Genomic DNA, 144,179 nt, shown 5'->3' on the forward strand with positions numbered 1-144,179 from the left:
CTTTCTCCAATTACTATCCAGTGTAGAGAATCCGGGACGTCGTCATGAAGCAACATCCACATATTTTATGCAGCAATAGAGATCCATAAAAAAACAAAAGACCTGACAATACAAAAATAGTATTTGGAACAGAGAACAACTTCTGTATGGGTAAAAAAATTCTAAATATATCGTCACTGCCCCGATACAATTGTACATGGTGGCAATTTGACAGAAGAGGACAACTCAAAAGGCATCCCTGTATTGCTTAATTTCTACTAGCGAGATCACATTCCGAAAACCTTTTTAACTATAACCCTTTTAAAACTTTTTTTTTTTTTTACCCCTTTTTGAAAATGAATACGGCACAGCCATTAGCTCCGGCCGGCCATTCATTACCCCTGCGGTGGGCACTGCAGGGAAAATATAGTGCTGCCTACTGGCCAATTAAAACGGGACAGGGATGTAATTAATTCGAAAAATTGCTAGATGTAAATACAGCTTTAGGACTAAAATCATAGTTTGAACCATTAACTACAAAAACAAGGAAAAGGTTATAAAAACAAAAAGTTACTCATAAGGCCCTTAAAAACCGTAAATAATATTTACACAAATGAGTTATAGAAAGCAATTAAAATAGTATAGAAATAAGCCACCATATAGGGAAAACAAAAAGAAGAACAGGCTTGTTATCTAGTTCGAAATCAGGCTAAGACTCTGTTCACATCTGCATCAGATTCCTTTGTTTCTGCCGGACAAAATAGCATGCTGCGCTATTTTGTCCAGCAAAAAGACGGACACCCTGATGGAGCCCAATAAAGTTAATGGGTTCTGTCAGGCTCCATTGGTTTCCATCATACGACGGATCCAGTGGCTCATTTTTATTTTTTTGTCGTTTTGCTCCTATGACGGACCAGAAAACCAGGGAGCGCTGACGCAGATATAAACAGAGCCTAAGGCATCGTGGCTTTTGTTTATAAAAGAAGCCCCAACGCTCTGCCAGATCTGTCGTACAACGGATTTCAACATCGTTCATTGGACTCCGCACTGACTTACATAGGTCGCTTTTCAATCCATCAAATCTGATGGAATTTTGTTGGCTAAACCATAATATTCCCTCAGTCTTTCCCTGATTATTGGTCACGTACTTGTGTCCTGCAGACAGACTGCAATATCCATCTTTAAATAAAAAAATTAAAAAGCCTGATCCTGGATTTCTCAGTCAGTAGTCGGTAATTTTAGATTTGTTCTTTTAATGATAAAAAGTTATAAATCAGCACCCACAGTGATGTTTCATTATTACATCTGATGATACTTGTATGTGCATGTTTGTCTGAAGGTGACAATTTTATATGTTTGGGGGCCTCCCGACCCAGCGGCAGATGTTGCTGGACATGATCTGGTATTTTGGATTTCAACTTGCCCCATCCTTTGTTTTTGTGGGAAATAAGACACTGCCAGAGGGGTGGGTATGGTAGCAGGACTTCTCCCCTTCTCCCCACTAAAAGTGTGTATGTTTATGGTGGAGTTGGGAGAGAAAGAAAAAAAATTCAGGCTCTACACACATTGCATTAAAGGACAGATGAACGCCAAGGCTGTTGTAAAATCCAATCTAAAAATCCCTTGGGTTCTACTACAGAGAGACATTCTATCAAAAGGAGAGAAGTAATGCCCTCATCGCCCATAGGGAATCAAAAATACCCTAATGGACTTAGCATTTCTAATGTTTAAAAATAATAAAAATAAAATAAAAAAAAAGCAGTTACTTTAAGAAACACTCAGCAGTATATACAGGACAGAAATGCGTCAGTAACAGGAAAGTGCATTATATGCTAAGAATATCTATAGGTTTCTCTGGCGGCCTTGAATCCTGTACAGCTCATGCAAGAACATCTTCTATTCTCTACAACTTCGTTATAGCATCCGATAGGTTTCATAGCGCAATGTATAAATGAATAGAATTACCACTTAACCATGAACGGTGTTTAATGCAATACCACTGGACGAGAATGTAATGCTCAGGAATCATTGTTAGCAAAAGCAGAACATTTCACCAAATATTTTTCTCGAGAATGAACCGTGTAGTAGGTGAATTGTACTAAAAATATTCAGTTCTTGCAGCAAAGTTCCGTTTGTACATAACAAATCTGCGCCATATGAGCACATGGGTATATATTCTTCGACCACAGATTATGCTTGACGATCGAGATGATAAAAGCGAAGCTAATGGATGTCGAGAATTGACTGTTCGCTCCGCCCTAAAAAGGGTGCGTGAAATATGTGGTTAAAGCAAGAATAACAGGTCGTTAAAAAGCCAGTAGCGGATCATAGAAGAGGATGTTAATGTTTCGGGTGATGCTCAAAACTAGAGATCTGCTTGTTGTATGCGTTTATGAGGGTAGACACTTCTAGATTACCCGCTGGTCATTCCCACAGGACACTAGTCAGCCTAACCAAAACATGAGAAGGCTGGGAACTTGTGGATAGGTCATAAATGCCTATGCTAGGAACACCTTTTATCTGTTTTACACCATAGGTGGAGCACAGTTTTGCCAATTGAGGTTTAGGAAAAGGGAAAGAAAACACAAGAAGGTAATTGCTACAATGTAGAAACCATACTGCAACAGTAAGGCTGTGTTCACACTGAATTTTTTGCAGGCAGAAAATTCTGCCTCAAAATTCCAGCTGTAATTTTGAGGCAGATTTTCATCTGCCTGCACGGCCGCGTTTTTCCCCATGGTCATTGAGCGCCGCGGGCAAAAAAACGCAGCGAAATACGCTTTCTCTGCCTCCCATTGATTCAATGGGAGGTCATAGATGTAAACGCCCAAAGATAGGGCACGTCGCTTCTATTTCCTGCAAGACAGTTTTTCCACTTGCGGGGAAAAATTAAAAAAAATCGCCTCCGCCTCCCAATGAAATCAATGGGAGGCATTTTCAGCGTCAAAAAATGCGTTAAAAAAACTGTGTGAACTGGCTCTAAGTACATAACTCCTCTCAAAACCATGTGAAAAGTTGGCTGACAGGCGATATCCATCATGGTCAAGTTCATAGGGTAATTGTCATATTGACCCTTTCCACCTTTATGTGGTACTTTAGGGAATTTCAATATTCAGTATAGGGCTGGCATTTGTCATTCAGCTCTAGGAAAAACATGCCAGTGATTGCACCCACTAAATCGCACCCTACCTGCCTCGACATTTTGTTCAGGGCTCCACAAGAAAGCATGGACCAGGCTGAATTCAGACGATTCTGGTATACGTCCGTGTAACGGATGTTAAAACAACGGCCGTCACACGGAAACATGTATTCCAATTGGCCCGTCTACACGGCCGTTGTTTCAATGGACAGTGTGAAGGGTGCATTGAAAAATAGAACATGTCCTATTTTGTTCAGTTTTCACGGATCCCTCAACATACTCAAGTCTACAGGGATCCGTGGAAACGGGTCCCGCAATGGGGGCAACTCAAACGTGAAAAACGTCCGTTTTTCATGTCCACGTTCGTCTAGCATCACCACTGATCATATTTTTCCTGTATGTAGAATTGAAATGAAAAACTAACCAAGCACAAACTTAGAAGTTGACAAAGTTTTTGCAACCTATCCAAAGTCTGAGTAACTCAATGTTTTAGATTTGAGTAATACAATGGCAGAAAATAAAATAATCGTAAAGAGGTAAAACATCCTAATAGAATAAAAAATGTAAAGATACTTCTAAAACGTGTTTTTTGGCTCCCAGAACCGACTCATTAATCCTTGAGCACCTTATTATGAAGATGGACCATTTCCTGAAAAAGCAGTGGAGACTAAACTACGAGGCCATCACTTAAGAAGGCAAATATTATGACGGTATAATATAGACATTCAACTGTACTAAGCACCACCATAATCCAGAGCCTGCTTCCCCGCAGCTGACATTTCATATCATCTGCCAACCTGGTCTGTAACAGTGTAACGGAGGAGAAAACCACGTGGTAATAAAGCGAGATTTCATGCCTGAAAGCTTCTGCCAAGAACAAAATTCCTCACATTGTCAAGCGTATGAAAGAATAACAGCAGCCAGAAAACACTATTTAAAGATTGGAAGGGATATATTTAAAAGCGTGGGTGCACAGACAACATTGGGATCTTCTTAAAAAACGTTTTTAACTTGGCTCTTAAGGTAATAAACGAAAGGCGATCGCCGAAACACGTTGATCGGCGCTCGATTCATCCATTTAAACAGAAGAGTGATCAGAATGTGGACAAACGATCGTTCGTCACCATACATTGGCATCTCATTGGCAGCACAACCTGTTTACGCGGGAAGATAGGCTGTTGCCAAATGACGACTTTTCGGGCCACAATCAGCCGACAAACGAGCATTTGCTTGTTTCCCAGCTGATTGCTGCCCTGTTTACACTGGGCAATGATCGTGAAAAAGCGTTCGTACGAACAGTGTTTCACCTTATCTTTGGCCCATGTACAAGGGCCATGAAACACGGATGTAGAGAAGATGTAAAATTCTGTAACGTTCATCAGTTTAAGAGGGTATTCCAGTTTCAGCAAATAAAGGTTATTCTTTGTATAATGAAAAGGTTTTGTTCACACTAGCATCATAGCTTTGTAAATAACAGAAGGCATAATGCAGTGATGGATCCGCTGCCCGACAGATCCAAAACAGCCACCAATAGATCCCACTGATTTTAAATGGCTGTAACCAAAGCATAATTTACGGGGTATGTCCAAAACAGCCAGTCATTCGGACAACTTCTTAGGGCAGCGAAGCAGTAAGCCCGGGAATACCTTTTAAATGTCAGTATGTGGTTAAGAGAACGGCCGATCACAGGTTGAAAACACAGTTCAAGCTAATCGCAACGGAAAGGTAGCGAATAGCCAACGTCTGGAAAACGTTGTCAAGTCGAATCAACGGCCCCCAATTATCAGCAATACCAACATAAACTTACCATGGCATCTTACCCGATTATTAAAGTTAGAGCTGCTCTATTCCCGTTAGACACAAGGTGATCTAGAAACGTTGGGACCAAGGATTTAGTAAAGGTAATATGAAGAAGACGACCGCTCCATATTAGGACCATTTACATTTTTATTATTGTCAAATGCATTTACCGATGTTTAGTGGGTCCAGCAGAGAAACTATGCCTCTTCTACCACCTTTACCAATTACCCAACACTCTAGCAATGGCCATTATTAAAGGACCAGAAGCACTGGTGAAGAGTCAGCAAAACACACCAGCAGAACTTCTTTCGTATGCAAGGTGGCCATGCTGGACTGGCAACCCAGATTGATGACCTCTCGAGGCCGAATCTGTAGTTCAACAGTCTCCTAAACTGATTTAAGCGCTGTCTAGCAAACTCGGGTCTTGTATGTACGTGTACCTCATTAATTTGCTAGGTGTTTGTATAACATTAGAGGATTAGTTTAGATTATTAGCAAACAGTAATGGTATACTTGGCAAGGTTTTTAAAGGCAAAAGGCTTTTCCTATTGTTGAAGTTCTGGCATACAAATGGACTTTTAGGCATCACAAAGAAATCCAGCCATGTTGTGGCTCTGTAATACTAGTTAACATTTTAGCGCGGCATTAATATAACAAATGATTTGTATGTACAGACTTGAGACATTCAGAACGCTACCACTGCCAAACAGAAGTTTATGGATCCATACGAGACGGATGTTCTCGGCAAACAAAGGACAAGCAAACGTATCCTTTAAGAACACGGGCAGACTGACCGCAAAGCTGCTGAACATGACTGCTAGCCAAGAAAGTGCTTGGTCGTCACGACAGTTGTTTATTGAGGGGCTCTTAGATGTTCTGAGGTGACACGCAAACAAGGAAGACCCTGGGGTATTCTGGAAAAACAAATTGTTCTGGCCAAGTCAGACATTACTAGGGCAGCGGGACAAGGTATGCGTTCCTATGTACTCAGCACAGCCCCCAGTGCCGGGCAGCAGGAGCCAAAGAATTCAACCACACCAGTATCACTGATAAAACATTTTCATGCTGAACAGAGATCAAAGACACATTTTCAAAATAGGTCATGTAATGAGAATTTACAATACTGGCTTATTGAAGGGGAAAACTGAGACTACCAGGGACCGTAAGAGAATCAAACAAGTTTTTGGATTCTCGACCAATCCAAGCCTGCTTATTTGACACCCCAGAGACTACACAAACTATCTTGTTCTGGACATAAAAGAGGAAGATCAGAAACCTGGTGGACTGATATAACCACAGGAACCATGAACACACCATTGAGGATGCTGAAGATTAAATAGGACAGGACATTTTAGGGAAAAGTTATTCATGTTGTCTTCAGAAGTCAGAATTTCAGGGGTTGTCCAGTATCCGCAAATGTGATTTTATTTCTATAAATAAAAGTTAGACAATTTTCTAATATACTTTCGGCATCCTCACGGTTTTCAGAATCTGTTTGTTGTTCTTCAGTAGGAACATTCATTGTTTACTTCCAGTAGATAAAATTCTGTCCATGATCATGTGATGGACACACAGGTGCTGGGATCATTAGAAGACACAGCTCTGATACACATACAGTAACGAGCCGTGCACCTGTGTGTACATCACATGACCCTGGACATCTTATCCACTGGAAGTAAACTATGAATGTTCCTACTGAATAATAACGAGCCGAGATCTTAAAAACCGTGAGAAATTAATACAGAATGTAAATTAGAAAATTGTATAACTTTTAATAATACAAAAAAATAACATTAATTTTCCTGAAACCGGACAAGCCTTTTAATTTAAGGGTAACTTTGCAGAGTTATCTAGTTTGGACAATCACAGTTTTTGCTGCTGGAAATGCCACTGATTGAAAGGGATATCGCAATGTAGATACTAGTCTATATGCAGCTAATTTTCCATGCCCACTGAAGTCAACATGTATCTATGCTTTTTAATGCCACCAGTGCAGTGAGTTTCTCAGGAAAGGACTCTCTTCTTAGACCTTATTCACACGATAGGGTTTCCCTGCCCGTGTGACGGCCGTTCATAAAACCCTGTGGACGGTGTTTCCACTTCAGAAGTCCCTGACTTCACGGTGTCCATATATGGACACCGTGACGTCAGGCACTTCTGAAGCGGAATCCCTGACCCTGTGGCCGGCGTTTCCGCTCCAGGTGAAGTCCCTGACTTCACTGTGTCCATATATGGACACAGTAACGTCAAGCACTTCTGAAGCGGAATCCCCAATCCCCGGCTACAGCGTTGCCGAAGCTGTGGCCGGGGATTCCGCTCCTACAGGGAGCAAACAAATGCCCTCCTCCTCACATGAATTTCGCACTGTGAGAAGGAGAAAGAGCGAGCAACGGAAGACACGGCCGTCACTCCAGAGACATTCCAGTGAATTACCTGGCCCTATAGACCTCAATGGGAGTCGGGCGGCCGGGAGAACGGCCGAAAATAGGGCATGTCCCATTTTTTGACGGCCGGATTTACCGGGCCGTCAAAAAATCTGTCGTGTGAATAGCCCCATTAGGGGTCTATTGTTCCTACTGCGGCTGTGTGACGGCCGTTTTATGAACGGCCGTCACACGGTCGGGAAACCCTGTCGTGTGAATAAGGTCTTAAGCTCAATATGGGCAATAGGCCATAAAGCATTGAGTTATTTAAGGCTCTGTTCACACTGCCTCTTTGCAAGATTGGAACACGGCCTATACGGTTTTAATAAAAAGAACCTAATGTATTCTTGGTGCAAATAAGAGATCATTAGAAAGCAGCAGAAATAAGCCGATGATTGTGAAGGGAATGGATTATTTAATATTCCACACAACTGTACTGCCACAACTGGTTAAATAATCACCTCCTAACAAGCCTGTTGCTTGGCATATGTTAAGCTGGTATCCGTCAATATGTCGCCACGGTGACTGCCTTTGTACTTTAATACTCGCAATTCCTATGTCGGTCCTTGCCTCCATCTGTTCTTTTCCACTGCGTTACTTAAAAAGTCATATAAAAAGCACTGCCAGACAAAAAAACGTGCTATCACAACACGTGGCGTTTTATTCGAGCAAGAGGGAAAAATAAATAAAAAACATCTGTCCAGTTTACTACGATGTGTTCGAAGCAGGAACACCATCCCAGAAGGGACAAGAGATGATTTACAGAATCAGAGAATACAGGCCAAAACTTGAGAAAGACAAAAACATTTTGGTAATACAATGGAAGAGATCAAAATAAATGCAAGGGAAAGGCCTCTGAGAAATAGATTGAATTTGATTGGCCGCTGTGGGAAACGGCTTCACTTTTTCCTTGCACTAGAATAGATGAACCTCCATCATTGTTTTTGAAAGTAACGTTCTGTTCACATATACTTTGGATCCAATACTTTTGACAGAAAGAATAACGCCACATTCAGCACTATCATAATGATGGTATCCCTGACGTACCCCATCAATGGAACCCGCTAGTGACCATTTCGATCCATTGTACGACGGATCTGTCACAGCGTTGCGGCTTCTGTTATACTGTAAAGAGAGCCTAAGTTGGCCAAAAGCCAAAAATAGTTGCAAGTTATTAAGTGTGTATGAGGTGGGGGACAGGGGGGCGGTATGTTTCCTATGCTAATGTTTCCTTGTGTTAGTCTGTGTGTGAGACAGAGGCTGTGAGAGGGGAGAGGGAGCAGCAGTCGGAAGGCAGGAGACTGGTCAGAGTACACAGCTCAGCGATTATATGAAAGGAAGAGCCTACCCATTCAGTACAGCTATAGAGAAGTGCAATGCAATGCAATAATAGGGGACATTTGGAGGGGAGTAAATACTTTTTTTTTCTTTTTTTCCACAACAATAAATGTTTTTTTTAAAGGGAGACTGTATTTTCCTTTCTATTTAAGGCTATGTTCACACAGAGTTTTTTGCACGAGGAAAATTCCTCCGCCTCAAGATGGGTCATGACGCTTCTTTTTACCGCGACGTGTTTTTTTTACTTGCGGTAAAAAAAACTCGTCCAACTCCCATTGAAATCAATGGGAGGCATTTTCAGGCGTTTGACGAGTTTTTCGGAGCGGTTTCCGCGCCAAAAAACTCGTCAAAAAACTCTGTGTGAACAGGGCCTAACACCTCCACCTTATGGTGTGAGAGAATATAAGAAGCCACCTTTAAAATGCCACGAATGGATAATGTATTGAATTAGGGCTGGGCAATTATGACCTAAATCAAAATCACTGTTAATTAAACATGTAACCACGATTAGGATTATTGAACGATTATTTAGACCACACCCCCTTTTTGCATGTTACGCCACTGAAATAATATTTATCCAGAGCCTGCTGTATGCTACTGTATATAATATACCCCCTGACACTGCCCCCACACATAATGCCCCTATAACTGCCCCCATATATGCACCCCACACAGTAACAGCTAATCCAGTTCCAATGACGAGTGGAGGAGATCCCTCTGCTCTTCTGGTCTGTGCGGCATGGCGCAGACAGTGCAATGACGTCACTGCCTCGCGTCCAGCGATACATAGTGAATGGTAGTGTAAGGATCTTACAGTTCCCTGCTCTACTGTTGGTTTCAACTGTATCTGTGTCCTGCAGATGCAGATAGGGTTTAAACCAGGAAAAAATAATTAATAAAACCGAAATTCGCAAGATGAATTTCGATTTTGATTAATTGCCCAGCCCTATGTTGCATACAAAAAAAAACAACTTTTCTGACTTCGGATGTAAGTTGGTACAAGACCAGGAAACAAGAATTCCAGTGTTATAAAACCAAAATTAAAGTAAGAAGCAAACCAGGTGTTGACTATATAATCCAGTATACCCAGAGGATAAAGATTCCTGGAGGATGGAAAATTACCTTTGTAATCACTGGTGCTCATTCAAAGACTACGGTAAATGCTTGTTAACAGCGGAATAATTAGGTCACAGTTTATTAGGAACGGTTCATGTAATTCACACAGACTGCTGTTAAAATCCATTCAGTTTACCAAAAAAAATAAAAAAAATAATTATATATATATATATCTCTGTGCATGTTTTATGTTTACGTCTTCAAATTCTGCTGCAATTTTCTTTACTGCCGTTTATATGTAAGGATGGAAAGTACGGTAGACCACTCGAAAAGTCGATTTGAGCGCACGAAAAAAAACAAAAAAACGACAACTTATAGACAACCCAAAAATGTTGATGCCAGCAGCAAATTTCTAGGCACATTGGCTACGGAGATTTGGGCTATATGGACCCATAAATGTCTGCATTCCCAGCTTAGAGTTTGAACTAGTATTCTCCAGGATGTCCACATACAGTTATCATGTGAAGGTGAGAATACGCCATTTCTTTTTGCCAAATATCAACAAAACTTGTGTGGACAAATCATTTTACTGATGGCCTGTTGCTGCCAAGCAGGATTTCCTGTAAACTCGCCCACTTGGGGTAACACAAATCAATATTGTTCCACGCCCCTACCCCCACAAAAGGACTCCTGGATCCAACTAGCAACTATGTAAATGATTTACAAGGGCCACTGAAGCAACGTTCTAGGGGAGAACGCACCTGTAATACGATGTCCAATGATCCATGTGTCTCTGTATGAAATCGGAGGCCTACAAAGAAACCGAAAGGCCCCATAGACTGTTACGGGTGGCATTTTATGGCTGTGTTCAATTCAAAGGTTGTACAGAGCCATAATATACAGTGTTCATGAGGCTTTAGGCCTCGTGCACACTTCCTTGACCGTTTTAGCGGCCGTTTTTGACGTATCCGTGTGCCCGATCGTGTGCACTCCGTGTTTCCGTGCGCCGAGCATGGTACTGTCCAGGGTGCTGAAAGAGCAGGGTTATTCAGCGCTAGTCACTGTACAGGGTGCTGAAAGAGTTAATGGACTGCACTGATCGGCGGTAACTCTTTCAGCACCCTGGCAGTGACTAGTCCTGAAGAATGACCATGCTCGGCGCTCGCAAAATACAATTTTAATTAAATAAAAAAATCAGTTCATACTTACCCAGAACACCCTGCATTTTCCTCCTGTCCGGCCTCCTGGGATGACGTTTCATCCCATGTCACCGCTGCAGCCAATCACAGGCTGTAGTGGCGGTCACGCCGGACTGGATGACGTCAGAAGGCTGGCCTCCAGGGATGGCGCTTTATCCCACGTGACCGCCTCTGCAGCCAATCACATTCTGCAGCGGCCACATGGACTGCCGCGTTATAAGGTCGGACTGGAGGAAGAAGAGGGACTCGACCGGGGTATGTATGAACTGCTTTTTATTTTATTTTTATCAGCACCCTCTTCTTTCCATCAGTGCTGGATAGAGACAAGTGGCTGCCGATTAGTGTAATATCTCTAATGTAGTTCTGCCCGCCCTTCCGTTGCTAGGCAACGGCTCCGTCACACACAGACGGCACACAGATGCCTTCCGTGTGCCTTCAGTTTTTTTGACGGCCCCATTGACTTGCATGGGCCTCACGGTCACGGAATCTCAGACCAAAGTAGGACATGCTCTACTTTTGTCGGAACGGAGCAACGGGACCGTAAAAAAAACTGAAGTGTGCATGGCCCCATTGAAATGAATGGGTCAGGGTGCTAGCCGTCAGAAAAACGGCTAGCACCCTGAAGAAAAAGACTGAAGTGGGCATGAAGCCTTAGTTCCAGCATTACAAAGTCTTAGCCCAACAGACATAGAATGAAATTTTACAGAATTGTGAGCCAGTTTTTTGGGGAAGGCCTTTTCCAGTTTTAGTGTCACAATAACCTTGTGCAAAAAGCAAATTAATTTCAGTCCAGTTATGGTCTACCGGCAAACTAACATTGGGCGTGCAGAGACGCTCCTGGACCCAGGGCCACCACACGCCGCGGCAACAGCCTGACATCCGGAGAGTCATGCACGGATCCAATTCTAATTACCTATTTTATGCAGATCATTCATTAAATACTATTTCAAACATAAAAAACTATAGTGAAAAAGTCTACATAGCTAGGTGCACATTTATCAATGTATTTGCACCTTTTTTTTGGGCACATTTTACTCCAACATAGTGTCTAATCCGCTGTGACATTTACTAACCTTTTGTGCAGAAAAAAAGTGGGTGTGGCTCACTGCTTGGCCTGGATTCAGACACATGTATAAAATTAGACTTTAAAAAAAAAAAAAAAGTTGCAAGTGAGTGATGCATGTTGTCACATCAAAAAGGGCAAATGTAGTCATAAATTTGTCTCAATATATTTCTATAAAAAAGTCGAGGTTTAATTCTGAAATTGGGTAAACTAAAAGCACTTTTGATAAATGTGAGCCATTGTGTGAGATTGAACAAAACTGGTGCAAATGAAAGGTGGAGATGCTAATGGCAACCAATCAGGATGCGGCTTTAATTTTTCAAAGGGCCTTTGATAAATAAATGGTAAAATCTGATTGGTTGCTAAGGGAACAGCTCCACTTTTCCTTTGCACCTATTTTTATAAATTACCACCCTAGTGCTTTAATTTATGGTGTTTTTTTTCCCGGTACACTTAGGGAGTGGATTATCTGGTGGGTGTGACTAATGGGGCGTGGCTTTCACAGTCTCAGTCCTGTAGACTATGAGGCGCAGACACAGGATCCATGCGCAGAGATCCTGTCCCAGCGATTTATAGGCTGCAGGCCCAAAGTGGCCTGTAGCCTAGTGAATGGCAGAGCAAGACGCAGATACAATTGAATACAGCAGTCGCCAGTTCAAGTTGCCAGGACACGAGACTGTTGGCAACTATGGTTATGGCGCTTTTTATTTGTTTTGGCGTTTTCTCTGTAGGCTCCTTAAAAGAGCTTCAAAATTGCCTAGAAAATTTGCCCCTACAAATTATACAAAATAAATAAAACCCTACCAAAAATGCATGTAAAAAAAAATATGAAAAAAAAATATCAAAGTTTGGGTCGCAAGTCGGCCACATTCACTTTAATTATGATGCACGCAGGGGCACACGGCGATCTTGGACCGTGCGCCTAAAACCGGTGCCTGTAGCAACCAATTACAGCTTTGATTTTTTTCAGAAAAGTTTACAAAATAAAAAAGCTGAGCTCCGATTAGTTGCTATCGGCAACGAGGGCAGGTTTCCTTTAGAGAAAATTGATAAATGAGGCCCAGGCCCATAGCAGGTGTAGATTATTTTCTCACTGATATTACTGTGCAAAAAACTCTACCGCTAATCGGCAAATTGTGGTAAAACACAAACGTTTTTGCAGTGCATTATTTGGCACGTGGCAAAACCGCACCATGTAAATACACCCTTAAGACTAGTGGAAAAAAACGCCACGCTTCGTAAACGTGGACCTATGAGCGGCTAACTAAGGTTCATGCCTGAATGCAAATCAATGCAGCCATGTTCCAAAATATATGTTCATATTTATGCCCATGGGTTTGGAATGGGATGTTAAACAAGCCCATATGGAGGTTATGTTGCGGTGTCCGCAGTTGATGGTTGGACGTACAGATAGTTATGAACAACTGCAAAGCATTTCCACAGATAAAGATTCTGCCGATACAGAAATGAATCAGTCTATGTCGTCAGCCATAATTTCTTGCCAGAACAACTAGCTGCATTTTTAGTTTTCATGAGCACATCACATTTTTAAACTGTATAGGATTAAGAAGTTAAGTCTATGGATGTCTACAGTGTAAACAAGAGTTTTTGCGGATGCAGCTTTTTAACAAATACACTCAATTTCCATTTTGAGCCCGATTTCGCATGCAGGAAGCATCAGATATTTCTGACATCGCAGACAGAATTATAGGCCATCAAGGAAAATCTAGATGATCGACAAGAAGTAACGCACTTCGCAAAAAAAGATTCTCTGCTGATGAAAAACTTTTGCCTCAAATACATTTGACGATAAACATCACATCGATATATAGTCAATACATTTCTGCTAATGCTGTACAATGGTAGAAAATAACCGTATACATCTATACTCCCACATTGAGGTGTGTGTATATATATATATATATATATATATATATATATATATACATACATATATACATACACACACATATACATACACACATACACACACACACACATATATATACACACACACACACACACACACACGTCCTTCTCAACTAATTAGTTCTCTTCTGAAAACCGGACTTTTGACGACTGAGCAACAGAGCAGTCCTTGTAAAGGCTTAGGAAACATTTGCAGGTGTTTTGTTGATTAGCGTATTAGAGTGTCACACCATGAGTCTACAATCTTCAACTTTTACCCAATATGCTAATTTTCTGAGACACAAAATTTTGGGTATTCAATATAATTTAAATGGAAAAAAAATGCGGGAAATAGATCACGCGGTGTGTAATGAATCTATATAATATAGGAGTTTCACTTTTTGAATTGAATTACTGAAATAAATTAACTTTTTCATGATATTCTAATTCATTGAGAAGGACTAATATATATATATATATATATATATATATATATATATATATATATATATATATATATATATATACACACACACACACATACATACACACACACACACACACTTAAAATCACTAAAACCTTGTACTGTTTCAAAAGCTTCTCACTATATCCGTCTTCCCATTGATAACGGTTTATATAACCTAACTTCGTGACTCCAGATGGAAGTCAGCAGGACTTGACAGTGACGTTCACAGTGGGAAGAATGTGTATAATTTATCCCACTGATTTTAAAACCAATAAGGCTCTCAAGCTGCCCGTACACGATATAGTAATCAAGTTATAGGCGAACCAAAAAAAGTGTCTTCTCCCACTGGGGCTTTTTTTTTTTGTAGTGAGCGATCAATCACTATTCATAGGAATGCATTAGGCTAAGGCTATTACTACCTAAAAATCGCTGTCCTATCGCTATGATAAATCGCTGTCCAGTCATGCCTTGAGTAGCTTGAAAATCTCTCATCAAGCGACTTGCTAACAATTTGGATTTCATCGCTAGATGCTGGGATTTCAGAGCTACACACTTGTCTGGAGAGACTTTGAAGAGATTTTCAAGCTACTCAATGCATTCCTATTGATTTATCACAGCAATTTTTTCACAGCGAGATAAATACTCTGTGTAGAGCTGTAGCCTAATGCATTCCTATGGACAGTTATTTATTTCAGACTAAAAAAAAAGTTCAGGTCTAGCGCCAAGCTTTAGGCTAGGGCTACACGTAGACTTTGGCTGAGACACAGGTCGTATGACTAAAGATTTCATTGCCTGTGATGCAGGCCGGGGGCGACACAGCGATCGATCGATTGATTGCTATGGTGCGAAAAGATGTGTTATAACACCATGTCCATTATGAACCAAACTATACCTTTTACCGTATCTCAACCACTTCAATTTTACTCAGTGGGATGCGGTTCACGGGTGCAGTCACACGTGGTTTATTTGCTTCGTATTTCCGCATTGTAGAAATACACTGCGGAAAACATTACAAGGAGATCAAATGGGAAAAATACTCAGCAACTCTAGACCTATTTCTCAATATCCTGCGTTGCTAAATATTTTTCCAATAGGATCACATTGTAAAGTTTTCCGCATCAAATTTTTACTATTGTGGAAACAAAAAGCCAAAAACGCCACGTGTGACTGCATTGTTTGGGTGTTTTAACACGTGTCATTTTGATGCAATTTTTGCACACAGCTTTTTTTAAGCCAATGCAAAGAGTGGATCATAAATGGAGAAGCAGTTGTTGTTGTTTTTTTTAATCAACCCCTAGTTGTGGCTTCCAAAACTGCACCCAAAACAGAACAATTGAAGGCACGCTCAGAACACATACAGAAGCCACAAATTGGATGCCACAAACAGGATTGGATTCAGTCTGTATATTCCCTGCTTCATTCTGACAGAATTCTATGCCGTTTTTGTCACTAAATATATGTGCCTTTCATACAGAGCCGTATTCCATACGTATGATCACAGAAATGGATTCTAGAGGATAAGACAAAAAAAAAAAAAAGTCTGCTTTTATTTCCAGAAACAGAGCCCCTCCTGTGTCTGGTTTTGCAAGTCGAAGACGTTCTCTAAAAGATGCAAAACACAGTTCATTGCAGGAAATCTACAACTCCACAACAATTGAATCAACGATACATCCATCTTATCCATAACATGGTCATTGGGACAGCACTTCATGGTTCTTGGTCATCATTTCTACCTGCTCACCAAAGCAGCAATAAAGTGGCCGCATGTAGCCATAAAGCAAGTCCAAACGGGCCTCCTCTTTTTACTCTTTCAGAAGGACCTTGTGGAGGACAGTAAATGCATTTTTAGGGTATGTTCACACGGCCTATTTTCGGGTCGTAAACGGAAGAAAAATCTGAAGAACGCCTCCAAACATCTGCCCATTGATTTCAATGGGAAAAATGGAGTTCTGTTCCGATGGACCGGTTTTTTACGTGGCCGTTTTTAAAAACGGCCGCGTAAAAAACGGCCGTGAAAAAGTGCAGGTCACTTCTTGAGCCATTTTTGGAGCAGTTATTCATAGAATCTATAGAAAACAGCTCCAAAAACAGCTGCCAAAAACGCAGCGAAAATTGCGAGTGGCTTAAAGAGGCTCTGTCACCACATTATAAGGGGTTGAAACGTTGCAGCTTTTTATGCTTGGTGAATAAATCTGCTTTTTTGGACATCTGAGTGCTGCAGTTTTTCTTTCTACTGCTGTGTACAAGTTGTCCCGCTGGACCTGGGACATTTATACTGCTTGCACCGTCCCTGACTGGGATATCTACCTTGTTCCCCTCTGGAGGAATTCTGTTAGTCGTGCTGCTGATTTCCTTCACACATTATAAGTGGACTATATTGTACATGATGTGATTGGCGCTGTAATGTAGATTACAGCAGTTTTTTTTGTATAGAAACGATCATTTTTGACGGAGTTATGACCTATATTAGCTTTATGCTAATGCGTTTCTTAATGGACAACTGGGCGTGTTTTACTTTTTGACCAAGTGGGCGTTGTGGAGAGAAGTGTATGACGCTGACCAATCAGCGTCATGCACTTCTCCCCCATTCATTTACACTACAGATAGCAATATAGCTATATCACTATGTGCAGGCTCATACACACACACTAACATTACTGCAGTGTCCGGACAATGAATATACGTTACCTCCAGCCAGGACGTGATGTGTATTCAGAATCTTGACCACTCCTCTGCACATCTCTGTGAGACTACAGCATAGCACAGCGGGATCTCGCTGTGAATGACAGTTTACAGCGTAATCTCGCGAGACTACGCCTGCTGTGCTGTAAATCACAAAGTGGTCAGGATTCTGAATACAAATGAACCCTGGCTGGAGGTAATGTATATTCATTATCAGGACACTGCAGTAATATAGTGTGTTTATGTGGCTGCATATAGCGATATAGCTATATCGCTATCTGTAGTGTAACTGAATGGAGAGAAGTGTATGACGCGGATTGGTCAGCGTCATACACTTCTCTCCACAACGCCCACTTGGTGATATAGTAAAACACGCCAAGTTGTTCATTAAGAAACTCATTAGCATAAAGCTAATATAGGTCATAACTCCGTCAAAAATGATCGTTTTTCTAAATAAAAAACACTGCTGTAATCTACATTACAGCGCCGATCACATCATGTACAATATAGGCCACTTATAATGTGGGGACAGAGTCTCTTTAAAAAAACGTCTGAAAATCAGGAGCCGTTTTCCCTTGAATTTTGAGACGTTTTCGAGTTTGTGTGTGAACATACCCTTATTGCGAGGCTTGTAAGCCTGTGTTTTATATAATTTTTTTTTTTCTCTTTGCAGCAACACAGAAAAATATGTATTTTTTTTTTTTGGTGGCGTTTTTTTTTATTTAGTATCATTTTGTACATGCATTTTTTTCCAAGAATTTTAAAGTCCTATAAAGAAGCCTATGCAAAAAAAATTCCAGAAAAACACCATACTGCATTTAAAAAAAAAAAAATCCCACTGACCCAAAAATCATCAAACACCAAAATGCAGGCTTTCTTGTATTTTACTATAGACTTAAAGGGGTTTTCCAGTCCCTATCCTCAGAATAGGCCATCGATAGCTGATCACTTGGGGTCCGACTCCCGGAACCCCCACCGATCAGCTGTTTTGAAGCGGGTGCAGCGCTGCTTCCCCTTCATTTCTACTTGCTCACTGGGAATCGTTGACTCAGATATAGTGGCGATTCACAGTATTGCAGCCTTCTCCCACTTACTTCAATGGGAGAAGACGACTAATACTTTGAACAACCACTACATCTGTGCCGACTATTCACCGCGAGCAAGTAGAAATGAAGGGGAAGCAGCGCTGCACCCCCTTTATTGATGGCCTATCCTGAGGATAATGCATTTTTTGTAATTTTTGATGGAGAAATCGGACTGTTTTATGCCGCGGATTTGGATGCATTTCTTTATAAACTTGTCAGATACAATTTGCAAGCAGAAACACAACATAAACGGATATGCTGCAGATTTTAGAAAATGCACTGCAGGTCAATTTACATGCGGAAAACTTCTGCAACGTGTAGATGAAATTACTTGAAATTTCATTTCGTTTGCTGGTACTGAATTCCGCTGCGGATTTGCCGCAGTAAAATACGCTCTGCAAATCTGCACGCAACGTGTGCATTTGGCCTTAAAGTACCAACTGGCCACTGCGTTTTTGCCCACAAAAATAAATAAAAATTTGCACAAAAGGCCAAAACGTGATTAAACGCATAAATTGGCACTAGAAATTGGCCGCTTGAAGAACTTTCCTTTTTATTATCTGCAGCTTTAGAAACAATGACATGGGTGATGACGCTCTATTATTTGCAATTTTAGAAAAAGATAACGTGTTAAATATTCACTTAATCCTCAATCTTAAAATCCACCTAAAGCAAACACTTTCCTCCCAGAGCCTTGTTTAAATACAACTGATTGATGAGCTTACAAAAGGTGTATTTTTCCTCACTTAGCATGCAAGGTTCTCCGACCTGGCCTGTCCTCTGTCTTCTGCACGCAAATGCTTTATAACAGCGATTTATGAAGGGATACAAAGCGTCCACAAAACACAAAACAAAAAAGAAAACAAATAGAAAAGTAACATAACCATCATAATAACAAATGCAATCGGAGTACAATTCTAGACAAAAACATCGACAACAATATTTGCACGATCTCCAAAAGATATGGTAAAAACGTACCTAGAGGCCTCCTCTTGAGCCTGTTCATGTTTTGCCTGTGAAAATGAACCTCATGGTCCTCGTCAATGGTTTGTCCTAGAGAAAGCAGGCTCACCCTTCTCATCCTCAGAAGCCTAGGAGCACTTTCACGCATGGTACCCCCAACATCCAAGACCACCTCACCGGAGATGGATGAGGGCACTACCCTTTTTAAAAAATCCATGTTCCATCACATCACTGACAGCTAATGTACAAGTGTGACTCCGGCAGCCAAGTCATGTTTAGGTGTATGCACAGCTTCCTTGAAATAACATTAAGGTGGACTAACCGGGCTTGCTTTGCATAGTGATGTCACGCTAAACCTGGGTGGTGCCAGACGTGAACAGGTCAACAGCCAGCTGTTCTGAAGTAGATCCACAACAGTATTTACTGTACAAATGGATAAAAGTACGAGATAACAGCCTCATAAAATAACTGCAATGTGCTTCATAAAACACATTGACTTCACAACTGCCTGTACAGTTCCTATAGGGTAAAGCGTTACGTGAACTCCTAGATAACCCATGAACACAGCGAGCAGGGAGGAGTAAGTCTGCAGCAGAAGATAAGTCTTATCACCGACACACTGCTACATAGGACAGAGAACACTCAGAAGGAATGGGAAAACAGCTCCCCCTAAGGAACCATAAATAATGGCAACTAAGAATTTGCTCCATAAAACCACTCAAATCACTTCTGGACCGAAGAACATTCATTGGCAGCAAAGAATGAGGTAACTCACTACTATCAGATCAATGTATAGGTATGTAATATTGATCGCTCATTAAAAAAAAAAATCAATACAATAATAGTATCTCCGTAGAGAAAAAGAAATTCTCAGTTGCTGAGATGGACTATAATGTTGACGTATAAGGGCAATGTTAATTTGGGTGGAAAAGGTAGATTATAGTTCTCTGGGGGTAATAAGAGCATAACAATGGCTAAAACAGAGATAGACACACTGTAGGAGCCAGTTTTACTTTTTAATAGCCAATAAAAACTAAAAAGGATTCTGTAGAGGTAAAAGTTAGTGAAACCTAATGCCAATTTACTATATATGATGGGCCATAAACATTCCATTATCAGTACGTGCCACAAAAATTGGCCCAAAAGTCAAAGTCACCTTTTATGTATATGTAAGGCCTTATTCACACAAAATGTATTTCTTGTCCGCATGCTGTTTGTTTAAATAACTGTGACAGCGCACTGACCAATGGAATTTAATAGGGCTATTCACACATCCGTGTTTTTCATATAGCGCGAGTCCGTTGAGAGAAACTCGCTACATGTTCTGGTCCGTTTTATCAGACTCATCCATTGAAGTCTATGGGTGTTTGAAAACAAATGAACAGCACATAGACGACATTCGCGTGCTATGCGTTTTCACGCATCAGTTGCTAAAGAAATGCAGAGGGAGAAAAAGAAAAACGTAAAACCAGGAAGTGCTTGCAGAGCAGAAATACGGATGAGAAAAACGGATGACGTAACACTGGCAGTCATATGCATGAAAAACAATTTGAAAAACACGCGTGTGAATAAGGCCTAACTTTTTGATACAGAAGCAATAAATTCTTTATTTTAAATATCCAAACTGATCTTAATGGATATTAATAAATAAATAAAAGCAGGAACCAAGCTACTTGTTAAATATATACGAAGAATATAAAATCTAAAATAAATTCAGAAAGCCTGAAAAAAAAAATAAAAAAAAATAGTGTATTGTCCCGCCGTCATCCTCCTCTCCGTTAATGTAAATTCTTTAAAACAAAATTCTTGTATCAACGAAAACATGTTTATTTTGTAAAACACACTTGCCCTGTGAGGAGTGGCTCAAGAACAATGGCTTGGAACAAGAAAGTGAAAGTTAGTGTGGTAAACAGCAAAGGGGGACCGAAAAAACACAACCACGGGTGAAGGTCTGGCCTTAAAAATGACATGCAAAATTGTTATCTATAGGAGTTTACATGTCATCCTTCAGCTACGATCCGTCACTGCGGGTTTGCTACATCCATTACAGGTCTCTCTTTTTTTTTTTACACTTCCAATTGGGATATGGTCGGAGATGAATAATTCTAACACCACTGTATGTTCTATGAATAATTTCTTTGCATATTGAATCTTACCAGAAATACAATACAATACAATTGTAACAAAACTCATCACATGTTACAATTTAACCATATTACAAAAACAAGATTTTCATATATGAATGATCAACTCCTCCAAACAATCCATTTTTTATTATTGTGAATGATTATTTTGTGTATTGTGCCAGGGGAAGCTGCTGACACCTCCACATTTACCCTGCAGCAGTGTAATATTACACAACACCCACTGAAATGAGCATATGAAAATAAAGGACAACCCGTTTAATAAATATTGCTGGGTATACGCCTTGAAGGAAAGAGAGATCCATTTCCTGTTTCATCAGCTGCTCTGTCCTTCTCCCATACTTTACACTGCAGCTCAGCTTATTTAAATTAGTTTCTGAGTAGAAGCACAAGCTCACCAGGAAGTCAGTGAATGGAGAGCTGATCACAAATTCTAAGAAACGAAATCACTAGGTTAAATGGGGGGGGGGGGGGGGGAGAGAATCTTGCAGATCTGGCTTCAGACAAACATAAAAGACAAGTAAAGCTTACATCTAAACAAAGAAGTGTAAAAGGGAAATACTTGGAATGTGACTCTTCTGGACCTAAAGTATCTCCTGTATCAATTTGGAATGGAATTGGAGAAATATCACAGTTTTCATTTGGTTCCCAGGAAATTGCGCAATTCATTTATGGAGCACCGTTAACTGCTACATTTTTATGCCATTTTATGAAAGAAGAATTTCCTCTATGATACCCAGTGCTGATTTAGTAAGGGATTTTATAAAACTACTTCTAAAAACACATTGAGTTTTCCTCACCAACAAAAAAATTAAGGAAAAAAAAAAAAATGAATATTTGCATGTGCGGAACTTTATATTCACCCTATTCTTCTAAGAAAGCCAACATACAAAAAATAAGAGACAAATGCCATAAATGTCTTCGCAACCGGGCGAAACGTCAGTGCACAGCAGAAAAGATTTTTCAGAAATATCAAAGCTCGCTGAGCTACGCAGTTTCCTTAACTCCCATAAAAGTGAATGGCAGTTTCGGAAACAATATAGCAGAGCGAGCTATGCGGTTTATGAAAAACCCATCCTGATGTGCACAGACGTTTCGCCTGGATGTGAAGACCAGCAACCGCCTAACTGTGTGGAGCTGGGACGGTGGATCCACCTTTGGCAAATAGGTGTGGGTTCCGGTATCTATTAGACATTTCTGGCATAACCTGTGTGTCATGACACAACCCTTTAAAGGCTTCATTCACATCTGCGTCGGGGCTCTGTTCATGGGTTCCGTCAGGGCTTTCCGTCGGGGGAACCCATAAACGAAACCCTGAATGAGACAAAACGGAAGCCATAGGTTTCCGTTTGCATCACCATTGATTTCAATGGTGACGGATCTGGTGCAAATGGTTTCCGTTTGTCACCGTTGTGCTAGGGTTCCGTTGTTTTGACAGAATCAATACCGTAGTCAACTGCGCGATTCATTCCATCAAAACGACGAAACCCTTGCACAACGGTGACAAACAAAAACCATTTGCACCAGATCCGTCACCATTGAAATCAATGGTGATGCAAACCTATGGTTTCCGTTTGTTTCAGTCAGGGTTTTGTTTATGGGTTCCCCTGACGGAAAGCTCAGACGGAACCCCTGAACGGAGCCCCGACGCAGATGTGAACAAAGCCTTAAGCTGGCCATAAATTAGAAAGGTTTTCTGAATGATTTGTCTTTTATGGTTGATCTGTGAGGGTTGTCATTTTGGAGAACAGTTCCACGAGTTAAACCAACAAATCCCAATCGCAAGTGACAAAACACATCCATCATGAAATATTCAGCAGGCTGGGAAGCCATTGACTAGTCAGACAATAGACCTGCTAATTATTAGGGTTCTGCAAAAACATAACATTTGGAGGGACCAGACTATATTGCAATTTTTCATTTACATCCTGGCTATTTTGGTAGGCAACTAATGAAACATACATGAGGCCCGGTGTCATTAAAAACGTCCACTTATCCCGTCAAGCCATTAACTGTATTCTTATTGATGAACGGCCGTATCTAAATCCTCACAAAAGAGGACGCCGCAGAACAATCAAAGCAAATTCTTCCCCTTTGTCCGTTCGTAATTAGCGCAGAATTAGAACGCAATTCCGGGCACATCTGAATTTACATTTTTAAAGCCAAACAGAAGATTGCGTGAACAATGGATAAATTGACATGAATAATTGCACTATCACGGACTGACCCCCACAGGGACGTGGAGATCTGGGAGACGATAATTCCGACATAATAGTACGGCGAGATCCGCTGGATTGGTTGTGTTCTAACATCATTCTGTTCATCTGTAACTTTGCTGCACGCTTGGAAGGAGGAGTGGAGTCATTAATGTGCGGAGAACAATAATCGCCTAGGTTATTAACCAGCTGACCATACAGTTAGACTCTTCCCCATAAAATCAGAAAGTCAGTCACCTATAGAAGTCTTCAAGTTACCCCCTAGGGCAAAATATTGTTTTACATAAATAAAGCTTAAAGGGATATTCTAGGACCTAAACTACTGATTTCCTCGACAGAAAGGGATATTGTATTGCTTGGATGAGCAAGAATTTTCTGATCAGTGGGGGTCCAACTATCAGGACCAACACGATCCCGAAATTGAAGTGGCCGTATCGCTGTCTCCCTTTCAATGTTTTTTCCTGCACAGCAGCGCTCCCGGCCACCCTACTGTACGTGCAGGGAACTGCAGCACAGCTCCATTCAAGGGGACAGATCCCTGCACAGCCAAAACTTTGAAGGGGATGCAGTGCTTTAAACCCTTAAATGTCATTATGAGCGAGGGTCCCGCAGTCTAACCCATCGATCAGAAAGTGATGGCCTGTACTAGTGATACGCCATCACTTTCTGTGATTAACCCTTTAATGTTTGATTCGTGGAGGTACAATCTCCAATAAAAATCAGAACAGAACGGAGAACTGCAGCCTCTTCAATGTGTATCCAGGCACGGCAGCTCGTCCAGAATTGCTCATATATCTATTACATAAGCGTAGCCATTTAAAGTTAATGGGGCGGAATTGAAATACCTGGCTCAGCCACGCATACAGAATGGCCGCTGTGCCTGGATAAATGATGATGGGGCGACACAACTTCATTTTGATGATTGGCAGGAGACAGGCCCCCATTCTAAAGCTAGGCCATAAATGTTTCAGTCCCGGAAGCCTCTTTTAAAAGAGGATCTGCCACTAGTTTAGTAATGTCCAATCTCCTAACTAATCTAATAGGCGCTGTCACACTGATAATACCAGTGAAAATGGTGTCCCAAAACGTAAGAGTTATGAGCTTTTTTTCTGAATATGCAAATGAGACTATACTAGCCAAAGGGGTGGTAACGCTGCTCTTTATCTGTGGGCGGTGTTTGTGATAAGATCACTCTGTGTTTACACTTCTGGCCGCAGCTCCTTCACCACATCGCTTCAGCGCTCATTCAGGGACCGTCTTCCTAGATGAGCGGTGAAGCGATGTGGTAAAGGAGCTGCGGCCAGAAGTGTAAACACAAATCTTATCACAAACACCGCCCACAGATAAAGAGCAGCGTTACCACCCCTTTGGCTAGTATAGTCTCATTTGCATATTCAGAAAAAAGCTCGTAACTTTTAAAAAAATAAACATTTTGGGACACAATTTTCACTGGAATTATAAGCGTTCGGAGATTGGGCATTACTAAACCAGTGGCAGATCCTCTTTAGGTGAATATATGTTTCAATTCTTTAGATCACTGTTTTCTATCCATGAGTGGGGATTCTTGTTTACATCCAGAGGCTGAAACCACATACTGATCCAGCAACCTAGTCCGCTCTCTAGCGGAGAGGTGGAGACAATTATATCCAGTCTAGTAATACTTGGTAAGCTTAACAGCTTCGACCCCAGGCTAATAGATTTTGCCTAAACCGATACATTGAAGCAAACTATTAGGATAGGAATGAGATCAATGCTGCGGATGTTTTCATATTGGTGAGGAATTGCCTAGGCTTGATGCAAATGTATCTACTTTGCAGCTTGGGACGTAACCAAGAATGTTTTCATACACAGAAAGCAAGAAGAGATCTTGAAAATTACGAGGAATTGAAAAGCAAGATATAGCATCTGAAAGACTTAACAGAGGAAAACAAAATGAAAGGTTCCTAATTATTTTTAGGTGATCGGTAGAATATCTGGGATTAAAATAATGGAAAGTAACATCATCAATAGTCTCCTTACATGCTTGCAGTCAGGTCGAGGGGATGTGCTGGAGTTCAGTGCATCTATCTTAATATCGGGAAGCCTGAGCAGTTGAGCTGAGTAGGCAGTCAGGCGTGGAACCATCAGAAGTCAGTGAGCTGCAGCAGCTAGGAGGAAGAAGTACATATACATCAATTATTTGGGACATGTACCGTATTCAAGCAGTCAAGTCTAGGGCAAATACATTCACAATATAAGGAATATATAGATGTCTATATAGCAGACATAACTACGTAATAGGCGGAGCTCTCCATCCAGATACAATGTACATATATTGTTAACCAACGTTGCGTTACTTGTCTTGTACGGCTGTGTTCAGACTTCACGTCAAATAGTGTTATTGCCGCAATTTTCACTAAACCGCGCGGTTTTGCTAAAATGGCTGCAAAAAGAGCAAATTGACCGCGACAAGTGAACACAGACTAATGATCTTGTTACATCTCGTCTTACAGTCTATAAACATTAAATGGTACATTCAGAACGCTGCTGCCTGCAAAGATCATCTGCATTGTGTTGACAAACACCTCTAAAAGCCCTAAGGGAGGATTCACACTGCGTTTGCACTGTACGTTTAACGTATGCAACAGAAAAGCTCCTGGTGTACATGTTAATCGTATACATAAGCCCCCATTCACTCGACGGAGGCCAAAAGACCTCCGTCGGGACGGTATACATTCATATAGCTTTTTTCTGCCGTGTAGAATAATGTAGTCAACGATGCTATTCCATACAGAGGTTTCCAGTAAATAGAATTTATACTACATATACCTCGCGTATCATTTTTTTTTTTTTTACAATGAAAGCCTTTGGGCAACTTATGTCACAGTACACCTTTATAGTAGCAAGCGTTGGAGGCTTATGACCTTGAGATCGAAGGCCCTGTTCCAACTAAAACATCACACTTTTAAACCATTGTCCACTAGGGGCGTCACGATACCAGGATTTGAACTTCGATAGCGATACTTTGTGTAGTATTACGATTTTCGATACCAAAACGATACTTTGGCAACCGTAATAAAAAAAAAATGATGTGAGGCACGAGGGGTGATGAATTTTGAATGTGCCTCACATTAGTAATAATTAACCCCATCGTTTTTCTCAGTCATAATTGACAACATTGGGTTAATGTGTGAGGTACATGATGGGGTTAATTACTATTAATGTGAGGCGAATGGAGGTTAAATTCATCACACCTCGTGCCTTACATTAGTAAGTGAAAAAAAGAAGTAATTTTATTTTTTTATAGCGTACACTTCATAAATGACGCAAAAAAAAATTGTTGTGCAGGTTATTATGGCCGCGCCAATACCGAACCGAATGTGTATATTTTATGTATTGAGACTTATTTGAATGTTTATTGTAAAAAATGTGTATGTGTATTTTTTTTTTATTTAACATTCCCTGTGACACGATGCAAAGGCCATCCCCCCTTCTCCCCTTGGACGCTGCAGTCAGCTTTGATCGCAGCGTTCAAGGGAATAGCGGCAGAGATGGTTTCTCTCATATCCGCCGTTAGAGCCGGGCAGCGGCTGTGTAATATAGCCATTGCCCCACTCCGGACAACAAGTGCGCGCACGGTCAGAATGAGGTAATGCGGCCGGCGCTGCACTAATGAGCGGCGGTGCAGGCATTGAAGACAAAACATGGGGGTGTTCTGCAGTGCGCTGACCACGTTCTGTCTTCAGCGCCGGCACTCATTAGTGCAGCGCTGGTCACACCACATCATGCTGACAGCGCGCACTTGTCAGGACTCAGGAGCGGGGGCAATGACTGTATCACACATGTATTAAACAGCCGCAGCCCCGCTCTCATACATTCATGTGTTACAATGCTAAACTGTGCGGCCGCACAGCTTAGTATCGAAATACATTAAATAACGGTAACGAACCGTTTGAGGGTGCACGGTATCGAAGTCTCGATGTATCCCTATTGTCCACCCTATAACGCCTTTTTTATCTAAATAGTTTCAAAATTCTGCACTGATTAATTTCTTAATAGAACTTTATAGCAGTCGGAGTTCAGTTTTTCTGATACAGAGTTCCAAATCCCCTGCAAAGATATGTATTTAAAAGATAGCATTCTGACTGCTGCCACCACTAGAGGGGGCTTAGGAGCCTACTGGATACTGTTTATACAATGAACTAATAGTATGCAGTCCTAAGCTCCACCTAGTGGCAACTACAGGCAGCTATAAACCTTTGTCTATGTAGGGTATTTGGATCCCTGTATCATAAAACATCTAACAGCTATAAAGATATATCAGTATAGAGTTGTGGGACCAAAAAACGAAGTGGTGTTAAAAGGTGGAAATTCACTTTAAGGCTTTGTTCGCATTTGCATTAGTTCTCTTCGGTCAGGTTTTTGTAGCTTGTTGAGATCAGAATAGAATAGCATGCTGCACTATATAACAGTAAAAAAATAACACGGCTACCTAATGCAAACAGGACAGACTAATTATCAGTCAATAGGGGTAAATAAAAAGGGGTTAATGACATTAAATAGATGTAAAATAGGAAGCGATGATGCCAGTGTGAACAGAGGAACACTAAATGATAAAGTAAACTGGAGATAAACTTGCTCATACTGGTTGCCGGTCTGCAGGTTCTTCTGTATGTTCCTGATCCTCCGTCCTGGGCCGTGTAAATGAGCGCCGATCAATGAGACAGTTCGTACGGACAGGCCACGATGTGTCACGCGCATTTGCGGGTTGACCTCACATTAGAAAGTATAGGAGCACGGTCCGTAAATGCAAAAATAAGTCCTATTTTTTGCGGGTCATTTCTATGGACCGGACACTTGTAAATATACGGGAAGGTGTCCGCGGCCCATAGAAATAAATGGATCAGTATTTTATAAAAATGACGGTCGTGTGCATGAGGCCTTAGTTCACACTGTGCATTTTTAACATGCTTTTTTGTTTTGGTAGATAAACGCTCATGTCCCTTAATTGGAGTTCATCAACTAAAACCAGACAAAAAAAAACAACAAACATGCTCTAAATGCAAAAAATAACGAATAGTGTGAGCCCAGCCTCAAGCTCTGCTGTTCCTGAAAAACCCGTCATTTGGCGGCCAGCGGCTGCCCTACCAGGTTGGACGAGGTTGGTGGAACCTTAGTTCGAAAGATAGATACAGGTCCCAGAGGTGGGACCTGCATCTATCAGACATTTATGACATATCCTGTGGATTAACATGGTAAGAAAATTACAACATAAAATACCCCTGTAAGAACAAGTATTGTGTTTAGGAAGCAATTTAAGAGTTTATGGTAAATGGAGGTTCAATTTGTATGATCCTCAAACTATAAAAGGATAAGACTATGTTCATATCAGTGTTCTGTTTACTGTTCTGCTCCATCATAGGAGCAAAACAACAAGAAAAAACGGAAGCGCCGGATCAGTCGCATGACGAAAACCAACAGTCCCTGATGGAAGCGATTGACTTTAATGGGTTCTGTCGGGTTTCTGCCAATTTGCCAGATAACATAGCGCTGCATGCTGCGCTATTTTGTCCAGCAAAAATTACGGAATCTGCAACGGAGGCCCCTAACGGACCTTCCGACGCAGATGTGAACAGAGCCTAACAAGTATTTCAGCATTTTAATTTTTATCTTTGATTTGTTTCTCCCTACTGATGAGAGAAATGCCCTGACAAATATTACAGCTAGATCTGGTTTGACCATTTCGGTTTAAGAAAGTCAAGAATGATTTGAGATGGACTTGAAGACAACAACTCCACCTGCAGGACACGCAAGTACGTGCAAGTTATATTAATCCAAACTCACGTGCAACTTAGGCCCAGTTCATACAACACATTCAGAGAAAAACTCCTGACATATACATCAAACGTAGAGCCCCTACGTCTGCAACTGTATTCAATATGGTCGCCCATTAACTACAATTGCAAAAAAGTATTATTATTTTTTTTTTTAAGGTTGCCTTGTAATTGAAAGCAAAGTTAAAAATAAAAACAAACTGCCCATGCACGCCGGCTAATGTACATATTCCACAGGGAGACTTATGGAGTGTATCCCTAGGCCATTAAAGGCTAAGGAAACCTTTGGTGAATATAGCATTATATGTTGGCACCAGGGTCTCCGTGAAGAGCAATGTGTCGTCCATGCTACACAAAGTATTTATTTGTAGCAAAAATGGGTTTGGATCCAGCACAGAAGATTTGATAAAATGGAAGGAAAATTTCCGAGTTTAATGGGCCAGTACGTTTGGCAAGTTAAAATCAGGAGTGAGGAGCTTCAGCCATGATTAAGGACGCTTGCAGCGTCTGAAACGCGTAGGCTTTTCATTTACCACTATCACTTTCTTCCTTACACTATCAGGATGTCACGCTGTGCTCCTCACTCCTGATTTTAACTTGCCAAACATACTGGCCCATTAAACTCGGAAATTTTCCTTCCATTTTATCAAATCTTCTGTGCTGGATCCAAACCCATTTTTCCTAGTCTCGTCTATCTACTGTGTGCCGACACGAGGATCCGTGCACGATCATCCCAAAAACCACATTTGCAACGAAGGTGAGCTGGAGGTGTTTCTCTTTCTACTATTTATTTGTAGCAGGCTACATTCAGACAAGCGTGACCGATATTTGCGCGTAAAAAATGCAGCGTTTTTTCCTACATTTCTTGTCCGTGCGCATTGGCATCAATGTGCTTCGCGTGAGGCATGCGTTTTTCCCGTCTGTGCAAGTACTTCATTTTTGACATTTTTTTATTTCTTAATGTATTTGATGCGTGAAACACGGACAGCACAGGGATGTCGTCCGTGTGCGGTCCGTGGTTTTCATGCATCCATAGACTTCAATGGGCGACTAGATGTGAAAACGCACCAATATAGGACATGCAGCGAGTTTCACGAAACGGACACATGTTGCGTGAAAAACAACGCATGTGTGAATGGCCCCATTGAATTGCATGGGTCCGTGCGCTGTCAGTTATTTCAACGCACAGCACATGGACGAGTATTACGCTCGTCTGAATGAGCCCTTAAACATAGCACACGAATAAGCGCCGCGGGCATAAAACGCTGCGAAATACGCTTTCTCTGCCTCCCACTGATGTCAATGGGAGGTCAGAGGCGTAAACGCCCGACTATAGGGCATGGCCCTTTTTCCTGCGAGCCGGCTTTTCCGCTCGCGGGAAAAAAACATCTCCGCCTCCCATTGAAATCAATGGGAGGCATTTTCGGCCGTCTTTTGGCGCGTTTTGCGGCGCGGTTTCCACGTCAAAAAACTCTGTGTGAACTTTACATAGTCTTAGTTCACATACAAATGTGGATTTACATATCCTGCATAGACAAAAGTACAGTACAATGCAACTGAATGGAGTTGTAATGGCACCAATTTCCATGATCGCTATGCAAATTGTTACATCTGCGGCAATCGTTGCGTAATACATTTGATGCCACCTGCGGATTTTGCAGCGGGTAGCGGAGTAGATTTAAAGGCTTGTTCTGCAGCATGTGAACCTGCCTTACAGCAGGGTCCTCTCCTTATATCCAATCGTTGGTTTCTATTATTGGTCACATTGTATGTATACGGCTTCCCCCGATTGTAAAGTGCTGAGAAAACGTTGGCGCTATATAAATAATTGCTATTATCGTAACCTATGAGCAAGCACAGTAGGGGCCACTAAATGAGTCCTTCCTTTGCTTCTGTTTTCCTGAATGTAGACAATTTAACATAGAAAGGATTTGGGGGGGGGGGGGGACGAGTGTTTTTTGCTCTCTGTTCACACCTGCATCGTAGCTTATGTAACTTTTGTCAGGCTTCTGTTCTGATGGCAGGAATAGCACTACAGGCTGCGCTATTCTTTCCAAAAGTGAGGGGAAACCTTGCCATGATCCTGCCCAAGTAAAGATTTCCAATATTAGACTTTTACAGCGGACTGATACAAATAGGTCACATGCAAAAAAAATATATTAAAAAATAATAATTGCATAACAGTACTCACAGCACAGGATTATACTTTTTTATTTTAATGCAGGCGTTCACAATTATGTTACAGTCATGGGAACTGCACAACTGGCCAGACAGAGTAAAGATTTTTTTCCCCCCACATATTAGATAAGGTTTAATTATAATTCGTAGATCTGTCCGGCATGGGAACATTCTTCCATACACGGAGAGCACCCAATGAAACATGTGCTAAAATGACGTGGAAACAAACATTTGTCACGTTGTAATAATTTGTGCCTACAGTTGAACCTAAGCAAGTATATTCCCGCAGTCACCGCTATGAAAACCTTCCTGGAAATCCAGACACAAAATACAACCTTAAAAGGTCATATCAACCCCAGCCTAAAAAACAACGCATAACACTACGCAACGTACAATCACAATATTAACTGCTTCATATACCTCAGTGACCAGGGGAAACGAGATACATCGACATAGATCATACATGTGTACATAAACACTAAACATACAAACAGGCATTTATACATACAAATTTATACGGATAAAATAATCATTTCTGATTGGCTGTTTGGTACAGCTGATCGCAGCTGCTAAGCCCCCATGCTTAGCATTATCCGTATTAGAGATTCCACCTTGCCAGTACTAGTAGTGCTCTGCTCAGGACTATGGCTCTGGGGTTGCCCCTGACAACACTGTTCATACAGTGATCTCAGGGGATTCTCCTGAAGCGAAATCCCCAGCCTGAGCGTCAGCAATGCTCTGGCTGGGGATTCCACTCTTAGAGAGAACCCCAAAGGCGCTACTTACAGGGAGGGTGGCCGCGCGCCACTACCAGTGAGGAGGGGGTCGGCCGCGCGCCACTACCAGTGAGGAGGGGGTCGGCCGCGCGCCACTACCAGTGAGGAGGGGGTCGGCCGCGCGCCACTACCAGTGAGGAGGGGGTCGGCCGCGCGCCACTACCAGTGAGGAGGGGGTCGGCCGCGCGCCACTACCAGTGAGGAGGGGGTCGGCCGCGCGCCACTACCAGTGAGGAGGGGGTCGGCCGCGCGCCACTACCAGTGAGGAGGGGGTCGGCCGCGCGCCACTACCAGTGAGGAGGGGGTCGGCCGCGCGCCACTACCAGTGAGGAGGGGGTCGGCCGCGCGCCACTACCAGTGAGGAGGGGGTCGGCCGCGCGCCACTACCAGTGAGGAGGGGGTCGGCCGCGCGCCACTACCAGTGAGGAGGGGGTCGGCCGCGCGCCACTACCAGTGAGGAGGGGGTCGGCCGCGCGCCACTACCAGTGAGGAGGGGGTCGGCCGCGCGCCACTACCAGTGAGGAGGGGGTCGGCCGCGCGCCACTACCAGTGAGGAGGGGGTCGGCCGCGCGCCACTACCAGTGAGGAGGGGGTCGGCCGCGCGCCACTACCAGTGCGGAGGGGGTCGGCCGCGCGCCACTACCAGTGAGGAGGGGGTCGGCCGCGCGCCACTACCAGTGAGGAGGGGGTCGGCCGCGCGCCACTACCAGTGAGGAGGGGGTCGGCCGCGCGCCACTACCAGTGAGGAGGGGGTCGGCCGCGCGCCACTACCAGTGAGGAGGGGGTCGGCCGCGCGCCACTACCAGTGAGGAGGGGGTCGGCCGCGCGCCACTACCAGTGAGGAGGGGGTCGGCCGCGCGCCACTACCAGGGAGGAGGGGGTCGGCCGCGCGCCACTACCAGGGAGGAGGGGGTCGGCCGCGCGCCACTACCAGGGAGGAGGGGGTCGGCCGCGCGCCACTACCAGGGAGGAGGGGGTCGGCCGCGCGCCACTACCAGGGAGGAGGGGGTTGGCCGCGCGCCACTACCAGGGAGGGGGGTTGGCCGCGCGCCACTACCTGGGAGGGTGGTGGCTGCGCGGCACTACCTGGGAGGGTGGAGGCTGCGTGGCACTACCTGGGAGGGTGGTGGCTGCGTGGCACTACCTGGGAGGGTGGTGGCTGTGTGGCACTACCTGGGAGGGTGGTGGCTGTGTGGCACTACCTGGGAGGGTAAAATTAAGTTAAAATTAGCTAAAGACCATTTGCAAATGCTCTATGTAAATGCTGCCAGATGTAGGCAGGATTCGGTATACAAATCCTATTACAATAGGATGCCCGCGTCAGCAGCTGCAGACTGCCTGACATACGCTGGTGTCACAGTGTATCAGAGGTAGAGTCTAGTAGGTCATAGCAGTTAAAATTGTAATATGAATTGCCCCCCCAGGGGCTACAGCTGGCAGCATTTACATAGAGCATTTGCTAGTGGTCTTTAGCTAATTTTAACTTTTTGTGCTCTTGTTGTCCATCCTGGACCTTTTAATAATAGACTTATAAAAGTTATATCTTACTAATATTCAGTTGGTAGCTGGGAAAATGGGTTTCATTGTGCCTCAGGCACATTAGTTTTCTCAGCACTATCTACAGAGGGCACTCAATTTATGGGGTACAAACTGGGGGCCTAACTTCTATATGGGGGCATAAACAGCGCCTAATGTCTATACGGTGGCACAAAGTTACGTTTTCTGCCATTTTACTGCCGCCCGGAGTTCCCCCGCAAAAGGGGTCTACTAAGTCTGTGTCACCCAAGAGCCCACATGAACATGGAGCTGGCCCTGGATATGACCTACGTGTACACTGGGTACATCCTAGTAATAGGAGTCCCAGTTGAACCTGGGACGGAGGTTGGGGAGTACAATCTGTGTACATCATTGAGGAATATGTTGGTGCTACATAAAAGAAATAAATGCATGCTGCAATAATAAAAAAATTAAAAATAAGACTGGGCCAACATTCAGGGTCCAAAAAATTAAAGTGTAGCTAAACGTTTGACAAACTTCTGACATGTCATAGTGACATGTCAGAAGTTTGGATTGGTGGGGGTCCGAGTACTGAGACCCCATCAATCGCTAGAATGAAGCAGCTGAAGCGCTCGTGTAAACGCTCAGCCGCTTCGTGTCTGTTCAGCTTTTTCCGGGAAAAAATTTATCGGTTTACGCACTCAATAGAAAGTCTATGAGCCTGTACTCCGATACATCGGCTTTCCGGAAAAAGACACGTCAGAAGTTTGTCAAACGTTTAGCTACACTTTAAGAGATGAGAAATAAGAACTGAATGGGTACATATGATGGTCTTTATGGAAAATTCTTCAAATGTAGGACAACTAACTAATCTTCATTTACAGATATCTAATGTGAGAAAAGAAAAATGTAATCTTGCAAGTCACTATAGATAGTGACCAGCGTTTTCTCCTGAAGGTGTAAGAAGATCTAGTCTTTGACGTGATCAGTAAATAAAATCAGAAGGTCTCAGCGGATCAGTGTCCGTTTCAGCAGCTTTGACTTGCTTGCCTCTAGTTAATGAGACTATTCTTCAATAGTATCAGAGCTGAACCAGCAAAACGTTCAGAGGGAAAAACGCTGAATATGTTGAAAAGGACAAGGTCTGATCAAGCTACAAAGGCAGATTTTTTACTTTAGATAAATATGCATAATCAGTGAGACAGGACTCAACATCATGGAAAATTATAGGGCACAATGAACGCTCCTATCTATTAAAATGCTCAAAGAAGAACACTGAACGGGGAATTTATCAACCTTTCTTTGCCAGTTTTGTGGCGGAGAAAAGTTGCACAAGGGCCCAAAACCTTTGACCTTTTTACATAGCCCTCGGCAGTTTTCTGAAAAGGGGGGGTGACATTGCAAAAAGGGTGCGGGGTCGGAGAACGGTCGTAAATTATAGTGGAAATCAACACAAGCTATTAGCTGGCATAGATTTCACTCTGTGGGGCATAGCAAGGTAGAGGCCCGTGCTGGGCCATGTACCTTGTTCCCACCCCCACAGCAAATTATTAAATTAGAAAAAAATAATAATAATGCTCATCACAATGCTCTTCTTCTCCCCTCCAGGACCCCGCATCATAACACGGCTCACACAACGTACTGACGCTAGGCAGGTTCAGTACGTTGTAGGTGATGCAGGACTGATGACGTTGACGTGCTGTTACATATAAGGTCCTGACGCTGCTCAGCGTCAGGACCTTGTATGAGCTGCTCTGGAATAATGAGGGGTCCCAGAAGGAAAAAGGGGAGCAGTGAGGGATGTTTTTTTTTTATGGCCGAAGGGAGAACGGATGGCACACGGCAGGCCGAAGATGCGACACATTTATTAGAAGGGGTTAGTTGTAGCATCTTACTACAAGTCTCTTTCTATTAAGACTGGTGTATGAAACACCAGTCTTAAAGTAGAACTAAACTTTTTTAAAAACTCTTGACGTTACAGAGACATGTCAGATGTTTTGATTGGAGGGGATCCAAGTACGGAGACCCCCACCGATCGGATTTATGAGGATAGACAATTAGAGATGAAGCGGCACAGCGTTCCCCCGAGCACTTCTGTCGCTTAGTTTTAGCGATCGGGAAGAGGGGGGGGGGGGTCTCCGTGCTCGGACCCTCATGGAAAAAACCTTCTAACGTTTCACTATGACATGTCAAAGTATTTTTAAAAGTTTAGTTAACTTTTAATAAATTCCCCTGCTTGTCGGGTGAACAGTGGTCCTGTGTCGCTCATTGTGCCTTAGAACAAGTCCACAAAAGGGATGGAAAAGAAGGGAAGAGTCGGCCCTGCATCTGTCCTGCGCACTCCATTATAGTCTATGGGGTTTTATGGAAATGGACGGGCAAGTGGTTGGGTTTTAAGGCATAATGGGAGGCGCATTTTGACTAAAAATTACATTCTAATCAAAATATAAAATGTATTTATCCCATTATAAGTTCATACGATTATACCGGTTATAGTGTGTCGTAGTTTCTATTACTAAACATATCATTTGTTGACTCTTAGGCTGGATTCACACGAGCATGTTCAGTCCGTAAAGGACGGAACGTATTTCGGCCGCAAGTCCCGGACTGAACACAGTGCAGGGAGCCGGGCTCCAAGCATCATAGTTATGTACGACGCTAGGAGTCCCTGCCTCGCTGTGGGACAACTGTCCCATACTGTAATCATGTTTTCAGTACGGGACAGTTGTCCTGCAGCGAGGCAGGGACTCCTAGCGTCGTACATAACTATGATGCTAGGAGCCCGGCTCCGTGCAGTGTGTTCAGTCCGGGACTTGCGCCCGAAATACGCTCCGTCCTTTACGGACCGAACATGCTTGTGTGAATCCAGCCTTATACAGGAACATAAATCTGCATTTTTTGGGGGATTCACTGCTGCATTGGGGTTAGTTTTTCTCCCTCTGCAACCCCCTCTCATTAATATACTATCATTCTAGGCTGCCCGGTAAATACAGTTCTTCAGAAGCCCGTATCGAAGCAATACGATCAAACAGATAATTACCTATTAAGTCCATATAACATTCTATACAGCCTATAAAACGTATATAAACAATACCCCTTATAACAAATCAAAGGTCTGTCATATCGATCATTACTCCTGTCAAAATGGCAGCCAAGACACTAGTGTGAACAGAGACTAACCTTATTGGTTACTTGAGTGTTCGGACTAACAACCCTATATAAAATTCCGTATAGCAACCAGTCTGTCTTATTGATCAGATTTTCCTTAAAAGTGGAAAACCTATTTAAATCTACTTCCCGGTAGAACGGTTTTCATATATGTACATCATTGACTACTAGACATCATGCAAGGGACTACACAAATATTAGGGTATGTTCACACGGCCTATTTACGGACGTAATTCGGGCGTTTTTGCCCCGAATTACGTCTGAAAATAGCGCCTCAATAGCGCTGACAAACATCTGCCCATTGAAAGCAATGGGCAGACGTTTGTCTGTTCACACGAGGCGTATATTTACGCGCCGCTGTCAAATGACGGCGCGTAAATAGACGCCCGCGTCAAAGAAGTGACCTGTCACTTCTTTGGCCGTAATTGGAGCCGCTATTCATTGACTCCAATGAATAGCAGCGCTAATTACGGCCGTAATTGACGCGGCGTTCAAGCGCCTGCACATGCCGGTACGGCTGAAATTACGGGGATGTTTTCAGGCTGAAACATCCCCGTAATTTCAGCCGTTACGGACCCCCGCCGTGTGAACATACCCTTAGAGGAAAGGAAAACTGGCGAGGGATTTTATATAGCACCATAAGGGAACGCTACGGAACCACAAACTACTCCAGCACACAGCACAGGGGCCCTCTACTGTCTACGTCTGCCCTGATAAGTCCCCATGGATATTACTTAAAAAGTATAGACTGGATTGGAATAAAGTCATTACACTTGGCATATAACAAGCTTCTTTAAGAGAGGTTTTATACAGAACATACATTAATTTCCCTAGATGAGTCTTGAAACGTAGCACAGGGGAATTCGATTTCTCTTTCAATGTCACAATGAGAGATGCGGATATTACAACATCGGCAGAAACCGATGAGACCAACACAAAACGGTATATTCTGCAGAATGTTAAGGACTATATTAATATGATCGAATAAGATCATATTAAATAACATCAATAATCGTGTTTAAACAAAAGCTTATAACAAGGACTTGCAGATCACGGAGTCACACGGTGGTTAAGATAGTAAAGAGTTGGCACTAGCAAGTCGTTTTTCATAATTTTTTTTTACTTTGCTGCTACCCTATTACGCTGTGGAAATCCTTAAAATGTGAGAGGAAGCTTAATAGTCTAATTCTTAAAAAATATTATACACATCATTTACACGAATACTAGATCATAGTCAACCAGATTTTGGGAGGTTTCAATAAAAGCTTAAATTTACATAAAAGCGAAAAAATATTATAAGAAACGTCATTCTAAAGTAATGGAGAATGATCATTTCCTTACTACTTAAGGTACACTTTAAATTTAGAAGGAAATACTCACCCCCAAGGTATTGATTGGAGATGGTCTACTTTAATGCTGAATATCCAACTTTCATCAGGCTTGTCTGAAGCTGTTAATAAAAGTAGAAAAAAAACAATGTTAGAAAACAGATTTTTTTATTTTATTTTTTAGATGTAAAGTTGGCCATACATTAGTGATTTCAGATGGTCGTTTTCTGAACTACTTGTCTTTCAAGGTTGGTCTAGAGACGTTATTTTTCTGGATGACAAAGCACCGATTGGTCTCTACTTTGATCTGTGGCCTGGTCGTGGCCCCTATTGATGGGATACAGATCTGTTGTTTGACATGAACGACCGTACAAATCTGCACCCGACAACAACCAAATAAAACGAAGAAGAAAAAAACAAACATTTTTCTTCGGTCGACCACGTCACGAAAAGGCACCAACAGTTGGCAAAAAATTGTCTAAATCCGCCTTTTCAACCCTCCAAAATCCCTAGTGTATGGTAAACTTTTTACACATTCAAACTTTTTTTTTTATCTGCCATAATTACAGATGAAATATCAAGCCGAATCCTCTGATTTCAGCAGGACTGGACGACCATCTAGTGTGTACGGTGGCATCCCGACTCTGAACATTCAGGCTCTAAGTTTATTAATTAGCATATTAAATGCGTTTTCTTTTATATCCGAAGACCTGCATTATTCATAAGGAAACCATAGCCTGCATAAATCCTACCAATGTCTAGGTGCTGGATCAGGAATGTCAGAACACGACGACGTGAGCTAAAGACACCGTAACAAGCTGCGTAGAGACTTTGATGGTGTATTACACTTTCTGCTCAAAAGGTATACCACAATAACTATTAAATATCTGTCACATTAAAAATGAATGCCTAATTGGTGCTAATCATTACTACATTATTAGTTACACAAGTATATAAAGATATACTCTATTGAAAGTCTCACAACGGTACCCATATAGTATCCTCAGCACTGCCAATAAAACAGTTACAGCCCCTGCAGTCTTAAGCCTTATTCACACGACAGGGGCCCGACCGAGCCCGAGTGTCGGCCGATAAAATCTTCAGTTTTGCATCCGTTCCGGGCCGGGCATATCTGGACAGTGACATCAGGGGCAACTCCTGAAGGGGAATCCCCATGTGGCCGGTGATTCCACTTCAGGAAAAGCCCCTGTCATCTGTGTTCATTTATGGACACTGAATGTTACTGGCTTCGCCTGGTGTGGAATCCCCGGTCACAGAGTGTTTGGGGATTCCGCTTCAGGAGTTTCCCCTGATGTCACTGTCCATATATGGACAGAGACATCAAGCGCTCTGTCCAGGAGCGGAATCCCCGAAAACACAGGGATTCTGCTCCTTCAGGGAGCTAAAGTGGGGCTAGCATATAGATACCTCCCTGCTCTGCTATAGTGGCGTCGCTACAGCAGTAGCAGCCGCAGCAGCTGCTAGCGGCGCCATCGGGCCAGGGCACTTTTAAAACAAGCAGGGGAAGGGAGCCAGCGCAGTACTCCCTTCCACCTGTACACCCGGCCCCTGCCACACAGTGTAGAAACTTACCTCCAGCGTACAGCCATTCGTCCGAATGGCATAAACTCCTCCTCCTCACATCCACTCTGCGCTGTGAGGAGAGAGAGAGAGAGCGACGGTAGACACGGCCGTCACTCGTGACACATTCCGGTGATAGCCGTGTATTACCCGGCCCCACAGACTATAGGGCATGTCACATTTTTTTTGATGGCCGGTTTTCCCGGCCGGTCAAAAAAATTGGTCGTGTGAATAGCCCCATTAGGGGTCTATTGTTCCTACTGCAGTCGGGTGACAGCCGTTTTATGAACGGCCGTCACCCGGCCGGGAAACCCTGTCGTGTGAATAAGGGCTTAGGCCTTATTCACACGACAGGGTCCGCGTGTCGGCCGATAAAAACGTCCGTTTTGGGGCGTTTTGCATCCGTTCCGGGCCGTGTTGATGTTTTACAGGACGATTTTGACCAGTTTTGCATCGCTTTTTTCCCTGTCCGTTTTAAAAAGGGATGAATTTTATTTAAATTTGTTGCCACACACAGCCCTCTGTAGAGAATGCCACAGCCCCCCTGACAGCCACCCAGCCCCCGGCAGGTAATGCCACCCAGCCCCCACTCTGCAGGTAATGCCACACAGCCCCCTGTAGGTTGCACCCCCGCCCCCCTCCAATAGATGGACAGTGTAGTCGCTGACTTCTCCTGGAAAGGACTACCCGGCCACAGGGTCAGGGATTCCGCTTCAGAAGTGAGTGACGTCACTGTGTCCATATATGTCCCCAATTCCGACTCCTACAGGGTGCAACAAAAGACCCTCCTCCTCCTCCTCACATGCACTCTGCACTGTGAGGAGGAGGAGAGAGAGTGTGAGCGACGGAATACACGGCCATCACTTGGGACACATTCCGGTGATGGCCATGTATTACCCAGCCCCATAGACTTCTTTTGGGAGCCGGGCGGCCGGGTAAACGGCCGAAAATGCGTACATCGGGGCGTTTTTACTACTTTTACTAGCTGGGCGTTCTGACGAGAAGTATCATCCACTTCTCTTCAGAACACCCAGCTTCTGGCAGTGCAGACACACAGCGTGTTCGAGAGATCACGCTGTGACGTCTCTCACTTCCTGCCCCAGGTCCTGCATCGTGTCGGACGAGCGAGGACACATCGGCACCAGAGGCTACAGTTGATTCTGCAGCAGCATCGGCGTTTGCAGGTAAGTCGATGTAGCTACTTACCTGCAAACGCTGATGCTGCTGCAGAATCAACTGTAGCCTCTGGTGCCGATGTGGCCGACACGATGCAGGACCTGGGGCAGGAAGTGAGTGACGTCACAGCGTGATCTCTCGAGAACACGCTGTGTGTCTGCACTGCCAGAAGCTGGGCGTTCTCATGAGAAGTGGATGATACTTCTCGTCAGAACGCCCAGCTAGTAAAAGTAGTAAAAACGCCCCGATGTACGCACATAATACACGCCCACTTGGACTTTTGCAAGCCTCATTTGCATAAATACAAAAATGGTCATAACTTGGCCAAAAATGCTCGTTTTTTAAAAATAAAAACGTTACTGTAATCTACATTGCAGCGCCTATCTGCTGCAATAGCAGATAGGGGTTGCAAAATCTGGTGACAGAGCCTCTTTAAAGAAGGCTCTGTTCACATCTGCGTCAGGACTCCGTTAATGAGTTCCGTCGGGGCTTTCCGTCAGGAGAACCCATGAATGGAACCCTGACTGAAACAAAACCATAGGTTTCCAGTTGCATCACCATGTTTGTCACCGTTGTTTAAAGGGTTCCATCGTCATGAATTAATGAATAGCGCAGTCGACAATGGTATAGATTCCGTCAAAACAAAGGAACCCTTAAACAACGGTGACAAACGGAAACCATCTGCACCGGATCAGTCACCATTGAAATCAATGGCGATTCAAAAAGAATACTATGGTATCCGTTTTTCAGTCAGGGTTCCCCTGACGGAACGCTCTGACAGGACCCATTTATGGAGCCCTGATGCAGATGTGAACGAAGCCAAATACCCGACCTCCTATTACTTTGTTACAGTTATTTGTGCAGCCGTGTGATCAGCACAAAAACGAACAAGGCATTAGTTGCTAATAAAATAGGGGGAAAAAACTTGACTACTGCCCAAAGTTAAGACTGCAGTAATAATATTTCAACAAACCCCAGCAAAAGAAGTATGGGACTGGCACTGTTCATTCCTGACAGTCTTAGTACAGACCACATATGCCAGTGGTGTTCAGCATAAAGCCTTTGAACATGGCGGAACTAGGGGAGAATACCTGCACATTGAAATATGAATCTGTGAGAATACCATTACCTGGTATGGGATTTCCTGGTAGTCCTATATGACAGCACAGTCCAAATATAAGGGTGCTGTCATGGGGACGTCCAGGGGAAAGCCTGTTTGCCTCTGTAGATGATCAGAGACACCCAGGGATTCCGTATGGGCCCTTAGTAGACTATAGGCACTGAATTGCAGATCCTCAGAACACACATACGTAATACGGCCTTGTGCACGAAGTCTAAAGGCCCTATTACACCGGACGATTTTGGCAGGTGCAGCGAGCGCCGGCAAACGCGACATCATTGATCGGCGCTCGTTTGCTCCAGTCACAAAGAGCTATGGATGGGGACGAGCGGTCGTTACTCCGATCGCTCATCCGCATACTTTATTATCATGTCGGCAGCGCATCTCCCGGTTTACACAGAGTGATGTGCTGCCGACAACGATAGTCTTTTACTTTTTAAAAAACAATACGATCAGCAGATGAACGAGCGTTTGCTCGTTCATCTGCTGATCGCTGCCCTGTTCTATCAACGCTTGTCTGTCCGATAATCTCCCACTGTAAAACCCCCTAAAGAGGATAGATATCCCAGTCACGCACTGGAGAAAAGAAAAAAAAAAAAACACACAGCACTTACCAATGTAGATCCCGATCGTTTTTACTGCAGCAGAAACACAAACATGGGGACAGGAGTTCTTTCCTAGCAAGAGACTTGTTCTGCCGCCTGGTTATTTGCCTCTATAAGGGAGATATTGAACTAAAGTGCTGTATTTATTTTCTCCAGTGTGCAGTATAAAGTTCTGACTACACAGGAACCTTTGTAGCAGTGGCGTAACTACCGCCGTAGCAGCAGTAGCGGCTGCTACGGGGCCCGCGGCATGAGGGGGCCCGTGTCGCCCGCCGGCACGGGCCCCCACCATGGCCGGAGGCTCCGCTAGCAGCCGCTATGGCTGCTACAGCGGGACGCCACTGAACACTACGGCAGAGCAGGGAGGTATCTCCCCGCTCTGCCATTAACTGGTTCCCGACCGCTGGCTGAATTTTTACGGCCAGCGGTCAGGGTCCTTAAAACCCGAGCCATAGACTTTCTACGGCTCGGGTTTTAACTTGCTGCCCGCGCGATCGGGCAGCTGAATGTCGGGTCTCCGGCAGTCAGTGACTGCCGGGGACCCTGAGGAGAGGATAGAAGCAGCTTTCGCTGCTTCTGTCTTCTCCGATCACTTGTACACAGCGTTCAATGAACGCTGTGTATAGGAATAGAGACAGCAGCAGCGGCGCTGTCTCTATTCCTCCCGGTGATCATGTGACTGGTCACATGATCGCCGGGTGCCGTTAGTGGCAGGCTGCTGCTGGGTCTAACTAGACCCAGCACAGCCCAGTTAGTGACAATCGTCACTATGAGAGGGCTGATTTCCCCTGTAACTGGGGCTGCTGTGCAGCTCCAATTACAGTGGAAAGACATGGTGTGAAAGAAAGAAAAAAAATATATAAAGTTCCCCAAAGGTCTTCTTTGACCTTTGAGGGACAGACCACAGTAATAAAAAAATAATAAAGTAAAGTGCAAAAAAAATGTAAATAATAAATACACATAAAATACCCACCCCAAAAAAAAACGTTCCCCCCCCCCCCCCGCCAATCATTGTTGTAATGCGAGCGCTGACCCAATTACCCTAATATAGACATGTAATATATAAAAATTTACGGTAGACAATGGCGATCACAAATAAAAGGTCTATTTTAGGGTAAAACTATGTTATTACCAAAAAAAAAAATTGCTGAAATGTAAAAAAGCTTATTTTTTTACTATTATTTTCAAAGTTTATGAATAAAAATTCTAAAATAGCAAAAAAGGTGTGTATAAAAACGATAAAAAATGAAACCTGCATTGTCTACGGAAAAGACGTCGCAAAAATCACGTCATTAGCCCAACAAATAAAAAAGTTATAGCCATTTAACTAACATGTGCTAAAAATGGCTAAACGGTGTCTGGTCCTGAAGGCGCAAAATAGAACAAAATACATGTATCCCCCCCCCTCTCCACAGGACATGTATCCCCTCTCCACAGGACATGTATCCCCTCTCCACAGGACATGTATCCCCTCTCCACAGGATCTCCACAGGACATGTATCCTCTCCACAGGACATGTATCCCCTCTCCACAGGTCATGTATCCCCTCTCCACAGGACATGTATCCCCTCTCCACAGGACATGTATCCCCTCTCCACAGGACATGTATCCCCTCTCCACAGGTCATGTATCCCCTCTCCACAGGACATGTATCCCCTCTCCACAGGACATGTATCCCCTCTCCACAGGACATGTATCCCCTCTCCACAGGATCTCCACAGGACATGTATCCTCTCCACAGGATCTCCACAGGACATGTATCCTCTCCACAGGACATGTATCCTCTCCACAGGACATGTATCCCCTCTCCACAGGACATGTATCCCCTCTCCACAGGACATGTATCCCCTCTCCACAGGATCTTCACAGGACATGTATCCTCTCCACAGGACATGTATCCCCTCTCCACAGGATCTCCACAGGACAGGGGATACATGTGTGATCACTGCCAGCGATAGGGAGAACGGGGGACTGAAAGTCCCCTGAAGTTCTCCATCACAAACCTCGGACTTCCGGGGTCTGTGTCGGCAGCTCCGTAGAAATGAATGGAGCGGCGGTCGCGCTTGCGTGACCAGCGCTCCTTTCATTTTTATTGAGCTGCGCAGACGCCGGAAGTCAGAGGTTTGTGATGGAGAAGTTCAGGGGACTTTCAGTCCCCCCCGTTCTCCCTATCGCTGCCAGCGATCACACATGTATCCCCTATCCTGTGGAGATCCTGTGGATAGGGGATACATGTATCTTGTACGGCACACTGTAGGTCGCATTTTTTTGGGAGGGGGGACGCTGTATGGCGTTCCCTACAGGGGGGGAACGTTGTATGGCGTTCCCTACAGGGGGGGTGACTGTATGGCATTCCCTACAGGGGGGGCTGTATGGCGTTCTCTACAGGGGGGGCTGTATGGCGTTCCCTACAGGGGGGGCTGTATGGTGTTCTCTACAGGGGGGGCTGTATGGTGTTCTCTACAGGGGGGGCTGTATGGTGTTCTCTACAGGGGGGGCTGTATGGCGTTATCTGCAGGGGGCTGTATGGCGCTATCTACAGAGGGGGGGCTGTATGGCGTTATCTACATGGGGGGCTGTAAAAAAGGCACTATCTACAAGGGGGGGGGGGTTGTGTGACACCCAGGGGAGGGGGGGCCCCGGTCAAAAGTTTGCTATGGGGCCCAGTCTTTCCTAGTTACGCCCCTGCTTTGTAGGTTACTCAGCGCAAGCAACTTTTTTATTCTTCCTATGGGAGTCAATAAAAGTTGCACTACTGTATAGCTTTGACTTCTGTAGTATGGAATGTTTACATATGTGATATGACGTATGTCTGTCGCTTTAAAAACTCCACCAATTCTGATGTTTTTTTATGCTCAGTAACATGTTCAGGCATTATCAGACCGGTTATTAAATAGGGGAAGTCAGTCATTTGGATCCTTGCGGTCACTAGTTCGAAGCGTAACGCAGCAGGAGAGGGGGAAAGGGGCATTGTAACTAACAGGAGATTGAAAGGACTTAATGCACAGCCATGCTAAGACATGTAGCCGCAGCAGCAGCAGCCGCCAGCCTCTGCCCACTCCCCTTCCCACAGACATTCCAATGCAAACCCCTTCATCAAACAGCTCCCTTTATCTCTATTCTGTTCTTACAAGAAGTAACTGGCTTCCTCTCGGTGGCAAACAATAGGAAGTCAGTCATGCATGGGAAACACACTCACAGGAAAAACAAGTTACCAAATTAATATACAATTGATCCAGCTTCCTAATTATCGCAGCACGGCTGAGGGGGGACGATAAAATCTACCACAAAACAAAAAAAATAAAATAAAAGGCCTCTGTTCCAGAAAACAAATAAAAGTATAGTTTAAGATTTCAGTCGAAAGGGGAAAATACGCAGGTATGGAAATTTCCATCACAAAAAGAAGCTGAACGGTGGGGCAAAATGCGGTGGAGTTTAATCGTGAGAGGGGGCAGAACTCAACCTTTAAATATAAAAATAGTTAAAGATTAGGATTAGAGGAGGAGGACTACAAGGGCAAATAAACCCCAGATTACAGATAGAAAAAGATTAAAAAAAAGGTTTATAACCATACAAATGACCAGCAGAGATGTACAAAAAACGCTGGAAATCCTCCAGCACCTCAGTTGCCTAATATTTAACAATGTTTTATTTTTAGCCGGGGTTCTCTTTGCAGGTAGATTGTATATACTCTGATAATCCGGCATATTTGATAATCCCAGCACCTATCAGAGAATTTTTATATTCACTGTAAAATGTTTTGGATTCTGTCAATGAGCTGCACACACGGTCATAATCTGTTAATGGATTTTATGTCGGTTTGTGTTTGGAGTGTATTGACAGAGAAAGGCTGGGACTACACGGCAACATAAAATTACAGTCGTGATGTAACTACAACTATTTGCTTTAGGTAAAAAAAATATGCAAGGGACTCTGGGACTATCACCAAATTTCCAACACATGCAGAAATAGAGCGATAAGTGCAAGGTCTGTTACATTACCCTGTAGAAAGTAATTATAGTTGCATTAGGAATGAATTTTCTATGATTTTATGTCGTGCAGCGACAGCCGAACTGCATTATAAATAGCAGTAAATTCTGTTGATATGTACTTACAGCAAGTATGGGGATTTAGACGTTTCCTGTAGCCCAGCAGATTATCAGACCTTTCCCAAAAGAGTACATTATATTGGGCCCTATTCACACGACCGGGATTCCCGGTTGTGTGACAGCCGTTACTTGAACGGACATCACACGGCCACAGTAGGATTAATAGACCCCAAACAGGGCTATTCACACTGCCGATTTTTTTGACTGCCCGGTAAACCGGGCCATCAAAAAATGGTGTGTGCCTTTTTTCAGGCGTTCTCCCGGCCGCACTGCTCCCATAGAAGTCTATGGGGCCGTGTAAAGCATGGCTGTCACTCGGATGTGATACGAATGATGGTCGAGCTTTCTGCCTCTCGCTCTCTTCCCCTCCTCGGAGTGCGAATTGCATGTGAAGAGGAGGAGGAGGGGGTATTTTTTTGCTCCCTGTAGGAGTGGAATCCCCAATCCCCGACCACACCATTGCCGAAGCTGTGGCCGGGGATTCCGTCCAGGAGAAGTCCCTAACTTCACTGTTTATATATGGACAGGCACGTCAGGGACCTCTCCTGGTGCGGTCCCCTACTCCTGAAACGGAATCCACAGCTCTATATATGGACCTTGAAGTCAGGGATTTCTCCTGGAACGGTCCCCTACAGTGGCGCTATCTACAGAAATGTAGGGGGGTGCCATGTAAAAGGGGGCTGCGTGGCACCACCTACAGGGGGGCTGCGTGCCACCACCTACAGGGGGGCTGCGTGCCACCACCTACAGGGGGGCTGCGTGCCACCACCTACAGGGGGGCTGCGTGCCACCACCTACAGGGGGGCTGCGTGCCACCACCTACAGGGGGGCTGCGTGCCACCACCTACAGGGGGGCTGCGTGCCACCACCTACAGGGGGGCTGCGTGCCACCACCTACAGGGGGGCTGCGTGCCACTACCTACAGGGGGGCTGCGTGCCACCACCTACAGGGGGGCTGCGTGCCACTACCTACAGGGGGGCTGCGTGCCACTACCTACAGGGGGGCTGCGTGCCACTACCTACAGGGGGGCTGCGTGCCACTACCTACAGGGGGGCTGTGTGGCATTCCCTACTAGCGGGGCTGTGTGGCATTCCCTACTAGCGGGGCTGTGTGGCACTACCTACAAGGGCAGCTGTGGCAAGGTCTACAGAGGGCAGTGTGTGGCAAAAAATTTACAAATAAAATTAATCAGTTTTTAAAAAGGACAGGGAAAAATACGGATGCAAAACGGGTCAAAAATCGGCCATTAAAAACGGAAACACAGCCCGGAACGGATGCAAAACGACCAAGCAAAAACTAACCAAAACGGACGTTTTTATCAGCTGACACTCGAACCCTGTGGTGTGAATAGAGCCTTAGGGAATTGCATGTTAAAGGGGTGGTCTAGTTTACATATACCCTATTAGACAATTCTGAGATAATAGAGGGGGTTCCTCTGTCCAGGATCGTCATCTCTTGGCCAGAGTGGAAAGAAGTTACAAAAAGTGTCTCTTGCTCTGGAGGACCTGTCCTGTCCTGTATTACACACACAACCCATTAATATGAAAATACATTGTGCAATGCTTCATTTCCCCTGTGGTGGCACTGCAGGGAAATTGAGCACTTACTGCCAGGCTTTCCCACAGATAACTGATCGCTGGAGGCCCCAGCACGAGAACACTTATGATCTGCTTATTGTCAAGGGACCATTCTCAAATAATTGGGATTGCTCAAAGCGGAGAACTCCTTTAAAGCAATTTACAAGACTCAGTAAGGCCAGACATCAGAAGAGAATATAAATTTACTCAGTTTATGTGCCGTCCAATCCTATTGTTTTCCAAAAGATGAGGAGGTCCCCAGGTTTTTTTTCACCCCGATCTCACCATAGGAATCTTATGCACATTTGGCCAACCCGAATAAGCATGTTTATAGTGGAATGTTCATTGGGGAGAATTTATTCAGACTAGTATTTCATATGCCCGCCTTAATCTAAAGAAAGTAAGAGTAAGATGCACCTAATTTAATAATAGGCGAAAAATTAGGTGCATTCCTGGCCATCTGTGCGCCAGAAACTCAAACCTACATCAGCTAGGAACTTACATTGATTTGCGCGATAATTTACGCCAATTTTCTGTCTTAAGTAATATCAAATATTGGGCCACGATAACCCACCCACTTTAGCTAAGCCCCCACTTTTTTAAAAAGTGTCAGGAGCGTATGAATTAAAAATGCGACTTTTGCTTCATAAATCTCCCCCACCCCCCTTTGACATTTACTACTGTGTAAAAAGGTTTACTGGCTTGTTGAAACATATCTTTTCAATCGTCCAATCATTTTTATTTCACAGGGAAATATCGTACCACTGCTGCGCCAGCTGCAGAAGCAATAAGGCTGGATGGTCAAGAAAGGAAATATGTCTCACTTAGAGGTCATCTCTTCTGGTATGGTCAACTTCAAGGGGTTTTCCCACGAGGGACATTTAGGACATATCCCCAGGATATGTCACAAATGTCAGATAGATGCGGGTCCCACACCTATCTCTAGTACGGGGCTCCTAAACCCTGTTCTACCTCTTTGCGTTCCAGCTGATTTCTGACCATGAAGGAGAAAAACAGGGTAACTCGCTGAGCTACGCTGTTTCCGTAAGCCCCATAGAACTGAATGATAGTTACGGAAACAGCGTAGCATGCGAGCTACGCTGCTTCCGTAACGGGCATTCACTACTATGGGAGTTACGGAAACAGAGTAGCTCAGCAACTTACGCGGTTTCCGTAATTCCCGACCATGTAATCAATAAGTGGCCAGGAGGCAGCGAGGGCACAAAAAGCTAGAACAGGTTTTAGGGGGGACCCGCATCTATCTTACATTCATGACGTATCTACAGGATATGTCATAAATGTCCCTCGTGGGAAAACCCTTTAAGCAGAAACATCCAATTAGGCTCTATTCACACGTGATGGATTTTTCTGCGATTTTGGCAAACGTACAGATAGAAAAAAAGCTTCAGAATTGGTATTTAAGTTACTCACTAGTTGGCATTGAAATGTAGCTCTATTGAAAGAACCCTAGAACCTGTGGCACCTCTTCTCTGCAAAAGCACGTGGTAATGGGTTAAAATAACAGTATAAACCACTACTAATATAATGCAGACCGCTGTATGAATACATACAGTACAAAGACAGATATAGTGACTTAGCCTCTTCTGTAAACACACGCATACTGTCCTTCTCTGGAGTATTGGAATCATATACACAAATTCGTCATATATACGGGGACGGAAATGTTCCACATACACATCACATGCGAGGAGTACAGAAAAGTGCAGCTCTTACCTTAAGGCCCAATTCAGACGAGCGTGTCCGGTCCGTGATATACGGTGCGCATGTCGGCCTCATTTCCTGGACCGAACACACTGCAGGGAGCCGGGCTCCTAGCATCATAGTAATGTATGACGCTAAGTGTCACTGCCTCTCCGTGGAAGTACTGTCCCGTACTGAAAACATAATTACAGTACGGGACCATTGTCCCGCAGCGAGGCAGGGACTCCTAGCATCGTATATAACTATGATGCTAGGAGCCCGGCTCCCTGAAGTGTGTCCGGTCCGGGACTTGCGGCCGACAAACGGACCGTATATCACGGACCGAACATGCTCGTCTGAATTAGGCCTAACTATAATCTGCTGTGTAGAACAGTCAATAATACAATGGACAAAAAGCCCAGATAATGCCATGTCTGTGCAGCAGGCATCCAGGACGCAACATACTCCAGATTCTCTGCCCACACCCAGTCTTGTAGGGCAGACTTCTCACAAGGACAAAAAGACGTAAATTGTTTCACATGTTTTTCCATCCACAAATGTCTAATATGCTGGTACTAAAAACATAACCGATGTTCACAGGGGTCAGTCTGCCAAACAAGATCCTTGTAAAAAGGGAGTCAACCTGACATATATTCCAATAGACAATTAGGAAAGAGAACAGAATATTATACTACTTAATATTTCCAAAGACAAGATGCACCACCCATAAGGCATGTCTACAGCGCATTCCACGGTAAACGGCGACCACTACAACATCTGTAAATTATTTTGGATATTTGAATCAGCTGTATAATAGTAGCCGACATCCAGCCTGGAGTATTCATACAACATGCAATAATAGCCAATTCTGGTTTCGGCTTTAAAAATAAATGCATTCAAAATGGATATAAAAATAAAAATCTGCATTGTGTGAACCAGGCCTAAAGGTACTTTTACACCGGCCAATTTTGGCCGATGCAACGAGCGCCGGTCAATGAAACAGGTCGCTGATTGGCGCTAGTTACTCCGATCGCTCGTCCCCATACATTTCTATCGTGTCGGCAGCGCATCTCCATGTTTACAAAGAGAGATGTGCTGCCGACATCGATAATATTTTGAGAATTTAAATCGATACGATCAGTTGATAAACGAGCGTTTACTCGTTCATCTGCTGATCGCTGCCCTGTTTACACAGGACAATGATCGGGAACGAGCGTTCAGTGAACACACATTTGCCCGATAATTGGCCTGTTAAAAGGGCCTTTACTATGCATTTCTAATAACCACAGAAGTTAATAAGAGCAAATAAAAACGCAAAATTATTAGAAAACCCGATTTTAATTACCAGGATAGGTCTCATTTACATTGATGCATCTTATTAGGAAAAGGACAATGACAAAAGAAGGTGGCCATTCATGACTATCCCAAATACAACTTCAATACATCTCCATGACATGGCGCCATTGACTTGCACAAACTACGCCACCTAATACATTTCTATGGGAGCGTCTCAACACAAATTCTACAACTCATCGTGACCATTACAATTCTACAAATGTAAATGGCAACCTCAAACTTTCCACGCACCCCTATGGAGTAGCTGCACGATTCTCGTGGACTGTGTTAGTTGTCATCCGGGGGTGCATTTCACTTCTGCTCCAATAGTAAACCTTTTGGGGATCATTTAGTGCATGCGAATGCTACTCAAAAGAAAGAATACAGAAAGACTAGTCCCCTCTAAGAGCAGAAGTACTTGTTTATTAGTCGTTACATTCACGCTCACTTTTACGCAATCCAAAGTTCCTCAATTTTTGTGTTTTTTTGCAGTTGGTGCCACAACATTTAGGTTTACTTCTGAAAACATGCATGGAACAAGATGAAAGCAACTTAATCAATTCCTGTTAATTATCCCCCGACCGCAGAGAGAAGACCTTGGGCAGAACGGAATAAACCAGCTAATAGTCTGTACTAGTTCTTACAAGGCCAGAGCTGCAGCAAACAGGATTATTAGGAGCAACTAGCACGACGTTACAAAAAGAGCTGGAAACAACTAGTGACAACTACGAGGCAGAGTCCCCTCAGGGAAGACTGGGTCTCATTTCTGTTCTAGATGGAAACCAGTCTCTGGAATAAAGAATATATTCTCAACAAGATGTGCGTAGCCAAACAGGGGAAATAACGAGACACGGACATGCTGCTGCGAGAGCTGAAGCACATCTTTGCTTGTGTTTATGGCCTTGAGGAATCACTCACACGAGCGTGGCGTTTTTGCGCACGCAAAAACGCAGCGTTTTGCGTGCGCAAAAACCACTTAACAGCTCCGTGTGTCAGCAGCATATGATGCGCGGCTGCGTGCTTTTCGCGCAGCCGCCATCATTATGACACTCCATTTGGATGTTTGTAAACAGAAAAGCACGTGGTGCTTTTCTGTTTTCATTCATCCTTTTGACAGCTGTTGCGCGAATCACACTTGTCCCACGGAAGTGCTTCCGTGCGACATGCGTGGTTTTCACGCACCCATTGACTTCAATGGGTGCGTGATTCGCGCAAAACGGCCAAAGAACGGACATGTCATGACTTTTTTTCAGCGGACTCACGCTGAGTAAAAATCACGGACATTTCTGCACGGGCGCATAGACTAATATAGGTCCGTGCGTTGCACGGACGTTTTTCCCGTTCGCCTGAATAAAGCCTAAATAAGGTTCATCTAGTCACTGTAGGTTCACTGACATTTTCCAATAAAATTTAAACCAGTGGTTCTCAAAACTATTTTAGCGCACAGTACCCTGAATAAAAAAAAACAAAAAACCTACAGAACAAACTAAACCTGCCCATACACCATTTCTCTGCCAACATAGTAGAGCTAGCCTCATGTCACCTTCCCCAACTTCACCAAAACCAATGAACTGGCCAAATAACGTATGGTCGGAAGGTCAACAATACGGAAGGTTGCACTGTAGTATTGCCACTGTTTTACTGTGACGCAACCGAACCAAATTATGACATAGTATATTTTACTAGCAAAAACCAGGATATGTAAATCTTAGTTTTCATTTATAAAAAAAAATAAAAAATTTATTATGACGTTTAATGCCACTTTTGAATTGTTTTTTTATTAAAATGTTTTTTTACCTTTTGAGAGTGTTTCAAAAAGAAATTGACCGCGGCATCTAAGGGGTTAAACTAACGGGATTCCGCTTGTTATATTGAAGTGTCGGCTGCATTATACAGCCGACACTCGCATAGTATGGAGCGGGCTCAACACGTGAGCCCTCTCCATATTACCCCTTCCCGGTTAGGACGTAAGTATACGTCAAATGTCAGGAAGGGGTTAATATTAAAGGGTTTTTTTATGCGTTTTTAGGTACGGATTTTACATTATGATGTGGAAACAGGTGCATATTTTTGCAAATTATACAAGTATATTCACATGGTGGATTTGTTGAAGAATTTCTGTGACTACCCTATTAATCTGAATGGAGGTTTGACAAATCCATGGCCATGCTGCAGAAACAACTCCTTTCACATGTATGGAGGAGATTTATCAGTTGCAGAACTTTCTGCAATAAATTATGAACTCCAACAACAACAAAATAACGCAGAAATCAGAGCAGGCCACACATAGATCGACATAGTCACAAAATTAACGACAACAAATACGTCTGTATTGACTGCAAAAAAAAACCTGCAAATTATAAACTTGATTGCAACGCAGTAAAATTATGAGCACAGAAAGTACAAGTCTATCATTTCACCTAGAGAAGGAGCCTAAGGTCCCCTATCTGTTTCAGAATTGCAAGTTCCAGCAAGCTGTGTAAGGCCTCTATAAGGGCCTGTTCACATCTGCGTTCGGCATTCCGTTGTACTGCTCCATCAGAAGAGCAGAGCAACGAAAATGGCGGAATCGCAGATTTCCATTGAATCAAGCGGCGCCCAACGGAACCCATTGACTTAAAAGCGTTCCGTCGGTATGTCCGTGGTTTTACCGGAAATATCGTTACATACTACACTATGGTTTCTGGTATGGGAATCTGCAACGGAGGCCCCTCACGGAGCCTCCGATGTTAACAGGGCCTAACAGGGAAAACACCAGGATATGTTTAAGAGGGTATAAAAAATACAGTACTATGTTTGTTTAGTGAAAATCCTGTAACAAACCGTTTTTTCTTTTCTTAACTGCATCAGAGTAAAGCAGCTTAACCCGTGATTCACTCAATTCTGAAAACATTGTTACATAGTTAGTACGGCTGAAAAAAGACACATGTCCATCAAGTTCAACCAAGGGAAGGGAAAAGGGAAGGAAAGATTTCTACACATAGGAGCGAATATTTTTTTTGTTCTAGGAAATTATCTAACCCTTTTTTAAAGCCATCTACTGTCCCTGCTGCGACCAGCTCCTGCGGTAGGCTATTCCATAAATTCACCGTTCTTACTGTAAAGAAGCCTTGTCGCCTCTGCAGCTTGAACCTTTTTTTCTCCAGACGGAGGGAGTGCCCCCTTGTTTTTTGAGGGGGTTTTACAAGGAACAGGATTTCACCATATTTTTTGTATGTGCCATTAATATATTTATATAAGTTAATCATATCCCCCCTTAGTCGTCTTTTTTCAAGGCTAAATAGGTTTAATTCTTTCAATCTTTCCTCATAACTTAGATTCTCCATGCCCCTAATTAGCTTCGTTGCTCTTCTTTGTATTTTTTCCAACTCCAGGGCATCCTTTCTATGAACTGGAGCCCAGAACTGGACTGCATATTCTAGATGAGGCCTCACTAATGCTTTGTAAAGTGGTAATATTACATCCCTGTCCCGCGAGTCCATGCCTCTTTTAATACACCACAATATCCTGCTGGCCTTTGAAGCAGCTGATTGACATTGCATGCTGTTATTGAGTTTATGATTTAAAAGTACACCCAGATCCTTCTCAACAAGTGAATCCGCCAGTGTAGCTCCCCCTAGGACATATGATGCATGCAGGTTGTTGGTACCCAGATGCATAACTTTACATTTATCTACATTAAACTTCATCTGCCAAGTGGACGCCCAAACACTTAGTTTGTTTAAATCTGCCTGTAATTCATGAACATCTTCCATAGTCTGAACTATATTACATAGCTTGGTGTCATCTGCAAAAATAGAAATAGTGCTATTAATCCCTTCCTCTATATCATTAATAAATAAGTTGAATAATAGTGGTCCCAGCACTGAACCCTGGGGTACACCACTTATAACTGGGGACCATTCAGAGTAGGAATCATTGACCACAACTCTCTGGATACGGTCCTTGAGCCAATTCTCAATCCAATTACAAACTATATTTTCTAAACCTATAGTCCTTAATTTACCCATTAGGCGTCTATGGGGGACAGTGTCAAATGCCTTTGCAAAGTCCAAAAACACTAAATCCACAGCGGCCCCTCTGTCTAGACTTCTGCTCACCTCTTCATAAAAACAGATTAGGTTAGTTTGACAACTTCTGTCCTTAGTAAAACCGTGCTGGCTGTCACTTATAATGCTATTTATTGTCACATAATCCTGTATATAGTCCCTCAATAGCCCCTCAAACATTTTCCCCACGATGGATGTTAAGCTTACAATTACCTGGGGAAGACCTAGAGCCCTTTTTGAAAATAGGCACCACATTTGCCCTGCGCCAGTCCCTTGGCACTATACCAGTCACTAGAGATTCTCTGAATATTATGAAAAGGGGGACAGAAATAACTGATTGTTAGAGTGTCTTTTACACGGTTTGGTCGTGTGGTTAAGAACCGCACAACGGGCGTGAATACTGGCCATCAAAAAATAGGACATGTCCTATTTTTGTACGTTTTCACAGCCCCACGGCTCCCATAGAAGTCAACGGATGAGTTTTTCAGGAATCAACCCTTGTAACGGACGGTAAAAACTGATCCTGGCTGAGAACCCCCCGAACACAGTGCTACTCTGGCACTGAGCCCTGGGAAGCCCTTGACACTACTGTCCATATATGAACAGTCAAGTCAGGGCTTTCGGCCAGGGAGTCTTGTCTTGGGAAATCCCTTGACCTCCCCGTCCATATATGGACAGTGACGGCAGGGGCTCCCTCTTACACCCCCTCCTGTAGATGGCACACAAACCCTGTAGTTCTCTGTAGGAGTGAAACCCCTGTCCAGAGCCCGCTTTGGCTGGGGATCCTGGTCCATGAGGGAGCCTCTGACGTCTCTGTCCACATATATGGTCAGTGACGTCAGGGGCTCCAAAAGCAGAATTCCCTGCCACTCTGGCCAGGGGGTTCCACTACTGGAGAAGCCCCTGGTGTCACTATCCAAACGTGGACAGTGACGTCAGGGGTTACTCCTGGAGCGGAAACCTCGGCAAGATCGCTGCCGACCCTCTGGCAGGGGATTTCGCTCTTGGAGACCCTGACATCACTGTCCGTATATGGACAGAGACATCACGGGCTCCCTCTAGGAGTGGAGTCCCCGGCCAGAGGGATTCCGCTCCTACCGGGAGCTACAGTTGTGCCATCTACAGGGGGAGGTTAGTGCTATCTACAAGGGGAGTGCGGCGCTATGTGGGCGCTATCTACAGTGGGCATTGTGGCACTATCACTTTATATGTGGGCATTAGGGATGCACAATGCATCGAAACTTCAATACTCTGCATCCTCTGCACAGGGAATTCCTGTGACGCGATTGAGGGACATACCATATATGGGCAGACAGCCGAGGGTCCATTGAAGGACCCCAGGGCTGTCCTACCATATTTCCTGTTAGGGCATATTTAGGTATGTCCTAACAACTGCCTGTGTACTATCAGTACACAGGCAAATGTACTGTAATATAGACATATGCCAGTACATTAAAGTTTCAAAAATAAAGTAAAAACAAAGTAATGTTAAGTAAAAAATACAAAAATACACATACACCTTTTTTACAATAAACATTAAAATAAGTCTCAATACATAAAATATTCACATATTTGGTATTGGCGCAGCCGTAATAACCTGCACAACATTTTTTTTTGCATCATTTACTGCTTTCTATCACTTATTGTGAGGCACGATGAATTTAACCTCCATGTGCCTCACATTAATAGTAATTAACCCCATCATGTACCTTACATATTAACCCATTATGACTGAGAAACATGATGGGGTTAATTACTATTAATGTGAGGCACGTGGAGGTTAAATTCATCATCACACCACGCACCTCACATCAGAAAATGGAAGAACTTTTTTATTACTGTTGGCAAAGTATCGAAATCGCAATACTAAACGAAGAATCGGTATCGAAGTCCAAATTCTGGTATCGTGACATCCCTAGTGGGCATTATGTCACTACAGTGGGCACTGGAATTATGACATGGTGGCACTATCTATCTGGGCACTGGAATTATGATATGGTGGCACTATCTATCTGGGCACTGTGGTGTTTTCAGGGGGTTGGGACAAAAAAAAAAACCCTGATAAACGATCAACCCAACAGTTGATCAGTTTTTAGGTAATTTTTTTTTTATGGTCATGCGAGTGTAGCCAAATAGGGGAAGCTTCACTACAGCCCTTCCATGACAGTTCACACAGTGATGTCACAGTTTAGCAATTTATTGGCTCTGGGATGACATTCATATGAAAACTCGTTTGCCCGTCATTGGCCGGGGAAAGGACCTTAACCCTGAAAAAAGGACTAAGCTGCACATTCATAAGAATCTTAAAGATGATAAACACTTCCTGCTTCTAAGTTAGGAGGTACGTATAAGGGCTTGTCCACACGTAACAGAACTGCTGCAGAGAATTTCTACAGAAATTCCGGTGAAAGTAGCAGACATTACGCTGCATAAAAAAAGGTGGACATTTACTTTAAAGAGGCTCTGTCACCAGATTTTGCAACCCCTATCTGCTATTGCAGCAGATCGGCGCTGCAATGGAGATAAGAGTAACGTTTTTATTTTTAAAAAACGAGCATTTTTGGCCAAGTTATGACCATTTTCGTATTTATGCAAATGAGGCTTGCAAAAGTACAACTGGGCGTGTTGAAAAGTAAAAGTACAACTGGGCGTGTATTATGTGTGTACATCGGGGCGTGTTTACTACTTTTGCATAAAAGCCTCATTTGCATAAATACGAAAATGGTCATAACTTGGCCATAAATGCTCGTTTTTAAAAAATAAAAACGTTACTGTAATCTACATTGCAGCGCCTATCTGCTGCAATAGCAGATAGGGGTTGCAAAATCTGGTGACAGAGCCTCTTTAAGTTCAATGGACTACGAATAAGAATACATCCCAGTTGAATTCAAATTTCCATTACACCTGTTTGCTGGGATTAGGGTCTAGGTGTCAGTTGACCAATCTGTTTAGATCCACTGTTAAAAGATAAGAACCTAGTCTTAAAGAGGATCTGTCACTAGTTTATAAATTCCCTATCTCCTAACTAATCGAATAGGCGCTATGATGCTGATAACTACAGTGTGATTTGTTTTCAAAAATTTTTATTATTTGCAAGGTTATGAGCATTTTTCTAAATATGCTAATTTGTCTATACTTGTCAAATGGGAGGGGACTCTTTCTTTTCACTCTGGGCGGTGTAATGTTTTCTGTATGACGCTGTCCAATCAGCTTACAGCTTCTCCCTGCCCAGCAACACAGCCTCATCATATAGTATACAGCTTCCGTTCCCGGCTGTGTATTCAACTGGTGATATCTCCGGTTGTTTCACCGCTGTTCTAGGTGGTCCACAGCCAGAGAAATGGCTATATAAAGTGATCCCACCCCCCCAGCCAGAGTCTCTCACACTGTGTGAAGTAGCTGGATGACAAATTGGACAGTGTCAGAGGCTGTGAGGTAGCTTCACCTCAGGAGAATCGCTGGTGTTACCTCCCATTTGTCAAGCATAGGCTAATTTGCATACTTAGAAAAAAAGCTCTTTACTTAAAATAACTTTTTGGTACCCAATTTTTACTAGCATTATCAGTGTGACAGCACCTATTCGATTAGATAAGAGATAGGGCTTTACTAAACCAGTGACCGATCCTCTTTAAGGTGACCATACAATAGATATTTTTGAAGGCTGTAAAGACCTATTTAGACCATTTTCTGCCGACTGTTGGCGCCTTTTTGTGATCTGCCACGTTGGTTATTTACTGGTCATTGTCGGGGGCAGTCATGTAAATTCGTGCATCCCTTCAATACAAGCCCAGAGCAGGCCACAGATAAAGACCGGTCGATTAGCAATTTGTCATTTTAAACTATGGCGTTGTTGTCCAGTCCAACCATAAATGACTAATGCCCAGCTTTACTTCAGTAATAGACAACATACTATAGACTTTACGAGCCAGCTGGAATTTTTCACACGCTCAGCTGTAAAGTCGGTAGAGAAACATTTCATTCAGCACTCCATCTATTTGTGAAGCACGTGTTCCGGGGATGTGGCTTGTTGGAAAACGTCTGTGTGAGCCAATACACATCTTGACTGTCTTGTTAATGCTGTATAAAGTTGGATTAAAGGGGTTGTCCATGCATGGACAACTGATAACCTATCCACAGGATAGGTCATCGGTATATGATTGGCGGGGGTCAGACACTCAGACCCCGCACCAATCAGCTGCTCCGGCTGCCTCCGGGCACCGGATGTCCATGCCAGAAGCAGATGGCCCTGGTCCAGTGAATAGGAGCAGAGCTGCAGTTCTGCAACACGGCCGCTATGCAGTGTATGGAGCCATCTGCTTCCGGCTACAAACTCTTTCATACACCGCATAACATCCGATGCCCGTAGGCAGCCGGTGCAGGTAAATCAGTGCCAGGTCCAGGTGTCGAACCCCCACTGATCATATACGGATGATCTAGCCTGTCTGTGACTACCCCTTTAAGGCCTAGTTTATACTGAGGTTTTTCTTTAAAAAAAAAAGCTTTCCTTCCGGATTTATGAAATTAACACGTTTGAGCTTTTTTTTTTATTTATTTAGCAAATGTAAAAACGGCAGAAAAAAATGCTCAAAACAAACTGCGTTTTTTCAGCCGCCTCCCGTTGACTTCAATGGAGGTTCAGAAGCAGAAAGCACTCAATGCCAAAATGCGTTACAATGTGAGATAACATAACATCATTCGTAGGAACAAGAAAATAGTAAGACTCCATAATAAAAGAGTCTAAGAAACAACCGCAAATCAAACGGATTAAAGATCAGAAGCGATGAGTCCATTTTAAAGAAATAGTAGTCTATTACTATACTCTGAATAAAAATCTTTGGAGGTAGATTAGAACATCACATAGTCAGATGTAGCACTTGACATGTCTAGACTGTGGTCTCCATCCAGTCTTCCGTGCAATTAGGAACACTAATATTGTCTAGACGGCCGCTCTCTGCTCAAGTGTTTTCTTTTTTACTTTTGACATCTGGCATATGATAATAAGGTGTGCTGCTCTCGACAAATTCTACCTTACGTCTCGATTGATGTAACTGCTTCATAAACAAAAATGCTACCAGCGGTCTGTATGGCAGGGAATCATGAAAGCTAGAATGTGTATAATCTTAGGCTACTGCTCCTTTAAGAATGGTTAAATGCCTCAATCAGACCACCTCTTGCCATAAGGTTGTCATAGAAGGGGGTCCTTTGGTTTTCATTCTGATGGACGGCCTGGCCACCTATTAGGGTATGTTCACACGGCAGCGTCCAATACGCCTGAAATGACGGAGCTGTTTTCAGGTCGAAAACAGCTCCTGAATTTCAGACGTAATTGCTCGTACTCGTGTTTTTCACGGCGTCAACTACGGACGTAATTGGAGCTGTTTTTCAATGGAGTCAATGAAAAACGGCTCCAATTACGTCTCAAGAAGTGACATGCACTTCTTTGACGCGGGTGTCTTTTTACGCGCCGTCTTTTGACAGCGGCGCGTAAAAAAAAAAAAAAGCCTGTGCGCACAGAACATCGTAACCCCATTGATTTCAATGGGCAGATGTTTGCCGGCGGTTTGGAGCCGTATTTTCGGACGTAATTCGAGGCGTAAAACGCCCGAATTACGTCCGTAAATAGGGCGTGTGAACATACCCCTACACGGTTGTCCATTCATTATGTAATCGCTTGTTTGCCCTGCAGTGGACATGTATGGCTAGACACAGCGTCCCTCAGGAAAAACATGCGTTAACCAGGGACAACACCTTTAGGCCAGATTTACACGAGCGTGTGCGTTGTGCGTGCGCAAAAAAGGCGGCATTTTGCGTGCGCAAAAGGTACTTAACAGCTCCGTGTGTCATCACCATATGATGCGTGACTGCGTGATTGTAGCGCAGCCGCCATCATTATGACACTCCGTTTGCATGTTTGTAAACAGAAAAGCACGTGGTGCTTTTCTGTTTTCATTCATACTTTTTACTGCTGTTGCGCGAATCACACTTGTCCCACGGAAGTGCTTCCGTGTGCTGCGCTTGATTTTCACACACCCATTGACTACAATGGGTGCGTGATGCGCAAACAACGCACAAAGAATGGACATATCGTTAGTTTTACGCAGCGGACACACGCTGCGTGAAACTCACGGACAGTCTGCACGGCCCCATAGACTAACATAGGTCCGTGCGAGGCGCGTGAAAATCACACGCGTTGCACGGACGTATATCACGTGCGTCTGAATAAGCCCTTAGAGAAAGAATAGTAAATACTGTATAATTCCTCGAGTGGTTCACTATAGAATGCAGCAAATATAGTGGTTTCCAACTTTACTAGACTCTTGAATGGCAGCACAATTATAAAGCACTATTGAAGCACGGGATGTATCACGATATAACTAGGCAGATTTGCTATTCAGTACTTTTGAAAAACAGCATTACAACTTTCCCAAATGCAAATCTATATTTATAACAACAAATAATCAAATAAAACAATTAAAACCGGAGGTAGCGCTGCTTTCTTTAAATCTGGAGGACATAGCCACTGAGAACAGCACGGTGCTGACTGTAGTGAGAACGAGTATTGCTCAGAGATGGAAGAGTGCTTCTATTCCGACTAAAGCAGAAATTCTGCGCAAGGTTCAGTATAATTGTATTATGGAACATTTCATTTTCACAAGGCTACACAAGACACAGGAGTTTGCTTACAAATGGTCCAAATGTCTTGTTTTTAGAGGTTTATAGCTCCCCTCATAGATAGATGGTGACCCTACAGAAGCTTATTAGGGTTCATATGTACATTTCAAAATCCTAGAGCAGGGATTCTATGTTTGTTTTAATTAATTATTCCTTTTCAAATCTTGGATGTGTGCAAAACAGCTAAATTATATTTATGGAGGTTTAACTTAATGTCTATGTGACTTTAAAATTCTGGTTACATTATTAATCACTGATACTATGGTTATTTCATTTTGCATCCAGTATGCTTTTTATGCATGTATGTGTATATCAATCTTTGCATTGATTTTACATCTCTAAATTTGTAAACGTCAATATTTTCAATGTTTTTGTTTATTGTATAATTTTGAAAACTTTCAATAAAAAATGTGTCATAAAACAAGTGATATGCTCTCGAGAATTGTCATGATTTTGGATACACCCAGCTCATATCCATTAAAGGAAGGATGTCGCGAAAAAAAATTTTTTATATCAATTTGCTTTTAGTGTTTTATTCAAATACATTTTATTTATGTGTGTGTTTGTCTTTTTTTTTTTATTTTTTCTAACTTTTTCTTCACTATGGTGGCTGGCATTTTTTTTTTTTCATCTCTGTATGTGTCGATTAACGACACATACAGACATGGAATACGGCACATACATCCCCATAGAGAATGCGAACGGGAGCCGTTCGCATTCACTATGGTGTACGTCGTCTGTGTGGGAACGGCGCATGCGCCGCTCCCACACAGTCCAAAAGGAAGGTCTTCGGCCGAGCGACATCCGGCGCCATTTTCTTGTGGACCAGAAGCCGCGGACGGACAGTAAGATGACTACTTCCGGTCGCGGCTTCCGGACATGTTAGAAGCAAGCACTAAGAGCGGACGGACCGGAGGGAGCGGCGGCAGGAGCGGCGGCAGCAGCGGCGGCGGCAGGAGCAGGTAAGCTATGTTTGTGTTTGTTCGTGTTTTAGTGTGTGATTACCACTGTATGTAAGCCTACTACACTGTGTATTTGTTCAAAAAATGGCGGCACACAGTGTAGGAGGTTTGAACATTCAATCCCCTCTTTTCTCCTGGCTCTAGCCAGGATAAAAGGAGGGGGGATTGTTTGAGGACACTAGAGCGAGTGTGTCTTCTCAAATTTTGCAGCATAAAGCAATGTGGTTGCTTTACCACATGCCAATGCTGCAATTTTGGGAATTGCTCCCTATAGTGACCAGCACAGGAAAATGTTATAAATTAGAATCTAATTTATAATATTTCCTGACTTGCGAAAAAATTAGAACAATGTCTAATCATGTATATAACAACTGTTTAACTAAAAAAAAAAAAATTATCATTTTCTAGCGACACATTCCCTTTAATTCTTTGCATTTCTTATGAACCAAGATCAATATTAGACCACTGCCCCCTATTGGCGATTCTGAAGTTAGGGGGAATCCCGAGGGGTTGGATACTTTGAAGGCCTTTTTAAGGGTCTACTGTATAAGTACATCTCCTACAGGAGAGAAGTCCAGGAGACAGAGTCCCATTTCTTAATATGGAGGGAGACGTCCTCCAGAGATATATGGATTAGGGTGTGTGAAGCACATGAAGTGATATTTCTTAAGAAAGCACAAAATAGGGTACTCTTTGTGGACCAAAGAAATTACTGAGAGGGGGTAGACCAAGTAGAACGATGGCAAGTATGATTAAGGGGAAAATAGGTCAGACGGTCAAACCCATCATTTGTCACGTGTGAGGGGATACTGTAAACAAACACAAAGGATATCAGAAAATAAGTTAAACGGTATTTCCACAAATCTGAAGCTTAGGGTGGGGGAAGATCAAGTAAAAAACGCTTTACCCTTCCCTCAGTTACACAACAGCAAAATAGTCCCCTTGAAGCTGATGTTCAATAGAGGACATTATGGAAGACATTGGGGGTTCCCCTAAATGTTATTCTGCAGGGCCGGACTGGCTTCCCTTTGAAGCATATGAGAGATATTGGGATCTGGTGGCCCTCCTATTAGTAGACCACAGTGACTAACAACTTACCCTCCTGTATGGCGGAGGCGGTAATCACACTTATTCTTAACCCCTTCCCGCTCAGGTCATTAATATTACGTCGGCCTAAGCGGAACATTTGCACTCAGCTCAGTAATAGTACTGACCTGTTTTGACACAAGTCAGGAGTAAAAAAAAAAAAAAAAGAAGTATAAGGCCCCATGCACACGACCGTGTTTTTGCGTCCGCAATTCCCCCGCAAATCCACGGGAGAATTGCGGACCCATTCATTTCTATGGGCCCATACACACTATCCGTGTTTTCACGGGTCTCCGCATGTCCGCAAATCCGTGCCGCAGAAAGTCAGGACATGTCTTATTACGGGCCGCAAATTCGATGCGGACATGCCAATAGAAGTCAATGGGCCCGTGGAAATTGCGGATACACCTCCGTGTCTCATCCGCAGTTTGCGGATTTGCGGAAATGTTGCTAGGCGACGACCGGGAATGAGTTCTGTCGTCATCCTGTTTTACCTAGGCTTTTTTTTTTTCATCCGCATTTTGCGGGTTACATACGGATGAACTGCGGGTGACATTTCACGGAACACGGTCCTGGAATTTGCGGACCAGAAAAACACTACGGTCGTGTGCATGAGGCCTTAAAATACAAAGTCAAAATCCCCTTTTTCACTTATCAGTCCTTTATTATTAAAATAAACTGTACATAATTCGTATTGCCACGTCCGTAACGGCCTGAACTACAAAACTATTTGATTATTTATCACGTGCGTTGAACACCGTAAAATAAAAAATAATAAACCATACCAGAATCACTATTTTTTGGTAACCACCTACTAAAAATGGAATAAAAAAAATATAAAAGAAGTCGCATGTACCCAAAAATTGTACTGATCGAAACTACAGTTCGTTACGCAAAAAACAAGTCCTCACACGGCTTTCTTGTGGGGGAAAAAAAAAAAAAGTTATGGCTCCTAGAATAAGGCAACACAAAAAGTAAATGATTTTTTAAAAAATATATTTTATTGTGCAAACGCCATAAGACATAAAAAAAAACTATAAAAATCTGGTATCGCCGTAATCGTGTCGCCACGCAGAATAAAATGAATATGTCATTTATAGCGCACGGTGAACGCTGTAAAAAAAACTAATAAAAACTAGGAATAAAAAAACAATAGTACAATTGCTGTTTTTTAGTCACCACGCCTCTTAAAAAAAAATTGAATAAAAACTGATCAAAAAGTCGTATGCACCCCATGAAAACTACAATGAATTCCCTAAGAGTTCTAGTTTCCAAAATGGGGTCACTTTTAAGGGGTTTCCCCTGTTCTGGTACCTCAGAAGCTCTGCAAATGCAACATGGCACCCAGAAAACAATCCAGCAAAATCGACATGGAGTCCTGCCGTTTATCCAACCAGCAGTGTATGACCACATATGGGGTGTTGCCGTAATCAGGAGAAGTTGCTCTTCAAATGTTTGGGTGCTTTTTGTCCTTTATTCCTTGTAAAAATTAAAAACATTTTGTAAATTTTATCGGAAAAATATGTGATTTTCAATTGCACAGACTAATTCCACAAAATGCAGCAGCAGAACACCTGTGGGGTCTAAATGCTCACTATACCCCTCGATAAATTCCTTGAGGGGTGTAGTTTGCCAAATGGGGTCACTTTTGGGGCGTTTCCACTGTTTTGGCAGCACAAAACATCTTAAAACCTGACATGGTGCCTAAAATACATTCTAATAAAAAGGAGCCCCCACAATCCTCTAGGTGCTTCTAAGGCCTTATTCACATGAACGTATTTTACATCCGTGATACGCGCGTGAAAATCATGCGTGTCGCACGGACCTATGTTACTCTATGGGGCCGTGCAGACTGTCCGTGATTTTCACGCATCGTGTGTCCGCTGCGTAAAACTCACGACATGTCCTATACTTGGCAGTTTTTCGCGCAGCACGCACCCACTGAAGTCAATGGGTGAGTGAAAATCGCACACGGAAGCACTTCCGTGTGCCGTGCGCGATTCGCGCTACAGTTGTAAAATAAACGAATGAAAAAATAAAAGCACCTACTGCTTTTATGTTTGTAAACTTAAAAACAGTGTGATAACGATGCCATATGTGCGAAAATCACGCAGGCACGCACCAAATACTGATGCCACACGGAACTGCTACGCACGCAAAACGCAGCGTTTTTTTGTGCGCGCAATACGCACACGTTCGTGTGAATAAGGCCTAAGGCTGGTGCTTCAGTCCATTACCGCACTAGGGCCACATGTGGGGTATTTTTAAAATCTGCAGAATCTGGGCAATAAATATTGAGTTGCGTTTGTCAGGTTAAGCCTTTGGTTTTATGGCAAAAAAAATATATAAAAATGGACTAAGGCTTTATTCAGACGAACGGGAAAAACGTCCGTGCAACGCGCGTGATTTGCACGCGCGTCGCACGGACCTATATTAGTCTATGGGGCCGTGCAGACATGTCAGTGATTTTTACTCAGCGTGAGTCCGCTGAAAAAAAGTCACGACATGTCCGTTCTTTGGGCGTTTTGTGCGAACCACGCAGCCATTGAAGTCAATGGGTGCGTGAAAACCACGCATGACGCACGGAAGCACTTCCGTGCGAACAGCGTGATTCGCCCAACAGATGTCAAAAGGATGAATGAAAACAGAAAAGCACCACGTGCTTTTCTGTTTACAAACATCAAAACGGAGTGTCATTATGATGGCGGCTGCTCGAAAAGCACGCAGCCGCGCATCATATACTGCAGCCACACGGAGCCGTTAAGTGGCTTTTGCGCGCGCAAAAACGCCACGCTCGTGTGAATCCAGCCTAAAGAGGATTTTCTGACAAAAAAAAAAGTAATTTGTAAATTTCACCTCTATATTGCTTTAAATTCCTGTGAAACGCCTCTCTAAGGGGGAGTTCACACAGAGTTTTTTGACGAGTTTGACTTTAAACATTTTATGGTGTTCTTACTTTTATTTCTCTATGGGGGCTGGCATTTTTTTTTTCATCTCTGTATGTGTCGCTTAACGACACATACAGAAATGGAATACGGCACATACAACCCCATAAATAATGCCAACGGAAGCCGTTCCATTCACAGAAGCGTACGCCGCTCACACACAGACCAAAACAAAGCTCGTTCGTAGGGCAAAATCCGGCGGCATTTTCATGTGGACCGGAAGCCGCTGCTGGACAGTAAGAGGATGACTTCCGGCCGCGGCTTCCGGCCATATGTTCAACGAAGCTAAGGCTCAAGGAGCGTAGACCACCGAAGGCAGCAGCGGCGGCAGGAGCAGGTAATTTATGTTCGTGTGATACTGTCTGCTGAGCCCTGTATCTAATCCTCCTACACTGTGCAGTCGCTCAGAAAATGGCGGCACACAGTGTAGGAGGTTTGAAGACCTTCAAACCCCTTCTACTCCTGGAATTAGCCAGAAGAAGGGAGGGGGGGGGGGAATTGTGTGAGGACACTAGAGGAGAGTTTGTCCACCCCAAATTTGCAGCATTAATCAATGAGATTACTTTACCACAGTGACCATGCTGCAATTTTTGTAACTGCTCCCTCTAGTGACCAGCACATGGAAAGGTTATAAATTTGAATCTAATTTATAATATTTCCTGACTTGTGAAAAAATTAAACAAATTAAAACAATGTGTAATCACTCAAATACGAATTGTTTAACTGAAATAAAAAAATTAAAACAATTCTAGTGATACATTCCCTTTAAAGAGGCTCTATCACCAGTTTAATACTTCCCCATCTCCTACCTAATCTAAAACACTGATGTAGATAACTAGTTTTTTTTTAAAAAACGTTTATTAGTGACAAAGTGCTGATCATTTTTAGATTTATGCTATTTTTTTCTAAATGCCCAACTGGGCGTTTTTTTTTTTAGTTTCACCAAGTGGGCGTTGTAAAGAAAAGTGTATGATGCTGACCAATTATTAATCAACTAGCCAACGTGTTGGGCTTCGTTCACATCTGCGCCAGGGTCCCGTTCCGTCGGCTTTACGTCGGAACGGGACCCCGACTAACACAAACGGAAACCAAAAGGTTTTAGTTTCCATCACCATTTCAATCCGGTGCCAATGGTTTCCATTTGTCTCCGTTGTGAAGGGTTCCGTCGTTTTGATGGAATCAATACCGTAGTAGACTACGCTATTGATTCCGTCAAAACGGAACGGGACCCTGGCGCAGATGTGAACGAAGCCTTACTTGTCCTGTGAGATGTGTTATAAAGCAGCGATCATAGGGGCAAATATTTGTTGCATTACCGGTCAGTAATCCCATTGAAGAACACAACCATCAGGCACTCCCCAACCTAAAACGGTTGATAACTGAGAACAATATGCATTTTCTATATAGTGTCTCTTTCACCATCCAAGAAGGACCAGAAATGCATGAGAGAGTTTGTATGCTGGGTGGCCTGTCAATATACTGCCTGCATTGTTTGCTCAGTAAACAGTTACAGGATACGAGTGCTTTACTATATGCAGAAGCCGGTCATGGTAACAAGTCCGCTCTTTCACAAGTCCCCATGGCAGTCAGCTGCATATACAGTGCCTTGCAGAAGTATTAACCCCTTGGTATTTTTCCTATTTTGTTGAATTACAACCTGGAATAAAAATTGAATTCTGATTTTTTTGTCAAATCGACCTCACAAAAGTCTAAATTGTTAGTAGAATGACAAAAATACCTTGAAAATAAAATTAAAAACTGAAAAGTTGTGAGTGCATATGGAATCACCCCGTTTGCTATGAAACCCCTGAAATCGGTCAAACCAATTAACTTCAGAGGTCAAATAAGTGTCACATGATCTGTCACATGATGTCAGTATAAATACACCTGATCTGAAAGACCCGCGTCTACACCACCACCAAGGCCACATTCACATCACCTTTTGGCCTTACGTAGGAGGTATTTGTCTAAAAGACTCAACGTATACCTCCAACAAGAAAATCCAAACATATCCCACTGTATGGCATACTGTGGGATACGCCTCCCGGGGACTGGCCCTGTGAAAACTCCTGAAGTCACTGTCCCTGTATGGATAGTGACGTCAGGAGCTTTCACAGGTTCAGGGTCCCAGGGCAGAGCATGTGCTAGTCTTCTAATCGGGGACTCCGGCGCTGTGGAAGCTCCGGACATCATTATCCAAAAAAAAAAAAAAACGTATACCAACCGGACTCAAACCAATAGCACACTTTTTGAACTTCCTCGGGATAATGGAGCCCTATGAACACGTTTATCATGTACATCGGAATAGCTACCAACGTACGCGATAAACGTGTTCATAGGGCTCTGTTATTTCGACAGAGACCAAAAGAGTATCCTATTGGTCTGCGTGAGGCTGGTATACGTTTACGTCAGTATCTTTTTCAATGTACACAAACGTATGGCAATAACGTAATGTGAGTGGGGCTTAAGCAATAAAATGAACACAAAAGGAGCTCTCCAAATAGGTCAGAGACAAAGTTGCGGAGAAGTATATATCAGGGCTTGGTTTTAAAACAAAATCCCCACATCCCACAGAGCAACATAAATCCATTATAACAAAATGGAAAGAATATGGCACAACTACAAACCAGACAAGAGAAGGCCACCCACCAAAATTAACAGACCGGGCAAGGAGGGCATATATCAGAAATTCAACATAGACACCAATGATAATGCCGTGTCTAAGGCGGGCGCGTAGTCAATGTAGAAAACCTGTAAGGCCGGATTTACACAAGCGTGTAAGGCACATAACAGCTGCGTGTGTCATCACCATATGATGCGTGGCTGCGTGATTTTCACGCAGCCGCCATCATTATGACACGGTTTGTATGTTTGTAAACAGAATAGCACGTGGTGCTTTTCTGTTTTCAATCATACTTCTTACTGCTGTTGCGCGAATCCCACGCGTCCCACGGAAGTGCATCCGTGTGGTGCGCATGATTTTCACGCACCATTTTGACTTGAATGGGTGCGTGATGCGCGAACAACACACAAATATCGGACATGTCGTGAGTTTTATACAGCGGACACACACTGCGTGAAACTCACGGACAGTCTGCACGGCCCCATAGACTAACATAGGTCCGTGCGACGCGCGTGAAATCACGCGCGTTGCACGGACGTATATCACGTTCGTGTAAATCCACCCTAAGAATTGTGCTTAATTACAACCCTGGACTCCATTTTTTCACAGTGGTAATCTAATGGCAATTGCGAGCTGTGCCCCTTCCCTGCCATCTGATGAGAAGACACGAAAACGTAAGGAATAAACAAGAGCCCAGTTCCTTGTTTTATGGAGATTAGTCATTCACTAAAAGCCCTGATCCCCACTCAGAGATAGTACAGAGATCCTCATCCTGGGGGAAGCCAGATGCAGGGCGACACAGATTAATGCTACATCACCATAAGCTTATATAAACCAGCATCCATTTGGTTCCTACTTACTGGCATGGAAAATAAAGACATGTCTGCTAGTCAAATCCTAAAAAAAAACAAAACCTTCCAGATCAGAACGGACAATACGAGAGTCTCAGAGATGCAGCGCACACTCTCATTATGTTCAATCTGGCCTAAATCATAGAACAAGCATTGAATCATGAGAATGCTAAACAGCGGCTTTCATAAGACTGAAAAGCAGGCATTATGTATGCGGCTCAATGTAAGAAATCCTCACTGCCCGCGTGGATGAGGCATAACCGCCAACTGCCCCTTACTCCACAGAAAACTACCGTGGTCTAAAATATAAGAACTGCACAGGATCACTACTATTGTTCTTCAAGTTGATATCTATTGCGGCACCTGCGTTCATTCTTAATAGAGAAAATGCATTATAAATGCTCATATCCAACAGAGAACATGGGTATACATGCATACACAGCTGCCCATGCAATACCATACACAGACAATGGACAAGAGTGGCGCTGTTGCTGGAGAAAACACCCTAATCTTACATAACCCCTATGTAATCCACAGATTGATCATCATAGATCACCACACAGACGAAAGTAAAGCGTCAATTCCCAATCCATACGAAAATAGAATAAAATGTTAATTGACCAATTAGTATCTGGAGGTGCAAAGTCGGTACCGGTTTTTCTCAATAGATCTAAACATATTAAAAGGAGCATGAAAAAATTAAGCAGCCTCTTGTTCTATATTCATATTGATGCGGGCAATGGGGGAAATAGTTGGGGGAAAAAAAAAACGGGACCCAATTTAAAAAAAAAACAATCAAACAATATTGACAAAATGGAATGTAATTACGGACACAATGGACCATATCGATTATAAAGTGTCCGCCAGGTCCACTAAAATTTTGCAAGTGATGAAGTGCGTCATTTTTGCTTCAAAAATTGCAACTTTTGTTGTTGCTTACTAAATTTGGCAAGTGCTGAGAAAAGAGGACGTGCTTTACGCCAGGTTATTTCGAATAATTTTGGTGCAAACATGTCATTCCCTCACAAGTAGAGTGAATTTGGCGCAAATCACTCCAACTGCCTCCTTCACTTAGACTGGGGTAAAAGATGTCAGTCTTGGTAAATGTGGGCCCATATGGCCAAACAATCTGTGTTCTGTGTCCATATTAGTGACAATATTACAATGCAATCGTCTGACTGAGACCTCAGACAAATTCAATGAGCAAACAAGAAAGAATTTAGAAATAATCTAGTAATTTAGTAATGAATTCCCCCTGTGAGGAGTCATCCTGCCACATACTGTACCTCCCGCAGCCAAGGTCTACGGTCAGGAACTGAACAACATGACAACTACTGCAAGAGACCTCACCTAACCATAGACATTCCCAGATCCAGACTGACCCAGCCAAGTAGACAGCTACATGACTGCTCCAACCCCAGAAAGAAAAGAGTGCTCTTATCTGTGGATACAATCCCACCGCAAACGTCACGTCTTCTTCGAAAATTGGAAAAGACCTCTGAACAAATACCACATAATACTAAACTCTTTACCAGGTCACAGTAAAGAAATAAAATACACATGACCGTGATGTAACACCAGGGGTTAAGATGTGAAGTGTGTCAGATCTCACACAGGAAGTACCGAGCCACAAACAAAACCTTACAGAAGAAGAGCGGAAGAGCACAGAGGGAAAGAAGCTGTAGAAGAGATTTTTCTGTGCTGGGAGTCAGGATGAACTGAGGGCCCAGAAAGTGGTTGTAGAGCACAAGATGGAAACAACACCACTAGAGTTGTTGTTTTTTTTGAAGACTAACAAGGCGAATAATAAAAATAATTCGAAAGTTAAAGAGGGGTACAGTATATCCATTGGTCTTGGGCCTCTGGACCGGAGTATTTGTGTACATACCCACATCTACAACGGTCATTATTTAGATACGATACCTACATAAATTAAACATAGGTTTACTCCTTTGCCTACGGCCGAGACATATTGCTACATGTTGACTTCGTTATTTTGGACTTATGGTAATAACACCCCCCTCATGAACACATACACACATATATATATATATATATATATATATATATTGCACATACACGCGCGCACACAGGCACACTACTGTAGCCCAGAGGATCATGCAGATTTAGCCTGCAATGTAATATCAAAAAAGGTTGTAAAACCATTTTATTTTAAGGATTAGTAGTAATAAATGAAAACCCCTCTAAAAATAGTACATAATCCACCATTATGTACAGTATTATGTGCGGCTATGAAGGAGAAAGACTGCCGTTTTTAACCCTTCACTAACAGAGGTGTGAGCAGTCAATATTTCAAAGCCCCTCTATATTAGTAGCCCCCAAAATAAGATGCACATGCTGATTGAGCTTATAGAGCAAGGGGAGGGGGGGGGGGGGAGCACCCCACTATTATCTCCATTTACCCTAGCAGCGCCCATGGACACCCTAGACCACCACGGGCACACATACTAATTAGGTAGTCCCAGTTCAGATTGGATCCATCATTCTTTCTCTATGGGATATAAGAACCCGTACAGGTCATCCCGAAATAAGAACCAGTACAGGTCATCCCACCCCACGGGCACCACAATGTCAGCAAACAAGGCAAGATGATGGCACAAACTTAAATGCACAAGACGTGATAAGATACCACTGCGTTCTCGATTGATAACTGCTGCCATCATCTGACAGGTTAACATGTGTTGTTAGGCAAAGCCAAAACGTGGTGTTTGCTGCATGTAAACAGGCATCTCTGTCAGTCATCAGCGTGGCAACGACTGGTCTCGTAATGTCAGGCTGCGAAATGTTCAGAACCAAATCGAAAAACATGTAAATGCTGTTTGTACAATCAGAATAGTACTCAGAGCCTCCGGGAGTATCGAAATTATAATCACCGACAGGAGCCGTCAGCGCTCAAGAAAAAAAACCAACACATTTCTATGTCTGTCTATTGTGGTAAAGGGGTTAATTTTTCGAATCAATCCTTGAGTATGAATCTCGGGGAACACAGTGGCAGGGAGAGAGACGTTTATTTATTAACATTCATATACAAGTAAATATGGTTGTAATAAGTTCATAACGCTCAATGTGGACATTTATATACAATTATATATAAATATCGATATTATATAACACTCCCGTTCCACCATAGAGCTATATTGTTTTCTATCAAATTTAAATAAGTTTAAGGCCTCATTCACATGAACGTATCTCTTGTCCGTGTGCTGTTAATTTTTATCAACGGACAGCACACGGACCCATACACGACAACGATGCTGTTCACAAATCTGTTTTTTCATGGAGCGTGTGTCCGTTGTGAACAACCCACATGTCCTGTTGTGGTCTGTTTCTGTGGACCAGACTCGCCCATTGAAGTCTATGGGTGCGTGAAAAAAGACAGACATCACACGTGTGACATCTGTGTGCTGTCCATTTTCACTGATCAGTTGCTAAATAAATGCAAAGAAAGAAAAGTATAACCAGGAGAAAAACGTACGAGAAAAACGCATAAAACACGGAAACCACATGGACGCAACACGGACATTCCTATGCAGGAAAAACAGTCTATTTCTTGTGGACGCAAATCGGACACGCAGTTGTGAATAGGGCTTAAAGGGGTTTTCCCAAGCTGAAAATTGCAATAGCAAAATTGCAGATAAAACATGGACAAAAACCTACGGTTGTGTGAATGAGGCCTAATCAATAAAGTAGACCGGATCCAGGCTTCAGAAAATTCCCTGCATGTTTTTTATCCGCTCAATCCTCCTTGTAAGGAACCATGTACACGACCATAGTTTTCATCCGTAATTACGGATCAGGTAATTACGGATGAAATTGCGGACCCCTTCATTTCTATAGGCCACGGACACCCTCCCATATATTTACGGATGTGTGTCTGGGCCGCAGAAATGATCCTGAAAATATAGAACATGTCCTATTCTTGTCCGCAATTGCGACACGGACTCGCCTATAAAAGTCTACAGATGAGAATCGATATCTGCGGAAAGTAAAAATCTTTACTGTCGTGTGCATGAGGCCTAAGTACGTGGTTCTAATGAGAACATTGTATTTGGGAATGCTTACCACAATTGAGGGGTGCCCTTTTGAAAGTAGATTTTTTTTTCCTTGTTTATGTTGCTCTATCCCGGATCTCCACAGGACTTGTCGCAGTTTGCTTCAACATAAGCGTTAAATGTCAGCGTGACTTGTATCTCACTAAACATGTACGGATTGTGTTCTAACAGATTGCAGAATTCACAGAGCGCAGCTCTGCATGATGTGTCAGACTTCTACTACCTAAACATTTCACAATGCTTTCTATGCTGCCTGAATGCAGCTATAGTTATGTCAGACAATAGGAATAACAAGTTGGAGACCTTGCCAGTTTGAATGTACACCAGGACTGTGAAGGTTGTTGTATTCTAGATAAAAGATCATTGCAAAAATGCCGTCTGAAATCCCTAATGTATTGCCAGCTTTACAATCCTACTACTCAAGCCGAACTGCCCTATGGTTCACATTATCATGCAACATAAAATGACAATTTCGGGTGGAGATGCTATTCAAAGCGTTTAGTAAATAAAGCTCAATTAAAGGGCACATGTATGCCTCAATCTCAGAGACCAAATGCATTTGTGAGGCAGCACTACGAACAGAATACGTCCATAAAGAGTTAAGACTATACCCAGTCTATAGATCGGCTTGTACAGACAAGTAATGTGTAAGTAAATAATGCCCTTGCTGGTTTGATATCTGAGATCAGAACTTGAGGACTGAAAAGAGATCATTATTATTTCCTTCAACTTCTGACATGTGAGACGTCATGACAAAAGGTGCTGTGCCCCTTCGGCTGTGGTTGGCTTTCCTCAGAAAGAGATGCATGCATATGTTGACTACATCGTTCCTGAAGGGAAAAAAAAAACAATTAGGCCCCCCCCCCCCCCTCTAAGACAGCGTCATACCCATTTCCAACAAATATTTTCCAGTTTTCCGACGGAATCAATAGCGCAGTAGACTCCGCTATTGATTCCGCCGTTAAAACGGAAACCTGCCAGACTGGTGACGAACGGAAACCATTAGCGATGTTTCCGTCACCATTGATATCAATGGTGACTGAAACGGAAGCTGTGGTTTCACTTTCAATTTCCGTTGCGGGGTTCACCCGACTGAAACTTCCGACGGAACCCCGGAACGTAAAGCGAACGCTGATGTGAACAGGCCCTTAGGCTATATTCAGACGAACGGGTGCATAATCGGCCGTGAAAAATGGCAATTTTTCACGTCCGATTCGAACCCGCGCGGGATCCATTTTCACAGGTCCCTTATAGACTTGAGTCTAGTGAGGGATCTGTGAAAACGGACAAAAATAGAACATGTCCTATTTTTTTCATGGGCTCTTCACATGGTCCGTTCAAACAAGGTGTGTGAACAGCCCCATAGAAATACAGGCACCCGTGTGACGGCCGTTAAAAAAAAACGTCCGTCACACGGACTATCGATACATCTGAATAAGCCCTTATTCTGGAGAGTTCTCGTAAAGAGTCTCGCAGTACGTTGCTGCAGCTTGTAATAAAACACAAGGTCGTCACTACACGGGCGATCGCCACACTAATTGCTGAAGAAGCAAAATAAGGGAGAGTTCTTGAGGCCGACATGGACATGTATGCACGAGTTCTAAAAGTGCCACAACGCTGGATTACATGTACTAGTGTATAGCACAATCACAACACTCACTCAATAGTCGCTCATCACTGACGCTTGTACACCGGGGAGCCACAGTCAGGGCCCTTTTTACACCGGTCAATATGGGCCGTAAAAATGAGCGCTGATCAACAAAACAGCTCGTTGATTGGCGCTCGTTTGCTCCTTTCACAAGAAGCTATGATCCGTAATCTATGTGGATGAGCGATCGTTGCTATGATCGCTTGTCCCCATACATTTCCGTCATGTCGGCAGCACACCTCCCTGTTTAGAGGGAGATGTGCTCGTTCATCGGCTGATCGTTACCCTGTTTAAATGAACGCTCGTTTGCCCGTGTAAAAGGACCTAAAGGCTCTGTTCACATCTGCTTTGCAATTTCCATCAAAGGCACAGAACAACAAAAATAACGGCAGTGACGGATTAGTCGCATGATGGCGGCCGATGGAACCCATTGACTTTAAAGGGTTCCGTTGGGTTTCCGTCATGGTGTCCGTTGTTTTACCATAAAGGTAGCATGCTGCAGGGTTGTCTTTTTATGCGTTTTTGTCAGAATCTGCGATGGAGGCGGGTCCTAACGGAGCCTCAGATGCAGATGTGAACAGCCTCAGGAGTATGGGTGTATCGCAGCAGATTTGATAGGTATAATTTTTTCTAATAATCCATCGTTAGAAAATAACCTATTGTTTACATCAAGATAAAGCAAATAAATATTTTTTTATGTTACGATCTATATTAAAACATCCTTTAATCTTGCAGTTGGTAAATCCAGATGTGCCAGATTTTCCGCAAATCGTGCGGATTTGCCTTGGGATTTCACCTAGATTTGGAAAAAAGGAAATTACTTTTGACTAGAGATTTAGTTCCTGAATTTAAAATCCACACCCAATGATTTTCAGTCACTGAAAATTCTGCAAAAAACCTGTCCGCAACTGGTAAAATCTGCAGCAACTCTAACCCATTTACGTCTATGACAGTTACGGAAGCAGCGTAGCAAAACGCGCTCAACTATTTCTGAGGAACCCTTCCAAGAGCCCAGAGACAGAAGGTCGGACAAGGGTTAGGGGGCCCCATTATAGAGATAGATTGAGGTCCCACCTTTGGGACCCACACCTATCTGACATTTATGACATATCCGATGGTCGTCTCATCAAGACTCATATGAACATCATACAGAGGGGTCCTCCGGGGGGGCTCTTCTGTAAGAGACAGCCCTGGCAATTTAAAGACGGCCACTGCAGGGGAAATGTCCGGCTTGCCATATCCGATTTTGCCGGGGACAAACCAGAAATTTCCTGTGCAGCAGCCGCCAGCTGGCTCTCATGTCGGGAGCCAGCTACAATATGAATGAGGTTGTCTGCGATGAGACAAACATAGCTGCTTTCTTCCAAAAACAGCGCCACACCTGTCCATGTTCAGTCCCCCCGAAATACCACACACACGCTAAAATAATGCACACAACCTGTGGACAGGAGTAATGCTGTTTTTAGACGAAAGTAGCCATGTTTTTGCTTTTTTTTTTTTTTTTTAAGGGTCTTTGGAGGTCAATTCTCCAACTAAAAACGAGAATTTTTTTTTTCCACAATTGGTTACAATTTTCTCAATTGCCGAAAACCAGTTTAAAAAAAAATAAAATAAAAATATTGCAGTTTTGCTGGGTTTTTAAAAAAAAAATAAAAAAATATATAACAGCAAAATAATAAAAACGACGAACAAAAAGTCTCTTTAACACACTAAAAAAGGTTTGCCGTTTTTGCGATTAAGTTGATGGGCTATGTAAGACAGGTGTTTAAAGGAAAACAGCGTACAGACTGCACGGTAACCTTCACACAGCAGGAGTTATAAACATCTGGTTACTGTCACAGAGTGTAACATTGCATCCAGTTTACAACATCCGCAATCTACAAGAATATTCACAAGTATAAGGGTATGTTCACACGCTGAACAAAAAACGTCTGAAAAATACGGAGCTGATTTCAGAGAAAACAGCCTATGATTTTCAGGCGTTTTTGAAGCTGAGAATTAAATTTGGAGCTTCTTTTCATACGTTTTTTGAGGCGCTTTTTCATAGTGTTTTAGGGTATGTGCACACGATAGCAGGCATTTACGTCTGAAAAGACAGACTGTTTTCAGGAGAAAACAGCTGCCTCGTTTCAGACGTAAATGCTCCTCCTCGCATTTTGCGAGGCTTCTCTGACAGCCGTAAATTTTGAGCTGTGCTTCATTGAGTTCAATGAAGAACGGCTCAAATTACGTCTGAAAGAAGTGTCCTGCACTTCTTTTGACGAGGCTGTATTTTTACGCGTCGTCGTTTGACAGCTGTCAAACGACGACGCGTAAGGGTATGTTCACACGCTGAGCCAAAAACGTCTGAAAATACGGACCTGTTTTCAAGGGAAAACAGCACCTGATTTTCAGATGTTTTTTAAGCAACTCACGTTTTTCGCGCCGTTTTTGGTGCTGTTTTCAATAGAGTCTATGAGAAAACGGCTCCAAAAACTTTCCCAAGAAGTGTCCTGCACTTCTTTTGACGAGGCTGTAATTTTACGCGTCGTCTTTTGACAGCTGTCAAACGACGACGCGTAAATTACAGGTCGTCGGCAAACCCATTCAAATGAATGGGCAGATGTTTGCCGATGTATTGGAGCCGTATTTTCAGGCGTAAATCGAGGCATAATACGCCTCGTTTACGTCTGAAAATAGGTCGTGTGAACTCAGCCTAATGGAAAATTACGCTCCGTTTTTTGACAGCGAAGTGTAAAATAAAGGCTCGTGGGAACAGAACATTTTAATTCCCATTGAAAGCAACGGGCAGATGTTTGTAGGCGTATTAGGGGCGCTTTTTCAGGAATAATGTGAGGCGTAAAACGCTTCCATTATGTCTGAAAAGAGGTAGTGTGCACATACCCTTAAGGCCTGGTCCACGTATAGCAAAAAAAATAAATAAAATCTGACACGAATTTTGCAGAAAAATCTAGATGTGTTATATGTGGATTTTGCTGCAGATTGTCCTGCAAAGTCACTTCAGATTTCACTCCTATACATATGATCTGCTGTAAAAGTCTGAAACATGCTCGTTTTTCTGCTACATGTGGATGCCAAACTTGGACACGTTAATATTTTCTCGAGATACAATAAGGCGATGTTCACAATCAGCAGATTAACCCCTTAAAGAGGCTCCGTCACCACATTATAAGTGTCCTGTCTCCTACATAAGGAGATCGGCGCTGTAATGTAGGTGACAGTTAATGCTTTTTATTTCGAACAACGATCTATTTTAAACCACTTTATGAGCGATTTTTAGCTTTATGCTAATGAGTTTCTTAATGCCCAAGTGGGCGTGTTTTACTTTAGACCAAGTGGGCGTTGTACAGAGGAGTGTATGACGCTGACCAATCGGCATCATGCACTTCTCTCCATTCATTTACACTGCACTAGCGATATAGTTATATCACTATGTGCAGCCTCATACACAAGCCCTAACATTACTACAGTGTCCTGATGATGACTAGGGGCTATCAGCCCGTTTACAGCGTAGCCCCTCATGGTAACACGGCGAACCCCCCCCCCCCTTTTCCTCCTGTTTTCCTCCAGTTCCTTTTATGGTCATTAATTAAAGGCCATTTGGTTTAACCCTCTTTTTCCCCTATTTTTATTTGGTACTTACCTGTATGAGGTCAAGTTCAGGTCAGTGGTGTCCCAGCCACTTGGTCTTGGCACGCACAGGTTCTGGAAAATTCCTATGTGGCGGGAAAATCTGGTGTTTTCATTGGTTCCCTTTGGTAAAAAGGTGGGAATTTTGAATATACATTCCCAGGTTTTGGAGTGGTCTGCTGCCCGTCCGAGTTGGATAAAGCAGAGGAACATCATCGCCCCGCCCCCCCCTCCCTTTTATTGTCGCGGTATCTTGTTAGTGGGGGGTTAGTCGCCCAGTTTATGGGTGGACAAGGTCATGAATTATTGGTATAATATTTATTGGTTTTTAATATTTATTAAAATATTTGGAATTTATTACAAGTTTAATATTTATTCTATTTATTAATGTAACCCCTTAATGACCGGGCCATTTTGCACGTTAATGACCAAGGATTAATTTTTTGTTTTTTCACGGTCGCATTCCAAGAGTCATAACTTTTTTTTTATTCCGTCGACATAGCCGTATAAGGGCTTGTTTTTTGCGGGACGAGTTGTATTTTGTAATTGTACCATTTTTAGATGCTTATAACATATTGATTAACTTTTATTAACTTATTTTAGGAGAGTATTGAAAATAAGCAGCTATTCCAGCATTGATTTTCACGTTATAAATTTACGCCGTTTACTATGCAGCGTAAATAACATGTTAACTTTATTCTATGGGCCGGCACGATTACGGGGATACCAAATATGTAAAGGTTTTATATGTTTTCCTACGTTTGCACAATAAAAACCCTTTTAGAAAAAAATTACTTGTTTTTGCATCGCCGCATTCCAAGAGCCGTAACGTTTTTATTTTTCTGTCGATGTGGCAGTATCCGGGCTTGATTTTTGCGGGCCAATGTGTAGTTTTCATTAGTACTATTTTGGGGTACATAGGACTTATAGATTAATTTTTATTTAATTTTTTATGGGGGGGAATGGGAGAAAAGAGCGAATTTTGCCGTTGTTTTTTGGACGCCGTTCATGCGGCGGTTTAATTAATGTGTTCATTTTATTGGTCAAGTTGTTACGATCGCGGGGATACCATATATGTGTATGTGTGATTTGTTTTGACACTTTTACTAAATAAAACCACTTTTTGGGCAAAAAAAGTAGTTTTATTTGATTTTAGCTGTAATTTTATTTTATTTTTTCCACAAACTTTATTTAACTGATTGACATAATTTTTTTTAGTCCCACCAGGGGACTTCACTATGCGATGTGCCGATCGCATATATAATGCTTTGGTATACTTACTATACCAAAGCATTATTGCCGGTCAGTGTAAAACTGACAGGCAACCTGTTAGGTCATGCCTCCGGCATCGCCTAACAGGCAGTTGCTGAAGACAGACCTGGGGGTCTTTGTTAGACCCCCGGCTGTCATGGAAACCCGACGGCGACCCGCGATTTGTTTGCGGGGGAGCCGATGGGGTGACAGAGGGAGCTCCCTCCCTCTGTCAAACACATTAGATGCCGCTGTCACTATTGACAGCGGCATTTAATGGGTTAAACTACCGGAATCGGAGCGCGCTTCGATTCCGGCAGTTGCAGCAGGAGCCAGGCTGTGTATAACAGCCGTGCTCCTGCTGCTGATCGCGTGGGTAGAGTGACAGTACCCGCGCCATCACAGGACGGATATATCCGTCCTCCTGCGCGAACTAGCAGCTGCTGAGGACGGATATATCCGTCCTTCGACGTTAAGAGGTTAATAAATACCGCGGCCATTTTATTCCATCTGCATGGTCTCTTGGTCTTTATTTATTAATTACGTTTTTAGTATGTGTGTTTGGAAGGTTAGGTGGCGCTTGTGTTACCATGAATATACATCACTACCAACCAGGACGTGATGTTTATTCAGAATCCTGACACGTCTGAATCTTTTCTGTGAGATTGAGGCAAGCGTAATCCGTTTGAAATGACAGGTTACATTGCCTGTCACCACGCCACCTAAAAATAGAATAAAAACTGATCAAAAAGCCGCATGGACCCCAAGAAAACTACAATGAATTCCTCAAGGGGTCTAGTTTCCAAAATGGGGTCACTTTTGGGGGGTTTCCACTGTTTTGGCACCACAAGACCTCTTCAAACCGGACATGGTGCCTAATAAAAAAAAGAGGCCTCAAAATCCACCAGATGCGCCTTTGCTTCGGAGGCCGGTGCTTCAGTCCATTACCGCACTAGGGCCACATGTGGGATATTTCTCATAACTGCAGAATCTGGGCAATAAGTATTAAGTTGCGTTTCTCTGATAAAACTTTTTGTGTTATAAAAAAAATGGTATAAAGAGGATTTTCTGACCAAAAAAAATATGTAAATTTCACCTCTACTTTGCTCTAAATTTCTGTGAAACACCTAAAGGGTTCATAAACTTTCTAAATGCTGTTGTGAATACTTTGAGGGATCTAATTTCTAAAATGGGGTGTTTGATGGGGGTGTCTAATATATCAAACTTCAGAACTGAACTGTAACCTAAAAAAATAAATAAAATTGGGCAATACTTCACTTCTTACATTATACTGATAATGAGCCGTGCCCACTCCGAGATGACCCCATTTTTGACCGTTTGTATAAACGGAGACCCCTATTAGACCGTTACAGTGCCCGGTTTTCCCAAGCATACACCCCTGAGAAGTGTATTTCTATTGATGAGTCCTTGGTACATTTTAAAGGGAGGGTTCAATTCCGCGAGTACCTGCCGAGTAAGAGGGGAAGGTATGGCGTGAAGATATATAAGCTGTGCGACAGTGCATCAGGGTATACCTACAAATTCAGGATATATGAAGGGAAGGACATCAGTATTCAGCACCCCGAATGCCCCCCCTTACTGGGAGTTAATGCAAAAATTGTGTGGGATTTGGTGCACCCACTGCTGGACCAGGGTTACCACATCTACCTGGATAATTTTTATACCAGCGTCCCACTCTTCAAGTGCCTCGCTTCCAGAAGTACTGCGGCATTTCGGCACTGCTAGAAGAAATCTGAGAGGCCTCCCTAAGACTCTGCTTGGGCAAACAAGAAGGGATGAGAGCTGGGCACATTCTAGCAGCAATATATTGTGTGTCAAGTACAAGGACAAGAGAGATGCCACACCAGTACCCATGTACCTGTACGAGGTACCAGTACAGAGACCCCCAAACCAGACTGCATCCTGGACTACAATAGGTACATGGGAGGGGTGGACTTGTCAGATCAAGTCCTGAAGCCCTACAGCGCCATGCGGTGTGGTATAAGAAGCTGGCCATGCACATCATGCCGATGGCTTTGTACAATGTGTACGTGCTACGTCGACGTACAGGCCAGACGGGAACTATCCTGGAATTTCAAGAGGTGATTATCAAGAACCTAATCTTTAGGGACCAAGAAGGGGGGGCACCCAGTACTTCTGGAAGCGAGGCCACTCGCATCGTACCAGGGCAACACTTTCCAGGAGAAGTTCCCAAAACTGGCAAGAAGGGAAAAAGTCAAAAGAGGTGCAAAGTCTGCTATAAGAGGGGGATAAGGGAGGACACAATATATCAATGTGACACGTGTCCCGAAAAATCAGAGGTCTGTATGAAAGAGTGTTTTAAATTTATCATACATCCCTTGGTTTATAATTTACCCCAATTTTACATACCCTGACGTACTCCGCACAGCTTATCCCCCCTCGTCTTTCCCCTCTGGGCCCTGCTGTGTGCCCAGGCAGCTGATAACAGCCACATGTAGGGTATTGCCGTACCCAGGAGAACCCACATTACAGTTTATGGGGTGTATGTCTCTGGTCAAAATGCTCACTACACCTCTAGATGAATGCCTTAAGGGTGTAGTTTTTAAAACAGGGTCACTTCTTGCGGGTTTCAACTGTACTTCGCACCAGAAAATCCCCAGTAGGCCAAATGGTGGTCCTTTCCTTCTGAGCCCTCCCATGGGCCCAAACCGCAGTTTATCACCACAAATGGGGTATTGCGGCACTCAGAACAAATTGCGCAACAGAATGGGGTATTTTGTTTCTTGTGAAAATAAGAAATTTTCAGCCAAAACTACATATTATTGGAAAAAAATAATTTTGTTTTAATTCCCAGCCCAATTCAAATAAGTTCTGTGAAGAAACTATAGGGTCTAAATGGTCACATTACCCATAAATTAATTCCTTGAGGGGTGTATTTTCCAAAATTGGGTCACTTCTGGTGGGTTTCCATTGCTTTGATACCTCTGGGGCTCTGCAAATGCGACATGGCACCCGAAAACCAAACCAGCAAAATCTGCACTCCAAAGAACACACAGCGCTCCTTCCCTTCTGAGTCCTCCCATGGGCCCAAAACGGCAGGTTATCGCCACAAATGGGGTATTGCCGCACTAAGGACAAATTGGGCAACAAAATGGGGTATTTTGTTCCCTGTGAAAATAAGAAATTTTGATCACAAATGACATCTTATTGGAAAAAATTACATTTTTTTAATTTCACAGCCCAATTCAAATAGGTGCTGTGAAAAAACTGTGCGGTCGAAATGGTAACAACCATAAATTAATTTCTTGAGGGGTGTAGTTTCCAAAATGGGGTCACTATTGGGGGATTCCTACTGTTTTGGTACCTCAACACCTCTTCAAACCTGGCATGCTGCTTAAAATATATTCTAATAAAAAAAGAGGCCTCAAAATGCACTAGGTGCTTCTTTGCTTCTAGGGCTTGTGTTTTATTCCACGAGCTCAGTAGAGCCACATGTGGGACATTTCTAAAAACTGCAGAATCTGGACAATACATATTTAGTAGTGTTTCTCTGGTAAAACCTTCTGTGTTACAGAAAAAATAATTGAATAAAATTGAAATTCAGCAAGAAAAATGAAATTTGCAAATTTCACCTCCACTTTGCTTTAATTCCTGTGAAATGCCTGAAGGGTTAAAAAACTTTCTAAATGCTGTTTTGAATACTTTGAGGGGTCTAGTTTTTAAAATGGGGTGTTTTATGGGGGTGTCTAATACATAGGCCACTCAAAGCCACTTCGGAACTGAAGAGGTACCTTAAAAAAAAAGGCTTTTGAAATTTTCTTAAAAATATGAGAAATTGCGGTTTATGTTCTAAGCCTTGTAACGTCCAAGAAAAATAAAAGACTGTTCAAAAAACGATGCCAATCTAAAGTAGACATATGGGAAATGTGGATTAGTAACTATTTTGGGTGATATAACCGTCTGTTTTACAAGCAGATGCATTTAAATTCTGAAAAATGCTATTTTCTCTCAATTTTGCACCAATAAACACTGAATATATCGACCAAATTTTACCACAAACATGAAGCCCAATGTGTCACGAGAAAACAATCTGAGAATCGCTTGGATAGGTTTAAGCATTCCGACGTTATTACTACATAAAGTGAAATATGTCAGATTTGAAAAATGGGCTCTGAGCCTTAAAGAGGCTCTGTCACCAGATTTTGCAACCCCTATCTGCTATTGCAGCAGATCGGCGCTGCAATGTAGATTACAGTAACGTTTTTATTTTTAAAAAACGAGCATTTTTGGCCAAGTTATGGCCATTTTTGTATTTATGCAAATGAGGCTTGCAAAAGTACAACTGGGCGTGTTGAAAAGTAAAAGTACAACTGGGCGTGTATTATGTGCGTACATCGGGGCGTGTTTACTACTTTTACTAGCTGGGCGTTCTGATGAGAAGTATCATCCACTTCTCTTCAGAACGCCCAGCTTCTGGCAGTGCAGACACAGCGTGTTCTCGAGAGATCACGCTGTGACGTCACTCACAGGTCCTGCATCGTGTCAGACGAGCGAGGACAGCATGATCTGGCAGAAGCTGGGCGTTCTGAAGAGAAGTGGATGATACTTCTCATCAGAACGCCCAGCTAGTAAAAGTATTAAAAACGCCCCGATGTACGCACATAATACACGCCCACTTGGACTTTTACTTTTAAACACACCCACTTGGACTTTTGCAAGCCTCATTTGCATAAATACAAAAATGGTCATAACTTGGCCAAAAATGCTCGTTTTTTAAAAATAAAAACGTTACTGTTATCTACATTGCAGCGCCGATCTGCTGCAATAGCAGATAGGGGTTGCAAAATCTGGTGACAGAGCCTCTTTAAATGTAACACTTTTTTTTCAAAATTATTTGTTTTTGTGCTTATGTGTATTTTAAGAGCCCTAACTTTTTTATTTTTCTGCTGTTTTTCTGTTTTTTGCGGGACGACTTGTCGTTTTTATTGGTACAGTTTTGGAATACATGCGACTTTTTGACCACATTTTATAAAAAAAATGTTTAAAGGCAGAATGAACAGAAAACAATTCTGCCATTGTTTTTTTATTTAATTTCTTACAGCGTTCACCGCGCGGGTTGAATAATGTAATTGTTTTATAGTTGAGATCATTATGGACGTGTGATACAAATGTGTAACTTTTTACTTTTTTCCCATAATAAATGTATTTTGTAAGGGGAAAAATTGGGTTTTAAATTTAATTTTTTTACTTCAGAATTTATTTATTTATTACAAACTTTATTAAACTTCTGTTAACTTTTTCTTTAGTCTCACTAGGGGACTTCACTATGCGATCTTTTGATCGCTTTTATAATACACTACAATACTTCTGTATTGCAGTGCATTATTGCCCATCAGTATGCAATCACTAGAGGGAGACCTGGGGGCCTTTGTTAGGCACCCAGGCTGCCATAGAAACGATTGGCACCCCACGGTTGCATCGCGGGTGTGCTGGTGGGGTGAGAGAGGTAGCCCCCTCCCTCTAAAACCACTTAGATGTGGCGGTCGCTATTGACCGTCGCATCTGAGGAGTTAAACATGATCCAAGGCCACTGCTAGTGGTCTCCAATCGATGCCCTATAAGCCCAACGCTGTTAGCAACAGCCTAGGCTTCAGGAGCATCCCGCCCGATGCGGGGAAATTTCTTCTGAAGCGTCGCCGTGAAAAGGCGGTGCTTCAGACTAACTACCCTGAACGGCCGCCGTAAATACACTATACGGCGGTCGTTAAGCGGCTGTGTAAACCTTTGAACACTTTTTTTTAAAAAAGACAATGTATAATGGCATATTAAAACCGCTTTTTAATAGTTTTTTTTATTAAAACGGTTTTTACTTTTTGAGATACAGCTTATATGTATCCTGGATACATAGAAGCTGTATCTTGCGCTCAAACCCAAATCTATCAGGTCAGTGGGACTGACTGCTTCGGTAGGTCCTGCGTGGATCCACCTGTTATTGATCACATCTAAGTTATGTGGGTACAATGTTTGTGAAATGGGTTAAAACAAAAAACTTCATTAACAGTGGATTTCAGGCCATCCTTCAGTGGATGAAATTCGCTGTGTGTGAACAAAGCCTACAGACCCTTTACATGGAATGACTATTTTTAAATATGGTTTCCGAGCATCTGATGGACTTTTCCATCATAACTATCTTCGATGCTGGCAACAAGCAACATTTACTGATTATGCTACCGAAAGAGATGATTTTTCTTATGCGGCACAATTGTTCAAGAACAAATGGGCATAAGGGTAAGGACCCTTTTACACCAGTCAATTATTGGGCAAAAGAGCGTTCACAGAACGCTCGTTCCAGATAATTGCCCTTTGTAAACAGAGCAACGATCAGCCGATGAACGAGCAAATGCTCGTTTATCGGCTAATTGTACAGTTTTAAATTAAGAAAAAATTATCGTTGTTGGCAGAAAATCTCCCTGTGTAAACAAGGAGACGTGCTGCTGACATGTAAGAAATGTATGGGGACGAGTGATCTTCGTAATGAGCGATCGTCCCCATGCTAGTTCCTTGTGAAAAGAGCAAATGAGCGCCGGTCAATGAGCTCGCTCGTTGATGGACGCTTGTTAACGCAGCCCTGGCCAGGCCGTGTAAGTCCACCTAACGAAACAATAATGGTGGCAGCCAAAAGGGACCGAATCCACGCCCCTATGTGGTGGTGAATAGCCGCACAATAAAAGGCGGAACCATTTTCCACCAAATGGGGGCGTGTTTTGGCTTGTGCGGCTACCACTAGGTGTATTCTAACCCGAAACCAATAGAGATTTCCCAAGAATAATCTTTCGGCAATGTCACCGTGTGGCCTAAGTCTTTGTCCAACTCAAATCTAAAGCCGGAGTCACACGAGCATGTTCGGTATGTGATATACGGACCGTATGCCGGCAGTATTTCCCAGACCGAACACACTGCAGGGACCCGGGCTCTTATCGTCATAGTTATCCATGACGCAAGGAGTCCCTGCCTCGCTGTGAGAAAACTGTCCCGTGCTGAAAACATGATTACAGTACAGGACACTTTTCCCACAGCGAGGCAGAGACTCCTTGCGTCATAGATAACTATGACGATAAGAGCCCGGGTCCCTGCAGTGTGCGCAGTCCGGGAAATACTGCCGGCATACGGTCTGTATATCACGGACCGAACACGCTCGTGTAAATCCGGCCTCCGACATATTACGCTCTGAAAAATGACAGAAAACAGCGTCCCATTGATATCAATAGGAAATACTCTATAGTTCCTGCAAGGTGGATTTTTTCCGTTGCTGAATGAAAAACTGCTTGTAAAAATATGTCACTTAGGGTATGTTCATACAACATATGTTTGAGGGAGAAAAATATAAGGCTGATTTTGAAGCATATTTTAAGACGTGTTTTCAAAGCGTTTGTAGTGTGAATGGAAAACCAGTTTGTAAAACGCTTCAAGAAGTGACACGTCTAATTTTTGTTTACAAGGCATTTTATTTCTTTTTTTCAGCAGCGTAAATTACACAGTTAATATGAACTACAGCGTGTATTTCCCATTCAAATCAATGGGAAACGGTTTGCAGGCGTATTTCGGAGCATAATACAAGGGGTTTAAGCTCTGAAATACACCTGATAAAAGAAAGCCGTGTGAACGTAGCCTCAATGGAAAAGGGAAATAATCAGCTTGTAAAACGCTTCCAAATTGTACGTGTATAAGGCTCAGTTCACACGGCGTTTTTTGCCAATGATTTTGACATGGAATCCGCGTCTGAACAAGTGCCAAAAAATGTACGAAACCGCCTCCCATTGATTGCAATGGGAGGCGTTTTTTTTTACCGCAGTGACCTTTAGCCGCTCTCACTGTAAAGAGACAACCAGATATCGCCAGAATCCCACAATCACCCCAGGTCCACTTGGAATTATTGATGAGTCATTAAACCGAAACCAGGAGGACAATGTGATCAGTCATAGTCTCTGTGGACCACAAACCAGATAACGTTAAATCGGGGGATGTTGTACGTGACACAGATACGAGACATAACTAGAGTATGATGCACGCTTCCAGACAACACATTTCACAAGTGGATCTCCTAAACATCACACCTCATTCTGCAAGTCCGAAATATCAAGTCCTATTTTCACATTGGTCATCAATGGTAACAAACAAAATGTATAGGAAACACGGTGATCACGTCCTCCTAAATCAACTCAAGTCACCTTCACCCTGTCAAGTCGAAGGCCCCATGCACACAACCGTAGTTTTTATCCGTAATTACAAATCAGGTATTTACAGATGAAATTGCGGACCAATTCATTTCTACAGGCCACGGATACCTTTCTGTATATTTACGGATGTGTGTCCGGGCTGTAAAAATTATCCGCAAAGTATAGAACATGTCCTATTCTTGCCCACAATTGCAGACGGACGTGCATCCATGTTTACGGACAGTATAAACTCTTACGGTCGTGTGCATGAGGACTTAGTCCATGAGGACACCCAAAGTTCTATCAATGCAAACTTATATCACCATAGGGGTTCTATGTCATCTAAGTTCAGTTCATAAAACTGCAGGGTCTGGGTCCTACCATCTTAATATGCAAGTTGTATTACGGCCATCTGAAACCGTGCTTAAAGGCTGTGTACACCTTTGAAAAAATAAAAAAAAATAATCTATATACATATACACTGTCCATCAGTGTGATTGGTGCAACTTCCTAGATACATTTTATTAAATATTATTTCTACTTTTTGAGACTTACAGTTGATTTGTATTCTGTATCCAGAGCAGCTGTATCGTGCACCGAGACCTAAATCAATCAAGTCCGCGGAAGGATCGAGCTGCTATCGATCACAACTTAGACGTGATCGATTACAGGTGGATCCAGTGTGTCAGAGATACACAGGACCCGCTGTCACTGAACCCGTCAATCCCGCTGATAGGGTAAGGCCACACGGCGCGGCCACATTGCGTTTACGTTGCGTTTTTAAACTGCAGCAAGTCTTTTTGCATTACAGAGACAAAAAACGCATGCAGTTGACCAAATGCGGTTTTCAAACGCAACAAAACCACGTCAACGACGCACCGTGTGGCCTTACCCATACAGCTTCTCTATATACATAATACAAAACAGCTGTATCTCAAAAAGAAAAAGAGTGCTGATCAACAAGACAGCTCGTTGATCAGCGCTCGTTTGTTCCTTTTACAAGGAGCAATGATTTGATATATATGGGGACGAGCGATCGTTACTATGATCGTTCCTCCCCATACCTTTCCATCATGTCGGCAGCACATCTCCCTGTTTACACAGGTAAATGTGCTGCCGACAACGATATTTTGCGCTGCATAAACTAGCAGATCAGCCGATCACCGGCTAATCGTTGTCCTGCTTACACATGGCTAAGATCGGGAACAAGCGTTCATATGAGCCCTTGCTTGCCCTATCATTGGCCCGTGACAAAGGGCCTTTAGGCCTTGTTCACACAGTGCAGATTAGCATGGATTTTTTTTGCTTTGTATCCTGTGGCTATGATCAAACTAAAAAGTGATCCATATTAGACTTGTGTAAATAAGGCCAGGTGTAGACAAATACTGTACCAAAAGAACCAAAGCCAGGACCATCCAGCACCTGGCAGAGATGGGTAGATGCCCAGATATAGTCTGCTAGGGCATCCCTGGCCCATATAGCCATTCTATATAGCTATAAATAGTGGTGCGGATGGTCTTCCAGTCCACTGACAGCTAGCATGGGCAGAAAAGAAACTCGCCACTCAACACCTGCGTGGGTCACGCGGATGATGTCATCAGCTGGACTTGTCAGACACTACAATGATAGTTCTGTGTGGTAGCTGGCACTGTAAAGAGGGCTATAGCCGGTTTTACAGGGGCCAATGATTTGTTAAACAAGCTATTGTACAAACGCTTGCTACCGATCATTGTCCGGTGTAAACAAGGCAGCGATCAGCCGACGAACGAGCAAACGCTCATTCGTCAGCAGATCAGATCTTTAAATGCGGACCAAAAAATGGTCGCTACTCGGCAGCACATCTTCCGGTGTAAACAGGAGGACATGCCGCCGACGTGATGTAAATGCACGGGGACGAAGCATTCATCCACATACATTACCAATGCTTACGCCTTGTGAATGGAGCAAATCAGCGCCAATCTGCATTTGTTTACACGGCCAGCATCAGGCAGTCTAAAAGGACACTAAGGTGACTTTGCGGGTGCCATTGTCGGGGGCGTCATTCTGTCTGATGTTCAGATGTTGCAGTAGACAGTGGGACCACTGCGACAGATAATCGGTCAGATTCCAACGCTAACGAGCGTGCACGATAATCGCTTATCGTGAATAGGGACGAAAAGGCTAGCGAGAAAATATATAAAATCTAACGTATAAATAATCGTTAATGCGAAAATAAAAATAATCGTTGGTCGTTCTGACATTGTGGTACAAAAACATGAATCGTTAAAACGATAAATTTTTAATGATTATCGAGACAAATGTGCGTAAATACTGTCGCTTTCGGATCGAAGATGGCTCATACGAATAATATCTGCTTGTGTGAATGGACAATTACAGTAACACATTTCTACCATATTGGCTAGCAGGGACTTGTCCAGCCTGTCCTGTATACACGTCTATGTGGGGGCATACAAAAACAGATGGACACCTTACAAGAATGGCGCACAAGGTCCATTATTTTCATATAGCGCCCCAAAAGGCCTGGATGTCGTATTCCTGAGCCTGGGGCTGAATTGGAAACAGGGGTGACATTTCTACTACCCTGATAGATCACCTAGATACGTCTGTATGCCATATATTGTATCCACAAATAATTGGTTACGAGAACATTTTCCTACATCTCAGCGACAATTTTCTACCCAACAAAGAAAATCCCAAGACGCTCTCCTTTTCTCACTACGGATGCCATAAGAGAGCAGTAGTTATGGGGGCATTTCCCCCTAACTACATGCATGGCCAGATTTAGTCATCAGATAACTCCATGCTCCTGCTTCACTTCCTCTACTGGTATGAGAATAGCATAGAGCCACATGAAGTGATGTCATGATCTCATACAGGTGGTGACTCTACATTACATCTATTAGGATGTCTAGACCTACATCCGAGTGAGTGAAGGTTAGAACTGCCAAAGAAGCTTCTGCCATATTAGATTGCAAGCTCTTGGGAACAGAAGAGCAACGATTGACACGTCCAACACATGCATTTAAACGTACATGTACGTCCACGGTTCTCCCCACTGTGTACACTCACCGGGCCGGATAATAACACAGAGCCCAGGATCCGATCTTCCGCTGATGTCCTTTTATCAATATGTCCGCTGACTTTTAATCGCTGCCGCCTCCGATTCACACCCTGTGCAGCTATCGGTAATATTTCCATCCGAGTCCAATGCCAATCCGTCCCCGCAACGTCCAGATTCTTTCTTTCCCACTCTCAGCCTCTCTCTCTGTTCTTTCTCTTCCCCCCTCGATTCCCCGACGTTAGCTACACGCCAGCCTCCGCTGAAAGCTCATTGGTTAGCGAGCTGCGGAAGGTGGGCGTGGAAATGGAAAACTGAAATGTTATTGGATGACAAAAATGTCGATATAATTTGGCAAGTGTCACCGCCTTCTTCATGTCCAAAGCTCAGCATGTCGACAGACATGAGCCTGTCAATCATAGAGCGATGTCTCGCTAAACTGATAGGATTGGATGAATTGGTACGGGCGGGAACGCCCTCTCCAAGGAGAGATGCAATGATCTGATTGGCTTCGTTCTAGATACAGAACCCCGCCTACAAATTAATACATACTGTGATTGGTTTAGTAGATTGGTTTAACTACCACACCCTTCAGCAAGATTGGTCAGACGCACTGTCAATAAACCTTAGACCTCAGACATGTTCTACACATGTTGATACAATTCAAAAGCCTCCAAGCGCTCAAGGCATTTACTACTGAGCTGCGGAGATGTGTGCGTCCTGCTGGGCGACGGTGGCTGAAGCTAGACATACATATTAGCATTTTCTAAATTTTTTTTTTTTTTGTTAAAAACTATCAGGACTAGAGATTTTTCACCCCGGATTAGGTTTTGCCCATTTGTCTGATTCAGCTATTTGGTTGCATCGCTAGGTCCGTTCACACGTTGCGGTTAAAACCACATCTAAAAAAGCGTTGAAACCGCATGCATTTTTAAAAACACAACCACATCAAAAAAGCACAGAATCGCAATAAACCAGCATGTGGTTTTTCGATGCGGTTTTAATTGTACTTCAACGTGTGAATGGATCCTTAGAGCACGTTCACACGGAATATGTTTGAGGCAGAAAAATACAGGGCTGATTTCAAGAGAAAACAGCCTCTGATTCCACTCATTTTTTAAACTGATTTTCAAAGCGTTTTCTATTGTTGCAAGAGTTTTTTAGGCGTATTTTCTAAGTGTTTTTTAATGTGTCAATGAAATATCAGCTTGTAAAATGTTTCAAAATGTGACGTGACTTCTTTTTTGCAAAGCGTATCTATGCAGCGTAAAAATAAGCCTCATATGAACTACACAGTGAAATCAATGGGAAGCTGTTTCCAGGGGTATTTCAAGTGTATTTCGGTGCGTAATCTGAGCGGTTTACACTTCGAAATATGCCTAAAACAATGCAATACAACATGCCCTTACTGTCTCTATAAGGCCTTATTCACACGAATGTGTATTACGTCCGTGATACGCGCGTGAATATCACGCGCCTCGCACGGACCTATGTTACTGAATGGGGCCGTTCAGACAGTCCATGATTTTCACGCAGCGTATGTCCGCTGCGTAAAACTCACGACATGTCCTATATTTGGCCGTTTTTCGTGCATGGTTCGCGCAACAGTAGATAAGGAAATGAAGGAAAAAATAAAACCACCTCCTTCATTTCTTTTTCTAAACATCAAAACCGCGTGTCATAAGGATGGCATATGCGTGAAAATCACGCAGCCACGCACCATTCACTGATGACACACGAAAGGGCAACGCGTGCAAAACGCGTTTTAAATGGCAGTTTACAGCGTAATCTCGCGAGATTCCGCTTGCCTTGCTGTAAGTCTCACAGAAACGTTAGCGAAGTGTCAGGATTCTGAATAGACATCACGTCCTGGCTGGAGGTAATGTATATTCACTGTCAGGACACTGCAGTAACGTTAGTGTGTGTGTATGTGGCTGCACATAGTGATCTAGTAAGAACACTATGTGCTGTGTAAATGAATGGGGAGAAGTGTATGACGCTGATTGGTCAGCGTCATACACTCCTCTGTACAACGCCCACTTGGCCAAAAAGTAAACCACGCCCAGTTGTCCATTAAGAAACTCATTAGCATAAAGCTAAAATAGGTCATAACTCCGTCAAAAATGATCGTTTTTCTAAATAAAAAAACACTGCTGTAATCTACAGAACAGCGCTGATCACATCATGTACAATATAGGCCACTTATAATGTGGCGACAGAGCCTCTTTAAAGGGGATGTCCAGGTACGGGGGCTTTTTTTCATACTGATTACCTATCCACAAGATAGGTCATCAGTATATGATCGGTAGGGGTCCGACATCGGGACCCCGCACCGATCAGCTGTTATGGCTGCCTCCGGGCACCGGATGTTATGCAATGGCCGGTGTCGGAAGCAGATGGCTCCGTACACTGTAAAGCAGCTGTACTTCAGCTCTGCTCCTATTCGGCCGCTATACTGTGACCAGAGCTTTCTGCTTCCGTCACAGACATCCGGTAGCCCAAACAGCTGATCGGTGCGGGGTCCGGACCCCTACTGATCATATACTGATGACCTATCATGTGGACCAAATTGTGGTGCAGTTTTACAACCAGAATGTCCGCTGCGGAAGACTGCACATAAAGAAGAATTTCATACTTATGTAGCCATGGCAACGTGTTTCTTTGCTCTGAGTGCAGCCCGGCCTCCTGGGATGACGTTTCATCCCATGTGACCGCTGCATGGACTAGGAAGCACAGATTCATGGGTAAGTACAAGATATTTTTTTTCTGAGTTGTGATTTTTGCGTCACGATCGCAGCTTTTCCGCCGCAAAAAATAAAACATCTGCTATTTGTTGCGGGTTTTACCTCCCCATTGAATGCAATGGGGAAAACCCGCAACAAAAAAGTAGCGATTACGCAAATACAATTGACATGCTGCGGATTTTAAATACGCATCTCAGGTCAATTTCTGAGCATTTACGCAGCGTGTGGATGAGATTTGTTCATACCACATCCACTTTGCTGCCATTGTATAATACTGCAGATTTTCCGCAACTAAATCCATTGTGAAAAACCGCAGTATTTCCGCTACGTGTGAACTTACCCTAATGGTATATTCACACGGTGCGGTTTTTATTTTATATCGGTTTTCAAAATGTAAAACCTCCTGCAAATAGATTATAATGTAAATCAGGGCTGGCATCAGCACCCGGCAAACCCGGGCAAGTGCCGGGGCCCACTCCACTTGGGGGGGCCCACTCGGCCGCCGGGTGCTGACGCTGCTGTCGTTAAGGCATCCCTGTCCATATGTACAGTGATGTAAGAAAGAGAGGAGTCCCAGGCAGAGCGCTAGCGGTTCTGCTCCGGGACTCTGTCTCTGGGAAAGTCCCTGACATTGCTGTCCATATATGGACAGTGAATATGGACAGCGATGCCAGGACCAGAGCAGTGTCCCAGCCTGACCGCGCTGGTGCCGCCTGCAACTGAGCCTGCGTCCGCAGGACGCAGATTCAGTTGGGTTGAATGCTGGAGCCTCGCTCCAGCATTCACTGTGTCGTGAGCAGCTCGGCACAGGCAGGCGCGATGTAGTGACGTCACTACATCGCGCCTGTCTGCGACGAGTCACTCACAGCACAATGCAGAGGAGAAGGATCCTCCACACGTTGTGGGAACGGGGGTAGGTAAGTAATTATGTTATTATTTTTCTATTAGCTATATATGGGAGCATTATACTAGGTATGGGAGGGGGGTCCTATTGTAGCTACAGCTGGGGCATTATACTGTATGGTGCAGCTGTGGGGGGCATTATACTGTATGTGGCAGCTATGGAGGGCATTATACTGTATGGGGGCATTATACTGTATGGGGAAGTTATGGGGGGCATTATACTGTATGGTGCAGCTATGGGGACATTATATTGTATGGTGCAGCTATGGGGGCATTATACTGTATGGTGCAGCTATGGGGGGCATTATACTGTATGGTACAGCTATGGAGGGCATTATACTGTATGGTGTAGCTATAGGGGGCATTATACGGTATGAGGCAGCTATGGGGGCATTATACGGTATGTGGCAGCTATGGGGGCATTATACGGTATGAGGCAGCTATGGGGGCATTATACTGTATGGGGCAGCTATGGGGGGCATTATACGGTATGGGGCAGCTATGGGGGGCATTATACTGTGTGGGGCAGCTACGGGGAGCATTATACTGTGGTGGTCAGCTTTGGGGGCATTATACTGTGTGGGGGCAGCTATGGGGGCATTATACTGTGTGGGGGGCAGCTATGGGGACCATTATACTGTGGGGTGTAGCTATGGGGAGCATTATACTGTGGTGGTTAGCTATCGAGGGCATTATACTGTGTGGGGGCAGCTATGGGTGGCATTATACTGTGTGGTGGATTTATACTGTGGGAGCAGCTATGGGGGGCATTATACTGTGGTGGTCAGCTATGGAGGGAATTATACTGTGTGGGGGAAGCTATGGGGAGCATTATACCATCTGTGGGGCAGTTATGGGGGGGTCATTATACTGTGGGGGCATCTATGGGGGCATTATACTGTGGGGGCATTCATGGGGTCTGTCGGGCAAGGCAGCTGGGCATAGGCGTGCGCAGGGGTCTGGTGGTGTTGGTGAGGGGTAGGGGGCCTAAGCAGAATTCTTGCACCAGGGCCCATGAGCCTTTAGCTACGCCACTCCCAGGCAGAGTGCTAGTAGTGATCTGCCCGGGACTATGGATCTGGGGTTGCATCTGACAACACTGTCCATATATAGACAGTGACGTCAGGAGCTGTGTGGCACTACCTGGGAGGAGGGGGCTGTGTGGCACTATCTAGAGAGGGCACTAAATTTATGGGGGTACAAACTGGGGGCCTATCTTCTATATGGGGGCATAAACAGGGCCTAACGTCTATATGGGGGCACAAAGTGACGATTTTTGGCATTTTACTGCCGCCGTGAGTTCCCCCGCAAAAGGGCCCACTAAGTCTGTCGCCCAAGGGCCCACATAAACCTGGAGTCGGCCCTGATGTAAATGTATGGGTGTGCACTTTGTATCTATTGTGTCACTTCCAGTGCATTTAGATTGTAAGCTCTCAGGGTATGTTCACACGGGCTATTTTCAGCTGTTTTTCGGACTGTAAACGTCCCGAAAAAACGGCTGAAAAATTGGAAGCAGAACACCTACAAACATCTGCCCATTGATTTCAATGGGAAATACGGCGTTCTGTTCAGACGGGGCTTTTTTTTACGCCTCATTTTCCAATAACGGCACGTAAAAAGACGCCCGCAAAAAATAAGTGTATGTCACTTCTTGTGACGTTTTTGGAGCCGTTTTTCATTGACTCTTTAGCAAAACAGCCCTAAAAAGAGCCGTAAAAAACGCCATGAAAAACGTGAGTTGCTAAAAGAACGTCTGAAAATCAGGAGGTGTTTTCCCTTGAAAACAGCTCCGTATTTTCAGACGTTTTTGGTTAAGCGTGTGAACATACCCTTACGGGCAGGGACCTCTCTTCTTTTGCCACATTGTTTGTTCATTTGTGATTATTTGTCCTGCCGCATATGGACGTGGTCTAATAGGGCATATTCACAGCAGACAACACTCAAACAGTAAGACACGTATATGTTCGTATGCGTTGAAGGGAACATAGCTGTAGCATACTCACCTCGCCACGCTCCTGCGTCATTGTCTTCGGACATCTGCCGCCAGGAGGCTTGCGGCGAGGCTGCTCAGGATGTGAGGCGGCTTGTGCGCAGTTCACATGGTAGCCCTATTATTCATTAAGTTAAGATGCCCGTCGCCCATTTAGGAGGCCGGGTCGGCAGGCTAATCAGAGAGCCAGTCAATAGTGTTCCTATCCTGTGTTGTCTGAGACGTTCTATTTGAGATCCTGATTAGTTGTTGCTACTAGTTACCGAACCTGGCTTGCCTTGACTACTGTCCATAGATTTCCCTTCTACTTATTGATGCTATTGGTTACCAAACCCGGCTCGTGTGACTACGCTTCTGTGATTACCCTGCTGATTGCTGTTGCCACTGGTAATGACCTCGGACTATGTGTGACTACCCTCCTGCACTCCGTTTTGTTCTTGGTCCCCATCTTGGAATTTGATCCTTGGCTTGGCTCTGACCCCTGCAACTGCCTGTCCTCTTGTGTTTTGTCACTAACCAAGACTATTACCTTGTTTACTCCCGTCACGCCCGATCGCTGTATCTGCCTGAATTGCCAGTCGGTGACTACTCTGGCTACTGCAACCTGGGGAATACCTGCAGCAAGTCCAGATCAGTATAGGGGTTAGAGGGTACAATTGCACACTTTTATTTTACCACTATTAAGTTCACCCATCTCCAGAGCCCTGTGGCAGCCTAAACAGAAATCTCACACAGGATGCCTCCCTTAGGACTGATTCACACGAACGCTGCGCATCTCGGATGTGAAAAACTTCAGTTTTTCACGTCCGAGGTGCATCCATGCTCAGCACTGCGGGACGCGATGTCACGCATCCCCTACAGTTGAGAGTCCATGGAGGGATGCGTGATGCGCGAAAAGAACGGACATGTCCTATTTTCGCACGGACCCTGTTGAAACAATGGCTGTGTGAACGGCCACATTAAATTATATAGGTCCGTTGGACGGCTGCTGTTTCAACGACCGTCCCACGGACGTTTAACACGCTCATGTAAATAAGCCCTAAGGTTGGCTAGTGGAGTTTATTGGCCCCTGGGTCTTCTGGTTTGCAGCATTGGAGAACATTTGGGGCCCTCCTTCTTGCAATAGATTTCATCTCTGTACTCTGTACTCACGCATTTTTATAATTATTATTTTTTGCATCTGACTTAAAAAATAATAATAATTAGAGCTGTGTGCACATTTATGTATATGTTTCCATAGCATTTTATGTTTTATACTGACATTAGATCAGTGTGTCAAAATCTCTGGATAGTTTGTGCTACGTTTACTGTAATGAGGGGGTCAGCAAGATGCCCACTGTATCATTTTTTGTGATTGTCGCTTTACTTCTATAATTGCCAGTTATTACCCGGAACAGATCCTGCCTAAAACAACAGCAAAAACCACAGATCTGAAGATGTTATAGTTCATGTGTGCCACACCTCTGTAGGGCTGGGCAGGAACTAAAAAGCAAACCACATAACCCACAATGATGTATGCTTCTAAAAAAAAATCCTTAGGACAGCGATGACAGTCATTTCCGATTTAAAAGCACTTAAAGGCTATGTAAACATTTAGTGGCTTTTTAATTTAAATGTATGTATGTATATATATATATGGTATATATATATATATATATATATATATATATATATATATATATATATATATGGTGATTTTAAGCACATTTGCAATATACATTTATAAAAAAATGTTTTGTTTCAGCGCTGCAGCTTCTTTGTATCAACTTTACATAGAAGCTGAGGAATGGTTCTGTAAGGCTGAATGCACACATTGTGTATTACGTGCGGATTTCCATACTATGCTACAACCAATGTTTAACACTAAATCCGCAGGTAAAAACGCACCGTTTCCGCAGCAATATGAGCAGCAAAAACACACTTTTTGGTGTGGATTTCTGTGACAGATTTACCAGCGTTTTTCTAGAGATTCTGCTGCAGATTTTCTGTTGTAGAAAATCTGCAGCGTATCTTCTTTGTGGGAACATAGCCTAAGGGCTCATGTACACATCAGTTAATTTCTTCAGTGTGCTATCCATTTTTTAAACAGATAGCGCATTGACCAGTTAAGTTCTATGAAGCTAACCACACATCCGTTTGTTTTTTGTTTTTTTACTGATCCGTTTGCCCGATCCGCAAAACTCAGACAGGTCTTTTTCCTGTCAGTTTTTGCGGATCTGTCTCGTCCATTATAATCAGTGCTCCATTAAAAAAACAGAACGCACATGGAAGCCATCCGTGTGCGGTCCGTGTTTTGCGAATCTGGTTTTTGTGGCCGTATAACAGGACAGGGATGTGTGGATTTAGACACGAATGTCTAAATTCAGAAAACCCCTCTAAAAACTGAATATTAAGGCCTCAAGCACACTTCAGTGAAATACTTCAGTGTGCTATCCGTTTTTTTAACGGATAGTACACTGACCCATTCATTTCTGTGGGGCCATGCACACTTCTGTTTTTTTAGTGGAACCGTGTCGCGAATTGTTAAATCTCACCCACTTTGCTGCTACTGTATTCTGCTGCGTATTTTCCGTCCGCAATTCCAGACAGAAAATATGCAGCAATTCCATTACGTGTGGACAAGCTCTTAAATGTATTTTGATTTTAAGTGGAAATGCTAAAATGAAAATATATACAGTAAATGTCCACTTTTTTACACCATGTTATTTAAAAGTCCAACATTCATTCATTTCTTAATTTATCCATTAACCAGGTATCACCGCTCTGTGATGCGAGCCATGATGCCAGTAATAGGGCAAGTGACATCTGAGACCTCTGATTGGCTGCAGCGGTCAAGTGGTGGTTACTTGTGAACATCGGAGCTGGATCTGTGGGTAATCCCTTTAAATTATAAAATTTTGGCTCCCTGCAGCCACCACTAGAGGGTATTTATGAGCTTACTGCAAGCTGGTTATTTCAATGTATAAACAGTATGCAGTATGCTCGTGAGCTCCCTATACTGGCGACTTTAGGCAGAATTTTATTGTTTAATTCTGTATCTATGCTGCAGATTTGGACATCTGTATCTAATAAAAGCAAAGCTTAGACTTTTATAAAAAATATATGAAATCAATCAGAACAGAATTTTGGACCTATTTAGATTAAAAACCAAGTTTTGTTTAAGGGTGGACATTTCTTTTATGGTACAGCTAAACGTTAGCTGTCTCAGTGGGAATAATATAAGACAATAGACAATTTCGACATGTTTCCTGTAAGAAAAAGTGAAGACCACACTTCCACTCCCACCTATAAAGACATGAACAAGGACCCTTGGGAAGTTTAAGTATATGTCACGTTGGGTTCGTGGACCCACTGGACCATACCGCCTTTGGGGTATGGCAGCTGGCCAACAGGGCGCAGGAAACAGTCTATAGGGTACCTGTGGTAGCTCGGACAGTAGCAAGGCAGGCTCAGCTGGGACTATGCAACAGGCAGACGTCAAGGGTGGAGTAGCAGGACAGGCGTGGTATGCAGCACGGCACTTGACCAGGATAGCACGGGATACAGGATACAGGATACAGGTACGGGAAACACTGGGAACTGGAAGACACTAGGAGACCATTTGCATAGACAAACTAGGATATGACAAACAACGCTCAGGCATGGGAGGATGGGGCTGGGACCTCGTTATAGCCCAGGGTGCTCTGGGAGCAATCAGCTCAATCTCCCACCTGCGTGCGCTTTGGCTTCTTAAGTCTGGACTGGGCTCGCGAGCGCAGCCTGGCAGTCACTGTGGACCAGGACGGCCGTATGTGCAGACATCTCTGGAGAGAAGGGTGTCGACTAGATGCAAGGAGTTCCTGGTCAGCGACCACGGACGTTACAGTATAGAATTTAATAGACAAAGATTTTGTCCAAATCTTATGTCTACAACTACCATTAGATGCTATATCCAAAGGAGAAGCGGGCAGCACAGTAGAACAAAAAACCTCCATGGAATTAGGGTGCAAGCCTCCAGGAATCTGACTCGTAAATCCCCAAATGCAGACAAATTGGAAAAAGAGGCAGCACTCCAAAAGCTTGACAAAGGCTGCATTGAGCAGCTGATATGTTGCACCTTTTCACTGATGGGTGAATACATTTTGCTACTTTTGACTTGTGGAGTGCTGCCTCTTTTTCCAATTTGTTACCATTAGATGCTGGCGGTCTACATGAATTGGTGAATTATATGTCGCTTATCACAAAGTATGAGTCACGACTTAGTTGAACTGTATTCTCAGAGATCTGAACGAAAACTGCTCTGGGTATACGTCTCAACACGAACAATAAAACTGCTGCATGTGTTATAGCCCGAGCTGTCAGTTATATTGACTTCTATTGAAACCGAAGAAGGAGAAGTTAGTTGCCTGCTCACTCACTGATGTCATTACAGAATTACACTTCCCAGCATTCCTTGTTTTTTAACGCATTAAAAAAATAAACCTTTGGAACATTATAGGCTATAAATTAGGGTGAAAATTCTAGTATGTCTGTAATATCCCTGATGATCACTAATACCACATTATGTTTCACATTCTACTGGCAGAAATTTAACATAGTATATTTGCACAGTGAGAGGAATGGCAGAGAGAAGGGGGCTCTCATTGTGACTGACTGCCAGGGAAAGCTGACAGAGGGAAGCAGGGACGTAACTAGGAAAGACTGGGCCCCATAGCAAACTTTTGATAGTGCCCCCCGTAGCTTCTGCCATACAGTCCCCCCCCATAGATTGTGCCATACAGCACCACTGTAGACAGTGCTATATAGCCCCCCTGTAGACAGTGCCCCCCTTGTAGATAGTGCTCCCCACCTCCCCCCTGTAGAGAGCGCCATACAGCCCCCCTGAAGATAGCGCCCCCCACCTCACTATTGTAGATAGTGCCATACTGCCTCAACTGTAGATAGCACCATACAGCCCCCCTGTAGATATCGCCATACAGCCCCCCCTGTAGATAGCGCCATACAGCCCCCTGTAGATAGGACCATACAGCCCCCCTGTAGATAGCGCCATACAGCCCCCCTGTAGATAGCGCCATACAGCACTCCCTGTAGATACTGCCATACAGGCCCCTGTACATACTGCCATTCAACCCCCCCTGTAGATAGCATTATACAGCCCCCCCAGAGATAGTGCCATACAGCCCCCCTGTAGATACTGCCATACAGCCCCCTATAGATACTGCCATACAGCCCCCATCAGTAGACCGTGCCCCCAAACAAATAAACGAAAAAACTTTATACTCACCTAGGCCGCGTTCCTGCGACAAACTGAGCTTCTATACAAGCCTCCTCGACTCCCTCAATGATCCCGTCCCTGCGCCTAATAGGCTGCTGGCCGAAAGTCTTGTAGCCAATGGCAGAGCAGGGAGATACCTCCCTGCTCTGTCACAGTGTTCAATAGTATGTGCATCCTAAGGATGCAGATAATATTAAATTACTATTAAATGTGGCATCGCTACCGCTGTAGCAGCCAGAGCGGCGGCTAGCAGTGCCACCGGGCACCGGTGAGCAGCACAGGCCCCCCTCATGTCACGGGCCCTGTAGCAGCCGCTATGGCTACAGCGGAAGTTACGCCACTGCAGGGAAGAGAGAAGACCTTCTAAATGACCAAAAATGGAGCTAGTCATTCAGAACTAATATGCCTGATCATGGTAATTCCCGGATAAGTCTAGAGCAGAAAGATGAGCTTACAGGAGAATTACTTCCTGCAGTCATGGCACATAAAGATTCAGGAGCACAATTAAGTTTACCATTCTGCCTAAGGCCATGTTCACACGTTCAGGATTTCATAAGGAATTAGGTCTGGATTCAATCCTCATCAAATCCACTCACATTCCGCGTCCAATGCGTAACACGGCGAGCTAAGTTGTTTCCAGAATTTAGGAGCTACGGAAACAGCATAGCTCGCTGTGCTACGCTGTTTCCATAACTCCCAACCACCTTGTAAGACAGTGGCCATGGAGCAGGGGGAACTGAGCAAGGTAAGAAGGCTGACAGGGGGTCCTGTTCTAGAGATAGGTGTGGGTCCCCGAGGTGGGACCCACTTCTATCGGATATTTATGGCATATCCTGTGGATATGCCATAAATGTAAAAAATTGGACAATTCCTTTATTATAGTTCTACATATATTATGTATATAATTTCAAACCAAAATATAAAATTGGTCATATATTAGTAAATCAGAAGTTAGACTAAAAAGTTTCATTTGTTAGTTTTGTTGTGGCGCCCATTTTTGCAAAAGTGACAACAGGAAATGCAGTCATATTGGTGGAACTTTTGAAATATCTTCTCAGAAATGGATGAGAAAAATGTCACTTTGTTATTAATGCTGACATACTGACAGTTTTATGATTGGTTTTTGAGAAGTGAATTCACAGATGTCATCCAATATGGCTACAATTCCTTTCGTCACTCTTGCTGTAATGGCCGCCTAAACAAAACAGAAAAATTCCAAAATAACTGTAAGTAAAAAACGTAATTACCAAACTTTGGCTATCAATCTAACTTCGGGGTTGTTGAAAGGTATAGATTTTGTTAAGGATCTGCCAGGCACAGCTTCTGTATCCACGCCCATAGGTAATCAGTCTGCACCTGCTTCTATGTCTGTGAGACTGACTCCATCTTCCACCACTCAGGATGGCAGGCTTAGGAGTGGGAGAGCCTATCACAGCCTGGCCAGACGGAGCTAGCTCCCGCCCTGTCTATTTATACCTGCCTTTCCTGTTCCTCCTTGCTTGTGATTCTTCTCTGTTGGTTTCCTGGCCCTGCTGCAGCTTCTTGAACTACTTGTCCCTGCTTCGTATTGACCCTGGCTTACTGACTACTCTTCTGCTCTGCGTTTGGTACCTCGTACACTCCTGGTTTGACTCGGCTTGTTCACTACTCTCCTGCTCTGCGTTTGGCACCTCGTACTCTCCTGGTTTGACTCGGCTCGTTTACTACTCTTGTTGCTCACGGTGTTGCCGTGGGCAACTGCCCCGTTTCCCTTTGTTCTGTGTTTCCTTGTCTGGTTGTCTGTCGTGCACTTACTGAGAGTAGGGACCGTCGCCCAGTTGTACCCCGTCGCCTAGGGCGGGTCGTTGCAAGTAGGCAGGGACTGAGTGGCGGGTAGATTAAAGGGGTTGTCCCAAGTTGACTCAAATTTTTTTTTTTATACATTCTAAGCAGGAAATGAATTTTAAAACGTTTGGTGTTAAAAAAAATTTAAAATTCATTTCCTAAGTGCCTTTTTTTTACACTTGATAACTCAGCAAGTGCTGGTTATCTTTTCTAAAAAGGGGCGTGAGCGGCTTGATGTCAATCAAGCCGCTCCGCTCTGCAGTGTGCGCGCTCCCGACGTTGCTAGATACTGTAGTTCTAGCAACATCGGGAGAATGTTCGTCTCAAGCGGGCATGGTAAGCCCGATTGAGACGAACTTACCGTGAATGTACTGTACACTACACTACACTACATTCACCCCGTTTCGGCAAGCCACTTTTCCCTCCCCCACCCTGTCACTACATTTTTGTACCCGCCGCATCGGTGCTGCATCAGCACCCGGCGAACAACTAAAAATATATAAAATAAAATAATAATCACCTAAGACGTTCTAACGGCGCTCTGAACGGTCCCGTCACTTGCCATCTTCCTTCTTCTTGGCGCCGCTGGCATTCATAGTAACAATGCGTTGTGGCGCAGATGACGTAATCATATCAGGCCCACGTGATTACTTCATCTGCGCCCACCGCTCTGTTATTGTGAATGGGAGAAGAAAAGTGACGGGACCGTTCAGCTCTTCGTGGGAACGTCTTAGGTGAGTTTATTTTTGTATGTATGTTGTTATGTATGTATGTATGTATGTATATGTTTTTTTGTATGTATGTTGTCATGTTTGTATGTGTATATGTGCATGTATGTTTGCATGTATGTATGTTTTCATGTATGTATGTTTGCAAGTATGTATGTTTGCATGTATGTATGTTTGCATGTATGTATGTATGTTTGCATATATGTATGTTTGCTTGTATGTATGTTTGCTTGTATGTATGTTTGCTTGTATGTATGTTTGCTTGTATGTATGTTTGCATATTTGTATGTGTATATGTGCATGTATGTGTATATGTGCATGTATTTTTGCTTGTATGTATGTTTGCTTGTATGTATGTATGCTTGCTTGTATGTATGTATGTATGTATGTATGTATGTATGTTTGCTTGTATGTTTGCTTGTATGTATGTTTGCTTGTATGTATGTTTGCTTGTAGGTATGTATGTTTGCTTGTATGTATGTATGTATGTATATGTTTTCATGTATGTATGTTTGCATGTATGTATGTTTGCATATATGTATGTTTGCTTGTATGTATGTTTGCTTGTATGTTTGCTTGTATGTATGTTTGCTTGTATGTATGTTTGCATGTATGTATGTTTGCATATACGTATGTTTGCTTGTATGTTTGCTTGTATGTATGTTTGCTTGTATGTATGTATGTATGTTTGCATGTTTGTATGTGTATATGTGCATGTATGTGTATATGTGCATGTATGTTTGCTTGTATGTATGTTTGCTTGTATGTATGTATGTATGCTTGCTTGCTTGTATGTATGTTTGCATGTATGTATGTTTGCTTGTATGTTTGCTTGTATGTATGTATGTTTGCTTGTATGTATGTTTGCTTGTATGTATGTATGTTTGTATGTATGTGCATGTATGTGTATATGTGCATGTATGTTTGCATGTATGTATGTTTGCATGTATGTATGTTTTCATGTATGTATGTTTTCATGTATGTATGTTTTCATGTATGTATGTTTTCTTGTATGTATGTTGTCATGTTTGTATGTTTTCATGTATGTGTTTTCATGTATGTATGTTGTCATGTTTGTATGTGTATATGTGCATGTATGTTTGCATGTATGTATGTTTTCATGTATGTGTTTGCATGTATGTATGTATGTTGTCATGTTTGTATGTGTATACGTGCATGTATGTTTGCATGTATGTATGTATGTTTGTATATATGTCTGTATGGCCATGTATGATACTGTCTGCTGGCGCCCTGTATCTAAGCCAACTTCGCGGCAGGCTTCTATACATGGTATAACAGTCAGTATCACACATGAAAGTGAAAGTAAGCCTACGACATGTTTTATTTCATTTTTTTTTTTATATTTTTGATTTTTTACAGGTTTGGTGTTTGGACTACGTCGGTTTCGAGGACTACTTAGATGACGCTTTTTTTTTCATCAATAAAATGGTTAATGAGGGTTGTGTTGGGGGTGCTTTATTTCAATAAAATATTTTATCTATATCTTTGTCTTTTCTTTTCAAGTTTTATTACTATCACTTTAGTAATGGCCGCTGTCTGAGTGACAACATCCATTACTAAGGGGAGGCTTAGTGTTAGCCGGTACAGAGGCTAACACTAAACACCATTATTACCCCGGTACCCACCACCACCAGGGGTGCCGGGAAGAGCTGGGTACGATCCAGTACCCGACCATCTGTTGTGATGGTAGGGCTCTGGGGCGGCCGCAGGCTGGTATTATGAGGCTGGGAAGGGCCAAAAACAGTGGACCTTCCCACCCTTGTAATGCTAGGCTGCTGCTGCTGTGTTGTATCTGGCTGGTTATAAAAATGGGGGGGACCCCACGTCATTTTTTTTTATTATTTATTTATTATTTTTATTAAAAAGACATGAGGTTCCACCCAATTTATCATAACCAGCCACAAACAACACAGTGTTATTAGCCTGGGAATGTACTAAACCAGTGGCCCCTCCCACCCGTGTAATGCCAGACTGCTGCGGCCTTGTATATGGCTGGTTATTAAAAATGTGGGGGACCCAACGTCTATTGTTAAATTTTACAAAATAACGACGTGGGGGTCCCCTCCATTTTTATAACCAGCCCGATACAACACAGCAGCAGCAGCCTAGCATTACAAGGGTGGGAAGGTCCACTGTTTTTGGCCCTTCCCAGCCTCATAATACCAGCCTACGGCCGCCCCAGTACCCGACCATCACAACAGATGGTCGGGTACTGGATCGTACCAAGCTCTTCCCGGCACCCCTGGTGGTGGTGGGTACCGGGGTAATAATGGGTGGTTAGTGCTAGCCTCTGCACCAGCTAACACTAAGTACCGCCTTAATAATGGACGCTGTCAATCAGCCAACTACCATTATCTAGGCACTAATAAAGTTTGAAAAAAAACCACAAAGACAATTTTTTTTTATTGAAATAAGAAATCCCCAACAAAACCCTCGTTAACCATTTTATTAAAATTTTCAAAAAACTTAGATCTACGCAGTAGTCCAACGAATCGAAAGACGTAGTCCAATCGGTACATCAAAATCTGCAACAACATTAAAAAAAAGTTAGCAATGTGAACAATAACAATACTTCTACTCACCTACACACACACAAACAACCACACACAAACATATACACAAACACATATAAACACACACCCATATATTACACAAACACACACATAAACACATATACACAAACACATATACACACACACATATACACACACACATATACACACACACATATACACACACACATATACACAAACACACCCATATATACACAAACATATACACAAACATATATACACACACACAGACACACATATATACACACACACATATACACAAACACACACGTATACAAAAACACACACAAACATATACACACAAACCTATACACATATGCACAAACACACCCATATATACACAAACACACACACACATACACACACACATATGCATGCATATACACATATGCACAAACACACCCATATATACACAAACACACACATATACACACACACATATACAAAAACACACAAACATATACACACAAACATATGCACAAACACACCCACATCCACAAACACACACACACATAAACACACAAACACAAACATATACACAAACACACATATACACACAAACATATACACAAACACATGTACACAAACAAACCCACATATACACAAACATATACATATATACACAAACACACCCATATATACACACACACACATATACACAAACACACCCATATATACACAAACACACACACATAAACACACCAAAAAAGCACACACACATATACACACAAACATATACACATATACACACAAACATATGTACACAAACACACCCATATATACACAAACACATACACAAACCCACACATATACAAAAACACACACACACACACATAAACATATACACAAACACACCCATATATACACACACACAAATATACACAAACACAAAAATATACACAAACATATACACACAAATACACCCATATATACACTCACACATAAACACACACACATATACACAAACCCACCCATATATACACAAACACAGACACACACACACACACACACTTACCTTTAGCGGAGCGCAGACTTCTCGCGACGGGTGCCTTCCACTTCATCTCCTTGCATCTCCTGCGCATGCGCCGAGATGCGCCGAGATGCGCGTTCATGAGTAAATGACATCCTCTGCTCCGGACGCAGAGGATGTCATTACGCATGCGCGGCCACCGCTAAAGGTAAATAGCGGTGGCCGGGAACCTAGGCAACGAGCAGGATACAAAGAGGGACCGACCGCAACTTCAATCAACGATATCAAGAAAACGACATCGCTGGACGACGGACAGGTAATTAGAATTCTTCTTATTTTTACATGGGGGAGCTAACTAGCACCATTTATCAACTTGGGACAACCCCTTTAATAATAAATTCATGTGCAGTGAACTCCTCGTACAAAAATTATTTTAGCATTTATCTGGTGGCGATAATAATTTTAGCATTTATCTCAATGTTTTCTCTTGAACTGTACAGAGGATTTTATAGGTACTAGGAAACCCCTCCAACTACTGCTATGTCTGAACATACCATGACCGATGAACCCTGCAATTATCAGGCCTATTAACACAGGTCCAATAGCGTAACTACCGCGGTAGCAGCCGTAGCGGCTGCTACGGGGCCCGCGGCTTGAGGGAGCCTGTGCCGACAGCCGGCACGCCCCGCCCCATATGCCCGGTGGCGTCGCTAGCAGCCGTTATGGCTGCTACAGCGGTAGCGCCGCTACTACGGGGCCCGCGCCGCCGAGCCTCCAACAAGTATGTGCCTGGTGACACTGGCCCTCTCATGCCCGTAGGCGTCGCTAGCTCCGGAGGGGGGCCCCGGTGCTAGCGACAGCCAAATACATGCATTAGCCCTTCCGTGCTTGAAAGGCACTTATTGACGGGGCAAGTCATTCTGCCGCGCCAATCAGCGTCATTGAACGACGCGTCGTTCAGCTCCAGCAGACCTGTTCAGAAGAGATCAGATCTGCATTACCATCGGACAGCACGGGAACCAGATCATGTGAGTATGTAAAGTTTTTTTGTGTGTTTTTTTCTAATAAAACTGTGAGTGACATTATCTATAGTGGGGGCTCTATCTACAGGGGGGTCCTCTATATGTGGGCCACTATATAGGGGGTCTATATGTGGGGATGTGGGGCTCTATCTACAGGGGGTGTCTATATGTGGGGCTATGGGGGCACTATCTACAGGGGGCACGGTGTGTGTGTGTGTGTGTGTGTGTGTGTGTGTGTGTGTTTGTGTGTGTGTGTGTGTGACACAGTGTATGGTACTATTATAATCAGAGACACCGTGTATGGCGCTTTATTATATTTAGAGGTGTTGAGAATTTTTACTTCGTTTATAGGTGCAGAAATGTTTTAAAAGTGAGAAGCTGGAAACATTTGAGCGGAAAACTGCAGAAATGGGTTATGGCCGGTAGAAATCCATCATAGAGGTCTGGACCGAATGGAGAAGAAAAAAAACTAGAATCTGAGACGTCACCGGTGAGTCACTTAATGTAAATGTTTATTCTGCCTCTAATCAGCACTGTAGTCACTGTATGATTTGCAGCGAGATGATGGGTGGTATGATTTTTTTTGTTGTGAAACAGCATCTCCCAGCATATCCTTACCATTGTTCGGGCCATGCCGGGAGCTGTACTTTTACGCCGTACAAACCTATACTGCAGGGGTTGCACTAAATTGAGCTGTATTTGTTCTGGTGTTGTATATATGTACTGAGCTTTGTTCTGGTGCTGTATATACGTAATGAGCTTGGTTCTGGGGATGTATATATGTACTGAGCTTGGTTCTGTATTCTATATATGTACTGAGCTTTGTTCAGGTGCTGTATTTATGTACTGAGGTTGGTTCTCGTGCCGTATATATGTATGAGCTTGGTTGCGGTACTATATATATGTATGAGCTTGGTTTTAGTGCTGTATGTATGTCATAGCTTGGTTCTAGTACTGTATATATGTCAGAGCTTGGTTTTAGTGCTGTATATATGTCATAGCTTGGTTCTAGTGCTGTATATATGTCAGAGCTTGGTTTTAGTGCTGTATATATGTCATAGCTTGGTTCTAGTGCTGTATATATGTCAGAGCTTGGTTCTAGTGCTGTATATATGTATTGAGCTCGGTTCTGGTGTTGTATATATGAATTGAGGTTGGTTCTAGTGCTGTATTTATCTACTGAGCTTGTTCAGGTGCTGTATGTATGTTAGAGCTTGGTTCTGGAGCTGTAATTATATAGGATATATTTATAATAACAAAATTGCAGGGCAGATGGAATTGTTCTCAATTCATTGTCTATTTAATGGGAATCTGTCAGGTAATTTTAAACCCTTGAACCACTACCACCATGCAGCAATACATGACCTGACAATATTTCCAAACATTCCCCAGTATTTTTTTTTCAGATGCAGCAAAATCTTTAAAATCCACTTTTAAAATGGTTCACACTATATGCTAATTACTCATTAGAGGGTCATGGGGCGGTGCCGCCATCCTGAAGAGTCACATAGTCCTGCCTCCAAAACCACCTTTCCATGTTTGAGTCACATCTCCCTGGCTGATGCAACTTTACACAAGAGGGGGCTGTGTGGCACTATACACAAAGGGGGGCTGTGTGGCACTATACACAAAGGGGGCTGTGTGGCACTATACACAAGGGGGAGCAGTGTCGCACTATACACATGGGGGAACTGTATGGCACTATTTACAAGGGGGAGGGCTGTGGCTCTATCTACAGGGGGCTGAGTGTGGCGCAATCTACAGGAGTCTGCGTGTGGCACAATCTACTAAGGGGGGGCTGTGCTGCACTATATACAAGGGAGGGGCTGTGTGGCACTATGTACAGTGGAAGCTGTAAGGCGCTATATACAGTGGGGGCTTTATGGCGATATCTGCAGGGGGGCTGTATGGATCTATCTACAAGGGGGAGGTGGGGGCGTGATCTACAAATGGGGTGTGACACTGTCTAGGCGGGGCTATATAGCACTGTCTACAGGGGGGCTGTATGGCACATTCGACGGGGGGCACTATTTATAATGGGGGCTGCTTATGGCACCCGGGGGGGGGGCCCCGGTCAAGAGTTTGCTATGGGGCCCTGTCTTTCCTAGTTACGCCCCTGCACAGGTCCCATGCCCTAGATCTTTTCTAGGATTTTGTACAAATTTATATTCACCCACAAGTTAAAATAAGCCTTGTCACACTGTGATATTTTGTTCCTTTGAATGGCCTTCACCCCTGTGCTTGGACACATTCTTTCATGCAGTTTGTCAAGGAGGAATTTCAAATTGGCAGCAACACTTTGTCGTTCTTCCTCCTTTTTGCAGACACCGCCCTAGAGATAACCCGATAATCCCTGATAACATATGTTGTAATATTTCAAAGTTAATGAAGGATTTGTAACAAAGCAGGTAGGACATTTTGATGCCACAAGGGTAGAGGTCTATCTAATGATAACTTTGAAGAATCTTCGGACCTGTTTGGGCCGATGCGTGTATAGGGTTTTTCTATTGTAACTTTTTGCATCTTCAGTATATACAAATGACAAATTTACTAATTTTGGTATGTTTTAGATGTCAAACTTGACAGAAGAAATCTATGATATCTATTTTCTTCATATAATTTTATTAGGAGAAATGCCCAAGTAGTGCAAGGCAATGGCGCAATCGAGAAAGTTGTATTAGCCAGGGGGATGTCAATCAAACATGGAAAGGTGGGTTTGGAGGCAGGACGATGTGACTGTCCAAGATAGGAGCACCGCCCCATGATCCATTAACCCCTTCCCGCCGGATCACGTACAGTAACGTCATTAAAACTGGTGTCTTACCGCATTTTCACGTTACTGTACGTCATGGAGATGAAGCTGGCTCAGGAGCTGAGCCAGCAACATCACCACCGGGTGACAGCTGTATGTTACTGCTGGCACCCTGAGGTATCGGGCAGGACCGGAGCTAGCCTCCGATCCGACCGATTAACCCCTCACATGCTGCGTTCAATAGAGATCGCAGCATGTGAGGAGTTTATAGCCACCGGCACCCCAGCAACGTGATCGCTGGGTTGCCGGTGGCTGCAAAGGCGATCGAAGGGCTAATGCTTACCTCCCGGTCCACCAGTAACGGAATCCTCCTATGCCCCGTCGTCGGCGGGGCCCAGGAGGCTTCTGGTACCATCGGCAAGATGGCGCCGTCTCAGCTTCCGGCTCAGAAGCTGAGCCGGCATCATCAGCAGTGGGTGTCCGCTGTATGTTACAGCGGACACCCCGATCTAACGCCAGGAACCAGAGCTAGCTCCGATTCCTGGCATTAACCCCTTCGATGTAGCGATCCATTGTGATCGCTGCATCCTAGAGGTTTGTAGAAAATCGGCAGCCTTGCCATGCGATGGCAAGGCTGGCGACTGCTACTATGGCAACAGGAGCCCTAACAATGGACTCCTGTCTGCCATTACGTAAGCTGATTAGGCCCCGCCCAGAGGCGGAGCCTGATCGGCTTGCTGTCAGTGAACAACTGACAGTTCCAATACATTGCACTACATAGGTAGTGAAATGTATTAGAACATCAAACAAACAGTTGGACATTCAAGTCCCCTAGTGGGACTAAAGAAAAGTGTAAAAAAAAAGTGTAAAAAAAGTAAAAATAAAAGTTGTAAAACATACAATAAAAGTTTCAAATAATAACACAAAACACAATCGCCCTTTTTCACTTATCAAGTCATTTATTATAGAAAAAAATAATAAAGCCATACATATTTGGTATCGCAGCGAACGTAACGACCTGAACTATAAAAATATGTTATTTATCCAGCGCAGTGAACGCCGTAAAAAAAAAACCTCAAAAACACTGCCATAGTTACTGTTTTTTTGGTCACTGTCTTCCAAAAATTTAAATAAAAAGTGATCAGAAAGTCACATGTATCCAAAAATGGTACCTAAAAAATCTATACCTCGTCTCGCAAAAAACAAGCCCTCACACAGCTCCATCGACGAAAAAATTTAAAAGTTATGGCTCTCACAACTTGGCGACAGAAAAAATACATTCTCTTTCCAAAAGTAATTTTATTGTGCAAAAAGTTATAAAACAGTTCTATAAATTTGGTATCGCCGGAATCCTACTGACCCGCAGAATAAAGGTAACATGTAGTTTATAACGTACGGTGAACGCTGTATATAAAAAAAATAGTGGCACAAGCTGGCATATCTAGGGAAAAATTTTAATTTGTACCTTCCGCAGCGCAATCATTTATGGAAAAGAAACGTGGGGTGAAAATGCTCACTACACCTCTTAATAAATGCCTTGAGAGGTGCAGTTTCCAAAATGGGGTCACTCTCAGGGGTTTCTTTTATTATTTCACATCAAAGCCTCTGCAATTGTGAACCAATACTTTATATGTCGCCAAATTAGGCCTCAATTTTACACGGTACTCTTTCACTACTGAGCCCTGTCGAATGTCCAGGCAAAAGATTAGGGCCACACGTAGGGTGATTCTAAAACAGGAAAACACCACATAATAATTTCTGCAAAACACCTGTGGGGTTAACATGCTCACTACACCCCTAGGTGAATACCTTGAGGGTGTTGTTTCCAAAATGGGGTCACTTCTGGGGGGGATCCACTGTTTTGGTCCCACAGGGACTTTGCAAATGCAACATAGAGACCAGAAACCAAATGCAGCAAAATCTGTATACCAAAAGCAAATGGCGCTCCTTCCCTTCTGAGCCCTGCTGTGTGCCCAAACAGCATTTTATGACCACGTGTGGGGTATTGCCATACTCCAGAGAAGTTGCTTTACAAATGTTGGGGTTCTTTTTTTCCATTATTTGTTGAGAACATTAAAAATTTGGAGCTAAAGCTACGTCTTATTGAAGAAAAAGGATTTTTTTTATTTTCACTGCCCAATTCTAATAAAATCTATGAAACACCTGTGGGGGCAAAATGCTCACTACACCCCTAGATGGATTCCTCAAGGGGTGTAGTTTTCTCAATGGAGTCACTTTTTTGGCGTTTTCACTGTTTTGGTTCCTCAGGGGCTTTGCAAATGCGACATGGCCTGCGCAAACCATTCCTGCTACATTTGAGCTCCAAAAGCCAAATAGCGCTCTTTCCCTTCTAAGCTCCGCCGTGTGTCCAAACATCCGTTTATAACCACATGTGGGGTATTGTTTTACTCGGGAGAAATTGCTTTACAAATGTTGTGGTGCTTTTTCTCCTTTAGTCCTCGTGGAAATTAGAAAAAATTAGCTAAACCTACATTATCTTTGAAAGAATGACGATTTTCATTTTCTCGGCCTACTTCCAATAATTTCTGCAAAAAAACTGCGGGGTCAAAATGCTCACTATACCCCTAGATAATTTCCTCAAGGGGTGTCGTTTTCCAAATGGGGTCACTTTTGGTGGATTTCCACTGTTTTGGCACCGAAAGAGCCCTTGAAACCTGACATGGTGCCTAAAATATTTTCTAATAAAAAGGAGGCCCAAAATCCACTAGGTGCTCCTTTGCTTCTGAGGCCAGTGCTTCAGTCCATTACCGCACTAGGGCAATAAATATTGAGTTTCGTTTCTCTGGTAAAAACTTCTGTGTTACAAAAAAATTGATTAAAAATGAATTTCTGCAAAAAAAAAAATGAAATTTGAAAATGTCACCTCTACGTTGCTTTAATTCCTGTGAAACGTTTAAAGGGTTAAGAAACTTTCTAAATGCTGTTTTGAATACTTTGAGGGGTGAAGTTTTTAAAATGGGGTGACTTTTTGGGGGTTTCTAATATATAAGGCCCTAAAAGCCGCTTCACAACTGAACTGGCCCCTGTATAAATAGCCTTTTGAAATTTTCTTGAAAATGTGAGAAATTGCTGCTAAAGTTCTAAGCCTTGTGACGTCATAGAAAAATAAAAGGACGTTCAAAAAACGATGCCAATCTAAAGTAGACATATGGGGGATGTTAATTAGCAACAATTTTGTGTGGTATAACTGCCTGTCTTACAAACAGATACATTTACATTTAGAAAAATGCTAATTTTTGCAATTTTTTAAAAAATGTTGGTGTTTTTCACTGGTAAATATTGCATTTATCGACCACATTTTTCCACTATCATAAAGTCCAATGTGTCACGAGAAAACAATCTCAGAATCACTTTGATAGGTAAAAGCATTCCGGAGTTATTACCACATAAAGTGAAATATGTCAGATTAGAAAAAATGGGTCTGGTCCTGAAGGCCAAAATGAGCTTGGTCCTGAAGGGGTTAATGAATAATTAGCATATAGTGTGCGCCGTTTTAAAAGATGATTTTATAGATTTTGCTGTATTTGAAAAAAATATACATTTGGAAATATTGTCAGGTCATGCATTACAGCATGGTGGCGGTTCAAGGGGTTAAAACTATCAGACAGGCTCCCATTAAATATACAATGAATGGAAAACAGTACCATCTGCCCTGCAATTTTGTTATTATAAATATATCCCATATAATTATAGCACCAAAACCAAGCTCTGACATATGCGGCACCAGAACCAAGTTCAATACATAAATACAACACCAGAACAAAGCTCAGTACATAAATACAGTACCAGTACCAAGCTCAGTACATATATACAGCACCATAACCAAGCTCAGTACATATATACAGCACCATAACCAAGCTCAGTACCTAAATACACCAGAATGAAGCTCAGTACATAAATACAGCACCAGAACAAAGCTCAGTACATATATACAGCACCAGAACCAAGGTCAGTGTCACGATCCATGGGTATGTGGACCCACTAGGCCGCACCGCTGTAGCTGAGAAGCAGCTGGCCAAACAACAGCCCTAGTGCAATAGTACCTTTAATAGTCCAGACAGTAATGGAGGCTCGGCACAGATGAACGTGTAGACACCAGACGTGGTGTATATCAGCAGGCGTGACCGGTGACACAACACGACTCCAATAGGTTAAGGCACAGGAACAGATATAGCACGGGATACAGGATACAGGTAGCAGGGCACGGGAACAGGATAACACTAAGGGACCATTTGCTAAGACTAACATGGGTAAACACAACAATGCTCAGGCAATGAGTGAAAGGACAGAGCCCTTTTTATAGTCCAGGGTGATCATGGGCTAATTACAGATCTTAGTCATGTGTGTGCACTGGCCCTTTAAGGCCGGACACTAGCGTGTGCACGCACCCTACAGGTGCCAAGGCAGCGATGCGGAAGTGAGTGCCGGCAGCTCTCAGGAGGGAGATACCGCCCGGCACTCACTCATCCATAGCCGCAGCCATCAGGGGGGGAGGTAAAAACAACGGTCTGCGGCTGTGCACGTTACAGTATCCCCCCTCTTATGCCCCCTCTTCTTGGGGCCAGAGTAAGAGAGGAACTTCTTAATGAGGGTAGGAGCATTGAGGTTCTCCTCCGGTTCCCAGGACCTCTCCTCTGGACCAAATCTCCTCCAATCCACCAAATAAAAATTCCTTCCTCCTACCCTCTTGCAGTCCAGGATCTCCTTCACCTCAAACACGTCAGATGAACCGCTGGGAGAGACCGCAGGACCACGAGTCTTACTATAGCGGTTCAGGACCACAGGCTTCAGGAGGGACACATGAAAGGAGTGGGGATTCTGAGGGTAGGAGGCAGGCGAAGCTTATAGGATACAGGGTTTATTTGTTGTAGTATCTCAAAAGGTCAGAGAAACCTAGGAGCAAACTTGTTGGAAGGCACCTTTAAACGGATATTCCTAGAGGACAGCCAGACTTTGGTACCGGGCAGGGTTTTCTGCCAGACGTGTAGAAAGTCAACTGCGGGTACCTGGGATGTAGCCAGAACAGGAAGAGGGATTCGTGGATGTTGGCGGTCCACAATGTAGAATGGTGTTGGACTTACTTGTGTGGTTGTTGTGTGAGAATTCTGCCCATGGAAGAGGCTGTACCCAGTCATCATGGTGCGTGGAGATGAAGTGGCGAAGATAATTCTCCATGATTTGGTTAATCCTCTCGACTTGGCCATTGGACTGGGGATGGTAGGCTGAAGAAAAGTAAAACTTCACATCTAGGAGTTTACAGAGGGCTACCCAGAATTTCGAGTTTAACTGGGATAAAATGAGCCATCTTCGAGAACTGGTCCACCACCACCCAGACCGTATTGCATCCTGCAGAGGAAGGAATGTCTGTGACAGAGTCCATTGCTATTGATGCCAGGGAGCATTGGGCACAGGCAGAGGCTGGAGCAGACCGGCAGGCTTGGAGTGAGAAACTTTGTTGGAAGCCCACACAGGGCAGGACAAGACAAAGTCCACAATATCTTTGGGCAGCGTGGGCCATCAGATATGGCGGGCAATCAGATATCGGATTTTACGAGCACAAGCGTGCCAAGCCAGTTTGGAGGTGTGCCCCCAGCAAAGGATTCTCCTCCTGTCTGCCAACCACACAAAGGTCTTCCTCGGAGGGATGTCTCTAACTTGAAGAGAATTAACAGGAATAATACAGGACGGTTCAATGATACTTTGCGAATACTCAACAGAGTCCTCTGTTTGAAACGACCTGGAGAGGGCTTCGGCCCTCACATTTTTGTCAGAGGGACGGTAGTGGAGCACAAATTGGAACCGGGTGAAGAACAGCGACAACCTGGCTTGACGGGGGTTCAGCCGTTGGGTCGACTGGAGATAGATGAGGTTCTTGAGGTCGGTATATATCTGGATGGGGTGAGCTGCGTCCCCTAGTAGATGTCTCCACTCCTCCAGTGCCAATTTGATGGGCAGTAACTCCCGATCCCCAATAGAGTAATTGTGCTCTGCGGGAGAAAAAAGCCTTGCCTTTGGAACCTCTCTGGAACAGAAGTGCACCTGCACCAACAGAGGACGCGTCCACCTCCTACGAAAACTGTCGAGATACTGTACGTTGGGATGATGGAGGGTTGAGGCTGACGTGAAGGCACTCTTAAGGCTATTGAATGCAGATTCTGCCACTGGAGTCCAGACCTTGGTCATTTTACCTTTTTTGGTGGGGTTAGAGATGGGAGCCATCAGTGAATAGAAGTTTTGGATAAACTGCCGGCAGAAGTTGGCGAATCGCTGTATGGACCTCAGGCCTTGTGGACGTGGCCATTCCAGGACGGACTTTACCTGCCCAGGATCCATCTTGTGGCCTTGGTTCGAGATGATGTAGCCCAGAAAGAGTAGAGAATTCTTCTCAAAAATGCACTTCTCCAGCTTGGCATACAAACGATTCTTCCTTAATCACAGCAGAACTTGACGGACATGATGAGTCGTCGGATCTGGAGAAAAAAATCTGAATATCATCGAGACAGACCACAACACAGACATTGAGGAGATCTCAGAAGATATAATTGACGAATTCTTGGAAGACAGTTGGAGCGTTACACAGATCGAAGGGCATTACCAGGTATTCATAGTGCCCGTCTCGAGTGTTGAATGCCGTTTTCCATTTGTCACCCTGGCGATTCTGGATCAAATTGTAAGCCCCACGCAAATCTAGTTTAGAAAAAATCTTGGCTCCTCGTATGCTGTCAAATAGTTCGGAAATTAGTGGCAAAGGATATTTGTTCTTGACCGTGATTTGATTGAGACCACGGTAGTCAATGCAAGGTCAAAGAGATCCGTCTTTTTTCTTGACAAAGAAGAACCCGGTCCCGGCTGGGGAGGATGATTTTTGTATGAAACCCCTCCCCAGATTCTCCTTGATATAGACCGACATAAACTAAGTCTCTGGCAAGGAGAGAGGGTATACCTGTTCAAGGGGAGGGGACACATTTGGAACCAGTTCAATGGGACGGTCATAAGCCCGGTGTGAGGGAAGTGTCTCAACCTCCTTCTTGCTGAAGACATACGCAAACTGAAAGAAATGAGGAGGCAATCCTGCCAATGACTGAGGCAGAGGAGGCTGGACCGGATGGATCTGCAACAGACAGCGGCTCCAACTTGGTTTCCAATACAATCGGGTCGGGAAGAGGCAGTCCATTCACCAAAGCAACAGCCAAAGACGTCTCCAGAGGGACTGTGGGTGTAACGTCTTATGGCCACGGTCCATCGTTCGGTCATTAACCTCGACAGCCGTGACCATGGACATCCTACCTCGTTGCAGCGTCGTCCTCCTGACAGGTGCCGGCACTCACTTCCAGATTCTGTCTCCGGTGGGCGCCCTCGCATGCGCGGCCTTAATGGGCCAGTGCGCACATTTTTGCAGGAACTCTGAAACCTAGCCCAGGATGCCCTGGGCTATAAAAAGGGCTCTGCCCTCTTGCTCTTTGCCAGAGCGTTGTTCGTTACCCATTGTTTGTCGTGCTTATGGTCTTCCAGTGTCTTCCAGTTTCCCAGTGTACCTTGCTCCTGTATCCCGTTGTAAAGGATCTGCCAGGTACTACGTCTGTGTATACTCACGGGATTAATCAGTCGACACCTGAGGCCAGACCTCTTAGACTGACACCGGCTCCCACCAACCAGGGTGGCAGGCTCAGGAGTGGGAGAGCCTATCGCGGCCTGGTCAGTCGGAGTTAGCTCCGCCCCCTGTCCATTTATACCTGCCGTGTTCTATTCCTCAGTGCTTGTTATTCTTCTTGGATTCCTGTCCCCACTGCTGCCTTGCTCCAGCCTGCTTCTGCCGTGCTTCTGCCTTGCTTCAGTTCCGCTTATCCTGCTTCGCTTTCCCCCTGGCTTGCTTCCTGCTCCGTGCTCTCGTTGGTATACTCCACTTCATCCTGATCCTGACTACTCATTCACCAATCCGTTTCCTCGCGGCGTTCCGTGGGCTACTGCCCCTTCCCTTGCGTGTTCCCTGTTTATACTCCCTTGCACTTAGACAGCGTAGGGACCGCCGCCAAGTTGTACCCCGTCGCCTAGGGCGGGTCGTTGCAAGTAGGCAGGGACAGGGCGGTGGGTAGATTAGGGCTCACTTGTTCCCTTCACCTCCTTCCTGCCATTACATAATAACAAGCCCATACCTAGTCTACCATTTCTCCTACGCTGACGCTATCATGGACCCCCTTGAGACCCTGACCCAGCAGATGCAGGGCTTCTCCCTACAGGTCCAGGCCCTGGCTCAGAGGGTCAACCAGGGTGACGCTGCCTTAGTAGTACCCCTCACCTCACCTCTAGAACCCGACCTCAAGTTACCTGACCGGTTCTCAGGGGACCGTAAGACTTTTCTCTCTTTCCGGGAGAGTTGCAGACTTTATTTCCGCCTAAAACCTCACTCCTCAGGTTCCGAGAACAAGCGGGTGGGTATCGTTATATCCCGACTGCAGGAAGGGCCCCAAGAGTGGGCCTTCTCCTTGGCTCCTGACGCCCCTGAACTTTCCTCCGTTGATCGTTTTTTCTCTGCCCTTGGACTCATTTACGACGAGACTGAGAGGACTGCCTTAGCCGAGAGTCAGCTGGTGACCTTACGTCAGGGTAGGAGACCTGTTGAGGAATACTGTTCTGATTTTAGAAAGTGGTGTGTAGCTTCTCGGTGGAACGACCCGGCCCTAAGGTGCCAGTTTAGGTTAGGATTATCTGATGCCCTGAAGGATCTGCTGGTTAGCTACCCCTCTTCTGACTCCCTAGACCAGGTTATGGCCCTAGCAGTACGACTTGACCGACGTCTCAGGGAACGTCAGCTTGAACGTTTCAATGTGTTCCCCTCTGACTTCCCTGCGATTCCCCCCGAGGTCCCGTCTCCTCGCTCTTCCACGGAGGACTCGGAGGTACCTATGCAACTCGGGGCCTCCATGTCCCCTCGACAACGTAGAGAGTTTCGCAGGAAGAATGGTCTCTGCTTCTATTGTGGGGACGACAAGCATCTACTGAACACCTGTCCCAGGCGCAAGAATAAACAGCCGGAAAACTTCCGCGCCTAAGTGATCATCGGGGAGGTCACTTGGGCGCACAGGTATTTCCCGTTAATATGAAATGCAATAAAATTTTGCTTCCCTTTCAGGTCTCGTTTGCTGGCCGGTCTGCCACGGGCAGTGCCTTCGTGGATTCTGGCTCATCTGCTAATATCATGTCTGTGGAATTTGCTATGTCTCTAAAAATGCCATTTATTTATTTGCCTTATCCTATCCCGGTAGTGGGTATCGACTCCACTCCTCTTGCTAATGGTTATTTTACGCAGCATACTCCTGTTTTTGAACTCCGTGTTGGCTCCATGCATTTGGAGCAGTGCTCTGTACTGGTGATGCAGGGATTATCGTCCGATCTGGTATTAGGTCTTCCCTGGTTGCAGCTGCATAATCCCACGTTTGATTGGAATACTGGGGATCTCACCAAATGGGGTAGTGAATGCCTGATGTCATGTCTTTCGGTTAACTCTATTTCTCCCTGGGAGGAGGTAAACACGCTTCCTGAGTTTGTTCAGGACTTCGCTGATGTGTTTTCTAAGGTGGCCTCCGAGGTGTTGCCCCCTCATAGAGATTACGATTGCGCCATTGATTTGGTGCCTGGTGCCAAGCTTCCTAAGGGTAGGATATTTAATCTTTCATGTCCTGAACGTGAAGCTATGAGGGAGTATATCCAAGAATGCCTGGCCAAGGGTTTCATTCGCCCCTCGACTTCTCCTGTAGGTGCTGGCTTCTTCTTCGTGGGGAAGAAGGATGGTGGTCTTAGGCCGTGCATTGATTATCGGAACCTGAATAAGGTCACCGTAAGGAACCAGTATCCCCTTCCTTTGATTCCGGATATTTTTAATCAGGTTCAGGGGGCCCAATGGTTTTCTAAGTTCGATCTACGGGGGGCATATAACCTTATCCGCATCAAAGAGGGGGATGAGTGGAAAACTGCGTTCAACACACCCGAAGGTCATTTCGAATACCTGGTCATGCCCTTTGTGTTGTGTAATGCCCCTGCCGTCTTCCAGAATTTTATTAATGAAACCCTGAGAGATTACCTGGGTAATTTTCTTGTAGTGTACCTTGATGACATACTGGTGTTTTCCAAGGACTGGTCCTCCCACGTGGAGCATGTCAGGAAGGTCCTCCAGGTCCTCCGGGAAAATAATCTGTTTGCGAAGACCGAAAAATGTGTGTTTGGGGTACAGGAGATACAATTTTTAGGTCAAATCCTCACTCCTCATGAATTCCGCATGGACCCTGCCAAGGTTCAGGCTGTGGCGGAATGGGTCCAACCTGCCTCCCTGAAGGCGCTACAGTGTTTTTTGGGGTTCGCTAACTATTACAGGAGATTTATTGCCAACTTCTCGGTCGTCGCTAAGCCTCTTACGGACCTTACTCGCAAGGGTGCTGATGTCCTCCATTGGCCCCCTGAGGCCGTCCAGGCTTTTGAGACCCTCAAGAGGTGCTTTATCTCGGCCCCCGTGCTGGTTCAGCCCAACCAAAGGGAGCCATTTATTGTGGAGGTTGACGCATCCGAGGTGGGAGTGGGGGCCGTCTTGTCCCAGGGTACCAGCTCCCTCACCCTTCTCCGCCCCTGTGCTTACTTCTCTAGGAAGTTTTCGCCCACGGAGAGTAACTATGATATTGGCAACCGCGAACTTTTAGCCATTAAATGGGCTTTTGAAGAGTGGCGTCACTTCCTGGAGGGGGCCAGACACCAGGTAACGGTCCTTACTGACCACAAGAATCTGGTTTTTCTAGAATCTGCCCGGAGGCTTAATCCTAGACAAGCTCGTTGGGCACTATTCTTTACCAGATTTAATTTCTTGGTTACCTATAGGGCTGGGTCCAAAAATATTAAGGCTGATGCACTGTCACGTAGTTTCATGGCCAATCCTCCTTCCAAGAAGGATCCTGCTTGTATTTTACCCCCTGGTATAATCGTTTCTGCCACTGATTCTGATTTAGCTTCTGACATCGCGGCTGATCAAGGTTCAGCTCCCGGGAACCTCCCTGGGGACAAACTGTTTGTCCCCCTGCAATACCGGCTAAGGGTACTCAGGGAAAACCATGACTCCGCACTATCTGGTCATCCTGGCATCTTGGGTACCAAACACCTCATTACCAGAAACTATTGGTGGCCTGGGTTGCCTAAAGACGTTAGGGCTTACGTCGCCGCTTGTGAGGTTTGTGCTAGGTCCAAGACCCCTAGGTCCCGACCTATGGGCTTACTACGTTCCTTGCCCATTCCCCAGAGACCTTGGACCCATATCTCCATGGATTTTATCACCGATTTGCCTCCATCTCAGGGCAAGTCGGTGGTGTGGGTGGTAGTAGACCGCTTCAGCAAGATGTGCCACTTTGTGCCCCTTAATAAACTACCTAACGCCAAGACGTTAGCTTCTTTGTTTGTTAAACACATCCTGCATCTCCATGGGGCCCCAGTCAATATCGTTTCTGACAGAGGGGTACAATTTGTTTCCTTATTTTGGAGAGCTTTTTGTAAAAAGTTGGAGATTGATCTGTCCTTCTCCTCCACCTTCCATCCCGAAACTAATGGCCAAACGGAAAGGACTAACCAATCCCTGGAACAATATTTAAGGTGTTTCATCTCTGACTGTCAATTTGATTGGGTCTCATTCCTTCCCCTTGCCGAATTTTCCCTGAATAACCGGGTCAGTAACTCGTCAGGGGTCTCCCCGTTTTTCTGTAATTTCGGGTTTAACCCAAGGTTCTCCTCCGTTTCTCCTGGTTGTTCCAATAATCCCGAGGTAGAGGAAGTTCATCGGGAACTGTGCACAGTCTGGGCCCAGGTTCAGAAGAACCTAGAGGCATCCCAGAGCGTACAAAAGATTCAGGCTGATAGTAGACGTTCTGCTAACCCCCGGTTTCTCGTCGGGGATCTGGTCTGGATGTCGTCCAGGAACTTGAGCCTTAAGGTCCCGTCCAGGAAGTTTGCTCCCCGATTTATTGGACCTTATAAGATTATTGAAGTCCTCAACCCTGTATCCTTCCGTCTGGAGCTGCCCCCATCCTTTCGCATACATGACGTCTTCCATGCCTCCCTCCTTAAACGCTGCTCCCCGTCCTGGTCCCCCTCGAGGAAACCTCCTGTTCCCGTTCTCACCCCTGAGGGGGTGGAATTCGAGGTGGCTAAGATTATGGACAGTAGGATGATCCAGGGCTCCCTCCAGTACCTGGTCCATTGGAGAGGATACGGGCCGGAGGAGAGGACTTGGGTACCTGCTCGTGATGTTCACGCTGGGGTATTGATCAGGAGGTTCCACCTTCTCTTCCCCACTAAACCGGGTCCTCTTAGTAAGGATCCGGTGGCCCCTCATAAAAGGGGGAGTACTGTAAAGGATCTGCCAGGTACTACGTCTGTGTATACTCCCGGGATTAATCAGTCGACACCTGAGGCCAGACCTCTTAGACTGACACCGGCTCCCACCGACCAGGGTGGCAGTCTCAGGAGTGGGAGACCCTATCGCGGCCTGGTCATTCGGAGTTAGCTCCGCCCCCTGTCCATTTATACCTGCCGTGTTCTCTTCCTCAGTGCTTGTTATTCTTCTTGGATTCCTGGCCCCACTGCTGCCTTGCTCCAGCCTGCTTCTGCCGTGCTTCTGCCTTGCTTCAGTTCCGCTTATCCTGCTTCGCTTTGCCCCTGGCTTGCTTCCTGCTCCGTGCTCTCGTTGGTATACTCCACTTCATCCTGATCCTGACTACTCATTCACCGCTCCGTGTCCTCGCGGCGTTTCGTGGGCTACTGCCCCTTCCCTTGCGTGTTCCCTGTTTGTACTCCCTTGCACTTAGACAGCGTAGGGACCGCTGCCAAGTTGTACCCCGTCGCCTAGGTCGGGTCGTTGCAAGTAGGCAGGGACAGGGCGGTGGGTAGATTAGGGCTCACTTGTTCCCTTCACCTCCTTCCTGCCATTACACCCGTATCCTGTTTCTGTGCTACCTAGTGCTATTGCCGTGCTGTGCTATTGCCGTGCTGTGCTACAGTCTACCATTGATCTGCTATGCCTCACCTGACGACTTCCCGCCGCCTGGTCCTGGATGTGCCTGCCTCGCTACTGCCTAATTGCCTCAGGTACCCTTGCTGAACTATTGAACTTTGTACTTACCTGTTTGGCCAGCTGCCATCCCGCTACGCGGTACGGCCCAGTGGGTCCACACCCCGCATCGTGACAGTGTGTAACTGGAGAAGATCCACTAGGTCTTTCTGGATGAAGTTTGCTGCAGACCCAGAGTGCAGATAGGTAGAGACACGGTGCGTCTTCTTGACGGACACTATGGTCACAGGGATGGATAGTCTTGAAGACAATTTTTTATTCAGCGCCATACCACCTAGATAAACACTGATGAGATACCAACAGAGAAGGACACAAATACAGAGTAATGTTGAATGTGTCAGGGATCATTACCATGTATATTGTCTGAAAAATATTATCCTCACACATATGTATATACATTTCAGTTCTTTGTGTAATATACTGATATATATAACAAGTTCTTTGTTCATGTCGGACACACCTATGGAAGACACCTCCCCCTGGAATGCAAAGAGGAGTGTGCAGAAGAATGTATAGGAAAACTTATAGGGAGGGGCATGGGTCTTCTCTGTGTGTGTGTTTCTTTGTTCTGAATAAAGTTCAGTTGCTCCTGGCTGACATTGAAGCTGTACCTCAGACATTTGTGTGGTGTACTTCTGACCAGGCATGCCTTCAGCTTTCAATTTACAGAGGTGGTTATTCGGTGTGAAATACGGACCTGACATTTGGCGCCCGAACAGGGACCTCACTCGAGGAAATATCAAAATCCGGACAATCGACAATCACAGGGTGAAACAGATAACTCAAAGTTGCCCACTGAAGGAATTTGATCACCTCCGCAATAACACGGTAAGCGAATTGATTTTATAAATCTTCGTCTTATCTGTGTTAGTGGACAGTCTTGTGGCGATCTGTAGAACCCTTTTGTTGATTTCCTGGACTATCTCAGGCGACAGAGGTGATATTTTCCGCTGTGAGGTAAAAAACCTGTGAGACCTTAGTCGCGCCCGACTAACCATCCTCTGGGTAATTAGGGACTAGATAGAAAATACGCGGGCACAATATATATGTGTGATAAGTCGTGGATAGTATTATAACCTGTCTTATACAGGGGCACGCGGGCATAAGTACATGTGTGATAAGTCGTGGATAGGCACGCGGGCATAAGTACATGTGTGATAAGACGTGAGACGCGGGCACGCGGGGTGCAATGATGCACTGATAAGACGTGTGATAAGACGTGAGACAAAAACACTGATAAGTCGTGTGATAAGGCATATGCGGGGTGTATAAACTGAAAAAAAACAAAAACTAAAAAAAACAAACTGTTAAGTCGTGTATTAAATTGTAAGTAATATAGTGGCCAGACAAGAGAGTTGTAGACCGAAAATTGTTATATAAGTTACGTGTATAATATAGACTGTTAGAATGGATGGTTTACGGTCCATATTCAAATCATCAGGATCACCCGATCCTATTCATGATTTGGTGAAGTGAATGGAAGTTAGGAGTAAGAAAGGTATTGTATGTTATATGTATTAGAAAACACAGGACCAGCCGACGCCCGGTAATGGTGTCCGTACCTCATGTTGAGTGTGTCCTCATTGTGGGTGGGGAACCCCCCCCCCTTCACAGCTGCGCACTGTGTTTCCAATGGGAGAGGCTGCCCCCCCCCCCTGCCCCTGATGTGGCCATGCCCGGCCCAACCAAATCAGTATGAAATAATCACCTTGTTAATTTTGTCATTTGTAGTGTTTTTTTTCTATTTACAGAAGTTCCAGTCTAGTTCACTGATGAAACAACACGTCATCATAATATAGAGATGGTGGCCGTCAGATTGTACGGTTAAAGATGTGTTTGATACGTAGATAATTCCTATACAATGGTGTGATGAATGATTGCAGATACGTATGTTGTTTTGCCGGCATTGAAAGTGTTAAGATTGTGAGAAGTTGTGAGAAGTTGTGAGAAGCTTTGAGTGTGTGACCCCCCTCCCTCTCCCCTGTAGTGTGCTGTGTTTGGGAGGAGGAGGAGGAGGGGGGCTGACTGGGTGCAGTCTGCAGGGCTGATGAGACAAAGGGATTTCAATATGCACTGCTGAGATATATATATGTATCAGTAATGTGTACAAACCGAAATACATTTCTTCTCTTTTGCGCATGCGCTGTTGTTTATAAACGTTCCGATATTTATGTGTTATGATGTGATCAGATTTCATGTGTTTTGATGTTAATTCAGATGTATTAAACTACAGATACTGTGAGACACGGGGTTTTGAAAATGTATGTGCCCCCACCGTTCCCTATTTATATATACAGTTTATTGGTTTGCAGTAATTAATGTTATCAGAGATAATATTTTTTGTTTTATTGAATAACTAACTACAATTGTTTTGTTTTTGATTTCACACATGAGTTGTGTCATTGTAAAGATCAAATGTATTTTCGTCAGGAAAAAGTCATTTTTGTTTCAGGCTGTTGCACATTACAGGGGGTTAAACTAGTGCCAGACTTTGTTATGTTGAGATGTAGTTTTGAACTCTGCTACATTACTTTCGCAGAGTCCACAAAGGGGGGAATGGTGAAGGGACTGATCAGGTACAATTTTGGTTTGTTTTGAGTTAATTAATTTGGTTTCAGGAGATCTAAAAATGTGTAAGAGACCATCCCCCTCCAGCAAATTTACACAGGAGGCAGAGGTGACGTCACTCACACGAGTCTTTATGGATTTAGATGAGGGGGAAGGCAAAACAAAAATTGTCTGGACATTGTTAATTTGATGTAAAGTTTTTAGGAATGTTTTCTTTTTATTTGTTTTTGTATTAATCAAGTATTTGCAGAACCTGATAAAAGTGAGATTCTCAAAGTATTCTGGATTATCAGATGAGTGTGGAGAAGTGTATAACATTTGGTTTTATTTTAGAGGATGAAGACGCCACCCCTTTGAGATGTTCTATCTATATGTGACATGGGTTTTTAATGTAAATTTGTAATAAAGAGATTTTATTATACAATATGTACAAGCCGGGATACGAGGCACCAGGTAAATTACCCAGAAACCACTCTCACCTTCTTGTTCATCTCAAGGAGCGGAGCTGGAGGTGCTCGCTGAGGCTTGTAACCTGGCAGAAGGTAAGACGGCCGACAATTACACATCTTCTAGGTGCCCTGTCCATTGTAACAGAGAAGTTTTTCCTTATATAAAGGTGTTTGATGTCATTTAGGGGCCTGACATTATTGTATGTACTTAGAACAACGTTTATAGTGTATGCGGATGATGTTATCACCAGATTAGTATTTATTTTAACAATTGACAAGAGTTGGGGGTCCCCAGCAATTGCCAGTAAATATGAACTAAAAGACTTTTAACACGATGAACTCCATCACTGAGATGCGGCAGGCACAGCCTGAGCCAGTACAACGCGTTTATCATGAACTGACGGCAGTGTCACAATTCTAAGCGGCCGCCCAGACGAGTAACTTGCCAGAGGAAGAGTACAGATGCGGAGGGTTTGATAGTCACAATACAACTCCACTAATCCGCCTACGTGGGATCTCACCCCAGGCTCACAACATGAGGTGCTATGTACAGCCTGATGACGTAAACCAAAGGAGACGGTGTCGGACAGATGAGAAGGACCAAACCAAGTCCTGATGACATCAGCAAAGTAAAGACCAAAGACCTGAGTGAATCCGACAGCAGGATCAAGTGTTTTGATAAGTGACCAGGAGGGGGTAATAATAACTCCCCCACTGGACACCAACGTAGTCTGACTCCACAATTGTGTGGGTTACCCTGAGGGTGACAGTCAGTGAAGAGCAGAAGACAGGAGAAGAAGAAGATGATGGTGTACAGGACTGGCAATGAACTGATGGGACCCGAGACCTGAGGGTGATAGCATGAGATTGGTGATAGCATTATGTTATTAGCTGAGGCCCTATTGTTTATAATGTCTGAGGTTTATAATTATAATGTGTGTAAATATGCCGCGGTGCTGCAAATTACAATCTGAGGAGTTTTATGTGAAGGTGTGAGGTGAAGGTCACTGTGCTGCCCATGACCTGTCATATCTGCAGGGGTAAAGTCCCATTAGGACAGTAAGTGACAGTGCGACAATTATTACTGTTAATAAAAATGTAGACCGGATTAATATATATATATTACAACCAGCAGTGGTTTGTAGATTATATCAAGACAACCATCCTGTATCCAGAGGAGAATAGGGAAAGTTAGGACCACTCCGACACCTTGGAAGTCCAGGTACAAAGGGGGGTTACTCATCAGGAGTAGCTCGTCTCAAGCTGGTGAAGAAATCCAAAACCCCTACCCGCCTGGTTCGAGTGGTCAGTGGTAGGTTGCTAGGTAAGACTCAGGGATAGAATAATATTTTTAGGGGGGACTGTCAGGGATCATTACCATGTATATTGTCTGAAAAATATTATCCTCACACATATGTATATACATTTCAGTTCTTTGTGTAATATACTGATATATATAACAAGTTCTTTGTTCATGTCGGACACACCTATGGAAGACACCTCCCCCTGGAATGCAAAGAGGAGTGTGCAGAAGAATGTATAGGAAAACTTATAGGGAGGGGCATGGGTCTTCTCTGTGTGTGTGTTTCTTTGTTCTGAATAAAGTTCAGTTGCTCCTGGCTGACATTGAAGCTGTACCTCAGACATTTGTGTGGTGTACTTCTGACCAGGCATGCCTTCAGCTTTCAATTTACAGAGGTGGTTATTCGGTGTGAAATACGGACCTGACAAATGTAAGGCAACGTTGCTGAACTATATAGAATCTACTGTATTAAGTCCTAGGTGATAACCAAGATAAACTTGGTGCATCGATCAAAAATTGGCATAAGATAAATCCAAGAAAATATGATCGACTCAAGCACATGAAATTTATGGAAAAAAATACAAGATTTTATTGACATAAAAACATAACATGATAAAACTGGAACAGGGAATGAGTCACTCAATAAAAAGACATCAAATCGATCGCACACCGGATGTAGATATTAAGTGATTATGTAAGCACTAAACATGTTGTTAAACCAGCAAGGATAATGTAGGTATTCATGCAGACATATGTCTAATGGAGCCGAGGTAAGTTATGACAAAATACAGTCCAATCAGATCCAACAAATATGTATGTGTATACTAGCCCGCCTATGTGAGGGCATACAACAACAGTTATATATACATACAGATACGCAAATGCAGTGATTGTCTGAATAGATCTGGAGGGCTAACAAGAACCCTAATGTGAATGCTGAAGGATCAACATTGAAAAGTCAAGTGTGCAATACACATGGGCTCACAAAAGATAACAAAGAAACGACATGAAAAGCTCAATGACAGCTGTCTAACAAGGAGAAGATGTAAAACATACCGGTGGACATGGAGGGAGCGTGAAAGAGATGTCTGTACCCGACGCGTGTTTCGGCAATTGCCTTCATCCGGGGTTAAGGTCAGACTGCTGATATCCGCCCATATATAATGCATAGCTCAGGTGTTTAAGGTATTAAAATTAAGAAATGAGGAGGAGGCAGACCTGGATGACGAGATTCGGCGTCTGATGCGGGGTACAAAGATGGCGCTGCCCCACTTCCGGGACCGCGTCATCAGAGAGGGTGTGAGGCGGCGGGACCAAGCCACGCCCCTCATATCCTGCTCCAATTGCAGACAGCGGTCGGAAGAGGACAGGGCCACTCCCCCCCCGAGTGAACATCTGATCAGGATGTCATAAACATCAGCGCACAGCCCGACACCGGTATGTGCCACAGAAGAAGCAAGAGAAAGGCTCCCAGTAGGGATGGTTACAGAACAGTGTATGTGACTGGGGATAAGGTGGTGAGGTGAAGTGAAATGCCTGAGTGTTGGAGTGCGTGACATGTGGGCTGAAGGGAAGTGTGTGATGTGAAAAGCCGCTAGATGAAGAAAGCAATGTGATGAGAAGTGTGGTGGTATGTGATAAGTGAAAGTGTGAGACAAAGAAATATCGATCTGAAGGAAAAATGGATACAAGTTCCAATGAAAAAGGTGAAATGAAATGAACGAATATCATGAAGTGTGTGCAAATGGGTGTGCTAATGATATAAAGCAATGATGAATGAATAAAAGCAGAATGAGTGTTAACATATGCAAAGAGAAGGGGTAAAAAATAATAAATAAATTTGCTGCATATGTAATTATGCGTATGAAAGTGAGAGGACAAAGTGGTGAGTTGTATGTGATGCAAAGTGTGAGGTGGGAATAAGTGTGGGGACATGAAGGATTATTGTGTGTAGATACAAACGTAGATGTGTAGTGGCCTATAAATATTTATGTAGGTGTTGGTACAGAATGAGCATACAAGTATAAAATTTGAAACACATATTATATTAGGACCACATATAGACATCAGAAAATTATTTTAAAATGCAGAGGTAGTACATATAAAAAGCACACATTTTATAAATATGTTGCAAAATGGATGAATATTGGTATCAGATGTGATAGAAACACAAACGCAACCAAGAAATTATAAATATAATACATTGTGTATATATAATGTGATCTCTACTTATGAAAAATGATGATAATAATAAAGATGATAGTGATAAAAATAAAAATAAATAGTAATAAAATGTGATGTGGATGAAAACTATGAAAGAATAATAATGATAGAAAATAATAAATAAAACATAAATGAAAATAATAGTAATCATAAAAATAATAATAATAAAAAGTGCAGCAATAAAGTGACACTGTGTATTTTGTACATATGGAATTATACAAGATAAATGAAAAAGCAGAAGTAATAATACAAATGCTGAATAGAAAAACAAAAAATGAATAAACCAAATAATGGTGAAGAAAAAAATTTGTAAAAAATACATAATACATGGTACAGTGGGATGAAACATGAATAATGACAGATATAAAGAGTGCGTGCAAAGCACCGTATTCTGTTTCTTATTTCTTCTTTAGAGGGATAAAAGATGGTCCAGAGAAACACCTCCTCAGGTAGACTCGATAGAGAATATCATGGTTCTATGTATATAAATGGAAAGAAAAAAGAGGGTAGTTAGTGATAAAAAGATGACAATAGGGATGAGGGAAGGATAAAAAGCAAAGACCCACGAAAGGAGTCAATGGTTACAAAAACGAAACAAAGCTCAAGGATTCATTTAGTCCATATGGAGACATTGTCCCAAGGGTCCATATCCAGCGGGACTCGCATTGTGCGAGTTTTTGTTTGATGGCCCCACCTCTCATACCGCATATAATGTGGTCAATCCCTCTCACCTTCAACTTAGAGGGGTCACATGAATGGTGTGTTTTAAAATGTCGGGCCACCGGTTTCAACATCTCCAAGTGTTCTGCCCCTGATGCTCGTTTGATGTCGGCCATATGTTCACGTACACGGACCTTCAGCTCTCTGGAAGTGAGACCAACGTAAATCTTTGGGCACGGGCAGACAGCGTAATACACAACAGCTTTAGTAGTGCATGTGATGGAGTGAGTGATGTTAAAAGTTTTACTGCCAGAAGTATCAGTGAAGGTGTTGACTTCTTCTACATTGGGGCATGCTACGCATTTTCCACAGGGCTTACACCCCCATCTTGGACCCTTGGTCCCAAAGGGATATTTGGTTTTTATTGGATCATAAAAGCTTCTTACAAGATGGTCTCTCAAATTTTTAGATCGTCTAGCTGTGACGCAGGGATATTTTGTGATGAATCTATTTAGAGTGGGGTCTGTCAAAAGAATCGGCCAGTATCTTTTAAGAATTTCTTTCATTTGTGGCCATCGGGAGTGATACCCCGTGATAAATCTGACCAGACTCTGTTTTTCTGCCTTCTTTTTAGGGAATAGCAAGTCCCTAGGTGTCCGTTTCGCCCTTTGATAGGCTTTTTTTATTGATCTCATACTATATCCCCGCTCCAGGAAACGGTGTTTCAGGTCATCAGCCTGTTTCTCGAATAACGAATCAGAGGAACATATCCTCTTGATCCGTAAGAATTGTCCAATAGGTACCGCTGAAATGGTCTGCGGGGGGTGAGACGAGGAGGAGTGAAGTAATGCGTTCACAGAAGTTTCCTTGCGGAAAACATCACTGTGAAGGAAACCCTTCTCGTCTGTGAAGATTCTCACGTCCATGAAATTCCAAGCAACTGGGATGCGCTTTATAAGTGAATTTAAGATTTACATCATTCAAGTTCAGTCCGAGCATGAATAGGTCAAGATCAGCATGTGTACCTTTCCAGACGACCAGGATGTCATCAATGTAACGGGCCCAAAGAAGGACCCGCGCCATTGATTCATCCCGGTCATCTGAAAAAAGGGTCCTCTCCCACAGCCCCAGGAAGAGGTTGGCGTAAGATGGTGCACACGCTGCCCCCATGGCTGTTCCCTGGAGCTGTAGGTAGAAGTGACTGTTGAACACAAAGAAATTGTGTGTTAAAATGTATTCAAGCATCTGTACAATGAATGAGCACAGGGGTTTGTCTAGTTCTGACATCGACAGGAAGTATTGAACTGCTCTCAAACCATCTTCGTGTTTGATGCATGTATAAAGGGACTCCACGTCGATGGTGACGAGGAGCATGTCACTATCGATGCTGACACCGCTGATCTTCTGCAGTAGATCGGCCGTGTCTCGAACATGTGAAGGTAAATTGATTACCAGATTTTTAAGATGAAAATCGATGAATTTGCATATCCCTTCCGTGAGACTGCCCCTGCCTGAGATGATGGGTCTCCCTGGTGGAATCTTTTCATTTTTGTGGATCTTAGGTAGCAGATAAAGGGTTGGGATGGTGGGTTCGTCAATTGAAAGTGCCGTTTTTAATTCTTTTGAAATAACATTATCTTCCACTGCCTGAGAGAGTTTGGCCTGTAGCTCTGATCTAAAGGCCGACAGAGGGTTAAAGGTCAATTTCCTATAACATTGTTTGTCCCTCAGCTGTCTATTTGCCTCCACCTCATACATGGTACATGGCCAGACTACCACATTACCCCCCTTATCTGCCGCCTTAAATACCACATCATTGATTTTTTGTAGTTGTTTAAGGCTATTTCTCTCCAGTGGAGTAAGGTTATCCTGTTTGATATACCTTGGAATGTTAAAAAACTCCTGGGTCACTGATTTGATGAAAAGATCCACCGCAGGGCAGAGGCTAAGGGCAGGGAAATTTTTGGATTTGACACGGATACATGCTGGGATATTACCTGTAGTTTCATCAGTGTTATGCTCACCTAGCAGATCTTCGAGTGCTTTAAGTGCCTGCTGTTCCTCAGATGTTGGAAAGAATTCCCTGTCCACTGGTTTGTTGAACCATTTATTGAAAATAAGAGAGCGGCCGAAGATGTGTAGGTCTTTTACTGCAGAAAACATATCAAAACCGGCACTTGGTGAGAAAGTCAGACCTTTAGCTATAAGTTCTAAATCAGTGTTCGAAAATATATGTGAGGAAAGATTAATTACCTTAAGCCGACTACTCTGTTCCCGTACGTCTGGTCGTTTTTTATTGGCCACTTGTCTCTGTGCCAGTTTTCGTTTCGGGCGGGTGTTAAAGGTAGATCTATAGGGCATGGTATCGGTTTCACTCTGAGATTATACTGAGGAAATGGAGGGGGTACGACTACGGCCTCCTGGAGCCTGATTTCTTCTCCACCTGTACACCTTGTTATTTTGAAAATCACCAATATCTCTTGAAAATTTTCTAGATTTGATTTCTTGGATATCTTTCTCCCACTCCACAAATTGGATGTTCAGGTTGTGTTTAAATTTAGACATATTGTCTGTGGACATAAGTGGAAACAATTGGGTCTGGATACTTTCTATCTCTTCATCCATGGACAGTATCATTTTGTGGTTGAGGTCAACCAAGAGCTCCATGAATTTTCTGGAGCCTTGGTTGCATACCTCTTCCCACTTGGAGATAAATTCTTCTTCTATAATTGGGAAGGATGGAAAAATCTGGATCCTTAGGCCCCTTGGGACAAGGTCTCTCTGGATGTAGTTTTCCAGAAAAGTTTTGTTCCACCACACTTTCATGCGGCGGTGTAACAGATTGGTATATTTGTTCTGGAGCTCAGTGACGTTTCTGCACACATTAAAACCAAGAATTGGGGACTCATCCTTGAAAACCTGTTCCATCTGGGAACGCCAGGCACATTCCCTGGCTTTATAGTCCATGGGGCCCGAGGTACTGGACTCTGTGAGAACACAGAAAAAGTTAGATATACACCGATGAGATACCAACAGAGAAGGACACAAATACAGAGTAATGTTCAATGTAAGGCAACGTTGCTGAACTATATAGAATCTACTGTATTAAGTCCTAGGTGATAACCAAGATAAACTTGGTGCATCGATCAAAAATTGACATAAGATAAATCCAAGAAAATATGATCGACTCAAGCACATGAAATTTATGGAAAAATATACAAGATTTTATTGACATAAAAATATAACATGATAAAACTGGAACAGGGAATGAGTCACTCAATAAAAAGACATTAAATCGATCGCACACCGGATGTAGATATTAAGTGATTATGTAAGCACTAAACATGTTGTTAAACCAGCAAGGATAATGTAGGTATTCATGCAGACATATGTCTAATGGAGCCGAGGTAAGTTATGACAAGAGAAACAGTCCAATGTGATCCAACAAATATGTATGTGTATACTAGCCCGCCTATGTGAGGGCATACAACAACAGTTATATATACATACAGATACGCAAATGCAGTGATTGTCTGAATAGATCTGGAGGGCTAACAAGAACCCTAATGTGAATGCTGAAGGATCAACATTGAAAAGTCAAGTGTGCAATACACATGGGCTCACAAAAGATAACAAAGAAACGACATGAAAAGCTCAATGACAGCTGTCTAACAGGGAGAAGATGTAAAACATACCGGTGGACATAGAGGGAGCGTGAAAGAGATGTCTGTACCCGACGCGCGTTTCGGCAATTGCCTTCGTCCGGGGTTAAGGTCAGACTGCTGATATCCGCCCATATATAATGCATAGCTCAGGTGTTTAAGGTATTAAAATTAAGAAATGAGGAGGAGGCAGACCTGGATGACGAGATTCGGCGTCTGATGCGGGGTACAAAGATGGCGCTGCCCCACTTCCGGGACCGCGTCATCAGAGAGGGTGTGAGGCAGCGGGACCAAGCCATGCCCCTCATATCCTGCTCCAATTGCCAACAGCGGTCGGAAGAGGACAGGGCCACTCCCCCCCCGAGTGAACATCTGATCAGGATGTCATAAACATCAGCGCACAGCCCGACATCGGTATGTGCCACAGAAGAAGCAAGAGAAAGGCTCCCAGTAGGGATGGTCACAGAACAGTGTATGTGACTGGGGATAAGGTGGTGAGGTGAAGTGAAATGCCTGAGTGTTGGAGTGCGTGACATGTGGGCTGAAGGGAAGTGTGTGATGTGTAAAGCCGCTAGATGAAGAAAGCAATGTGATGAGAAGTGTGGTGGTATGTGATAAGTGAAAGTGTGAGACAAAGAAATATCGATCTGAAGGAAAAATGGATACAAGTTCCAATGAAAAAGGTGAAATGAAATGAACGAATATCATGAAGTGTGTGCAAATGGGTGTGCTAATGATATAAAGCAATGATGAATGAATAAAAGCAGAATGAGTGTTAACATATGCAAAGAGAAGGGGTAAAAAATAATAAATAAATTTGCTGCATATGTAATTATGCGTATGAAAGTGAGAGGACAAAGTGGTGAGTTGTATGTGATGCAAAGTGTGAGGTGGGAATAAGTGTGGGGACATGAAGGATTATTGTGTGTAGATACAAACGTAGATGTGTAGTGGCCTATAAATATTTATGTAGGTGTTGGTACAGAATGAGCATACAAGTATAAAATTTGAAACACATATTATATTAGGATCACATATAGACATCAGAAAATTATTTTAACATGCAGAGGTAGTACATATAAAAAGCACACATTTTATAAATATGTTGCAAAATGGATGAATATTGGTATCAGATGTGATAGAAACACAAACGCAACCAAGAAATTATAAATATAATAATTGTGTATATATAATGTTATCTCTACTTATGAAAAATGATGATAATAATAAAGATGATGGTGATAAAAATGAAAATAAATAGTAATAAAATGTGATGTGGATGAAAACTATGAAAGAATAATAATGATAGAAAATAATAAATAAAACATAAATGAAAATAATAGTAATCATAAAAATAATAATAATAAAAAGTGCAGCAATAAAGTGACACTGTGTATTTTGTACATATGGAATTATACAAGATAAATTAAAAAGCAGAAGTAATAATACAAATGCTGAATAGAAAAACAAAAAATGAATAAACCAAATAATGGTAAAGAAAAAAATGAGTAAGGTTTGTCTCTACAACCAATCAAAGGCATTGGAGTCTTTTTGGCTTCTGAGGACACAAACGTACAACATGGCCTCTGAGGCCGCAATACAAGTCCCGAAGTGTGTCTGCGTTGTTTCTCATGGGCTGACAATTTGAGCCGGTCCACCTGCATAGGCTCCTCTTGTGGAACAACTGGTGAGGGCAACAGGGATTGCTGGAAAGTAGGAGCCAGCCTGGGAAATCTTCTCTCCCGATGAACCTCTTGGGATCGCTCTCGGATCCTCATGTCAATCTGAGTGGCAAGAAGAATGAGGTCATCCGGGGTAGTTGGAAGATCAGAGCCATTTTTATAGTCCACTGTGATCATGGGCTAATTACAGATCTTACTCATGTGTGTGCGCTGGCCCTTACAGGCCGGATGCGAGCGCGCACGCGCACCCTACGGGAATCGGTGCAGCAATACGGAAGTGAGTGCCGGCGTCTATCTAGAGGGAGATGCTGCCCGGCAGTCACTCGTCCATGTCCGCAGCCATCGGAGTGCAGGTAAGAACGGCGGTCCGTGGCTGTGGACGTTACCAAGCTCAGTACATATATATAGCACCAGAACAAAGCTCAATACATATATACAACACCAGATAAAAGCTCAGTACATATATACAGCACCAGAGCAAAGCTCATACACATATAGAGCACCATAACAAAGCTCAGTACATATATTCAACAACAGAACAAAGCTCAGTACATATATACGGAACCAGAACCCAGCTCAGTACATATATACAGCACCAGAACAAAGCTCAGTACATATTGTGACAACACTGGGTAAGTTAGCTCACAGGATCACCACCTCCAGGGTCAAGATGGTTGGCACAGTTTAGGCCCCATGCACACGACCGTGTTTTTGTCCACCCGTAAATACTGGCGTAAATACGGGTCCTTGGTCACACGTATTTGACCCGTATTGCACCAGTATTTATGGACCCGTGCCCGTAAATACGGGTCCGGTGTCACCCGTATTCTACCCGTATTTACGGGCACGGTTTCTCTGCAAAATTACACTGCAGTATACAGTGCAGGATAGAAAGAAGGGACAGCCCTTTCCGTAATAAAAGTAAAAGAAATTCATACTTACCCGGCTGTTGTCTTGGTGACGTGTCCCACTCTTGACATCCAGTCCGACCTCCCTGGATGACGCGCAGTCCATGTGACCGCTGCAGCCAGTGATTGGTCTGTGATTGGCTGCAGCGGTCACATGGGCTGTAACATCATCCCAGGAGGCCGGACTGGAGGAAGAAGCAGGGAGTTCTGGGTAAGTATGAACGTCTTTTTTTTTTTACAGCTTTATCTATATTGTGATCGGCAGTCACTGTCCCTGGTGCTGAAAGAGTTACTGCCGATCGTTTAACTCTTTCAGCACCCTGGACAGTGACTATACACTGATGTCGCCTAGCAACGCTCCCATAATTACGGGTGCACACACGTTGTCACCCGTAATTACGGGAACCCCATAGACTTCTATGGGCCTGTCCGTGCCGTAATTACGGCCTGAAATAGGACATGTTCTAAATTTTTCAACGGCACGGGCACCTTCCCGTAAGCATACGGGGAGGTACCCGTGGCCAATAGAAGTCTATGGGCCCGTAATTACGGGCCGTAAATACGGGCGTTTTTACGGTCGTGTGCATGGGGCCTTAGAATTTTCAATACAACACAGTGGATTCGGTTTAAAATTGGCCGCAACCAGCTTTATTGTCTTCATACATGAAATGCCTGTCTTCCTCAGACTGGGAGCATTGTGTGAATAGATCGCACCTTTCATAAAGCAGCCTTCACAGCTGGCAGCTAATGAGACTCCTAAGGCAGCCCAAACCCTGGACTGTCCTAAAGACGGAGTGGAACTTCTCTTCCACTCCAGCAACCCAGACCCTTTTCCAGGTTTCTTGTCTAATAAATAAGACCTCCAGTCACGGCAAGGCCAACTCCTCCTGTCGGGGAACGCCATTGCCCTTCGGCTGCTTGCTCCAACCACAGTCGTCACCGCACCCATTCCTGCTGTTCCTCCTGCTACACTTCCTGTCTGTACCAGTGCCGACCCCCTGTGCTTCTTGCCGCTACCTCCACGCTATGACGGAGACCTGAGGACCTGCAGGGGATTTTTGAATCAGTGCCTGATCAACTTCAGACTACATGCCAGGTCCTTCTCTTCAGATGACATCAGGATCGCCTTCATCATCTCTCTCCTTACTGGCAAAGCCCAGGCATGGGCAAATCCTCTGTGGGAACATCAGGGACCAGAAACCAGTTACTTGCAGTGTTTCTTACAGACCTTCTGCTCGATCTTTGAGGAACCTGGGAGAGTTTCTACGGCTGCTGCTTCTCTGTTGATCCTAGACCAGGGAGACCTCTCTGTGGGCAAGTATGCCATTCAGTTCCGTATCCTGGCTGCTGAGTTAACCTGAAACAACGAGGCTTTGGTGGCCACATTCTGGCAGGGACTGTCTTCGGGAATTAAGGACGAGCTGGCCACTCGCGATCTGCCATCTACCCTGGATGATCTTATCCTACTTGCCACCCGGGTTGACATGAGGATCCGGGAGCGTTCCCAAGAGGTTCACAGGGAGAAAGAACTTTCTAGGCAGGATTCTATTTTCCAGCAATCCTTACTATCCTCCTCAGTCGTCCCACGAGAGGATCCTATGCAGATGAACCATGCCAAATTGTCTATCCAGGAGAAACAAAGCAGATGCACTTCTGGACTGTAATGATGGGGGTAGGGAAACGGACAAGTGAGCCCTAATCTACCCGCCACTCTGTCCCTGCCTACTTGCAACGACCCGCCCTAGGCGACGGGGTACAACTGGGCGGCGGTCCCTACGCTCAGTAAGTGCACGAGACAAACAGACAAGGGTACACAAAGCTAAGGGAAAAGGGGCAGTTGCCCACGGCAACACCGTGAGCAACAAGAGTGGTGAACGAGCCGAGTGAAACCAGGAGAGAACGAGGTACCAAACGCAGAGCAGGAGAGTAGTCAGTAAGCCAGGGTCAGTGTGGAGCAGGATCAAATAGTTAGAAGCTGTAGCTGGGCCAGGAAACCACACGAGAAGAATCGCAAGCAAAGGAGGAACAGGAAAGGCAGGTATAAATAGACAGAGGGCGGGAGCTAGCTCCGTCTGGCCAGGCTGCGATAGGCTCTCCCACTCCTAAGCCTGCCATCCTGAGTGGTGGAAGATGGAGTCAGTCTCAGAGACATAGACTCAGGTGCAGACTGATTACCTATGGGCGTATACACAGAAGTTGTGCCTGGCAGATCCTTTACATGGACTTTGTCTGTATTGCGGACTCAGAGGCCATATTGTGCGTCTGTGTCCCCAGAGGCCAGAGAGACCCCATTGTCTAGGATTGGTTGGAGACACAACCCTAGGTGGAATGGTACCTAATAAAGCATTCCAAGCTGACTATTCCTGTGACCCTAGTATCCGGCGAGAGGCCCCATCAAGTTTCTCTTTACTCTGGGTCTGCGGCAAACTTCATCCAAAAGGAGCTAGTGGATCATCTTCAGTTGCCCACAGTTACCCTGGAGACATCTTTGGCTGTTGCCTCAGTGAATGGACTGCCTCTGCCGGATCCCATCGTTTCTAAAACCAAGCCGTTGAAGCTCCACGTTGGAGTCCTTCATTCTGAATTAATTTCTTTCCTTGTTTTGCCCAAGGCCATCAATCCTGTTCTGCTGGGCCTGCCTTGGCTTCGACTGCATGCCCCAGTCCTGGACTGGAATTCTGGAGAGGTTCTTCAATGGGGCTCCAAGTGCCTTGGTCATTGTCTGTCACAGATCCATCCTGCCCAGCCTCCTCTACCTCAGTCATTGGCGGGACTGCCCCCCCAGTTTGCAGATGTCTTCAGCAAAAGGGAGGCTGAGACGCTGCCTCCACATCGGACTTATGACTGCCCCATTGAACTGGTTCCTAATGCCTCACTCCCCCGTGGCCGAGTATATCCTCTCTCCTTGCCAGAGTCTCTATCCATGTCGGCCTATATCAAGGAGAATTTGGAGAAGGGTTTCATATGAAAGTCTTCCTCCTTGGCCGGGGCAGGGTTCTTCTTCGTTAAAAAGAAAGATGGATCTCTTCGACCCTGCATTGACTACCGTGGTCTCAACCAGATCACGGTCAAGAAAAAATACCCGTTACCACTTATATCTGAACTGTTTGGCCGTATACGAGGAGCCAGAATTTTTTCTAAACTAGACTTGCGTGGGGCTTTTAATTTGATCCGAATCTGTCAAGGGGATGAGTGGAAGGCGGCGTTCAACACTCGAGACTGGCACTATGAATACCTGGGGATACCATTTGGACTGTGTAACGCTCCCGCGGTCTTCATGAAATTCTTTAATGATATCTTCCGAGATATCCTCTATATCTGTGTTGTTGTTTATCTCAGTGATATTTTGATTTTCTCCCCAGATCCGACGACTCATCGGAGGCATGTCCGTCAAATTCTACTACGATTAAGGGAGAATCGTTTATACGCCAAGCTTGAGAAGTGCATCTTTGAGAGGAGTTCTCTGCCCTTCTTGGGCTACATCATCTCGGATCAAGGTCTCAAGATGGATCCTGAGAAAGTGAGAGCTGTCCTGGAGTGGCCACGTCCTCAAGGCCTGAGGTCCATACAGCGTTTCCTGGGATTCGCCAATTTCTACCGGCAGTTTATCCCAAACTTATCATCACTGACATCTCCTATTTCCACCCTTAACAAGAATGGTGAGAACGCCAAGGTGTGGACCCCAGGGGCAGAATCCGCATTTATTAGTCTCAAAAAAGCCTTCACTTCAGCCTCGATCCTCCATCATCCTGACGTATCTCGGCAGTTTTCTTTGGAGGTGGACGCCTCTTCTGTTGGTTCAGGTGCGCTTCTGTTCCAAGGAAGGGCAGTAATATGTGGCTACTATTCAAGACTTTTTTCTTCTTCAGAGTGCAATTACTCTATTGGGGATCGGGAGCTACTGGTCATCAAATTGGCCCTGGAGGAGTGGAGACATTGGAGGGCGCAGCTCACCTCATCCTGATCTACACCGACCACAAAAACCTCAATTACTTTCAGTCCGCTCAACGACTAAATTCCCGTCAAGCCAGGTGGTCGCTGTTCTTCGCCCATTTCCAATTTGCGCTCCACTACCGTCCCGCTGACAAGAATGTGAGGGCCGATGCCATGTCCAGGTCTTTTGAGACAGATCACACAGTGGAGTCCCTGCAAACTATCATATACCCGTCCTGCATTATCACTGCCAATCCTTTGCAGGTTAGAGACATCCCTCCGGGGAGGACTTTTGTTCGGTTGGCAGACAGGAGAAGAATTCTCCGATGGAGACACAGTTCTGAATTGGCTGGGCACCCTGGCATTCGTAAAACCTGAGACCTGATTGCTCGTCACTTCTGGTGGCCCACGCTGCCC

General features: G+C 43.8%; 1 long non-coding RNA gene across 1 annotated transcript; it reads right to left on the reverse strand.

Annotated features, from left to right (window-relative positions):
* Positions 1–25,487: 25,487 nt before the first annotated feature.
* Positions 25,488–92,712, reverse strand: LOC142735756 (uncharacterized). The gene is made up of 3 exons (XR_012880548.1): positions 92,485–92,712; positions 38,275–38,344; positions 25,488–25,609 (listed from the first exon to the last, which is right to left on the reverse strand). It is a non-coding gene; the product is annotated as an uncharacterized LOC142735756 (long non-coding RNA).
* Positions 92,713–144,179: the final 51,467 nt, after the last annotated feature.

Source organism: Rhinoderma darwinii, chromosome 1 (assembly GCF_050947455.1).
Source record: "Rhinoderma darwinii isolate aRhiDar2 chromosome 1, aRhiDar2.hap1, whole genome shotgun sequence".
NCBI classification, from domain to species: domain Eukaryota; kingdom Metazoa; phylum Chordata; class Amphibia; order Anura; family Rhinodermatidae; genus Rhinoderma; species Rhinoderma darwinii.